This window comes from Zonotrichia leucophrys, chromosome 8, assembly GCF_028769735.1.
Source record: "Zonotrichia leucophrys gambelii isolate GWCS_2022_RI chromosome 8, RI_Zleu_2.0, whole genome shotgun sequence".
In the NCBI taxonomy this organism is placed as follows: Eukaryota; Metazoa; Chordata; class Aves; order Passeriformes; family Passerellidae; genus Zonotrichia; species Zonotrichia leucophrys.
Genome location: NC_088178.1, coordinates 16456342 through 16600179, shown reverse-complemented (window position 1 = coordinate 16600179; position 143838 = coordinate 16456342). Strand labels below are relative to the sequence as shown.

At 43.1% G+C, this 143838-nt stretch overlaps 6 protein-coding genes and 1 long non-coding RNA gene across 10 annotated transcripts in view; 1 reads left to right on the top strand and 6 right to left on the bottom strand.

The window, feature by feature from the left end:
• Positions 1 to 1120, bottom strand: part of MCOLN3 (mucolipin TRP cation channel 3) — a 14684-nt gene extending 13564 nt beyond the window's left edge. Inside the window, exon 1 of one of the 3 annotated variants that reach the window (XM_064719904.1) lies at positions 868 to 1120. The gene's annotated coding sequence lies outside the window, so the exon portion shown is untranslated. Of the gene's footprint in view, positions 1 to 51; positions 314 to 867 lie in introns of those variants that run through there. The other 2 variants (XM_064719907.1, XM_064719902.1) reach the window with 2 other exon arrangements.
• A 253-nt stretch (positions 1121 to 1373) lies between these two features.
• Positions 1374 to 28286, top strand: DNAI3 (dynein axonemal intermediate chain 3). 2 transcript variants are annotated; one of them, XM_064719682.1, is made up of 23 exons: positions 1374 to 1408; positions 6922 to 7006; positions 7249 to 7287; positions 9884 to 10065; positions 10590 to 10694; positions 11525 to 11662; positions 13024 to 13223; positions 13470 to 13586; positions 14248 to 14432; positions 15329 to 15450; positions 15552 to 15641; positions 16086 to 16199; positions 17592 to 17723; positions 19598 to 19671; positions 21068 to 21218; positions 21967 to 22054; positions 22698 to 22828; positions 24182 to 24245; positions 24611 to 24741; positions 25397 to 25601; positions 26005 to 26093; positions 27334 to 27467; positions 28057 to 28286. In XM_064719682.1, exons 2-23 carry the CDS (start codon positions 6937 to 6939, stop codon positions 28061 to 28063), a joined length of 2568 nt encoding a protein of 855 aa, XP_064575752.1. In that variant the 5' UTR covers positions 1374 to 1408; positions 6922 to 6936; the 3' UTR covers positions 28064 to 28286. The 2 variants fall into 2 exon arrangements, with proteins under 2 accessions (XP_064575752.1, XP_064575750.1); XM_064719680.1 differs by having other exon boundaries at positions 26002 to 26093.
• Positions 28287 to 29978: 1692 nt separating this feature from the next.
• LOC135450836 (uncharacterized) lies at positions 29979 to 31094 on the bottom strand. Its single transcript, XR_010441164.1, has 3 exons — positions 30962 to 31094; positions 30381 to 30439; positions 29979 to 30069 (listed from the first exon to the last, which is right to left on the bottom strand). It is a non-coding gene; the product is annotated as an uncharacterized LOC135450836 (long non-coding RNA).
• A 914-nt stretch (positions 31095 to 32008) lies between these two features.
• On the bottom strand, positions 32009 to 59136 carry SYDE2 (synapse defective Rho GTPase homolog 2). Its single transcript, XM_064720248.1, has 7 exons — positions 58945 to 59136; positions 54869 to 55561; positions 45279 to 46378; positions 42349 to 42475; positions 37620 to 37801; positions 36526 to 36757; positions 32009 to 34409 (listed from the first exon to the last, which is right to left on the bottom strand). Exons 1-7 carry the CDS (start codon positions 59051 to 59053, stop codon positions 33907 to 33909), a joined length of 2946 nt encoding a protein of 981 aa, XP_064576318.1. The 5' UTR covers positions 59054 to 59136; the 3' UTR covers positions 32009 to 33906.
• Positions 59137 to 74928: 15792 nt separating this feature from the next.
• Positions 74929 to 77385, bottom strand: C8H1orf52 (chromosome 8 C1orf52 homolog). The gene is made up of 3 exons (XM_064719760.1): positions 77117 to 77385; positions 76819 to 77026; positions 74929 to 75636 (listed from the first exon to the last, which is right to left on the bottom strand). The coding sequence occupies exons 1-3, from the start codon at positions 77372 to 77374 to the stop codon at positions 75548 to 75550; spliced, it is 555 nt and encodes a 184-aa protein (XP_064575830.1). The 5' UTR covers positions 77375 to 77385; the 3' UTR covers positions 74929 to 75547.
• A 1305-nt stretch (positions 77386 to 78690) lies between these two features.
• On the bottom strand, positions 78691 to 84497 carry BCL10 (BCL10 immune signaling adaptor). The gene is made up of 3 exons (XM_064720385.1): positions 84373 to 84497; positions 82034 to 82322; positions 78691 to 81005 (listed from the first exon to the last, which is right to left on the bottom strand). The coding sequence occupies exons 1-3, from the start codon at positions 84454 to 84456 to the stop codon at positions 80638 to 80640; spliced, it is 741 nt and encodes a 246-aa protein (XP_064576455.1). The 5' UTR covers positions 84457 to 84497; the 3' UTR covers positions 78691 to 80637.
• Positions 84498 to 87177: 2680 nt separating this feature from the next.
• Positions 87178 to 143433, bottom strand: DDAH1 (dimethylarginine dimethylaminohydrolase 1). Its single transcript, XM_064719501.1, has 6 exons — positions 143008 to 143433; positions 103919 to 104018; positions 102769 to 102842; positions 102066 to 102185; positions 92235 to 92378; positions 87178 to 91707 (listed from the first exon to the last, which is right to left on the bottom strand). Exons 1-6 carry the CDS (start codon positions 143311 to 143313, stop codon positions 91594 to 91596), a joined length of 858 nt encoding a protein of 285 aa, XP_064575571.1. The 5' UTR covers positions 143314 to 143433; the 3' UTR covers positions 87178 to 91593.
• Between the last annotated feature and the right edge of the window lie 405 nt (positions 143434 to 143838).

The window sequence follows — 143838 nt, the reverse complement described above, 5'->3', positions numbered from 1 at the left end:
GGGCCAGGGCGCACCCCCGCCCCTCTCCCCGCTGCTAAAGCCCCCGCGTACCTGCAGCGGCACCGCTCCTGCCGCTCCCCGGCCTCCGGGGCCGCCGCCACCGCGGGGGCGGCCGGGGGAGCGCCGTGCCCGCGGCCGCCCCCGCTGCCGCTGCCTCCCGGCTCCGCTCGGCTGAGCGGGAGAGCCGCGGCCTCCGCCAGCCCGCCCCGGCCCCCGGGTTGTGCTGTGCCGTGCCGGGCTAGGCTCGGCTGTGCCGTGCCGTGCACACCGGCACCCGCGGCCTCTGACACCTTGTGCCGCACATCTCCCTCCTGCCGCACGTGACGGGCGGCTCTCCACGCTGTAGTACACTCCCTATAGGACGGGAGGGAATGCCGGCTCCAGATTTACTGACCTAGGCTTCTCCACCAAGGGGAAGTAATGTTGTTATAAATAGCCGTGTCGCACGCGTCATAAAAAAACCCAAAATAAATAAAAAAAGCCCCAAAATCGCTTTCAGGTCACAGAACTGTAGTTATGAAGGCCAGCTAGTCGTACAGTGGATATGCTGAAGTCATTCTACTCATTACACAATTAAGCTATTAAAGTTATTAACTGAACTTCAAAGAGAATGGACTCCAGCCTCGGGTCTGTGCCAGTCCCACTGCACGGAGGAAATGATCCCTTTGGTATTGCTGCCTGACAAGAGGATAAACCTCGGGTTATAACTGTGCATAGTCTTCAGCTGCCTAATTTGTGCCACTGGTATAAAAGGAGAAGCTAAAATAAGGCCAAGACCAAAACAAGGCGAGTAGCAGGCATTTTGAGAAAAGAAACTTCCGGGCTGTTCAGGTTTGCAAGGAAGACAGAAGGGACCCTCCTGCTTACCATAAGGGGTGGATGGACCTCGGAGTGGCACCAAGCACTAGCACCAGCTGCTCCCCACAGGGAGGAAGATACTCCTGAGCTCCTTGCGTTTTACATTGCAGCAAGGAAAACTAAATTATTTTTATGCATCCAAAATACAAAATATAGAGATTACAAATCGTCATATTAACAAACCGCATCGAATCGCCACAATCCCAGCGGCAGACGGCCTCAGCACTGCCCGGCAAGCACTGAGGCGCTGCCTGGGCTGGGGTGCGCGGCTGGCCGGGCTGCAAGGGGACTGCCGCCGCCTGCTGCCTACAGACCCCATCATGCCCCGCGCCACAGAGCCCCGCCGGTGGTGGGCCTCCCACGCACGGCATGCTGGGACAAGTAGTTCTTGCCTAGCGCGTCTCTTCAAGCAGCCGCAGCGTGGGCGGGTTTGCAGAGCAGGGCGCTGATTGCCTGTCCGAGCCGTCAATCACGGCTGGCCCGTCCCCATGACAACCGCGCGCTGCCGGGGACGCGCCGGGCCGGGGCCGAGTTCAGGGTTCCCGCGCAGGTAGGGGACAAAGGGCACGGAGGGGACCCGGCCTGTGGCAGGGGCAGCGCTGAAAGGTGCCCGACCCCCGAGCACCGGGCAGCAGCCGGCAGGGCACATCCGCTGGTGCGGCCCAGCCGCCCCTTCCCGCGGCTCGGCCAGCGGGCCCTAGGTGGCGCCTTCCCCGCTGCCCTGAGGGGAGCTGGGGCTGCGAGCGCTGCCAGGCCCGCATAGACCCCGGCTGCTGCAAACTCCGCAAACCCGCACCCTACACGGGATCTTGCACAGCGACCCAGCTCACAGTTCATAGATGAGATGGTCATTTTTCTTACCTCTGTTTAAAGAAGTCTTATCTAATGTAAATTTTTACAATATAGCATTTCTGTTTCAAAAGTCCCGACAGTGCAGCACATGTTACTGTTTGGATCCTGGCAGCACCATGTTATGACATTTTCTATGTCATACTTAGTAACTTTTTAAGTACCAACCAAATTGTTACAATATTTTAATGACCTTAACCAGCTGTACTGGCTCAAACCAGAAGTTCTGTCTGAGTAAGATAATAGCAAAACCATATTTCCACTTTTTCCACCCTTTTTGTTTTTGTTTTTTTTTTTATTTGTGGTTCAATTTCTACAGCCAGATGTATTGTCATTATTTTTAGTAGCGCTCAATTTTTCATCTGTCAGTGTGGCCTGTTACATTGTGAAATTGTGTTCTTCTGGCAGCTGTCCTGTCCACAGGCAGTATATTTTCAAATTCACACGCTTATTGTGCAATGAAACACTTCTGCAGTCCTGTTGTTTGTTCCCAGTTGTTTGTTCCACATCCACAAGCTCATGTGATGCCAGCTCGATCTTGTGTTAGGACCATGAATCAGCATCTCCTGGTCACTTTCTCTGTCTCTCTCGTGATTTCGCTGACTTCTATCACACCATTTTCAGGCTAAAAACAATCCTAGTTTATTCCCAGTACAAAATATGTTCTATGTCTTCAGTCATCCTTGTTATACCTTTTTCAATTTTAATCTAATTCGCTTCAAGTAAAAGAAGGGAGACAATCAGAACACAGTATTAGCCAACATTCTAATGAAGTTTTCCATTTTGTTCTCTTATGGCTTTCTTATTAATTCTTAACCTAATTTTACACATTTTGTACTTACCATCCCAGGTACTGTAACTACACTTACTGGTGTCTATCAAATAACAAAATCAACATTGGGTTCAAGTAAGCCTGATTTAATGAAAAGTTGTAAGTGCAAAACCAGGTACATTCAAATTGAATTATTTATATGCTGAAATGATTTGGCAGTTGCCAAAACTTCAGCTTTACTCCCTACAACTTATACAGTGAAGCTGTGTAAGTTCAAATATGCACAAGACTATTAATGATTTTTAATAATTTTGTATTATTTCCTCTTTGTGTAGAGCAAAATAGAACAAATTTAATTAAAGGCAGCATTGCATGTGAATTTCTGGAGAGACAAAGTTATTTTCAAAATTATATTTTTAACAGGTTCCTAAATGTTTGCCAACAGAAATGTGGTTTTTAGCTTGTTAGTGATGCAACAAAAAAAGCAATTAGCACAGGGTTTTGATCCTTTTGTAAAATGGACTAGTGCTTTTGTAAAATGGACATGCATCCAATTCTTCTGTCATTCCAAATTATAGTAAATTATAGTTCTGAAATAGTAATGCACACAAACTTGACCTTAAATCATTCAATTAGGCAACTAATGAATCATTCTGTGTCCTAAAATCAGGCAGCATCTTTTGCAGAACTGATAGCTAATTAGTTTTTGCCTTTTGCAGAACCTAGCAACTTCACGGATTTGTTTTTAGCTGTAAATGTTTCAGTACATTAAATGATTAGGAGAACACTCTGATCTTATTTTTTCCTCTTAAGCCTAATGTTCAAAATATTAGAGCCATCTGTAAACAATCTAGACTATTAAATGTCAAACAAAGTTGTCAAATATTTACCCAGACTTTAGCAATTATATAATGTAAGTGCTCCACTGAAAAACTGCTGAAAAACTAGACTGAACATAATTAATGAAACATAATATTACTTACTTTCTAAAAATAAAATACATGGCAATATTTATGACAATTGATTTTCAAAAGCTATATTTTTATATAGATTTTGCACTCTTAAAATTTTCAAATTATATTAATTTAAATGTTGTTTCCAACCTCTTCTAATTCATGGAATCATGAACTTTTATAAGCATAATGGAAAGGCATAATACATTTGTGTGTGCCTTGACCAGTCCTTTTTAAATAAGCAGTATAGAAATACCCCTAAGAGAATAGGAACTAACCATAGATTAAAAAATTAATTGTTTTGGTCACATTTTTAGACAGTCCACTAATATAAAATGATTTTTTTCATGGCTTTCTTGATAGCATTTAGTATTTTGTATAAAAACTTAGGGGAAAAAAACAAATCCCCAAACTAAGAGGTAACTACTGAAAATAGTAGCTTTTAACTTACATATTGGGACTTTTGTTCTATTATCCTTTTTTGGAAGAGGAGAGATAAAAGGCTTCTCCCCAATACATATTTGGAAGTTTGGTGTGTGTGTTTCCTGAAGGGAGCACCTGGAGGTTACCATATTCCTGTGTAAAAACCAACTTTGCATCAAGGCTGTGGGCCTGGTAATGCTTCCAGAGAAAGTTCTGGAAGCTCTGCCTTTGCTTTCCCTGCAGGCCTTCCCTGTTTCCTGAGCACTGCCACTCACATGGCCACAGGAGGAGGCAGGGGCAGGGTGATAGGGCTCTGGGGATGCTGCACAGGAGGATAAGCAGTCTGCAATTTCCTATCTGCTCTCTGGCTGGGAGGCCCTGAGCATGCCAGAGGGAAGCACCAGCAGTGCCACTGGCTGCTCTGCTCATCTGCAGCCCTTAAACAGGGCACTTCTGTATTAACAAATGCAAATGCATGCACCAGGCACTGACACCAGCTTCACCACCACGGCCCTGCTCTCTGTGCTGCTGCAACTACCTCTGTACCTCCTCCTTCCAGTGATGGAGGAGGAACTGAGTACTGGGACACCATTTTCAAGAGTTTTAACTGTTTTTATAGGAAAAACATGCTTGACATCCTTTGAAAGGAAAGGGATGTTTTCATTTGCGAGTTATTTTTCTAAACATAGGGTGTGACTTATGTCAGCCTTCTCAGTGTTTCCTCCATTCATGTGACTGAGAGATTAGGATACTCAGAGGAGCTCACTCAGAATTTCCAAACCATGCTTGTTGCAGTGCATAATTATGAAATGGTGAATTAAGGCATTGTGACTGGAATATATATGAGATGGTTTATATTGTTCTTCAACTAATTTCTACAACAGCTGCCCTCACCTCCTGGCGGGGATCCTGGAGGGCTGTCTCTTTTACACAGAAGCATAAATGTTCATTTCAAACTAGAATAGTCACAGAACTATTTAAAAAATTGGTCACAATTTTTATATGTAAAGTATGCAAGAAGCTAGATAAGAAACAGCTTTGCACAGCTTTCCTTTTTAAATAAGGAAAAATTAGTCTCTTTTGACCATCTGAGTTGATGTGCGCTCTCAGTGAGGTGGGCCTGAGCGTTTCAGAGCTATAAGCTAAGCACATTGTATAGACTCCTTTGAAAGATTATACATATCTATGAAAATATATTAAAAATATGTGTATATATATATATATATATATGAAAATATATTGCCTTACACAGAACTATGTTAACAGTGTTTCCTTGTACTCCTGTACTTGACAAAAATACTGTGAGAAGGAGGGAGAACAAAGTCCCAACTTTCTCCTTAGATTAATTATATTTAATTTTTGTGGGGGCAGAGGTGGGGGTTAAAAACATCATCCCACGCATAGCAAAAGTTTCAGAATTCTGAAACATTAATTTTCTTTGCATTGGTATCATCATTGCTTTTTGGAAGAAGCAGAAGATTAAATTGCTACTGTTCTTCAGACAGATTAATGAAGGGGACCTCATTTTCCATAATCAAGAAAGATTAAACAAAATACACTAACATTCCATGGATGCAGCCTGCCTCCTGTGATCTGCACGATCCAGTATGACACAGGAAAAAGTTTGAGGATTTATAGAGTATATTTTTCTACTGTGATTGCAGTGAAAAAGAAAAAGGCATAACTGTTATAAGAGTGTCAAACTGCTCACATTAAAGCAAACACTGAAACTTACCTTGAGTTCATGGGAGGCCAACATTTATCCCAAACCTCAGCTATTCCATCAGGCTATAATCCATGACCTGTATGTTGTCATCAGTGGCCATCTCCGTGCTAAAATTGAGATCAGAAGCTAAGATTATATGCTTGCTTCTGAAGTATTTGAGAACTGTGTTACAAAACAGTAAAGCACTGTTTCTCAGTCTGGGTATGCCACTGAAATTGCAAATGCACAGGCCACAGCATGTTTGTTTTAGGCTGTTCATAAGGAAACCGTCAAGATAGAACATTTATTTTATAAACTCACCTTTTCACCTTAAGCATCTTGACAGTAAATGTGCTGTTCATGTGCACAGGCAGACAGGCTGTAGCTCCTGTAAGAGATCACCAGAAATAGTTATGTCATGCCAGCGTTCCTGGAGGTGCCATCTCTTTCTGTCCTGTCTGCATCTACTTTCCTCTCATTAGTGGTAAAATTGTAATAGCAACCAAATACTGTAGGTGCTCTCTAGATATTTAAAAAATGGTTCCTCTCCCAGTCAGTTTACAGTCTTAAAAGTGTGAACATGGAGAGGGAGGATACAAGCAAATTGAGAGCCCCATTATCCTCATCCCATCTGAGCACCTCTGGCTCTTCAATAGTAACACCAAACAATTTTAACACTGCTAAGAGGATTTGGGCCAGCCTGATTTAGTTGTTCCATCGGCTGCTATGTGAGCACCTCCCACATGATGGTGCTGTCCAGCCCGAGCAGCGGGAGGCTGAACCGCGTTTCTTCTTGCCATGGAACTGAGTCTTTCCTGCCCTTCTGTTCTAATCCTCTCTCCAGATATTGGGATGAAGGAAGCAAATGAAACACAAGTAGCCTTCTATACAATATCATCTCCTGTTGTGTGGTTGCTACATTTAATCAGGCATACATCTTCTTCCCGAGTTTGTCCTCTGCAGAGCTGCACTGAAAAATAAACTGCAAATAGAAATGCTTTGTGCAGCTGGGTAATGGTTGACACTTACAAACATTGGGACAAACATTTATAACTGCTCTTCCCACTTTATCTCAGATCCTTAGCTTTCAGTAAGGGAAACCTCTATCCTCATTTAACCTGCTAGTATTTTGGACAATCTGTGTTCATTTTTGAACACCCTGGGCAAAAGAAGTTTTTCCATCTATTACACATGATATGAAAATACAGCTTATGATTTAAAACTATGAAACATACCTTTAACTGCATATGAAAATATTATTATAATGATAAGCTACATGAAGTCATGGACAAAATTTTCACTCATACATGGTGCATTCTGTTGTCTACTTAAAATTATTAATGATATTTATCTTTCTCTAGAGAAATCTGAAAAAAATGTCAAAAAGTGCCAAATCCAGCCAGACCACCTTGAAAGATTCAAAATCAGCAGCAAAGAAACAAAAAGGTAAAACAAAGCTAAGGAATCATGAAAAGGAAAAAGAAACACATCTTGGTAAGGTACAGCAAAAATGAAACAAGCAGCAATCTGGGCTCACATGAGATCTACCTTAATTATTTTGGCCCCATGCATTAAAAAAACATGAGATCAATTAGAATATGCTATTTTATATAAATAACTGAGAGAAGTAAAATTACTCATCATAGTTCTGTAACCAACACTGATAACATCATGTCCTTATATTTCAGGTAAACAAGATGAAGTTGATCTTTCTATGGCCAGTATAGGTAAGTGCTATGATGACTGAGCTTTCAAGCAGTAGTTCTGGAATACTCAAAGCAGTTTGAAGTTTCAGTGTTACTAATGCAGAGAATAAAGTGGTACTTAAAAAATGTACCACTTTAAAAATGTGCTTTCAGTGTTCCAGGAGATAGTTAGTAAGAGAGAATTGTACCTCCACCTACTGGCAAATAAGGTTAGAGCTCTAACAGCTAAACTGGTGCTGAAAGCAGGAAAACAACACAGGTGTAAGCAAACTCTGCCTGTGCAAGATTTAAACACCGTGCACACACTCCTTAGGCCTGCAAGTGTTCTTTCCTTCTTCCTTAGACTTTCTTGGTCTTTTATGGAGATCTCCTAGCACTAAGAGCTGCTGACTGTTACAAATCATACAGGTACAATTTACAAATAGAAAAACAATGTGAAGCCTATGATCAGATGTTACTCACTTTTTACTGGAAAAGAGCATTCAATAAAAATATTTCTAATGTAAGAACTCCAGTATCAGCTCCTTATATTATAGATTCTGTTAAAAATTATATTCTGCAATATAGAATTTTAATTCTTTAGACTGAAAGATATAATTTTAATTCTGATCATTTCTTTGTTTTTAGTTTGGGTTTATAGCAATAGGGTGTTGAAAAAAATGTACTTAGAGTATCTGTATTACTCTGTTTCCTCTTGTAGTGATGCCCATTGTATTCTTGCTTAACTTTAATGCATGCTTGTATTGTTTCATTTGGCAATGAAACCTACAGCTCTTTAAAAGGATTTTTTCAGCATTAGCATTTGTGCACAAGGCTTACACATGATTCAGCATTTAAAGAACAGCACCATAAAAGCTTATTTTAACAAACAATAATGTCTAAACCAAACATTACTCCTGGCTGGGATTTTTGAGGTCTGGTGTTACCAACAGTGCGTTTGGACCAGATGACTTGGAAGTCTTTGCAATCAACATCCCTATGATTCTGTATTTTTTGGAGGCATCCACACAGAAATCCTGGAAATCTCCAAGATATCAAAAAGGAAAATCATGCAATATTGATTACAGTTTGTGATGAGAGTGAACTAATGGCCTGTGCATGCTACAGATTGTATGTGCTATGAAATAAGTAGTGGACACTAAGTAATCCATACTTGGAACAGTGTAGCATGCACCAGAAACATCAGGCATGCCATTAATTTTAGTGATGACTGCGGCAGAGCAGATGCAGTGGAGTAGCAGCACTGAAAGATTTTAAAGGATAAATGTCAGATTCATCAAACATAATGTATTATGTGATAGGATTATGCAGAGATTAAGGAGGATTTACCATTTTGTGAGTCCTTGTTGGCTTAGATTAGAGATGACTTCTCAAAACATGCTGACACAGCTGGTCACAATCATCATTTGAGGTATGTCAACTTCTCTTCAAGGCATGCACAAAGAGGAAAAGCCCCACAGGTGCCGGGAATTAAGATAAAATACTAAGTGATTTAAACTAAGAGACTGAAACAAAGAGAGGAAGTATCACCTATTATCACAGCCAGCACATTTCAGTTCAGTAAAACAGTATACACATCCCTAGGTCTTTTAGTTTCCAGTTCACCAAAAATATGAACATCTCCTAACCTGCCCAGGCAAAAATGTAGTGGCCTTCATGAGGAATGCTCTTACTGGGCAGCTGAGACAGAGCATGAGTCTGCTAGCAGGGCAGTGCAGCAAAGGAGGAGTCTCAGGGGCAGGAATCTACTGGCTGGGCCTAGAGTGATCTTAGCCCCTTAGAGCTGCCATGCAGCTGAGACAGAAGATGTAAGGTGAGAAAGGCCAGCATTACACACATTGCCCTACTCACACACAGCTGGCACACACAGTGAGAAGCACTGCATGCTATCCCCAGACTGAGTGTTGGCAGAGCACAGCTGACAGGTCACCTAACTGCATCCAGCCTCCCCCAAACCTATGCAGATATCCATGCTAGCACAAAGATAAGAAATATCTTATTCTGAGTTAATATGAATGAACCTAACAGACATCGTGTGTGTAGAAAACAACATAACAACATTCTCCAGTAGAACTGAAAATAAATATCTGACTTTAATCTCAGTGAGCTTGCTTTAGTATCATTTGATTAGTGAGAAATAGTCTCTCCTGCACTCTGAACTCAGTGGGAGCAAGATCAAAGTCCAAAATCAGAAAAGCATCCTCACCTAGATTTGGCTTATATGGTGCTGCCCTATAAGGAAGGACCACAGGGTATTTATTCAAAGGCTTTCTTAAGTCAGGACCATGCAGTTTTGCCCTTAATATATTAAAACCAACCCCTTAAAGATTTTTCACTGAAGTTGTTAATTACCTGTTCATCAAAAGAAAAAAGCTCCCCATACCAGGGAAATCATATTCATTATGTGCAAAATGTTGGGTAGAGTATTTTCAAAGATTAATAAAGTAAATATAATTTGTATTTCACGCCTTCCAAAATACCAAAAACAAAGCCGAGAGATTCAAAGGCATAGGTGAGAGATTCAAAGGCATTACGCTAGAAACAGTAAAGACATAGACTTATCAAAGTATACATGCATGTTTAAACAACACTCATGTAATTTTGCTTTTTTTCAAAGGCCACCCAGAAATCTTTCCTTTGCTTTTGACTGAAAAGACCCAAGAAATTTTTAATTGCCGACCTGATGAAGATGTCACAGAAGAAAATAATTTCAAGTGTATTAAAAAAGAGGACATAATTCAAGACCTGAAAACAAGAGCTAAATCTTCTGATTTCCTCCCTTTCAAAAAAGTTATCCTAGTATGTAGCATATTTCATTCTCTCTTTAAGACTTATGCTCTCAGAGTGTCCATTCTTTTGGAGAGTGGGTCTCTTCTTGTTTGGCTCTGTGTAAACACACTGATGCTGTAATATCTGAGTGCTAGAGGTCATGGACAATTGTTGACTAAGTTTCTCATGGCTTGCCATGCATTTTTTTTTACTAGCTTCAGATTGAAAATGTGCTAAAAGTAACATCTATTAGTTTTGATTCTGTGAACTGACAGAGCTCCACACATTTGGCTTCCTCTAATTCATTGCCTATGTATTGAGAATCATTAAAACAGTTTATTTTCTGTTTAATTGTCTGTATAAAAGATTCGTTTTGTCCCAGACTTATTTTTATTACAAAATAAACCCCCATCTATTCATTTCAATTGACACATTAAATTCTCCACTAAGAATACAAAATTACCCTAACACACTAAATTTTCCAGTCACAACTTTATGTTTATTTTGAGTATTATTTGTTTTCAATTTTCCACTAATTTTTTTCATTAAAATAGGAATATCCAGGGGAAGAACTCTTGGTAGTTTTTGATCCAAGCTCACAGTATGGACAGAACTTTTATATTGTTGCTTCTGAAGAAGCCAAGGAAAACTTTCTAAAGGTAAAATCCAAGTATAACAGAGCATTGTTCTATCTATAAATATTTTAGAATCTAGTCTCAAACAAAGATGTCAAGAATAGTATTCTTAAGCACCCAGTATTTCTCTAATGGTTAAGCTGATAATGGAAAAATATGTGTATCACTGTAAAAATATATTTTATTCTGAGAAGGATTAAATTTAGTTTTTGCATTTTACTTCCGAGGGCCAGTAGAACCCCCACTGCTACATTTTTATCATAAGCATTCATTTTCTCTGCCAATAATCAGTTTTCTCAGACATAAAAGTAACAGAAAATAAACATATAGAGTGTTTTCAAAGAAGTATTATACTTATTTTTCATAATATCTATTAATATATTCTTCAAATCATGAAAATGTTCTTGAGTTCTAAATAGCTCCAGATGAATAGAACTTGTACATGCATCATAGGAGAATGTTTATAGAAAGATTATATAATTTTTGAATATGAGTTTGCCATCCAGCATCAGGGAATCAGGAGAAGAAAAAATTAAGAAAAGTAAAATGCAGTTCCAGGCTAGAGGGCCTAATGGAAAAAATCACTATAAATTCTTTTTATAAAAAATAATTTGCTTTCAAGACAACAGTCTCTCTTTAGTAGTTAAATATTAAATATTATAGGAAAACTCTAATGCACAAATGAACAGGACCTAAGCCAGCCCTGCCCAGGGGCACAGTATACCCAGACTCACTGCTCTGAGACAAAATAAAGAATGTGTGATTAAGACTGAATCCTGGGTTTCTAGTTAATACTTACATCTCTGTAAGTAATTTTTTGAAAAAGTACCATTTCTTACCATTTGATATCACAGTCTTTAGAAGCTGCAGAAGAAAAAGAAGAAACAGAAGAAGAAAACATAGAGGAAGCTCCAGAACCCCGCAAACCTTGGGTTTCCCTTGGCAGTGAAAAGGAAGTTGAAGAAGAATCTCTTATAGAAAGGGAGACAAAGGTCAGAATCAACAGATGTTAGTCAATGAAATAAATATAAAACCCCTATGTTTATTTTAAAAAAGCAACAAGTCAGGGAGTTGGAAGCTGCAATCCTAGTTTTTCTTGAGGTTTTTCAAGAAAACTAACAGAGAGCAATAGAGAAATATCTAAACTTTTAACAAAAGCTGAAAGTGCTGCAGAAACTTTTATTTTGAACTCTATTCTCTAAGTCTTGCAAATTAGGCATGTATCACCACCTTGGACATAACCACTTTTGAAGGTTTAAGGTCAGAAGTCCTGATCATCTTTGATCACTGGCAGCTCTGCCACTTTTTGCTCAATTTACCAAGTGGCCAGATGCCAATGGGAGTCATTGCTCTGTTTCCATGAAGCTCAGGGAACAGTTCTAGTATATGAATGGCATTTAAGTAACATGCAACAGTCTTTAAGTATCCATAGGTATTACAAGCTGACTTTACATATTTGATTAATTACATCTACAGATTATACATATATGTATATATATATATAGAGAGAGAGAGAGAGAGATTATATGTCCAAAAACTAGATCCACTCACAGCTGTCAGCTAATTGGTGATGTGTGGGGCATCTCCAAGTATCTAACTGTTTATGAGTGATTTTTACTCGGTACCTAAGTCCCTCTTCAGGGAAGACTGGCTAAGTTTTGATAGTTCTCAGCAACTGAACATCTTGCATACACCTAAAATAATGTCTGATTGCTCTAAAGCTATTTCACAGTCATTTAATTTAATACATGCACAGTCCAAGAATTCCATATTCTGCATTCTGCATTACTGGCAAGGTCCACTCACAAGTATTTTAGCTTACTTTCTTTTCCAATTCTGTGGGAGTTGCTGGGGAAAAGTACCTGGATATGAAACCAAGACAAAGCAATACCCCTCTACTGCCTGAAATCAAGTGCCTACTTCTCTTTGTGGGCAGAAGTCAAGACACATCCTTCTCAACATAAGGAAACACCTCTGAACTTCCACCAAAAGGGAAGAGCTGAAAATTAGCTCTTGGAAGCCTAATTCAGTATTATATAAGGCTTTCTGGAAATCAATTAATTAAATGTGCAGTTTTGATACCGGATGAATTAGAAAATGTAATTCTCTTGTCCTCCTAGCAGTAATCCAAAAATGCTACAACTTCTAGTTTTACAAATACAAACCTGTCTTCTATTACATATGTAGTTTATTTATAAGAGCACTTCAGAATTTCAAAATGCAGAAATATGAATAAACTCAGTGCAGAAATTGTTAAGGGAACTAATTCTACCATTATATGAATGCAGCCATTTTAAAGAATGAGCTTTCCAAAAGCTTTCTCTTGTCAGCTATGGAAATGTATCTTTTGCAGATTAAGTACAAGATCTCTCGAGTTCGCAGGCAGTTTGGTGCACCCATTACATTTACTGACAAGAATGCTGCAGATGACAAAGAGAGCTATGCTGAATGCACAGCCTATGAAGACAATACTTTCAGTATTAAACTGCTTGAAAGGGATGTGGGGGTGCAAATGGTTCCAAAACTAAGAGAAGCTACTACTCAGACAAAATGGTAAGCATGAGTAAACATTTATCAGCTGATTTATTAAGCTATGCACTGTTTCTTATCTCAACTAAAATTCTGGAGTTAGTTATAAACTGATTAATAGAAAAAAATTGGATGTTCTGTTTGCATCTTTTTTCTTAAATATTTTTTAAGTGTCTAGAAAAACTATATATTTTAATTTTACACATTACATAGGTTTGTGTCTTTGAAATGTTTTCTATACTTACATTCAAATTTACTCCAACTGGGTAGGACCTATCCAAAAAATGCATCCACGCAGTATTATCCAAGGCAGTTGTCAAATGAAGCAAAAGCAGAGAGTCTGTCATCTGGGAGGCTGAAAAAATTTCTTACAGCAGTACGTTTAAGGTAAAATTATTGCAGCAGTACATTTGAAGACTACCTGAAATAATACAGAACACAAGCAAGTACTCTTGTCTGAATGGATCATTAGTCTAGTCAAATACCAATTTTATTTTATGTTTCTATATACTTTTTTCCTTTTTTATTATTATAATATTAACAAACAATAACTTAATACTTCTTTATGTGAAAATAACCATGATGTCTATGCTATACAGATATGAATGTTGCTTTACATAGATATCAGAACTGCTAAAGTTAATAGTGATACATGTTTTCAAACAAACTGCAAAACTTCCCACTCATCAGATGGTTGTGCAGTGAGCAAAGGTGCTGTCCTACCCCTGTTATGCCCTTAGCCATGTCCCATTAAGTGGGACAAGCCCTACTTAATGACATGTTTTGCACAAAGAATTGGACAGTTGGTCTGTTCTTGGCCCACAAAGAATTAAGCTAAATTCTTGATACAGTAGCTATTTCTGTTTAAACAGAAGATTGTTTCCTTGCAGTGATACAGCACTGAGGAATTCACGCTTGATTTTTAAACTAATGTGACCATAATTTTGTGAAAAACAGAAGCTACCTCTTTACAGAAATATTTGTAATTCTACTACTGAGTAGTCACATCTGGATTATTGAAGTCTTAACTGTTCTTTTCACAAAACAGAGTGGAAATTGCACTGCAGCAAAATGAAATTATGAATGTTTTTTTTGATGACTGGAAGGCCCTCGCAGAAGACCAAGAAGAAGGCAAGCCAGATGTCTATTTTACAGAATACCAAACATTTACAGATGTGCAGTATCTCAAGAACAGAACCATTAGCTGTGTTTGCTGGCATCCAACCATTTATGGTAATGCAGTTATAGTACTGATCTATATGACAGCTATAAAATAGGCATCTTTCATAAAATCATCAACTTTTAAATTTAAAAAGAAATCAAAACTGATTTAGTATCCCTGTTTGTATTGCCAATTTGAGGCAAAATGAAAAATGAGACAAATTCTTTGTAGAATTCATATAGGCCATGCCACGTCCTTTACCCTAATGTACAAGTGGAGATTATAGGTAAGTGAAATTTCCCCCCGTGAGGCTCATTTGAGCAGGGTTGTGGTGCCAGACTCTTCAGATGGCCCTGCACAGCACTGTGCTTGTGCCCATGCCTGGCTCTCACAGCAGCTCATGCTGGTGAGCAATGTCACAGCCACAGTGGGACACGGCTCTGCCAGTGCCAGGGAGCATCACAAGACACACAAAATATCAACTCCTGCTCCCTGCTGTGCATTACTGCTCTGCACAGCCAGACCCAAAGGCACAGTTAAGTTCCATAAAAATGCCCCAGATCCCAGCATACTACTAGCCAACACTGCAGCCTGGATAAGAAAATGAATTGGGTTACAAAGATTTGTTTTCATGGTGGGTGGCCAGGTCTACATGTCTGTCACATCATTTCAGGTGCACTATTACATCATTGAGGAGCATGAGCAAAATAAGAGGAGTTTTATCCTGATGCATAGATTCTATGACTCATTTTAAAATAACCTAACGTTAAGTAACGAAAATAGTCTCCTCAAAGCTGATCTAAAAAAAAGAAATATACATGGTTGGTTTGTTTGGGGTTTCTTTCCTGCTTGGTGGGTTTTTTTCCCTGTATTCAGAAGGTATAAATATAAGTCATTTAGGATAATTATCAATGTGTTGAAACTTGAGTTGTCTCTTTTGAGAAAATTCATTTTCTCTTTTGATTAGGGATTATAGCACTGTCAGCAAGAGAGCAGCCTTCGTATGAAGAACAAGTTAACCCTTCTAATAAATCATTGCCACAGTCAGTTATACTTCTCTGGAGTATATTTGAACCTTCCTGCCTCCAGGTATTTAATCATGACTTTTAAATATGCCAAGTATTTAAATAACATGAGAACAAACAAATGGCGTGACTATTTCTCAACTATCTTGTTTTTCTTCTCTCTAGTTGGTGTTGAAGGCTCCTGAAGACATTTACTGCTTTCAGTTCAGTCCAAGCAATCCAAATTTCATTGCTGGTGGCTGTGTTGATGGACAGGTTTTTCAATCTTTAAAAATAAAATTGCATATTTCTGTATTTTCTTCCAGTATAAAAATAAGGGTGAAGAGATGTACTCAACATCCATAGTAACACAGTGACAGACAGAAAACAGATGGCACAGAGTCCTGAAGCTCTCCTATCCTGGACTGAAGCTATGTCTGGTTATTCCATAGCTGAGCCATTACCACACAATGCTTCTTTGTTGTACTGATAAATAGGTCAAGTCATAAAGACTTGTTTTTAGAGACATATGTAACCTTTCTTCTGATTGCATCAAGCTGAAGAGAAAATACTTTAAAGACTTCATAAATTCTAGTGCAGAAAGTGAATTTCTTCTGTTTCCCCAAACCTCCATGATTTGAAAAAAAAAGTGTATTAATGCACATTGTATTAATACACATATACAAATATAATTTGTAACATACTAATTTATCATTGTAGGTTGTATTGTGGGATATTTCTAAACACGAAGAAAGGCTGGAAAGCACAAAGCCTGTTGTTGAGGAAGTCACTGATTCTGCAGAGGGTGAGCCAAGTGCAGCAGTGGTGACTGAGGTAACTCTGGTGCTGATGGGTGGGTATGGTGCACAGGGGTTCCCCAGCAGTGAGCCCTGGCACACAGAACACCAGCTGGATCCTGGGCTGCATCCAAAGCAGTGTGGCCAGCAGGACAAGGGAAGGGATTCTGGCCCAAACTCTGCTCTGGTGAGATCCCACCCAGAGCACTGCATCCAGCTCTGGTGCCCCCAACACAAGGAGGACATGGAACTGTAGGAGCAAGTCCAGAGAAGGGCCACACAGTTGATAAGAGCACTGGAGCACCTCCTCTACAAAGACAAGCTGGGAAAGTTGGGGCTCTTCAGCCTGGAGAAGGTTGCATGAAGGGCTCACAACAACTTTCCAGGATCTGAAGGGAATCTAGAGGGAAGCCAGAGAAGGACTCTTGGCGTGCAACTGTAGTGACAGGACAATGAGTAATGGGTAAAAATTAAAAGAGAAGAAATTTAGGTTAGATATTCAGAAGAAATTGTTTGCTTTGTGAGGGTGGTGAGACACTGGGATAGGTTGCCCAGGGAGGCTGTGGATGCCCCAACCCTGACAGTGTTCAAAGCCAGGTTGGAAAAGGCCTTGAAAAACCTGGTCTAGTGGGATATGTCCCTGTTCATGGCTGGGGGCTAGGACTAGATGATCTTTAAGGTCCACTCCAACCCCTTAACATTCTGTGATTCTATGAAATCAAGATAACAGCTATTAATATGTTAAATGCTTCTGTTATAAGTATATTGCAGTGTATCTGTATGTCTGTGGAGAAAAAACAGGCAAGGGTATCCTGACTCAAAACAGGGTAGTAGATAATCTTTGCAATGAGACACTAGAAAGGAGAAGATGAGTTCATGGAATCAAACCTTTATCACAATTAACATGGTATAATTTCTACCTGATTAGTACAGCTTAAAAGGTTTACTGCATTTTGTGCAACTTATGTTTTAGTGAGTCTGTTCTTCAATGGGCACCAATATACCCTCCACTCTAACCTTAAAAAGCCTGTCAAACACAGATATTGTTTCTACTGAAAACAATACTGAAAGTATTCTAGATGTTTATGAACATAGAAAAGGTAGCTTGGAAGTTGAGAAAATGATTTCAGTAGAAAAAGACAGTAAGGAGGATAAGCAGAAGAAAGCCCCAAGAGGAGAGGAGACATTAATGATGTCTGCATATGTGTGGAGGCATGTTGGAAATCTTTTTAGAGCTTTATATCCAAAGGCCTTTTTTGAGACTTTCCTTTTTTTTTCCTCAAATGGAAGGTATTGGACCCCTAAAAAGTGCTATAAACTGATCTGAAATATATGAAAAAGCGTTAACAGAATGCAAAGTAACCTTTTATTCTTTGCTCTATTTTATTTTGAAAACGCACTAAGATATCTTTTCTTAAAACATTTCTAGCCATCACCTAAGAAGCAAGCCCAGTACAGTAGCACAGAGCCAACTCTAGTGAGAAACTGTGCAGCCTCTCCCACACCATATTGTCATACACAGCCAGTAACAGATGTACAATGGCTACCATGTAATGTTGAGGTGAGTTTAAAAATTCATTTCTCTTCTTTTTATTGCTTCTCTAATCTACTACCTCAGAATTCCTAATGTAAACTCAAGAGGAAATACTAAAGAGTTAAATATTTGTATTCATTATTTCTCACTGCATTTAGTAAATACTAATAATCTGGTGCCTCTTGTTGTGTTCATTGTGCTTTACAACTGTGCTGTGCTCTCAGTCTGATATGAATCTACTAATACTGGAAAAAATTTCCATAACTTTACAGACAAGCATAATTCAAAACTATAGTAAGCTTTCCATATTTAAAATGCATTGAATTTCTACTATGAGCAACCTAGCCTGTCACTAAGAATTCCAGGCAATAACTTCAATTACCTAAATATCTGGATACCCAAGAATGGCATTATTGTAGTCACCTTACTTTTTCCATTATAGTTTTAAAGCATCAAAGTGCTTATGGTCTATAGGAACACTGGGTACTGATTTACTATCAAAGTATTGCAAATGGTGCTAAATTCATTTGAAATGCAAATGTAGTCAAATGCAAATTAATGACAGTGGAAAGCCAAGAAGAAGAAGAAGACTGAAATCTTTAAAAGGTTTTGGAAATTATATATCAATACATTTTTGAAAAAAAATTTAAGACTTCACAGACACTACAATCCTTAGTGGCATTTCCAGAAAAGTGAGAAAAGGGGGACACACATATCATCAAATGTCAGCTGATCCCTCTGTTCGTTATTATTTTATACAGTAATAGTCATGGATACTAACTGGTACCAGATGTAAAGCATGAAGAAAGGGATTGGATAGCAGAACATTGTTGTGGTTTTTGTTGTTTGGGTGGGGTTTTTTAGTCAAACTTTAGGCTCAGAAGGCTGTTTTTGTCTTCATCTGGGATAACAGATACAGGAGACCCATGCTTAATAAATAACACTGACAAAGGAGTCACTTTGCCAGTATTTAGCAACATTACTGGGACATACTTTTGTTATATAAACATGGAATATGTGTCAGCCTTTGCACAACACAGCAGCTTTTATGGCACAGTTCCTGAAATCAGCAGTTTTATAATTACATATTAATGAAAAAGTATTCTAAGTTATATCCAGAATCTAATTCAGCTTTGCCTGCCTGCATTACTACCATTGTGATTCCAGATAGACAAACTGATTTTTAAGCCTAATTTGGTTTAAAAAAAAAGCCGAAATTTTGCTACATACTTGGTAAGTACAATTTTTCCCAAATTATGTTTGGTTTTATATACTGGAAGGTAGATTTGATTAGCCTATAATCCCTTGTTACCTCTGACACCTTTCATTTATTTTCCTGGGTAATTAAAATTCATTTGCTATAAACCAATAACTACTTGGTAAATGATAAATAGTATAAAACTTGCAGAACCCCACACACAAAAACTAAACTATTAATAATTAACATTTGAGGGCACCACTACAATCCCACAGTGAGGTCTAGCCAAGTGATAATTTAAGATAGATGACCCATGGTATAAACTTGGCAAAGACACATCACTCCCACTACACTGAACTGTTGGAGATAAATTTCTCAATTACTGGCTCTTTGGTTAAACTGCATAATAGAAGTTACAAACATGGCAAATTAAAGAGGTAAGTATTTATCCTGCTAAGTTCATTTAGAATTTTAGGTGTGAAGCAAGCAAAGCTGGTATCAGTTCACTTGAAGTATATTTGTAAAATACCTTGACTTTATAACTGCAAATTAATGAGCCCTGATTTCCAAACCTTAGCCAAGCAGAAACAGTGACTTAATTTCTAGTAGCCTGTTTTATGTGTTGAAGTACTTTCATATAAGAGTGTGATTTTTGTCTTTCATCATCTTCTTCCCCTGTAATAATTATTACCGTTATTTTCAGGAAAACCAAAAGGGTGGAACTTCTGAAAATAAAGATGAAAAAAAACTGCAGCTTGTAACCTGCTCCCCTGATTGGTATGTACAATACATACTCTACAAGAAATCTTCCAGTTTCCTTTGAAAAGCTTTATGAGGCATAATCCATAATTTAACTGGCACATTTCTTGATTCCTATCAGCAAATCCTGAGTGGCTGAAATTCTGTATGCAGAAGACAAGCACTTTGCATTCTTGCCCAGTTAAACCCTTTACAGTAAAGGCATTAAGAGTTTATTAACTGAAAACCCTTGCATATATATGCTTATATTGTGTGTACCCCCTTCAGAAGAGTGTTGATCACACACATTAGCCTGGAAAGCCACATCCCCACACTTATATTTGTTTGTATGACATGCACAACAAGCAGTTAAAAGACTCCAAGGCTTATTTCTACAGAAATACTTAAATTATATATCAATTTGGAGACTTAGCTAGCAGAATTACTCTTTGTGAATCTCCTCTTTTGTGGACAAAATAGTCATGATAGTTATATTATTATTCTGTATGAAAGACTAGCAAGGGAGGCAGAATGCAAAAAGTGGAAATAAATGTTTACCTTTCATGATGTCAGAAGGCTTAAGGCTTCAAGGCTGCATGGGTGGGCTCAATCATATATTTGTTAGTTACATCAAAGGGAGTGTCAGGGAGAGAGCAAAATTTTATAATGATGCTAAGTTATTTTTCCTAATCAAATAACAGAGAAGACTTTGAAGAATTAAATGAGAAGCAAGATTACAAATGCAGTTCTTAATAAGTTTGCAGTGTAATATAAGTAATACACATAAAAGAAATTATTTTAACTACTCACACACCAGGATTCCAAATTGAAGGTATTTGAAGTTAGGAACAGGGAAGTCACTGGAATGTCATAGTTGAAGAGCACATGTCCCTGAGCAACTCCTGTTAGAAAAGGGAAAGAGATATCAGCAATGAGGAAAGTTTCATTGGCTATATCAAAGCTGTGAGTGAATGTCCAGAGTAGAACAAAAGGAACAATCAGAGGGCTGAAGAGTCCTATGAGATGACAAATATGAGTGGGACCATTTGCCTTGAACATCAGCAAATTAATTGGTACTCAAAAACTGGTACTGAACTTCAGTTTGAGTTACTAAATTACCTGCTACAGCCTTCAGGAATTTCACCCAGGCAGTGCCAGTAAGTTCACCCAATAACTGTCCATAAGCAAACTGTATGAATACTAACTAACTGCTTTGGTATAATTAACTGATGAATGTGGGAAAGAAGAAATATATTTCATCATTTGCAAAAGAAGCAATTAATTATCTAGCCTTCGTCTGACTTTCAGTCTCTACTGTTATATAAGGCTTGAAGATAATAGGTTAAAAAAACCTCGAGCTTTAAAATGTAAGGAAAATTGCATGTAGCTGCAAACCAAAACACTCTAAAATATACATTATACAATTATTTTGCAGCTCAATATTATTTTGGGATATTCCATCCACGGAACGTCGTGAAGAATTTTTATCTGCGAAAATAAAGGAGGAGAAAAGATCTCAGATGCCCCCTGGTGCATATGATGACACTGATGAGGATTTAGATCTCTCCTGGAAACCTCTCATAAAGGTAGTGTCCACAAATACAAAACACAGGGATTGAGCCAAACTGTAGATATGGCCAGAACTCCATAGGAACATATTTTGCTTCCCAACTCTATTTTTTCCAGCAAATTGTGACTTCCTTGTGATTTTCTTTCTGATTATGAAATTAAATACTTCAACATTCCTTTGAAACTTCAATAAAATACATTTGGAAAAGCTAATTCATGAGAAACAGCATGACTGCTTCTAAAAAACTGCAGTAGGTGCAAAAGTAGTTGTGTAAATACTGTAAATTCCTGTCAACCTTTTCAGATGCTCTACTGTCTGTTTCAGTGGGTTCCAAATAGTGCAACCATGGTCATGATCAGCAGAACCATAATTACCAACAAACCAACATTCAGTCTCATAAAAACAGTCATAGCAGGTTGTGGAAGTAAAAAGTGAGGATGGAAACAATGTTAGGTAAGAAAAAGAAGTTATAATTTTAGACATGCTGATCTGTGCTGCTCAGAATACCTGCAGCTGATACAGTTTTTGAACAAGCAGAAAGTTGGGTTGTTTGGGCTTTTTTGCTAGAAAAAAGCAAAATTCTTACAGGAAGGAGGTAACACAAACACCATTTTTTCCATGTTTGTACGTGAGGCAGCAAATACTGATTGTGGAGTATTACAAACACACTGCAAAGTTCTGTTCCATTACAGCAGAAAGTAATTTAGACTTGTACCTCAAAGATGTGACAAAATGGTTTAGCAAATGCACTTCTTCCTGAGCAGATCAATCTGCGTGAAAGGGATAACGACACAGAGTATGGTCCCACGAGAATCAGTTTCAGGAAACTGCAGTATCGTTTCAAACCCCCAGGTAACATTTTTATTACACCTAACAGAGAAAAGTGTTTTTAATAAGCTTGTATTTCAGTATAGACATAATTAAAGCTGAGCAACAAAATACTGTATAGCTAAACACATTTGGAGAAGATTTCTTAAGTATAGTGGTATTCAGTGTGTCACCTACTTGTACTGACTACGAAGATATGTACATGTAAAAATCCAAAGTGAGCAATTCCATATACACAGTGACTCTATCCAGCTTCACTTAAAAGCCTATGCAAATCCCTCACCCAATCTCTTTATCCCTGAAACAATACGTCCTTTTCAGCCATTACAGAAACCTATTTTTAGAAACATAATCCATTCCCTGGAGCAGAGATGTTAGCTCCTGGCTGTGGCAGCTATGGGTGATGAGTAAGGGCAGCTCCCACAGAGACACTGGTGCTGTGTAAAACTGGCACAGAACAGGATGGTGCAACACCCTGAGCATTGCCTGGGTATAAGAAGCACTGACTTCAGAGTTGCAGCAATGGGGAGACTCCACCAGGAAACAGTAAACCTACAGAACTGCTGCTTTACTCTGCAGTCTTTCTTCATATCTCTTCTTGAAATTCCCCTTATCCACAAACTACCTTTCCAGTGTGTAACAAAAAGATGCCACTGTCATTTCCCAGGGAGGGTAAGACCTCGGAGCGCACTAAGAGGATCTGCCAAAGAGAGCACATGTGCAGAGATGAGTGTTTCTTCAAGCAGAAATCTGGAACTGCTAGAGAATATATCCACAGACTTTTTTGTTGGAAAAGAAGTAAGTGAAAATAATGTATTATCAATGAAAATATTAATCCAAGATGTCTGAAAGACTGAAGAGTTAAATAACAGAGTTTTCACAAATGTATGGACTTGCATGTTTTCTTCAGGTATAACTAAAAGGATGTCTCTGAACATGCCACCTTTTACTTCCACTTTATACATTATTAATATTATATTATTAATTAATACATTATTAATACTGTTAGCTACATGCTTAAAAATAATAAATCTCCAATATTCAGTAGATTATGAACCCTTACTTTAAGAGCAGAATTAGAAGACATTTCCAAAATATGTTGAGCTTAACCACCTATTAGGATCCAAAGAGTATTTCCTTATTCCAGAACACATAAGATTAGTAATTTTTATAGTGTCTCCCCACATGTCATGTGAAAACATTTATTCTACAGTTTGCTCCCCAACTTAATTTCCCATTTGGAAATTCCAACTATTCATAACCTGCTACCTACCCTATGCTACTAAAATTCATGGGGTTTTCCCAGTTCTGAGTTCACATGGAAATGAAAATTAGACTCCTTTTTGCTTCCAGTCAGCTTTTCCCCAAATACTGGAGCAAAGTATGAACTACCAAAAGCAAACACCTGATTCTGCAGAAAGGACCGCCTACATTCATCACGGCAAGTAAAGCTGTTTTGGCAATACATAACTGAAAAATGGTGATGCAAAACTATATTGTGTTTTCAGTCACTGGCTGAAATTCAGGTTCTCATTTACTCAGATCATATTTAATGATGGTGATGCCTTTCCCTGGTATTAAAAGTGGAGAGCCAGACAAGGTTAAGGGATAAGGGGTTTTTACCTCAGTATGTAATAAGGTTCATTACTGGTGCACCACTTTGCCAAGGTGGGATATGACCCAATGCACACACACAACAGATCTTGTATACAATTTATAGACCTTCCAAATTAGCTTATCCCCAATGGGAGGCCTGGATGAATGGCATGAGATTCCCCCACCTCATGGGAATTCTCCCTGGATGGGCCAAATCTCCAGTTTACAGGATATGTTCTAGACAGGACCTTGGTTTCCCAGGATAGTGTAGGGTTTTCCAGCCTCCTACTACAAGGCCTTTAGGATGTTTGCTCTCCTGGCCTAACAGAACACTAGGACTGTGCTAAATTATTAGACTTAAGGAATTACAAGTCTGCATGCTAAGAATACTGAAGATACATAAAAGTTATATAAAAAGTATATAAAAGAAAAAGCAAAAAATCATCTTGGCATCAATGTTTATAATTAAGAAAAGTCTCAGCTTAAAAACAAGTCACTTTGAAATAAGCCACCAAGCTCTAACATTAGCATTTGCTTGATTTTTTGACATTACAGGATGGAGAAGTTGTTTATTCTGAATGGAAAAAGAAAATTGATGCTAATACAGCAAAACCAGTTAGTAAGTTCAAGCTTCTCAATATTTGTTTAAGCCTTAATATATTACTAACTTGAAAATATTTGTGTCTATACTTCATCTTTTTAAGGTTCTTGCTCATAGCTCTAATAGTCTCTCTCACTGATAACACCTGGATTTAACAGTACACCCTCAAAAGTGCAAGCACTTTAGCTGGCATGAGAAAATAGTACCAAGATATTGGCACAAATCATGGAAGTAACTAGATTTGTGGCAAATGCAATTCCTGTACCTTGTGAGTTAAAAAAAAAAAAGAGGCTGATATCTGCCAGGGCTGTGGTAGGTCCTGCACTCTTGTTTCTTGATCCCTAAGGCACTAGTAACAAGCAACTGCCTTTTTCCTCCAATAGGTCAGAAGCACTCCCAGAAATACTCCCTCCACACCGAAACTATCAACACTCTCCAGAAATCTCCATTTTTTAAAGACATCTTTCTAAGCATTGGAGGCCAGAGGTTTGCCATTTGGAAAGAAGGAGTTACAGTAAGTTACTTTAACACAGCTGTAACTTTTGTGATAGGTGTACAAGAGTATAGTCCTGCTATAACAGGCTCAGAGACTGTATTTTCAGAAACATGTAAGTCATGAAGCTTCATATCTTCAAACAGATATAAAAGAAGCTTTCCATCTTCACATCAGAAAACTATTTTAGATAGAGCTCAGTAGACTTGCCTTTTACAGAAAAAGTGAAGTGACTTTCTTAAATTCCAACCTTGTAAAAGGCATAGCTTACCAACTATTAATTTCTTCTGCTAGGGAAATGCCTGCTGAACAAATCTGAAGAAGTTGTATTTTAGGACAAGGTTATTTCAGCACATGAAAACAAAGAAACATGGGGGTTTTTAAAGGGTCTCATGCAGGAGCCCAGGTTACCTGCACCTGAAAAAATCTCTGGACCACAGGTTTTAACAGCAGACAGACAGATTACCTGAAGAGACTGGAAGTGAGATACCAGGGTTTTTATTTCCTCACAATCCTTTATATCTGCAGCAGGTAGCAGGAATTTTGCCATTGATATAATTTTTGTAATGGGACCATTTAAATGGTGAGCATTTTCCAAGACAGAAGATCTGAAATAGTGACTTGATAGTACTGTTTAATTGTCTGGTCTATCTTTTGTCTTACAAAAAAAATTAAGAATGGACCAATCCTTCAGTCAAGCTGCTCTGCAGGAAGATACACTGCAGGACAATGGTCCTTAACAAGACCAGGAGTTTTCTTCCTTGGCAGAGACAATGGAAGTATAGATATTTGGGACTTACTGAAGAAAACTCATGAGCCATCTCATTTCCAGAACATCTCCAAATCAATCATCACTTGCATCAGCCCCTCCATTGCCTCAGGTATGTGGGTGGTGATTGTGCTTTATTGTGCTGCACTGTTTGCAAAATGGCTCATGACTCTGAATTACACAAATCTTACTACAAATGATCTTATATAAGTGCATACTTCCACAAATTAAATACTGTACCTACAAAAATGGATACTTCAGTTCTAAGTGTACTATCATGGCATAAAGGCAACTAAAAATATTTCATTTTTTAAAAAATTATTTTAAAAGAAAAACTTGAAAGGTATTAATGAAATAACAGAGCAAGAAGGTTGGTTTTTTTGCTGCAATGAACAACAAACTAAAAAGACCAGAAAAAAAACAAGAACTGTCCATAGCTTGTCTTTGGGTGGAGGTTCACGTTGCTGTTGGAATTTGGATTGTTTATACTTTTTTTGTCAAATATCTTTCAGCAGAGCAGCATTTTCTGGCTGTTTCTGACAATCTTGGAGTTCTGCACATTTTGGAAATCTGTCAAACATTATGTCAACCTCCAAGTAATGAGGTTAGTAAGAATTTTTATTAAATCTCTTTGACACATTATCCTGAAAACTCCAAAACAGAAATAAGCCTGCATCTTCAGATAATGGCAATTAATTTGAGATCAGTACATCCATATTCTCCAAAGATCACCTGTAGACAAGCTGGCTTTGTACAGAGCTTAGATAAGAGTCAGCTAAAGGAAATCTCAGTGATAGGTGGCAGAATTCCACTGTTCCAACCTGGCTACATGAAAACACAATTAAGAGGCCAGCATTTTTGTCACATCCATAAAATGACACCTTTCATGCAGTAAAACAATGCTTTAGAGTGCATAGCAATGTATATATACTGAATTCCTTTTTTCTTTACACCTTCTTGTCCACATTTGTGTTAACTTTTTTTTCCTTATAATTTGGACATTCAATTTACATATCTTTATATCTGGTTCTGGTTCAGTGAAAGCACATTTTGAAAGCTGTTACTAACATTCCCACTCATTCACGCTCTTGAAATAAGGACCATCTGTACCAAAAGGCCATGGGAACAATGCAAGCAGTTTTAATTTCCCTTTTTTTTCTACATAGTTTTCAGTTTTTCTTTTCCTCCACCTCCCAGACAAAGATCCAGCTAGTGTGTCAGTCTAGCAGTCTTGCCTCCTGCCTAGCCTGTTACTCTTACACCACAAAACCATCTTCCCATTCTCCTGCAGTGTAATGTTTATGCAGGCTCTTAAATAGTTTATAAACATCCCATAAAGGTTTGCCATGCACAGAGATGCAGTAGGCAGCAATAAAACATCTCATCAGCAGCTTCATTTTAGTAAAAACAACTTCTCCAAAGCAAGGCAGGAGCTGAGTGATCTGAGGAAACACATTGCTTCTGCACAGATTACCTGTGCTTTGGAACCAAACTCTTTAGGGTGCAGCATTATCAACCAAAGAACAGCCACTAATATTTAGATTTTGTTCATTGTAACTGAAGTATTCACTGAAAAACACTAGGCTGTTGAAGAGACTAATAAAGAGTAAACCACAGAATCCCAGATAAAATAAATGCAAAACGTACTACCAAAGTATGGTAGTTGATGGTTTCTTTGTGCGTGAAGTTCGTCACATCTTTGTATTGTTTTTCTGCAAACTACTGGCATAAATAGATATATCTCTATTTCCAATTTGGATAAAATATGAATACCATTCAGATCATCAGCAAGACATCTGTGTCTTTCAGCACGTAGTGACCTTTGTTTGTCACTGTGTTTACAGCAGGCCAAAGTACTCGATTACTTCAAAAGAGAAGTCAAATATCTGAAGCACTGTGAAGAGGAGTTTGAAGAGTATCAAAAGTTTCAAGCCAAAACAGAAATGAAATTGAACTGGAGACAGAGAGACAGAAAACAGTATGTTACATTTGGAATTAAAATGTTCTATATTTCTTTTTATCTTTAAAATGCACCTGTATTGCTAGACAGGATTTTCCACAAAAAATCAGGATGGGCATAATCAGAATTGTTTAGCAGCTCTTTATTTCATATCTATGGTTCTTAAGAATGGAAAAGATGGTCCCATTTCATGTGGTGCATTTCTTGCTCAAATGAACGCCCCTGCAAGAGCATTAGAGCCTATGGACATTTAACAACTATACATTTGCTTTTCATTTTACACCAGTTGCTTGGTCAAAGAATTACATTTTGTCAACTTCCCTATAAACTTCCCTACTGCTCCTTCAAGCAAGGATGGATTCCAGCCTTCCCTTCTTTACATACAAATTTTGCTTATCCATTTTTTGGTAAATGGTTTAATACTAAATAACTAAACTGTCATAATAACTAAACTGCCATTTCTCTGGTTGATTGATGTAGCCCATGGTGATGCCTATTTTCATTAATTTGTGACAGCACTGGCACAATCCACTGGAAAGCAATGGGGTCACATACAGTTTCAAAGCTTAACAGTGCATTATTGCCTGGTTTGTTTCTTTGCTTTCAGATTATGACTACAGAAAAGAGAAGAAGAGATGGAGAATCAAGAAAATGCACATTATACTGTGTTTCTAGAGCTGGAGAAGCAGATAGTAATGGATTTAGAAACAAGAAATACTTTCCTCACTGGATGCTTAGAGCCCATTATCCCCCTTAAAACCAGCAAGCTTCTTATTGAAAGACCTCTATTTCAGCAGAATGTGTTTAGCTTTGGAAATAAAGAATCTTGCAGCAAGAGATTATTGTTTCATTAACCTTATCTATTTGTTTGCTCACAGTGTGGTTAAAGAACAATTGATTTGGACCCAGTTTCCCCACTATTTTTCCTTAATACAGTTATAATGAATATTCTCTTTAAATAATAGTTTTCAAAGCTCTGTCAGGACTCTGAACTACTTTTACTTGCTATCATCAGTTTACAAACATATTGTTACTTAATCCTGGCAAGTCCTTACAAATAGAAAACCAAGTCCATTAAAATATATTGTTCTCTCAAATAAATCAGTATTATTTAGAACAAACAGCTTTTAGTAAGCTCACTGTAGCTGTGCATTTCTGTCAAAAGACAATTATCCCTCAGAGAGATCAAATGGTGTTATACAGAAGTTTTAATATTTACCAGTGTAAATAAGTAACAGCTCATGCATATTAATGCCCACTCTCCATCCAGAGAGGACTCTCTGGTAAGTGCTTCTGCTGCTACTTCAATAGCCAGGTCAGACACCATGTAACTGAGCAGAGCCTGTCAGGCAGAAATTAAATCTATCAGAGGAGGACAGATTAAACCCTATACGGGTGAGTTCACTCTTTCCATGACTCACCAAACTGTTTGAGGGTCACAGACTCCTGTCAAACAAATGTCCATGTGGTCACAGTAGACACTAAAGCACAAAAGACAACTGACACACAGGGGATTTGCAGAAAGGATCTTCAGCTGACAAGCAATAGCCAGCGCCAGTGCTCTGCTTCGTCAGAGTAAAGCACAGCCAAAGAGAAAACAGGATCAGTGTGAGGCTCCTGCATCCCAAAATAAACACTGCAAATTGGGGTTAGGCAGTGTTAAAGACATGGCCCTTCAATTTTCTACAGCCAGGATCTCTCTGTCATGTACTTCTAGCACTTTGATTGAACTTTGGTCAGATTAAGAGAGATTTGGAGCCAATAGATAGGACTTGGTTTGAAAAATGGTCTCTTGTTTGTTACTTTGGAGTTTAAATATTGTAGCAATATTCCTTGTCCTCACGTTGAACTAGTTCTAAATTAAAACCAAGGAAAATTCAACAAGCACATCCCTAGCACCTGCAGCACAGTGTTTGCAGTCAGAGTGCAAACAGGAAGAGAACACTGCTCCTCTGCTAAATCAATATTTAACTAACAAACAGCCTGCTCTACACTGATATGTAAACATCATACAACCGACTAATTAAAAAAGCTCACCTATTATCAGGCTTGGACTTCATTAGCACACCACCTCAGAGCATCTTCCACAGATTTCTTTTGATTAACAGGGCTGCAAACTACAGATAGATCAGTCAATCAGATGGCCATGGCTTATCTGGAAAGCCCAGCCAACCCCCCCACTGCAGCTCTGTCACTACTCCCCAGAAGAGGCAGCAGCCTCAATGGGAGCCTTGTTCCCCACCACAGAGGCACTCTTAAGAGTTTTGATTTTAAAAATATACCAAAAGACAGAGGGATGGGCTTTCCTAACAGCAAGGCCAAAGAGGCGGCAGATCAGGATTCTGCTTATCAGAATCCCTCCCCTCCCTACAGCAGATTGGGGAGCTGCAGGAATGACCAATGGAAAGGGAGTCATCTTCCTGAGAGACATTTTCCTCCTCATCTCTGTTCCCAAGTAACACAGGAGACATGAGCTTAGACATCCCACCAGGATCCTTTCATCTAACACAATTCTAGATGTTCAAATACCTGCAGGGCCAGCTTTGCATCATCTCCCGTCAGGCCGTTGCAGTTCTGCCCTGAAGATGTTGAGGCACATCACAGGTTTTCCTGCTTGGTTCTAAGGGACAAGCACAATGAAAACAGTCAATTCATTATGTAGGATAACATTTTTTAAAAATGTATCATAGTTACATGACAGTGTAACACCAGTCCCCCCTACACCCCAAATAACCATCCTTCAGCTGGTGTTAGCTGCAGAATGTGAGACAACAGCTTCCTATATCAAAATACACTTCCTGTCGAGAATGCCAATATCCCCATCCTTGGGATGGGGATGAAGAGGAAAGGGTTAAGATCTGACAGGGGAAATACCACACGTGTCTCTGCTTTATCAGATTTATAGATTTATTCTGTAAAAATCCTACATACCTGTTGGGGATGTTTCCTTCCATTTTTAGAATGTGTCTAAGCTGCAGATCCATTTTTGTCTGGTGCATTAACAAACATACATATAGGTTACACATTTGGAAAAGACAGATGTAAATACCTGAAGTTTCTGAGCATGTAGGTCCCCAGTGGCTTAAGCTACCCCACTATCCCACACTCCACACCATCCCCAGCCCCCTCTTGCATGCTTCTGTAATGAGCAGTTTGGGAAGCTAATAGGGGGAAAAGCAAAAAGGTGGATCAGGCACACAGCACCAACAGTGTTTGGAATGTGGAAAATCCTATTTAAACAAACAGGAAAGGATTAAAACTCTACAAATGGCCCTAGTTCACTCCTAAATCCACTGAAGTGTATCATATCCCTAACCCTTGGCAGCAAAGAAAGCACAGACCTACGCTTGCATTTCTGCTTTTCCCTGGAGACTACAAACTACAATTCTTGGTTGTGACCCAGCCCTGCACTGGCCATCAGTGGCTTGTGCTTGGGTAAAACCATTTGTTTGTGATTTTGGTGCAAGCCCTGGAACTGCCTCTGTAAAAGCACCCACATCCATTTTCTTTACCTGGAAGCAGAGGTCACACCTGAAGGAAGTGCACGGACTCCAAGGACAATTTGCTCTCTGAACTCCACTGCAGGCTCTCCCTCTGCTGTTAACTCTTCCAGTCCTGGTGAACAGGAGCTGCTCCTGGTGCCAAAGGAGGCTCACCCAGCAGCCAACAGCACGGGTCAGCACAGCAAAGGAGGCTGCTGGCTGTGGCCACAGGGCTGGAGGAGCTCTGCCCTGCATCCACACACAGCCAGAGGCTCCCCTTTTGTGTAAAAAACTTAATTACTGCTTTGGCAGAAGCAGGTTGTTTTAATCTCCCAGTTTAGTGTTCCTAGATTAAGGTAATTCCCACAGTAATGCTGTTCCTTAAGAATCTGTAACAATCACAAAAAGAATGCAGCTTGACCAGATTCTAGAACTCACTATATGAAATATAACAGTCTCTATAAGAATATATATATATAAGGAATAACATAACAAAATACCACTTGGGAAATATCTCATTAAAGGAGGATTTCTAAGATACAAGATGTGTTTTACAAATTGTTATAAGTAAATTACCAAGACATGTTTCAGTAATACAATATATTAATGCTTTTTAATTACCTTATGATATTAACATGAATACAATTTATGGAGTCACTAATTTCCACTGTTGTAATATTAAAATACTCAAATTGACAGAGTTACAGAGTCCTCCGGGAGGAAAAGCTTATGTGCATTCAAGAGGTGACCACTTGACTCATCTGGATTATTAGGTAATGAAAGATTAATAAATAAATTTAAATGCAAACATCTTTCAAAGAGTGCTAATGGAGTAGTGGTTTGTTTTTAATTACCTAACTCAAACATTGGGTCAATCTGGACATGACAACAGAACAAAACATCTGAAAAGCTAAATGTCTTTATATAATTAACTCACACGTGCAGCCAGTGCAAATGGATTACATCAGTTTGGACAGGTTTAAATAATCACGAGCTAGGTAGAGACAGATTTTGTTCTTAATTAAAATTTTATTTAGAATTTAAATTTATAGTTTAAAAAGTATGCACATTCTGTAGGTATAAAAGTTTAAAAAAATACATCAATTTATTGATAAATGCTTCAGGTTAAATTTACATTTTCATTCATATCATTATATTGCAATAATTGTTTTGCATCTTTTAACACTTATAAAAATAAATTAGTGAGATTGAATAACCCATTGGAACCATGCTAAAATAATTCCTTAGAAAAGAGGGGTGAAGTTTGCCATAGTAATTCTTAATTCCTTGCTACTGTAAATAAATAACTCTTCAATTAAGGAGTATAATGAAGTACAGGTTAGCAGAAAAGCACTTACCCACAGGGTGAATGGAAAGCCATGGTGGGATGTCAAAAATCGTACCAAAAAGATGTAGAATTAATTTCTACCCTGCCAGCTGGCAGCAACTGACCTCTGAAAACACCAAAGCCTTCTCAGCCCCACCTGCCCAAATCCCCCCTTCCTTGGGGGTGTGTATGTGACCTGTAGAGGACAAGGAATGACTCTCTATGTCCTTTTGGTTAGAAGGACTATCAAAACACCTGTATACAATTTGGTGACTATTTTTACCTGAATCAAGAATGTGTTTCCTTAACAGGAAATGTTTAATGGCTCACCATAAATGACTAGAGATAAAAGAGGCTCTGACCAGATGGTGATAGCTGAATCTAATAAGGTCACAGTGAACTGCAATCCCACCCAAACTCCCCAGGAGTAATATCATTCCACCCCTTCAACCTCATGTGACAATTCTGGCTTCTGTTTTTGGGAGAGTAATTTAAAAAGGAAAAAAAATAAAAGTAACTGGCTTGGTGCTGAACTTGTATCTTGTATCTCCAGAGCCACAACCCTTTAGAGAGGACTCAAATGCATCTAACTATCAGCAGCAGCCAAGAGTACCACAAGAAGAATACATGAAACTCTGGAAAGAGAAAAACGTACCAAAACATCAAAAAACAAAGCAAGATGTTATAAAGGAAAAACAAAAAATATTTTTTGAAAAGTAAATACCTTCCAGACCTTCTTTATATGTGAAAAAAAACATGGAGGAAGAAACAAACAATGAAGAAAAAAAAACCAAACTAAACAAACAGAGAAAGGGTGATGTGTGTGTGTGAAAGTTAATAGTCAACACCTGCAAACGGCTGTTCCTGCAATACACAAGGTCATTTCCATTAATCATTCACCCTACCTTCTCTCTGGCCATGTTTCTGTGCATAAATCAAATGCTGTGTTACCAAAACGGTAACCTTGTCCTGGCATCACTGAACATTCTTCCTGGAAATGGGAACATTTCATAATTCTGAGACCTTTCCTTTACAAAGATGGCTACAGACACATGCACATTTATACATAGATATATACAAACAAGGTTAGAAAAATATTTATTTTTGCTTGTTTAAATAATTACTGAAAAGTGTTAATACAGTAATACGTTAATATTTGTACAATTAAAACTTTATATATAAATATTATATAAAGCATTTTTCATAGCAGCCATTGCATATATAGTAAAACAAGTCTATCTGAAGTCCCTGCTGCAAAACTCAGGCCAAGCAGCGTTCATCCTCTTCTGAGAGGAACATCTGTACCAGAGCCAGGAGTTCAGGAATGAGGAATTCTGCTGCCACTGCCAGCAGAGATGTTGCTTTATCTTCTACCAGGTACTGCCCAGGCCACCTAAGTGCATAGTGTTTTTGGGGAGAAATGTCACTATGTGGAATCACATCACAGCCTAAGCTTGTCTCCAACACAAATCAGGACAACACCTTCCAAGAGAAAGGCAGAAACATTACGGAATGGCTTCAAATGTGCTAACACAAGGTGGGCCATGGCCTTACCACGGGGTGCTCAGGGGCACCATCACTCCTCACTCAGCCAGGGAAGCCCAACAAGGGGCATGGAGGCACAAGGAGATGTCGTGCAGGACAGGATTTAATAACTCATATTTAGTTTGTTTTTATTGAGTTCCCTTTCCAGGTTTCCTATGAGAGTATCAATACTTTCCTGCAAGTCCTTGAGGTGTGCACTGTGATCCACTGCAGAGTCCATGGCTGGCACCGCCAGGCAGCTCCCACAGGGGAGCTCTGTGGGGCCGGGCTGCGGGCGTCCCGCGGGGCCGTCCGGCTCCTCGGCCCTGCCGCTGTCCTCCCCGCTCTCCGTGCCCTCGGAAGGGACATCATCATAGTCTGCCTCCCCCAGGCAGTCCCTGGGGCTTAACAGGTAGTTCTCCCCACAGCTGCTCCAGTCCCCAGCATAGCGGTTGCTGGACGGGCTGTCGAGGCCAGCTGGCCTCGGTCTGAGCACCCCCGACATGTCGGCACTGCTCAGATTCAGCACCTGCGGTCTCTGCCTCTTGGGCCTCAGGTAATTCAGGCAGGAGGAGTGCTCAGGAAACACACTCAGATGTGCTGGCTCTTTGGCAGGTGAGTGATGAACTAGAAGAGAGAAGTTAAACCAGTCACAACTGAACCCATGCTGCAAGACAAAAGTCCATGGCAGCTGCCCAATGTCATCCCTCGATGTCCCACTAAGCACGCATGAATACACGCAATCTTACAGCCAACACATTGCACACTTTTTGCCATTGTTTGATATAAAATAATTAAGAAAAACTACTTTTTCCTAATTTGAAGATTCATGCCAGATTCAAATTACAATAGAGAAGCCTTTCTAAAAGTAGAAACTCCCAGAACACCAATTAAATTCATTGTATGACTTAATCACCATTCAGCTCTGGTCAAAGAAAAGCAAACTGCTCAGTTCACACACTTCATCCAGGCTAAGGAGTAACAGAAAGGAGGCACAGCAAAAGAGATTAAAACACAACAAAACACCACCACTGAGAAACCCCTAGAGAAGCTGACAACACATTGAGCTGAGCTCTCGTGCTTCTCTTGTGCCCTGATGCTCTGTGCCATTGAAGGAGCTGCCCTGCAGTAATTCCTCTGTGCAGCACAAGCAGAGGTACACTCACACGTTTGCTGGCAGGGTTACCTGAGCTCACAAGTGCACATCACAGTCCCTGACTGGCTCCTCTGCTGTGACCTGCTGCCCAAGGCAAACAGCACTGCTCTGCTCACTGCCCTGGGCCTAGTAAGTATCTGAGCTGCAAAACTTCTGGTTTATACACACCACTGCTTCTTGTAATGAGCAGCACAGACTTCCTATTCCCATCCACCCCTGAAAAGGCAGTGCACACAAACCCATGCAGCTCACCATGTGAGCCCCTCCTTGTTAGACTCCCCACACACAAGCACAAAGCTTCAGTCCTGAAATGTGCCCAGTCCTTCTCCTTCTGGATCCACAGTAAGGCCTCTCCAGGGGATTTTGCTTTATGTCTTGCACAGTAACAAGCAATAACTCTCACTGCTTTCCCCCCCCTTACTATAACAAACCCCTTCTGTTTAGACTGTGCTCCATTAAGCGAAGGGCCATGGGTTAACAATAACTTGCCAGTGTTACACGGGCTGGCCAAACAAGGCCTATTTGTTTTCGCCTGGAAATATACGGAAATCGAAGGATTGCACAACACGTTGGTTATCAAGCTGTCTCAAGCTGCAGGAGATTAAATATAGGGGACCAGACTGTGATCCTTCCATTCAATCCAAGTGTGCTGTTCACACTGTGTGGTATTCACCTACTCAGGTCTCTGCATTTGTGTTTTACTTCTCTTTTAACACAATATCCTGCACAGTTCTTGCAAGCCAAGGGATAGGACTCAGCTTTTTCTTCTAAGTGAAGGAAAACTCTACTACTTACCCTACTCCTACCCTCTTAGAGCAATACACACTCCCATGGGCAGAGCTGCATCCACTTGGTTTTGCAGCCCACAGCAGCCATGCCATAACCCATCCCCAGGGTTTCAGGATTAGTTTCTGCACAGTGCTTGCTGCCCAAACAGCTCTTGGTCTCCCTCTTCCTCCACCTACATGCCCCACCTCTCCTGCATAGACTCACTCATCTGACTGAAAGCTTCTATTCATTTTTGGTGATCAGCAGCTTTGGAGCTGCCCACCTGCACCTGACAAGTGAGCAGCAGCACCTTCAGTGACCTCAAACCCATCACGGAGTAGCAACATTTTTTCCTTATTCAAAGCTCTGCAAAAACAAGTAGAAGTTACAGACCCTTTACTCTAAGGATATCTTCAACTCTGCCAAACTACAAGAGTGGAAATAAATTAACCCTATCAGGTCAAAGCTGAAGAGCAGGGGAAAAAAATCCTACACTTCTCTAATATAGATGTGGAAACTTTAATGTCACTGAGTTAGTGTTTTATAGTGTCTTTACTCACATAAATTCTTCACTATTTCTTTCATTATACTCAAACACTGCCATATGGTAAGAAAGTAATTAAAGCAACAAACTTCCCATTTAGCAAAGTGCCCAAATAGACACTGTCATCATTTCTTTAGATTAACAGTGATGCCACAGCATCTCACATTTTAAGAATTCTGATACTGCTCAATCATCCTGTGAATTAATGTACAGTGTCACACCGCGCAAACACACAGCAATGGTTTGATTTTTTTTCCTTGAGTAGATGAAAGTACCTGGCCACAGCTGCAGTAAATAGTGAAGAACCTCTATGTGCTTTTTGAAGTCCAGGGCACTAGCAAGCTCCTCTGAGTCTGTGAAGACTCTGTTGTTATGGTTGGTGGTCTCCTGCCTCTGGCTCAGCAACACAGGGCCAAAGCACACAGCTAAATTCTGGCACGTCATCTTATTCACTTCGTGGTAAGAAGCCACCAGTTTCAGGTGATCCAACAGCATCTTCAGGGTAGCCTGAAGAAACAAAATACTGCTCAGGAAACCAAATACTAGACAACAGTAGTGCAGGTCACAGCTCTAGAGGGAAAATATCAAGGCTGATAGCTCTGGTTTTACCACCAACACTCATCAACAGAACATCCAAGTGCTGAATTAGAAAAGCTGTATTTGACTATGACAGAGCAGACCAATTAAGAGACTTTCTGGTAAGACTCAGTTTCTTTCTTATCTGAACTCATTTTCACAAGGATGAGTTTTCTCACAGTACATCAGGAAGGGAGGAGAGGCTGCAGAAGCAGCACAGATGATCCAGGTACATTAGAAAATAAAGAAACCCTCGAGATGATGTCAGCATCCGAACAAGCTTCCAGATAATTTCAGATACTGTGCAGGCCCCTTGCTCCCTCCCCTCTCCCCCCAGAAGGGGCTGTTTGTGGTGCTACACAGAAATTTGGCAGGTAACAGTGCACAGCTCTCTGACACTGCACAGCAAGGGAAGCAAAGGCTTTATTGCACAAACTTAAGAAAGAGGAATGGATTTGCCCAGGTAATTCTAACATACAGATCAGAGAGCTCTGCAGAAGTGGAGCAGGACACCACACAGGAATTATCATTTATCTGATATTGTAAAAGTAGAGATCACAGCCTTTCATTTGGTTTTAAAGAAACAACATAAAATGAAAACTAGAGCAAGTCCAGCAATGCAGATCCTCCAATTCATTGCAGCATGGAGTTATTTTCACATATGTGGAGCGTCACAAATACAAGTAAGCCACTTGATCTGATAAAGTGTTGTGAGACATTTCATATCCAGTGTGAAAATGTTCCTTTAGTTTCTGAAGCTTGTGATTTACTTGAACGTGCTACCACGACTCACCTTCTCAACATCAGGCAGGCAATCCAGAAGGGCTGCTGTGTGCTCAGAGTCACTTGGGTCATTCTCACAACCACTGGCTGTCATTTTCAAGGGATTTTTCACCATTGCATCCAACACTGCTTCATAGAGCTGCTTGGTTATCAGGGGAGAGGGCAGCTCTCGCAGATAATCCTTTAGGACACCTAATGGGACACAACAGCTGCCTTTAACAAGCTGCAGATTCCCTTTGCAGCAATTTTTGGGAGCATTAAAGCACATCAACTGCACCCATTACACAAAAAAAATCTTCTGTGTCAGTGCCAAACCTGGCACTCAGGAGTGAGGGATGGGAGGGCACAGCAAAGAGGGGCAGGAGCACAGGGCTGCTGCATGTGCAGCAGTGAGGACACTGGGCAGCAGGTGAGCATCTCCCCAAGCTTCCCTCCTTCAGGGTGAGGGGAGGCAAGGAAAGGACTCAGCATCTGAAGTCCACCAGCAGAGCATTCAAGGAAAGGTGCTCCTACAAACATCAAAGTCCAGCTTTTATACAAGCCTATCAGTTAGTTTTTCTTTTCTGTTTATTTTCAGCTATTAAATGATGAGCAAACATCCCAGTGCCAGGGGCACATAGAGCAAAGCACATGGTGCCTTCTCACCCAGCCAAGCACAAACCAAACATGTCCTCATGAGAGAGAGCCACCAGCCCTGCTGCGCCACCACACCACTGCCTCCAGCTGTGACAGATGTGATCCACACCCCCAGGAGGCACTGCCTCAAGTGCCCAGCACCGAGCCCTCCCTGGGGCACAGAAATACTGCAGCATTTCTGCAGCTGGGTGTGCTGGGACAGAGGCTGTTTCAGGGACTGCAACAACCAGGCAAGCACCTCATTAACACCTGTTCTTTCCAAAGAGGAATTGAGGTTTGCATTCTTGTAAGCTGGCTTTGGAACCTGGCTGACACTTCATTTTGAGAGGGGTTTCAGTGATAAAATAACCCAAAATATTAGGGCTTCTAACAGCAGTCTCTGGAAAGGACATAGCGGCATGCTATCCAGGAGCAATATCCAATACAACCAACAAAAAATTAAAGGAAACAAGCCTGCTTCCCAGCAGTTTTCATTTTCCTTAAAAATTTGCTTTCTGTGTCATAAATATCTACTAATTTTAGCTAGATCACAACTGCATTTAAATACTTTGTTAGGAAGAAATGCTGGACTAAAAGAAGCTGTTCAAAAGTAGGTACTGCAGTTAACAAAGCAGCCTGTCCTCCAAACAGGTAAGGTTTGAAAGGCAGATTTTTTTAGCAGGCCCTCCTCACAACCTTGTAAAATCTCACATCACAGCAATTACCATCACACTGTGCCATTCAACAAAGCAACAGTTTTCATCAACTTGAGCCTGTGTAACAGAGCTGTAAAATGAACTGTACAGGGTGGGCTTTGTTACAAGGCAGTTTCTAACAAAGTACAGGTAACAGAAGTTAACATTTCATCCTTCACACGCAGAATGCATGCAAGAGTTGTCTTCTACCTATATAAATATTTTTATTTAGAAAAGAATCCTGCCCTTGCAGCAGTGCCCTGAACCTGAGCTGCCCATCACCTCCTGCTGCAGCACAGCCATGGGGCAGCCAGGCAAAACCAGCTCTGCAGACACCACTCGGCCTCCAGGAGCTCACTCTGTGCTCAAAATGGGAACATCCCCTCAGGAACACAAAATATGACAACAACCACTTTTTCCTGAAAAAATATTTCCCCTGGTGTTTTGGTGGGATTTTTTGTTTGCTTTAAAAAGAATATGCACTATTGGTACTTGGCCACTAAAGTGGCTAGTTTTTGTTTAGTAACTTACTCATATTCCTCCCTTCCCACCAAATATTTTTTCTTCCCTGAATTTAGAGGCTCAGGTTCCCTATGTGGATTAGCTGGTTAAAATATTTATGAAACAAATGTGGCAGATGCTGATGCTGTACAACATGATCTGGGATATTTTCCTTTTTTCATAAGTAAAATATTAGCAAGAGATGCTGACTTCTATCAAGATCTCTTTCAGTTGTGCTTTTTTTGGAGGCAGAGACTGAAATCAAAACCAGCTTACAGTAGGAAATTATATGTTCTAATCAAATTAGCTTATACTAAACACAACTGTCTATTAATAATTATTTAGCAGGAATTCCTGCAATAGCATCCACAATCATAGGACTGCCACCTGCCAAAGGACTTTCTCCTGTCCAGCTCCAGATAACAGGATGGTTTGAGAGCCATGAATGCCCCTTGACCTTTCTAAATCCTTCTGCCATTCACTCAGCTAAATTAGCCCTCTAAGAGGCTGCTGTTATTTTTTTTCCATCAATCTACGCTTCCTGCCGCTGCCAGCCCACTAGCACATTCCTCTTGACACAACCACACACAACAAATTTAGACAGAGAGCAGAAATTGCCATCCACTTCATTAATTCCTCATTTTTCTGACCCACTGAACTGTTAAGAGCATTGCAAGCTTTATGCAGAGATATGAATTCACGTGGATGCCAAGAGACACGATGCAACAACATGGCTACAGGTCAGTTCCATGAACTGCCTGCACGCCTCAGTTTGGTCCATGAGCCCACTTCATTGTGTGTCAGCTTGTGCCAATCCCAAGAGTATTTCTCACTCAAGATTTAATAATTGATGTTCATTCTTTAGTCTTTGGAGAGCTGTCAAAAAAAATATTATTCATCTTTTTGGAAAGGAGCGCTACTCAAATTTCAAAAAGGACATAAGGCAGCACTTCTCTTCAAATCAGCCAAGATTTATGCTGAGGATTCATATTCTGTGGAACACATGTTTTGGCTGACAGAAGTATGAATCATGTGCATCAGCCTCAGCATTAAGTAATCAGGGGAAACATTCCCTCTCAACCCAACTCCCTAAGCACATGCAGTGAGTTTTGTGGGCTCTCTTATTCCTGGCACTAGGCACAGTGGCTAACTCAGCTGTCCACAAAACTGCAGTTTCCCCTGTCAATCCACAGCAGGCAGCTTCCCATAACTGGAGTGGCTGCACTTGGTCAGTGGAAGGTACAGATGCCAAGAGCCCTTCCCTCCCTGCTCCCCAGCCCACAGAGCCCCCACAGTCAGTCCCTGCAGCACAACGCTGACACAGGCACTGCAGGCACCTGCCCAGCACAGCTGCAGGGCTACCAGGGCAAAGAAGCTGCTTTTCAGTGTAATTCCTTACAACTCTTTTCCCTTGTAAGGAAAGCAGCATGTAAGCTAGCTCTTGCAAGAGAAGGCAAACTAAAGGACACCCAATAGACTTTCTGTAAGGCAGAAAACAAAGCTGTGGTCTTTTCACTCTTGCAATGCAAACTCTGGATGCAAAATGATTTCATGGAACAATCTGATATTAGAAGTTCTCACCATTTTTTCTCATTATTTTATTTGTAAAGAGAAGAAAATGATCCAGTTTAAAAGATCATTTATACTTTTTATCTTTACTGGACACCCTGTTTATAAAAACTGTATAACATCAGAGAGAAACACTGGTGGGTTAAAGGTTGGACTTGATGATCTTAAAGGTTTTTTCAACTTAACAATTCTATGATTCTAGAAATACAAGTTTCTGATGCTGACAATGCTGGTACTTATGAACAACACTGAACCCACAGCAAAATCAGCCAAGGCAAGTAAGGCAAACTGACTGGCTGCACACCCTGGACCAAGAGGTTTATGTAACTCAGTAAATGTCATCGGGTAGCATCTTCTGATATGTTGTATCCTTATAAAATGTAATGAATAAAATTAACTCCCAGTACATTGAAATGAAATAAACCTCCAAACAGGGTATAACTCTTCTATACAGCTGGATGTTGGCTATTACAGAAAGGGTTTTGGCACAGAAAATTTACACCCCAACTACTGTTACAATTTCCATCCCTTGATATACAGGCAGTGAATGCTTCTGACTCATTTCTCAGAGCAACTGGCTTACTCAGTGATGCCTGAAATTAGATCAACTTTAGCTTACATCAAATATCAATAGTTATAAAACTGTTCCAGTTTTTAGCAAACCAGAAAAACCTCAACAACTGACTTCAGTTCTGCAGTGCAACTCCTGTGAAGAGAGCCATGTAAGGAGCTGATGCAGACAGGCTGCCCAGGAGCAGCCTTACCTCTTCCTGGAGCTTGCTGAGTGACACCAAGCGAAGGGCCACTCCAGGGAGCAGGAGAAAGCCCAGCAGTTTTTTAAAAAAGCAGTGATCAAATGAAGGCACTTTGCTGCAGCTCTAACTAGCCTGCACAATACAATGGGAAATCTGCTTCCATATCTCCTGCAGTCTCCCCAAAAGGGGAGAACAGCTGGTCCAAGGCAGCCCTGGGTCACATGGTGAGGATCCACCAGCACAGCAGAGGGGCCTGATCACAACCACGCTTTTCCAGACCTTCTCCAATACAAACCAATGGCAGAGGTTTAACCAGCTCCAAGACCCCAGCTCCTTTCAGACTCCCACTTCCCTCTGTACCTGGTGGAGCAGCTACTGAAAACAGGTCCTTCCATGTCTTCCTCTCCCTAAAAATCACTGCTGCTTAATCCATACTTACACATCCCCAAAGTAACTGCACTCATTCCCACCCAGCTCTCAGCAGAAGTTAAAAGCTTGTTAAAATGTCAACAGAAAAAGAGTTCAAAGCACAATTTCCCCCTTTTAAAGGTACATGAGGAACATGGCACAACTCTGTTGGAAGAAAAGCAAGTCAATGTGTTACCTGTTATGACATTAATATCTGGGTACTGGCTCTCACAGAGAGTAACAGCCTTGCTGTCCCTCTCAAACGCCTCTCGAAGCTCCTTCTTCACTGCTGCCGAGCCACAGAGCCGGTACAGCCCCACCACCTGCAAGCACAAAGCACAGCCATGTCAGCCCTGCCTGCCTGGGGACCAGTCACTGCACCCTGTGCTGGGCCACCAGAGAGCCCAGCAGCAGCAGCACTGTGTGCTGTGCCATGAGAGAGCCTGAGAGCAGCAGCTGGTGACTGCACTGTGTGCTGTGCCACCAGAGAGCCCAGCAGCAGCAGTGGTGACTGCACTGTGTGCTGTGCCACCAGAGAGCCCAGCAGCAGCAGCAGGTGACTGCCATTGTGTGCTGTGCCAGCAGCTGTTTGGGAATGCAGCTGGGCTTGCACAGTTAGGCTGTGCCATCACCCCACACAGGACCAGACACCTCCCAGGACACAGGGGCTGGGAGCACTCAGAGAAGGATGCTCCTGTGTTCTCAACAGTCAACGTGCTGAGCAGTGTTTTATTGATGTAACACAAGTCCTAAATTGGAATGGCTTAATGTTTTGCTTTCATGCAGAATCAGGAAAGAAATACAGATTAAGCATATATTTGCTTCTCACCCTACTTATGCAGATCATTATTTTTCCTGGCATAATTGTTTGATTATACAAAATAGAATTCAAACATCAGCAGAAAGAAGTGAGAAGTGTTTAGAGCTTTATGTAAGCAAAATTGCAGTACAAATACAGTCATTAATCATCAGCAGAAGAAAAAGTCACACAACTGACTCCATACTAAAAATGGGCAAAGTTACAAATCAATTAATATACCAACACAAACCCAAAATAAGTGAAAGCATTTTCCTACAGTATTATATAGGAAAAAATAAAAAAATTATTTTTATACCCTTAACCAGTTTCAAGAAAATTATGACTACTCCATTGTTACACCTATAAGATGTTGTTTTAAAAGTTGATAAGATGCTATGAAGTCATGCTAAGACTTCCATGTGTTTCAAATTATATTAAAAATTTTCTGCAAAACAGCTATTATTTAGCATGCTTAAGGTGACAGGAGTGAAACCTGCACCATTCTTGAACTAAATTGCCATTTAAATCATGCACTTTCGTGTATTGAAATTTTCCATTTTATCATTATTTTCATCAGCACCATTTATGTAAAGTACTACTATGATCTTACAAAACTAATTCTTAGAAATATCAATTTTATTTTCATTAGTATTATCGGCAGGTGTGTTGAGCAGTAAAAGATTAATTCAAAACTACCATGGACCCAATACAAAAAATTATCCAAAACCAAGCCAAACAAAAGAACCCCACCTGTACTGTTTTAAAACCATGAGAATGAAGTTATGAAAGCAAAAGCATTTTTCTGGTCATCTATTAATTGGAAAGTTACCCAATGGAATTTGTATCCCCTGTTCTCAACCTAGTATATGCCTAAGAAAATTTCTTTTAAAACTTTAAAGTTTCCTAATGCCACATCTGAAATTCAGGTGGAGATTATGCACCATGACAGTATTTCTAGTCTACAGGAAAGTCAAAAATGTCAGACAAGCATGTGGTTAAAAGAAGAAGTTAACAGTATATTGTGCAGTTTTGGTTCTCTCTGTGCAAATACAAAAACAGATTTCATGCTTGTTGCAGTGTGAAAAGCATCAAGTACATTCAGATAACTCAAATCCCAATTGCTTCATTACCAGTGTTGCCTTGATTACCCAATATCATTTGCATGACTAGGTGCTAATAAACCCATAAAAAAGTGCTGAAACCATAGTACACATATACTAGAAAGAATAAAACTTCTCTTTTCCAATAATTGCATGTGAGGAGAAGTATCCACAAGAAAAATCACACAGCTAATACCAATGATGACTTTCAGCAAGAGCCACATGGAAGTTCCATTTCCCTCTATAGTTCATGACCTGGGTTATAAACAGCAGAGCTAATCTCATCACACCTGCAAGCATATCCAACCTGTCAGCAATTTAAAATAGTAACACTGGTAGGTGTGACTACTTCTCAGTTTCACCTGAATGAGAACAGGTGCAAAAGACAAGGAGGGCTCACCTATGCTGTGGAACAGCAGGCAAGAGTCCTCCCCCCAGTTTCAAATTAATTGCCAAGGGGAACATCTGAGCTTAAGACTGCATAGTCTTTCTTAACAGACCTCTTGTCTAGCACCCACAACCAGTGATGTTTTTCCCATTTCTCATACATATTTTTGTTCATTAGATTACCTCAACCAATAAAAGGATGAAAAAAAACCACTGGGCACTTTTGCTTTGCAGCACTCCCAATTTTGAGGACAACCTGTAGAAAGACAAGGAGCAGTGGTGTAAGGAAAGAACTAATTCAGCCCCTCAGGGACTCACCCTAATGCTGTGTACAAAGTGGTGACAGAGATGGGTCTCAGGCACTGGCTTCAGACTGCACCAAAAGATGGGCTCACTGTGTCCCTGCACAGAGTGTCAGCTTTGGGTCTGAACCATACCATTCTGGCATTTAGATGTGTGTCCCTACAGACTGACCCACGTCTCAGGGGTCAGACATTCTCAAGTTCTCAATTGATCTCTGCTTTTCGAGGGTGACTCTACACACTGGGGGCTGCAGGTTTGTGTCACAAACCCCACTCCTAAAGCTCTGCTGGGAGCAGATCCTGGGAGCAAGTGTACTTCTCCTCTACAAAGGCCAAGCTGGAAGTGCTGACTGCACACAGTCCTGTTATTCTTTACATTACAATAGCCAGTGTTCAATACACACAAGCAGCAAAGGAAAAAAAAATTGACTTGTAAAGATGTTTTCAACTTCCCCCATTTCCACTCGCTATTTACACTGCAACAACAGCTATCTCAACACAGCAATATTGACAAAAGAGATTAAAATATGCACAGTACCTGACAGCCTCTCTTTTCAATCTCCAGAATGCATTTCTGCAACAAAAGTGGCACCATCAAGCCTGCATTTTCCTTCTCTACAACTTTCCGAGCATCCACCCCAAACATCACAGGCTCACGGTCTGTGTCAAGGCCATCAAGAGAGTTTTCCCACTGCTCCATGAGTGACAGCTTGACATAAATAAGCCCCCTGGGCTCCAGCTTGACAGCCAGCTGATGTGTTTTGGTGACCCGAAAGAGAGTGGGAAGAGCCACAGTTCCATGACAACACACTCTGTTTTTCCGGGGGGTGGGTTCCCAGCTGAACACCACCAGCTTTAAGTGCTGAGCATTTTCGATTTCTATGTTGAATGTGTGGTCCATGTCAAGAAATGTTGTCCTACATGTGAGCAGGGCAGTCCTTGCTTTGTTTACTGAGTCAACCTGTATTGCACAAAAGACATCTTTTGAGTCTATTCGTGGTGGCTTTAAGTCTTCAGCACCATAAAAGTGAATGCTCATGAGTCCAGAGATGTACTGAGAGCACTTGGGTTGATCAGAAAAGTTGTAGTGTCTGAAGGCATCAATATCTATTTCGGGTTTACCACTGTTACTTGGAAGGCTCTCCTTTCCTTTCCCACACTTGGTGTCATGTCTGTGTTTACCTGATTTTGTTAAAAGTTCAGGAGAGTCACCATCACTGAGGTAACCACCTTTGTTGAAGGATTTGGAGCTCCTCAAGCTCTTCTTCTTGTAGGTGTGTTGTGAGGACACACTGCTGTCAAGATGGTAACGGCTTATGACATTCCTGCTGGCAGCTGTGGTGGAGTTTCCAGAAGAAGGCAAAGACACTGTATGGCTTGGATCCCGGCAGCTACTTTTCAGCAGGGAGGGAGGATTATCTGAACTACTATGGCTTGAACTTCCCTTCACACTCAGCTTCCTGCTCAGCTCTGGCAGCTTTTTCATTTTCATGGAAAGCTTCCTCACAGTCCTAGGAGATTTAATTCTATCAGGGAAAGGCCAGTTGATTGATCCGCTTTTTTTCAGGGGACTGGGACTTGGAGGAGAAACCTCTGTGGAGGGTATATCAGGTTTGCGTGCAAGAGCAGCTCCAAACCCTTTAGGAGGAAAGAAAAGGAATAATCATTTTCAAACTGCAATTCTCAGCAATGAAAACATAAAACTTCAACTTGGGGAGAACATGTATGATTTGTCATAAACCTGGTAAGTACAATTCATTCAGACACCCTTCACTCATTCACTCAGATGTTCACAAGTGTTCAGAAAGCTGAGCTCTGCTGACTCGTTCAGCCAAACTTGGCAATTCACTGTCAAAAGCCAGATTTGTTCTGCTTTATGGAGATGAAAGGGCCAGAAACTACATATAAACAAATGAGCAATTGCACCCGCTGCATTCAGCTCGAGCCACTTGTGCTGCATCCCCCAGACAAGCACACACAGCCACATTCCTGGGGCACAAGTGCAAGGAAACCAGACTGAAAAAATCCTGGAAAAATGGCAAAGGCACCCTTGTCTGCAGAGCAGTTAGCTACACAGCCAACACATCAGCACTGCCACTCTAATGTCTAGAGGAAAGACACTTGTCTCTAGCAAAGAATGTGGCTCTTTGTGTCCCTCTATTACCTCAAAGAGCCCTAAATCTCTCCTGTGTAGATGCAGGCAGTCTCACACCTTTTCTTTCATTCTTCTCAGCCTCTCCTTTCTACAGCATGATGTAAGATTTATTCCTTCCAAAAGCTGCATCCTGCACTGCCTCATTTCACTGCCTGCCAGCAACCTTCCATGTTTCCTGGCACTACCACCCCACAAGAGTTTTTAAAGTTAGACAGCTCCCAAGTGACACCCTCACAGGAAATCACCCCCCTTTCAAGGTACCAAAATGAAAAAAAATATATAACAGCAAGCACTGATGCTAAAAAGAGCAAAAGAAAAAAAAACAAACCAACAACACTTCCTCAATTTAGCAGCAAAGAACAGTTAATTAAGGAACACAATTAGACATAAGCCAGTATTGCACACAGACAGGAACCTGTGGCTCACCTCATGCTCTCTAATACCCAAGGAAATGCAAATACCAAGTTTTGCTCAAGTCATTCTCACTTTTACCAGCATGAGGCAGTAATAACTGTACGAAAATTGATCAATTTACCTTAGTTAAGAAACAATGCAGGAGGGAAGCTGAGGGCAGAATGATAGATAGATATTAATAAAATTACATTATTACTTTCACTTAGAGTCACTTTTCCTCCCCTTAAGAAACAAAGAGTGCCTCTTGCTAGCAACAGCCATCCCCATCACCATTTTCAAATGTTAGCAGCTCCCAAGAGGACTGGGCAGCCTTGCCTGTGCAGGCTGGGGTTCTACAGAGCCCCTAAACACACCAACCCTGTGTGAAGCAATTAGCCCACGCAGCTCACAGAGACTCAAACACCTTTATCCATCCATCACTCCCCTCTGCTAGCCACAGAAAAGGAGATTGCTTACAGCATATAAAAAGACAGAAAGAAGTGTTGTTTTCACAAGATGCTTAGTAAACCATACTTTAAAGGAGTTTCTCCTTCAGATTTGCCAAGGACTTACTACTTTAATTCTAAACTAACCACTTCAAGTCCACAGCAAGTGATTCTTACAAGTGCTTTGTGCATTCAAATTAATTTTCACCACTGGACTGTAATGTACTTTTTATACTTCACCAAGCCTTAACAGCTAAATCAGGCAATCTGGTCTTTGACCAAAGTCATCTGCTGTGGTTTTGGTTCCCTCGCCCCCTTCCAAGAAAAATCCTACAAAGGCTAGTTCTAGTCTCAATAGAAGTTTGGATTAAGTAACTTTTGCAGACAGTGGCTTAAAAGAGTACCTTTAGAAAAGGAAGTTTCAGTTACGAAGAATAATGCATAGAATCTGTTTTCCAGAGGAACAGAAGAAAATTCATTTAATCCTGCATCTCATGGAAGTAGTTCCCTTGCAGGGGCAGGGCTATTTCTAGCACGCCTGCTGTGCTTTTCTGGCAAGCAGCTAGTTGGAAATGTGGTGTTTGATAAAGGCAGACAAAGCCTTCCCTTGTACTGCAAATCACCGCACGGTCCCACTGGTGGGCTGGCGTGGAGCGCTCTATAGCAATCACTGCCACACTGCAGCCTCTAACATTAATCTCCCCTTTCTGTCAAAACTCTCTGGCACAGGCTTGCAAAAGCAAGCCAGCAAATTAAACTTCCCCCACCCCAACTCATTAAAACCAAAGAGTCACTCTAACACTATGACTTTTCTGTGTCCAACTTGTGCTGCGCTCAGCAGCAAACAGTTAAAGTGAAATATGTGGCTGGAGGAAACTCAACAGTGGAGCATTATGCAGGATGGTATTCCCATCAGCACTGAGCCACATGTTGTTCCACTAAAGCCAGCAATGTGCTGAGGTATGCACGCAATTTTAAAAGAGTGTACATGACAGCTCTGAACAAGCTGCAGGAGGAGTTGTAGCGCAGTCCAGTAACACTTCACTGCCCAGCCTACCCAGCTTTCTCACAAGGGCGACAGCAAAACTGAATTGCACCTCTTTTCTCATCCAAGTTACAAGATTGTGCTGCAAACAGCAGTCAGACATTAAAAATATCCTTAGAGAAGGGTGATAGGAGAAGGTAAAAGGCAAGAGGCACCTGTTGCACCAGGACAGCACAGGGATGGTCAGTTTTATATACACAGCTGACCATGTGTATGTAATGTTTATATTTTACAGTGAGAACACTCAACTCCTGGAAACAAGCAGGGACCTGGTAGAGTCTTCACTCCTGTAGGATTTCAAGCTGCAGCTGCACAGGGTGGGGTAGGTGGTCTCACTTAGGCTCCTTGTTCCCCTGAAGGGTGAGCCAGATGATCATCTGATCCCTCTCCAGCCTGGGCTGTTCTATTATACTGACTTTAATATATTTGCCTTGTGCCTTCTGACACTTCAGCAGTATGAATACAGAAAAAAAAATCTTTCGCAGGACAATGCAAACTAAGTCAAAACGAACGAACCCTAAGTAACAGTGTGTAACATCAGCTGTGGGTTCAGCTTGAGCAGAAAGCCACCCTTTACTTTGCTCAGCACTGTGGCTCTGTGAAAGCAAAGAGCCTTTCCATGGCCACAGAAACACGAAGAGCCCACAGTGCCTCACAAACCAGGCCCCTCTGCCAGCCCATCCATCCAGTGTCCACAGGACAGTCACCAGCGTCCCCTCAGCCGAGCACACCCCTACACAACACTGCTCCAAGGAAAGAGAGGGCTCAGACTCAAGCACCTCCAACACAGGCCCTGCCAGACATGTGCAGTGATTTAGCACAGTAAACATGCTTGTCTGCCCCTGTTTAATGCTGTTTATGTGTTTGGGCACATTTATCACTGTCACATCCATTGCCAGCAACACATGCTGTTTTACAGGCACATTTGACTACCCTGTCATATATGCCACATTCCCCATTGCTTAAGATAGGGTTTCTGAATTATTTTAAAGTTACTCAGAAAACCTGCAATTTATTTTTGGGGAACAAGTTGAGGTAAGTTGGTCAGAAAGCTATCAGGTGCTTACTACACCAAGCTACTGAAGTATGAAACAGCCACTCTCACACCTAATGGAAATGCTGAGTTAATGTATTAAAAGTGAAAAAGCAGCAAATCAAAACAGAAGAGCCCAAATATCTCAAAACCATTCTTGTAGCAAACAATAGGTGAAAGAGGGCTACTGATTTTCTGTGGCAGAATCCACAAGAGATACTGATGTGGATCCTCAGCTGACACACTGCACATCTGCTCAACTGATGTCAAAGGCTGTTAAGTTTCTCAGGTGCAGGCACAGTTCTAGACCTGTTCTGCTATAAAACTTCAGAGCAGAACTGTAAATGGCATTGAGAGAACAACTCGTGATATATCAAATTGAAGTAATTAAGATGTAAGGTAAGCCTCACCTCTATCTACATCAGCAACTGTGCAAAAGAAAATTAAAAAACTAAAAAGCACTTTAAAAAACTGTGTTAGAAAGCAATTATTTGTATGTAAAATCTTAATTACTTATCTAACTGAATAGAAGAATCTCTGCATTTAACAGGTAAATAAAAGTCTTTTTTACCTCTATATAAATTACTACTTTGACCAGTGCAGTCCCTATCTCACATACTGCTTCAGAGTAAAGGAATGGAGAAATTATTAAAATGGTTTAAAAAAATCTCAGAATTTTGTAAAGATAGTTTGTTTTCTTTGGTTACTATACACACTGATACTAATAAAGTTGTGATGAACTCATCAACTCAGGGATCACTTTTATAGCAGCAAAAGACAGAAAATACATTGCTTAAAATTGAAATGGGAGGTGGTTACAGCATAGCCCCTCCAAGGCTCAGGCACGAGAGGTGAAGGGGGTGACCAGTGCCTGCTCTGATCCTCAGAGCATCCACCATGGGGTGTCTCACTGCAGACAGGAGCAAGCACGTGCAACAGCACTTTACTGACCAGATTTAAAGAGTTCAGTATCTCCAAAGCAGCATGAGTTTGCTGCAGATACTCTAAACATCAGTGACCCCGCACAGGAACCACAGGCAGCTCTGCTCAGACGCTGGAGCTGCACCAAGGCACTCCAAGGCTGGAGCACGACAGCAATGCCAGGCACTGCCTGCTCAGGCTGCTCTCATGAACATTTCCTCTCCTCACTGGGTCTCTCATGGCATGAAAAGCAGCTCTGCCCCTATCTTCCCCACCGGAAGATATAAACACTTACTCAGGACAAATGAGAAACTGCAAAAGGCAATAACTGTTTGACAGAACTGCTCCCACTCCACAGTGTTACATCCTGCTGTTTCTCTCACCAGCAGGTCTTTATGGCATTGTCACCCCATGAAGCCAAGACAAATGCATAAATAAGCCCCTGACCTCCAAACGCATGTGCACAAACTCCCCAAAAATCCATCTAAAAACTGGCTTCACCTCTGCAGGAGAAAGAGGGAGCAGAGGGATCTTTCTGCCAAATCCCTAACCATTCTGGTATCTCACACACTGTGCAAGTATTTCACATCAATGCACTTCTGTCTTGTGAAACCAAAGCTCCTTGCACTTGAAAAACAGGTAAACCACGAAGCATCTTCCATCTAGGAAATAAGCATTACATTTCAAAAATAGTATTTGTAACATGTGGAAGGAAAGATGTAGATTGCATTTGCTGCCCAGTACACTCTATGTATATTGCTGGAAGCTTGCCTGCAACATGTAAGCATGCAAAATATTCGCATACACTGGCCCCAAAAGATGTATTTGGAAACCAGGATAATGGTCACAGCCTAAGTGGAGAAAGAGCCCTGTAGTTTTAATAGGAATTAAGCCAAGTTCCATTCGGCACATATCAGGGTTAAGTGGGAATATGGGATCCATCTTCACTTGCCATAACATTGGAAAGAAATTGTTTACAGTGACTCTTACCAGGATTTTCCACCCAGACAACTAACTCAAGTACATTTTTAGTAGCAAAAGCACAATCCAGATCCTGGCAACCTTCAATGCACCAGTCCTACCAGGATGTCTCTCAGATACAGACACACGAGATGATTCCACTCCTTAGGTAGGCTCTAATACCAACAGTTATCCTCCACAAAAGCAAAAATATTGTAAATATTGTAAAAAACAGAAGGCACTATTCAGAGCTCTGTGGTATAAATCTGTCTCAGAAGCCAACATTACAAAGGGATGCTTTTCTTTAATAATTTGCAGGTGATACACACAGCAATAAAAACACACAGTTAAGAGCTCCGTCCTAAAGAGTTATTAAAAAAATTTACTTCAACATTTTACTGTGAAAAAAATTCTCATCTTGCATTTGTAACAAAAAAAAAAATTCTATTTTTCAATCATAACCATTTAGTCTGTGCAAAGAGACACACAATTAAAAACAGCCTCCAGGGTTCTTTCCACTTAAATTCTTCTCCCACAAACCTAGGAGCCTAAGCTGGGCTATTTCTACATTATTAACTTGGAACCAAGTTACCTTCTTACTCCTATCTTTTGAATGCATGTTATAAAGAAAATACATTATTTTTTTTCCAAGCTCTGCTATAAGGGCCCCTTATTTCTAGTCAGTTTCTTTTTTAAAGCCAACAAGGCTAGAATTATTCACTAAGGAATTACCTGACAAATCCTATTAACATAAATGGCATTTACTGTAGAAAGTAACCAGATTAATACCAGGAGCTAGCAGCGTAAATGAAGACTATGGGACAAATTAGCACCTCTACAACTATGATCCATTGTACTGGAAACAGTATTTCCAGTTACAGGAAATACCTGTTTGGTGCTCTGTCTGGAAAGACCCACAATAACAGAATTCTATCATTTATTCTTTTCATAAAGAAATCTTCTGTCTAATAAAGACTCAAAAAAGCAAGCAAAACGAAAAAAAAGGCATGACTATTTTCACTCTACAATTTGGAAATCCAAGTAAGGCAAAAATTTTAAAGTTAAAATTGTTTCCATTGTCCAAAGAGCAAAATACCAAATGACAAAATAAACAAATATATTTATTTTCTTGGATTTTATACTGCCCCACTTTTTTCTGTCTGTGCTTCCAGAAATCTAACATTTAGGCTCCAATGCTAACCAGTACTGACATATTACATATGACATCAATAAGAAAGGTAGGCAGACTTTTCCCCAAAGGTTTAATTTCTTATTTGACAGGAGTTACTGCTTAATGTACCAGCTCTCTACAAACAGAGACATCCATTTCATACCAGCTCTATAATTCAAACAAGGTCCTATCACAAATAAAGTGAAATTGGCCATGGTGCCTTTCATGTAGTAATTTTATATGGATGAGCTGTCATTTTAAATTTGACTGAAAATAACTGTAGATACTTTAACTGGATTAAAAAGAACTAAGCCACTTCTCCATAATAAAGCCAATTACCAAGCAGCAGGGATCCACTTCATCATCAATTAATCTATTCAATGTGATCACCACCCAACACATGGAGAAGGAGAGCTGCATTTGAAGCACCTTAATTAACTAAATGCATAACAAACTATCAGGTGAAATTCGTAACTTCCTCCCAGGTTCAGGACACTTTTAAATCAACAACTTTGCTTTCAGAAATAAATGCAGTATGAAAACAAGTTTGACATTTTTCTTCTTACAACAGGGACTAACTTCTTTAAAAAAAGAAATAGTCACCCACGTATGGAGAGATTAACCAACTAAGTGGAGGTCAAGCAGTTTGCAGGACACACACAGCTTTCCTAAATAACCACACTTAGTGACCTCTGCAAAGCATCTAGAGCCCCAACAACAACAAAAATCTACCAAAGAACATATTATCTCATCTGTCTTGCAAGCAAATAAAACTGGTCTAGGTATTTAAAACAGCTATAAAGTGAGTATTTGTCGTAAATGCCCAAAAACTTTAACACACTTTGCAACTAAAAATATGCCTGTATCTGCAGCATTTCCATGAAAAGAACAAAATGTGAGCCCCCAGAAGACCAAGAGTTTTTTCTTCTGCTGTTAACAGCAGTTGCTGTGGTGCTTTGAAAACAAACCCTGTTCCCAGAAGGAATATCTCTACACCAGGAATCCAGGCACAGCAGCTCCCAGTACAGAGGGACATGGGGCCAGAGACTGCCAGGATGGGGACAACCCAAAAAGTTGTTCCTCCAGAAGGCAATGCACACCTGGGCTCCCACACCAATGTTTCAGGTCCTTTCTGAGGAACCAGGCAGAATGACAGGCTCTTAAATGTCAGTGTAAAGTGTAGCCTTTCTCCAAAGAAAGAAACCTGGCATTCCCTGTCTCCTGAACTTTATGCTGTTTCTAACTTTGAATAGGACACTAGAGTTAAGGTTGAGATAATATGAGGCACGTAAATAATTAAAAGTAATACCTTTTTGGAAAGGGTTGGGAGAGTTTTTTCTACTTACTTTTGTTTGGTGTGGTTTTATATTTGTTTGGGGTTCTTTAACAGACTGGGAAAAATCCTTAATATGATGCTGAATTCACACACTAATGGAATTATGGAAACGAGACTATCAAACACTCAGCCAAAGATAACAAGGAACAAAGAGGCTGCCTTCTGAAAGTGAAAACCACTCTTCTGCAGTCTATTAGATTAGCCTGAGACAGTCAACAAGACAGTAATTACAGAAAGGGACGTGATGAATAGCATTTACATGGTCTACCAAAAGGTCTTTATTAAAAAAGTCCCAGACAGCAAGTTAAAGAAACTTCTGCAGACATTAAGTAGCTTTGAGGCAGGAATCCAAGGCCAGGGCTAGACACCAGCTGACAAAGGAAACACAGTGTGTCCTCACATTACCAGGCTCATTTTGTAAAACCTTTGTTTTCAGTGAGGTGGGGGCCAGAGAGAACCCAGGGCAAGCGCACCTGGAGATGCCATGAACAAACTGACTGTGAAACAACTGTGCACATCTGCACTTAGCAGGCATCAGCCTCACAACCTCAGTCACTTTCAATGCACTCGACATGCACTTCCACCAAAAGTTTACTTGATAACGTAAGAGGCGGAGAAAGAGAAAAGAGACATAACCAAGGAACACCTATGTTCCTGGGCAGTCTTACCTGTGGAAGGACACTTGAAGGCAGGATTGTCCTCTGCTGCTGGCACAGCGGGAGCCTTGCAGGCAAACCTCGGCAGGGGCTGCTGTGTGTGCTCCCCGGGCTGGGCGCCATCCGCCGGGCTGCCCTCAGCGGGCTGTGCCGCTCGGCCGCCCCCCGCGCCCTCCGCGGGGCGTGCGGTTCCCTCATGGGGACTCACAGCGGTCCCAGAGTCACCCCCGGCGTGGGCTTTGTACCGAACCGACGGGGAGCCCGCAGCAACAAGGCTATTCACAGCAGAAGGGTGCACCCCGGGCAAGTCGGGCTCATCGTCTTCAGGGATGGGGTTGTACCATATTTCTCCTTCATCATCCGCGTCGCCGTCCTCGCCGCAGTCGGGGGCGGCGCTGCCCAGCGCGGCCGGGCCCGGCGGGGCGCAGCTCCGCGCCGGCCTGCACGGAGCCCAGGGCACGGCGGGCTCCGGCAGCGGCACGGGAGACCTGGGCACCGGGACAACGGCCCCGGGCACTTCCTGACAGGCATCTTCTTCTTCCAGGGGAGGAGGGGGCCGCCGGTGAGTGCTCTGCTGCAGCCAGCTGCGTTTCTTGGAAACGGTGATGCTGTTCACCTGCGGCCTGTGCTCGGGCACCTCGCCGGCCTGGGGGCACTCGGGCTCCTTCCTGCTTCTCGAAGCTATGTAAACATTTTCTATGAAATCTGAAGGCAAAAAGAGAGGGAAAGACAAATGTTTAGAATATCGTTTGGCTTTTGACAGATGAACACATTTGCTGTCGTATAACACTTGCATCAGACCTCATCCAAAAGGACAAAAGATAAGGTGATATGAGCACAAAATTAGATTTCAGCCCATCAAAGCAGAATGTGCACATACCTAATAAAAAGCCAGGCATGTTTGGCTGTATTTTTAACACCACGTAATTTAGATAAATGGCAGTGAGATAGCTCTGCTGAAAGGTCATGCATACTTCCACAGAAATAACTGCTTTTTTCTGCCAAGTTCAGGTGCAATCGGTCTGAAAAGTTACTACACAGTACTTCTCCAGTTTACTTATGCCAATGAAGAAACAGTCCCAATGTACTGCTTAAATGGCTACAAAATCCCCACATATATTAATTTCTAGATTTCTGTATAAAGGTGATGATATGTCCTACACCAGAACCTCCAGCCTCCTGTCCTTACCAGCTTTATGCAACAATTAAGACAGAAGCATCCCCTGATTTGGGGGGAATAAAACAAACCACACCATCATGAAAATAAGGAAGGAGAAAGAAGAAATATAGAGAAGTTTATAAAAAACAAAAATTTCAAGCAAGAAGTAAACAAATTCCACTGACTGTTCCCAAAACTTGAGAGTTTCATTGAAGCAACAAACATTTAATCGTCCATGAAAAGTGCTGCTCACACTTGAGCCCCCTGCCAGAGCACAGCCGAGCTCCACTCAGCAGCAGTGCCACACTCCCCTGGCTGCAGCACATCAGGGAGCTGCGACCCCTGCACTAGGACTGGAAGAAAAGCTGCAAACACATCTAAATCAAAATCAGGGAGCAGGTCAGGTAACCCTCATGCTGCTCTGCACACCAGCACAACCCACACTTTTTACAGATTGAGCCATTGAGGCTGAATGGGGATACCTGGGTTCACATAAACAGACAACCTCTTTTCACATGAAGCATTCTGCAACTGGATATTAGAGATGGAAGCAGCTATTCATTACTGCTTGAACATTATTCTTAGCAAAGAATTATTTTCACACCAATAATGGATGTTAAAATATGGGCACCTTTCTGGAGGACTCATGGAGCAGCTCCGTAAATCCAGCCAAGTTTGCTGTAGAAAGGGAGACATGAAAAAGACTCATTTGAGCACCTTCCCTTTGACCCTCTTTTTAGGTTTGTACTTTAATGATAGAAGAGATCCTTGATAAGATCTGAAACACCACCATTTTATTTGATGAAAGATTCATCATTTGGTGATTTTTCAAAAGCATACAGTTTGCTTGTTCAGCTAAACTGCAGTATTATCACTGTTTGTGATGAGAAGAATTAACTTGTTTCAAAGAATTAACAAAATTAATCATGCTCCTTCTGAAGCCTCTGCACTCCTCCACTGAAGTGCTTTGCTACACTTGGGGCCTAAGTCAGGCAGCTAACAGAATTTGAGGGAAATGTGCATGCAGATGTCTTGTCAAAGTTTCAGTGATTTGGCAGCAATCATGCTCCTGCCCCCACCCACAGCCTGGAAATGGAAGCATGCTGTTGTAATGGTTCCTCCTTACACACTGTCACACTACAATTTCACGTAAGAACTAACCAAAAGGATAGGAAACTAATCTGCAATGGGCACAGGGCTATGCCTATGTTTCCAAGAAGTCTCTTTGGGTCAGGGACTTATCAGGCAGGCATTTTCCTGCCAGCGACAAATATCCCAAAGTCCTTGTTTCATTCCAAGGCTGGTCCCTGCTCTGGTGACATAAATAGATGGAGCATCCGAGAGCTGTATTTCCACAAACAAAAATATCTGCTACTTCCTGCTCTGCTGCACAAACACGGGTCCTTCCGCACTGCTTAGGGCAGGCTGCAGTTCCCAAAACAACAGCTCCTGAGCAGCACAGTGTGCCTAAACACACACCCAGGGACACATCTGGTGCGAGCCTCAGGCTGCCCTTCAGCCCGAGCAGCAGAAAACTTTGTTTTCAACATCCACCCAGGTATCTCCATAACGAGCCATCTGCAAAAGCTTAGTGCAGAGCCATCAATGCAGAGCCTCCAGCCTCCTCCGCCAAGGCTGCCCACAGGGACACTCCACCTTCCACAGGACTCAGGACGATCCCAACTCATCAGCCACATGCTGCCAGAGGTCACTGATTGGAAATGCCCACTGAAACTTACCCACATTATACACTTACATCTCCCAGCTGCAGTTTCTGCAATTGCTAGCAGTATTTGCAAGCACTGCTTTGCCTTTATTCGAACTTGGCCCTGATCCTGAAAGCCCTTATGCCTGTGTTTATTTTAGTAACAAACTGGTTCACATGCAAGTATCTGCACAACCAGTGGTTCAATATCACAGAGCTAGTTTTCAATGTTGTTAGCTGTTACAGGAGTGAGTCAATTTTAAATAAATACAAAGCTCTGAGAGACATACAGGTCAGGAACATACTTTTTGTTCTAGAGCAATGCTTCATTCAGAAGAATGCTGTCTACTATTAGCATTTTCACATACTTATTTAATATTACATTTAATATAGTAAAGATCGTGTCTCCACACAAATACCAAACATGACAACAGTTCCTTTTCAAAAGGCTTCAATATGGTGTTCAAGAAAAAAAAAAAAAAAGTCAGGTATTTCCTTCACCTTTCACTCCATTGACAGAAAAATTAAATAAATCAGTACTTCAAGTTAAGCTATAATAGTACCAACACGTGTATGCTCAGAAATCACAGCTACAATGTTTCAACTTTACTGCAGTCAAAGCTGACTTTATGCCAACTCCGTGGGCACAGAAAATACTTCACCACGATCCCATGCCTTGCTTTGCAGATTGCATGGAAGCAGGGAACAGCTTTATCCAGCCTCTCCATATATGGATCAAACAACTCTCAGTTCTTCTGGCAGATATTTAAACACGTTCTCTTTCACTAAATTTCCTAACAAAAGTATAAGATACAACTACTATATATTCAAATGGAACACCGACAAAACGGAAAATTGATCTGTAAGATTCCGAGTGCATCTTTAAAAAGCGAACAAACCAACCAAGCCCAGCGGGCAAACAGCAGCCGAGGAGTGACAAGCAGATGTGGGAGCCAAGACAAGGCGCACGGACGCGCACCCAGCGCTGGTCGGAGCGCCAGGAGCGCTCGCTTTCACGGAATTCCCGCTCCCAGAAGCAGCGCAGGTAGCGATGGCACGCTGCCGCGGCCGAGGAGCCATCCGCGACCCAAGCTCCCGCCGGCGCCGGGCAGCGGGCACGGAGCATCCCGGTGCCGCGGGAGCCCCCGCCCGGCGCCGGCCGGCAGGTGGAGGAGCAGGAGCTGCCGCGGGCGGGCAGCCGGAGCCTCGCGGCCGAGCACTTACCCTGCGGGGCGCAGACCCCGCCGTGGCGGTGCCCGGCGCCCGCCGCCGCGCCTCGCTGGGACCTTCTGCCCCGCAGCTTGGAGAGCGTCCTGCGGAGCGGTTCGGCCATGCCTGGCGCTGCCTCCGCGCCGCGCTCAGCGGGCGCTGCCCCCCGGCCCGCGGGAGCGCGCAGCCCCCGAGCGCCGTGGCCGCCCCGCCGGCAGCCCCGGCCCCGACCGCCCCATGGCGCCGCCGCGCGCGCCCGGCCTCGGCTCCGCCGCGCACATACTTGGCATAGCTCAGCGGGGTGAGAGGGCGCCCGCGCCGCGCATGCGCCCCCGCCCCGCCGCGCTCCGCCTGCGCGCGGGGTCGCCCCAGGGGAAGGGGGCTGGCTGAGGGGCGGGCTGTGTACGCCGGGGGGAATGCCGAGCCCCCGGAGCCGAGACGGGCCCGGGAGTGCCGTACCCCTGGCCCCGGGCACTGTGCAGGCACAGACTCCCCATCGGTACCCGCTCCCCACGGCGGCCCCAAGTGTCATCATCTCCTTCGGCCACCATGTGCGTGGCGTTTCTTGACCAAGACCAAAAGAATCGCAGCATATTTTAAATAGGTGTTTTCACTTATTGTTGGCTCCCCCTGCCCCCAAAGGAACAAGTCCCTGGGCTGAAAACCCATTTCTGTCCCTGGGCTCAGGCTGTGCGTGTGGCAGGTCTCAGTTCCCGGCAGGTTCATCGCAGGGCCTGGCGTGTGGGGATGGAGCTGGCCTCGCTCTCAGCAGCTGTTACTGGCCCAGCCCAAATGCCACACCGGTGGAAGACAAACAGCATTAGGACAGGGCAAATAGTGTGCTCAGGCTGCTCGAGTGGGCAAAAATCCAGTTTTAGTATACGTGCTGCTCAGCTACATCCTGCATCGGTTCCATTAGCAAATGCACAGCCCTTCAAAACCAATCTTAGGAGATAATACGGCATTGATTTTTTACCAAGATAAAGTACTGAGATGGATTTGTTGGTTAATATGTACCTGAGTCTACACCTCCTACATTTAATTTCATAATTAACAGCTTCAGGACCATATTTTGCAGCTTTTTATGTGCATAGTTTACAAACAATCTGCAGTACACCTGTCTTGTGGTGGGTGAGAGCACAGGACCCACTGCCATCTACTACCCGTTGGCTGTCACCTCGCTGTGGAAGGCAGCCAGGAGCAGCCAGACATTCCATACATTCTGCATGCCCAGCACAGCGCTCAAGTCCTGGACCAAAGGAAGTGCTTGTTTGGTTCTAGAGAAAGCACCATGACACATAAGAGCATTGCACATATTCATAGATTTCCTCTCTTACTAAATTTTGAGGAAAGTCTAACAATTTGCTCATCTGAAACTAAATCTCCCTGAAGAACCAAATTAGATTAAATTTTTGAATCTTTAAATGTGAGACACCAACAGTAGTAACCCAGTAATACCTGTATTTCTACAAAGTAAAAACAACTCATTACAGAGTAGTTGTGTTTTCTCTTCATCTAAAATAAATCTCACAGTAGTTACCATATATCACAGCACAACAACTTGAAATGCTATTTTGCCATCCAGTCTTTTGAAACCATTTGCATTCCTTTAAATACACATATTGTGAAATAACTGTGTACATATTTCAGAGCAAGATGTGAAATCATTCCAGAATGCCTTTGGTTGGGAAAAATCCCAGAAGCAATGGTGGTGGTTGGAATGATCCCAGTACTCACTGCTGTGCAGATGGGAAACTGTGAGTCCCAATGGATCTGCCCCCGTGGCCTCAGACCCTGCTCCTTCTGGCAGCTGCATTGCAGCACCCATGGACTGGGCTTGGAACTGCATCTCAGGCAAATCAGAGTGCAAGAAATGCACAAAGCCAAAACTGGCAAAGCTTTTCTGACTTGCTGTGTACAGTCCATGTCTGTCTCCAGCATGCATCTGTCTCCAGGAAATTCATCCACAATTATATTTTCTTCATTATACAAGGGCCCAGGTAAAGGAAAAGCCCAGCACCCCATCACCTGAATTGATCTTACCTGTTTAGGTGGTTTTCTTTCCCAACAAAAATTTCTAGCTGGAATCAGTATGTAAAGCTAAGCCTTTTACTGTACCTCCCAGAACTGATCTGTAAGGATACAGGAAAAAGAAAGTATAAACAAATTTTATATTGTTGTTGTGCATGTCATAATTAGAAGCCAGAACAGGTTGCCCAGAAAAGCTGTGGGAATTCTATCCTGGAGACATTGAAAACTTGTCTGGCCCTGGCCAAAGTCACCTGCATGGCTCCTGCTCTGTGTTGGGGCTGGCCAGACAACCCCAGAGGTTCCATCTGACCTAAGTTACTCCCCTAACCATAAAGCTTCCCTCTGCTGGAGCTGCCATGTTCTGTAGCTGAGACATGGCTGGGATAAAGGAATTAAGCCCAGCCAAGCAGAACATCAGCAACAAAAACCCCATTAAAATTCTGCATGGGCACCACAGCCTGAGTGCCCTGACCTTACAGGTGCTGTCAGGAGGTGAGATGTGCCATCAGCACATGCATGCCTGAAGCAAAGGGCGTGAGTTTGAAATCTGGGAGAGGAGACCTGGCCCACTGAAAAACACCAAAAAGATTCCAAACAGCTACCAGCTGAATTCTGGGCTTTTTCTGCAAGAAACTTTTGCTACAACCATTTCAAACTGAGCAAACCAGTTTATGTCTACCTTGACTCTTATCTTCAGACCTTCAGATTTTCCACCTGTTCTAATGGAAAATCAGATTCCTTCTGCTCATGTGTACATTTGATTGTCTGAATTATTTTACTAAGGAGTAATAAATTGCTGCACTTAAAGCAACTATATAACATTTAGCAAATTTGTCTAATTTAGGAAGCATTTTTGAAAATGCTTGTTATTTGGATATTTCAGCAATTAAAACTACAAAAATATTAGTAGAAAGTAAGTACTGGCCAGAATAAGGACCAAATCCTGTAAAGAACTGGAGTACTGGCATTTGGTGTGCAGTACTTACTGCCTTCTCCCATGAGTTTTAGCTATGGAAACAAAAGAAAATTCAACACCATTGTGCTTTCCATGCTGCTTCACACAGCATTTCCTTCATGTTCTGTATGGTTTTTAAGTTAGTTTAAGCACTTAGATTATTTCTCTATGCAATAGGCACACAGGAAATAGCTTGGTGAAAAGCTGCCAATAGTTGAGTCTATAAACACAGTTTGATCTGTATCTTAGAAAATTGTTTCCATTCCAAACTATGGTTACAAAGCACTTTTTCTTGTTGGCAGCTGGATTTTTTTAACATCCCTATGCATCCTGTATTTGTCCAACATGTTGGCATTGATCACACATAAAAACCCCAAACCTGCAGATAAAGTAACATTAAGGATCTGGCTGGAGCTAACCTGAGCCAGTGGAGTAAGAGTCAAAGCTGAGCTTTTGTTTTCAGCTCAGCCTGTTTTGTTCAGGAGCTGCAAAGCACACAGTGCTGAATGTGAGTCCTTTTATTTGGCCTTCTACAAAAAGTAAAAGCTACTTTAAGAGAATGGGACTAGAGCTTGCATAGACTTGAAGAGGCTTCTTGTCAGAAGACAGGCAAATATTTAGGACCAGTTAAACAGTGTAACTTTTAGCAAAGAGAAAACAGTATTCTTCTGATGGTACAAAGAGAAATGTTTTTAAAAGTTTTTTTTCATTAACAGATTGAGATTTCGCCAATTACTTCTTTTTTTCCAAGCTGATAATGTAAGAACTGTAAATAACTGTACAGGCAAAAAGTCCAACTTAAGTTGGGAAAAAAAATGCATTTATCAGAAGGATATCCCTGGTGAAGATGCTGGTGCATAGGTAGCAATGTTTGGGCACTGATATAGTTGAATAATGAAATTATGCAGCTAAATATTTCCTCATGAAAGACTGAAAAATAACCTTTTCCAGCCTTGCTGACAGCACCAGAGATAAGCTCTGCCTCAGCAGAAGTTGTGCTTTCCTAAGTACACAGGCTTTCATTTCTGTACACACTTGGGGACTGGATTTGAACTGCTCTGGTCTGACTTCAGAATTCCATCCCTCACAGCGTACAAGATCTCCTCAGATGGATCTGAAATAATAGTTTCTTAATAATTTTGGATGTACCTGTGGAAAGATGTACTTTATTTTCCGTCAGTGGGATTCATTTGTGTGAGTAAAGCTAAAAGTGTCTGCAAACATGAATGAGTCTCCTTTTCATTAAAGCTTAACAAATCAGTATCTTTCTTCTCTCAAGACCTGTTGCAGACAGAGGGATAAAGTGACAACTATATGACTAAAGTGGAGCTGATGACAGCTGGGAACTGGAAGCATTTGAATGCCCCAATAAAATCTATGAGCACTCTTTTTGTTGAAAGCGTCTGCCTTCCTGACATCAAAATGGACTGAAATCAGAGTCCCATGAAACTCTATCAGGCAGCTAATAGCTGTGTGTCTTATCTCCAGCCTGCCAAATGACTGATCTCTCTCAGACTTAGACACCACTACAGTCATCCAGACCTTTGTTACCCCCATACCCTATTTTGAACTGGCCAGCCAAGGCACCCCAGAGGCCCAGAATACAGCTACTTATCTTAGGAAGACAAACCAATGGGAGAATAAAACATTTCTATTCTAAACCTGAGGAGGTTGATAGACAACAGGCTGGACAAAGCTGAAGGTGTTCATTGCCAAAATGGGTCCACCATCTGCTTCCTGGTCACTGGAAGTATTTGCAGTTGGAGTACCCTTTTGAAAAGCAGATTTCAGAGACTCCAAGAGCAGTGAAATGTTTGGCTCAAACCACTGCCTCCTTGTAGAGAGCATCCTTGCCAGACACCTTCCTGAACCAGAACAGCTTTGAGGCACTGGTGCCAAGATCTTACACCTGGTGTGCTGCACATGTATTGCTGTTGCTTGACCATGTCCAACAAAACGTGGGTGCCTTGTCACCAGGAGGTGACACATCTCTGAGGAGCCACTGCCACCCTCAGTCCTTCTCTGACCCCAGTGGCATGGGCCACCTGGGCTCTGGCAATGGGATCTGCAGCATCAGGATGGCTACCTTGCCTTTACATGAAGTGCTGAGCCCATTGCTTCCAGGGGCATGGTCTACGTGTCCTGGTAAACTGTAATTACAGTGAAACAGGAAAGAATTTGAAGAGCCATATAAGGTAAACCTAGAGTCAAATGAGCAATGTGATGGAAATTCTTCTGTTCATAGTTATCAGCTAACTTAAGCAGTCGGAATGTTCACAGCTCTGCCTTCTGTGCTTTGTTTAAGCAGAAATAGGACAGTAATTCATGCTCTTTTTAGCATCTTACATGTATTTTTTTAAGTTAGCATTTGACTTTTTAGAAAATGCAAGTTAACATCTCTATGACTTTTTCAAAACACGTCATTGAACTTCAGGGCTGTCATTACCACCTCTGCCTGCAGTCTTACAACATGCCAGTGCTATGGTAGGGTGTCAGTCTCACTGAAGATATGCTAAAAATACCAAAGTATTTTGGGTATAAAGAAGCCAAAGCATGACCCACACAGTAAAAATAGTCCGTATCTTGAGCATCACCACAATTACCTTCTCCTAACATGGAGACAAAAACAGCAGATTGGTGGCACTCAACCTTGCTTGAAGTGAAAGTAAAGATCAGAAAATAGTGTAATATATTTGGTCAAAAGAAAAACAGCTTCAAACTTTTGCTCAAAACATCAGGAGGTTCTCTGTGATGGAAATGAAATCAGTAAATAAGCATTTGTCTGTCACGTCATATTCATGGTCCTGCCATTTCTGCCCCATGAGGGCAGAGAAGAAGCAGAGCTCTCACCCATGTCCATCTGTGGTCCATCATTCTACTGGCCTTGTGCCTTCACAAAGTCTCCACCACCATTCAGGCTCTCACAGAATTTGGTTGTTAATCCAATTTAGATTAAATGTAACATTTGTGACTGTCATCCCCCACCTAGCTGGAGCTACAAGGTTTTCAAGCTGTGTCCCTGTTAATATTGAACAGCAGCTTGTAACACCTGCAGACCCCTTAGCACAGCTGGCTCTGCCAGGCCACCCAACACAGCCCAGGGGATGTTGCAAGGTACATCTGTCATAAATCACATTATGCATGGGGCCTTAAAGCATGCAGCATATGCAAAATTTATTTATTAAAAAGTCTGCAAAACTTACAACCCTGTACGAAATGAATGATTTCCAATTACCTACTATCAGCCAACAAAATGCCAGACTGGGGGAACACAGTTAATGAGCATCTTCTTAGGAACTTTCAGAAAGTAGATTCCCCTTTCTTCCACTTCTACCTTTAGAAATAGCCATTTTTCAAATAATCAACTTTCAAACTCTCAGTTTCACATAGAAAAAGAGACAAAGTTTCACAAAGTATAAGAGACTTCTGAATGTGGTATCAGGAAAAGCAATATATAGGAAAAAAAGTGGAAACATCCTTCAGTTGAAAGACTGATCCTTTTAAAGAACAGTATATACTGTGTGGTGCTCAAAATACTTGACTTAAGATAATCACAAGGATGCCTTAAAGATGTGTTTTCATAATCTTAAATTTTAAGTAACATGTTTCTGTAGGCAAAATCTGGCAATGACTTTTAAAAGCTGAAAGGACCTAGTCTATTTTTCTCTTTTGTATAAGGTAAATAATTTTATTACTCAAAAAACTTTACAAGTGTGCATAAAGATAATTTCATTATAGTTATCCTCTATGTTATAAAGCCAAAACAAATGGGGGGGGAGGGGGGAAACCAGAGAAACACAGCATATCACCTTAGGCTGCTGAGAGATCTGTGGAATTTCATACCTGAAATATTCTCTTCATTCTCTATCGTGTGTGTGTGTCAAATGGAGCAATCAGAGACATTAATGGTGAGGAACCATGGAGGGGTTTTTTGCATGTCCTGGAGTGCACCTATCAAGTAAAACTGTGTTTCATCAGAGAAAAGGTTTTCCTGCTTTGGACAGCCAGTATAGGATACATGTTTTGACCTGATGAGCTTTTTTGACTTGTAAAGAGCAGTGCAGCAAGGAGATTAATACTAGCCAGCTGGCTGCAGCAGGGAAAGTCCCTTATTTGCAAACTTGCCAGAGTTGCTGCCTACTGTCTGCTGACAGCTTGCTCCCAGCACTCACTCACTGCTGCGATAACAAGGAATGGTAAAAGCCAGCAGCTCATGGGAAGGTGCTATGGTCAAGCTTTGCATTATTGATGTCCATCATAACATTCAATCACTCCTGGAAGACAAAACAGAATCCATGAAAACGGAGGTGAAAAATAGATTTAGAATCCCATTTGTGCTCCCTTAATCACACATGTCCTCCATTTGCTCATATTCAAATCAATCTGGGTTAAAATATCTTGAGTTATGTGGTCCTATTATTATCCCAACGACCTCACCTCATCCTGTGGTCATGTAGTTAGGAAGAATTTCCAAGTATTTAACCCAATGTCAGTCAGCTGTTCTGTCTCATCGTGTCTCATGATGAACTGGTGCAATTTCCTGCTGGTCTTTGGTGGCTGCTCAGGCCATGGCACATGGTCCTGGGGGGCACCTTTCCCTGCCCAGCCTAGCAAACCACTCTGCTGGGGGCAGAGGTGACACCAGGCACTGGCACAGGCACCACCAGCCAGTCCTGCATGGGTTCCTCTGAGCTTCCAGGGATATCACCTGGACAATATCTATATTCAAATGCAATTTACTCTTTTAAATAATTGAAAATCAATTATTTAAAAGAGTAAATTGAAATATTGTCTCCATGGGAGAGGAAAGTCACTGTGTCTCAGCTGATCAAGTATTCAGAAAAGGGTACAAGGGCTTCTCTAGTGGGCACTCACAGTAAGGGCACTCTTCAGGTGAGACCTGTTAGAGAAGTGGGAGCTATTGAAAATATTCAAAATATTTACATTCTTTAGTGGATAGAAGCACTACTTTATCCTAATCTCTTCTCTAATTACTTGAGTTTCCAGCTATGCCCCAGGATAATCTGTGTAACATTGACAACAAAGACCCACAGCATTTTAATACAACAAATTTCACAGTATCACAGTATCACAATATTGGGGATTCTGAAAGAATGTGTATCTAATAGATTACATCAACTTTTCAATGTGTATTTCTCCTTATTTAACCCCTCAGCTTTGCTTCTTAGTGCTAAAATTTGTTTCCTAAATGCCATATTCTCCAGAATAACAAGACCCACTGTATGTAAAAAACAATAATTTAAAGTTAAGCTTCTGGGTTTTTTACATTGAGCTCTGAGATCTAAAATGACTGATTTTAAAAATCTATTTTTGGGTGGGTTTAACTTTATATGTTTCCAAACACCAGTTTCTGCTCTGAAACATCATGTGCAAGGTCATTTTCAGTGTACTTCCACTTTTGTCTGGCAAATTCCCCTGTTGTCTATTTATGAAAGAAACACATTTAAACCGGATATACTGAGTGTAAAACCAGAATTTGCATGGGAGGGACAAGGGCAGAGGAAAGTCTGAAACTAAAATTACTCCAAGTAGCTTATTCAAACTGTGTTTCCAAGGTGACAAAACCCCCTTTATTGCAAGGTTGCTCATTTATGTTGCACAGTTGCCAAGATTTTGATCTAATTTTTAGTGCTGAGGAACTAAAATTATCCCACTTCTTCCCAAAATAAAACCCAACCAAACACAACAAAACAGATTTTAACTGTGTAGTCGCTTCTGTCTTGTGACCAGCAACAAAAGAAAATCAGGTCCAATTGTAAAGCTGCAAATTTTGGAAGATGTATGCCCAAATAGCACATTCTAGTGTGCATGCAGTTCATCAGGTGTCACAGGCTAAGTTATACACTGAGAGCCCATCACCAGTTGACCTTTCTGAGCTGACACCTTGCACATGTGTGTGACAGGCAGGACCCCACCTGGGCAGCTACTGGTGCAGCAAAGCAGGCTGAGAAAGGAAAACCCTGAGGAAACACACCCTGAATGTGCTTCTTCAGATCTTCATACATTTATTTTGGGAAAAAAAGAACCCTAAGCAAACACCAGAGACTGCCTCCTGCACTGCCCTATGAACAATCCCAAAACTGACAGATCAGTTCAGCTGAGGCAGTAAAATGGATGTTCTGTTAACTACTGTTATCAAGTTTCAGAGCTTTAACACCTCAGTATCATCAACACCTTGTCTCAGGATTCAAAGCTCTCTTTTACACATAACATTGTCCTCCTTTACAGACAAAAACTGGAACGTTCCTTTTGCTTCCCCAGTCCTGCCCCTTCCTTCTATCAACATCTTTCTTCAATAGAAAACACTCCAAAATTTGAGTTCAGTCATCTTCCCCATCTACTTTGCCTGCTCCTGAGACACAAGAAATCAATTAATGCCCTAAGCTAGCATATTTTTCCTTTCTAAAGAATATAGGGGCTCAGTGAAGACCCGTAGATGTTTACCTGAAAAATCCCAGAGAATCATGCCCCCCTTAGTTTTACTTCCTGCCTTTCTCTCTCTTACTGTCATAGCTGATGTTTGGGACACTGGGACAAGTGCCACGACACATCTCCATAGAAGATTCATTTCCTGAAGTGGACCTTCACCATCTCTAGACCTCACATCCATGGCAGTCCTCACACTCCTGTTCCTTAGGCCTTCAGAGAGGCTTTGCCTGTAATGCTCCCAGGGCTCTGAGCTTTGCCCCTCACAGGGGCAGAGGCCTCTGTAGGCAGGAAAATGGGTTTATCAGTCTTTTGTCTGTCAGTTACTTAAAACAGTCCTAGTAGTCAGCAACCTCAGACAGGTTTACTGAGCTTCCAATGGAACCTATTCCTTCAGGATTCAATGGAGGCAACACACAGGGCTGGTTCTGCTGACTGCCCCCACCTCCTCTGCCCACCCAGTGAAAACCAGCTTGTGACTCATGAAGGCATCCTGGTCTCCAGTGGCATTTCTGGTTCCACACACCAGTTGTTATGAAGGACTGCTTCCCAAGGAGGCATTTCCTTTGCTGCTGACAGGCAGGAACTCCGTTATGTCTCATGCTCAGGCTGCTGTTGCCTTAGAGACCAGAACAAACTGAAGAAGAATCTGCACTTCCCAGGGTTTCCTACAGAACTGATTGATGTTTATCTTTCACCACTAAGAAGTCCTCAGGTTGTAGCCATTGGAGATCACTGCAAGGGCAGACAGCCAGTGCCAGGGTGAGCCTCCATGGTGCAGGAACTGCAGGGGTGATGCTGCAGTGCTGCTTGGGAAGCCACACAGGGAGCAGGACACCAGGGTTCAGCTGCTCCATGGGCCTGCCTGTCCTCCCAGGTGACATGTAGGACATGTAGGACACCAGCTCCCCCTGCTTTGCTAATTTGGGGTACTTCCCAGAAGCCTGAAGTCAAACTACTGTTTCACTGGGCCAAGTCTTGCCAAAATTTAGTGTGCCATGTTTAGGATCCCAGTATGAAATGTTCCTAAAACATCAAAGAAACAGCGAATTTTCTATTTTAATATATCTGATTCAGCAAACACCTGGGAGCCAAGTGTCTTCCTCAAAGCACACTGCACGTAGTGTTTCTGTCTGAAAAGCACATGTATCTCTCCTGCCTGTCCACAGGAGATTACAGGGAGGGAAGTTCCCAAGGCTTTTAGCCCAGTCAGCAGGGGCAAGCCCTACCTTATTAATGCAGCTATGACACTGCAAATCTGTGCATCTCAGCCCCTGGTGCACTGGCTTGTGCTCTCCCTGGCAGGTTTGTATACAAAATGTGTATTTTTAAAGTACATTCACAAGCGTTAACCTGAAGCAGAATTTTTCTTGCCTGTCAGTGAAGTACATCTGGAAATGATCAATCTCTCTTTCCACCTTGCCCAAATGTCTTCAGGGAGAAATTAATCTTTTAAGACATCTATATTAAAATGAAAAAATGCATTTGTAAGCTTGCAAAATTCAGTGAAGTTTTCCTGAGAAGAAAGCATAGAAAGGTAAAGGAATCCATTCTTTCTAGGAGTAAAAAAGCACAAATCCCTTTCCTTACTCTGCTGCAAGGTGGACAGCAAGGCATCAGCCCCATCAAGAAAGAGAGGCTCACTGCTATTGTCCCAGCACTGTAAATTCACATGTGCAATTAGCTTGTTAACTGCAGAATTTCCATTGCCTGTGGTGGGATTAATACATAGCTGAATTGCATCCACATGTGTAGATTCTTGCAGGAATGAATGCAGCACCTCTAAGGAAAACGTTACCATTCAGGGAACCCACAAGCAATGATCAGTGCTGCAATTTACTCTCCTCCACCACCCTTTGTAATATAAGAACCAGTGAATCAATTGCTATGAAAGAGACAAGCTAAGGTGAGGAAAGAGCTGACTTTAGAGGGCGGCATTGGCGTGCTACCAAGAGCAGAAGCATTGAAGAGAGCTGTTTTCCCAGCAGGGTGTACTCTGGGGGCAGAGGCGTGTGCTGGAGGGGCTGGGTGCTGAGCGAGCGGGGCCCTCGCACGGGCAGGGTGTGCCTGCCCAGGTATTTCGCTTTGGAGCAGGAGCAGCTTTTGAAGTGACTCTCCCTATCAGCCTGGCAGACTCCACTTCGGTTTCCAGAGTGCACCAGCTGGATTCCTTTCAGATGAAACTCCCATCAGAGGATGCACTCTAGGAGGGCACTGAATGCACTTGGATGGCTGCTGGGTGTTGCTCCTGTGGGAGCAAAGCTGAGCAAGCCCCCAGCACGGACGAGGTCACGTTACAGACACTCCCCTGTTGTACTGAGCGACTTGCTAAGGGAAATAGAGCCCCAGATTAAAGAGCATCCTTTAGATATCAGAAATAGAACCAGTCACATAGAGCTTCCCCAAACCCTATAGCACTAACCAGGAGAGTCAGTAAACCTTATTCTTATAAAACAGAAGAGCTACTAATTTAGCAAACAAAAGCTGTAAGCAATATAATTGAAAAAACAAACAAATGTTCAAGATGGAACTGATCACCTGAAATGGATTACTTCTCAAGTGCCAGGGGAGCAAATTTCCCAGCTGCTAGTATTTCTGGTTCTTAATGCTCAAGTGTGTATGCACAATCTGGGATATAAACACAGTTCTGATAGAAAATCTGCAAGAGTTTCATGGGAATTAGTGCTGTTATTAAATGTGATAGTTTTTCAGGTTAACTTCAGCAGAATGCTATTAAAATCTAAGGGATTTTTGCAGCATGAGAAGGAAAAGAAAAAATCAGGGTCTACAATATATTCCCAATATAAACCAGCTGATTAATCTAAGCCCCTTCACATTATTGATTGAACTCAGAATTTCAGAGCAGTCCATGCAAACAGCTGCATCACCCCCAGCATTACTGCCCTACTGCAGCCAAAGCAGCCATCAGGTGAAGTTTCCTACCATATGGCATATCCAGCCCTGGAAGCATTTGCCCTATAAGCAAATCACATCAGGTATTTTCAGTGAACAAGACCATTATCTTTCAGCTCCATATGTTGTGAAAAACTAAATTGGGTCCTGTAATTAAAACCCCAAACACATATAGTGGGTTTATTCCATCTCTAGAATCCCCACTGCTTCTCTCAAATACAATGGTATTTTCATTCCTTTTGAATAAGCTTGAGAAGAAAAAGTCGGTTTTAAAGGCAAATTTAACTTCTGAGTGAACTGCAGAGCCTTAGTGTTAAATGCTGTCCAGAGATACCCCAATACAGCAGCAACACAATCCTCAGCAAAAATGTGTTCCAAGGAAACTTGGAGTTGCTAGAGAGAGTTCAACTGCATGTTTTTGCTGGTTTCTACTGATTCACTAAAGCAGCAAGCTGCCAGCACAGGCAGAAGGGCTGCTGGGGCCCTTCTGAGCAGTCACTGTCACTGCATCACTGCCTCCCCTTCCAGCACTGCTTCAAAGCCAGGAGGTCTGACAGGAATGGAGTGGGCCTGGCTGGCCTGGGGCAGCCCAGGGGCTGGGTCACCTTGGGAAGGCACATTCCAGCCTTATTTTTGTAACCTTCCATGAAAGAAGGTTAGAAGTCCATGCTATTATAAGAAAAATGCAATTTTTCAAAGCCAATTCTTTCTCACTTTCTTATTTTACAGAAAGAAGAGTTTTTCTTGAGTAGTCTTAAATTTAAACCAACGATACCTTTTTCAAGCACAAGATCAAAAACCCCTTTATAGGCTTTCCTCTTCTAAGTCAGACACTTTGAAACTCTGTAGTTTGTCTGAAATAGACACTTAGCATGACATTTAACCATTCATTATTTTCATATTGATTTTCACTGCTTGGTTGAGACAAACACATCTGACTAAAATTGTGTGCCAAATAACTTTTTTCATCATGATCCATCAATATAAAAATTATTTTTTTTTAAGAGCAAAGATTATGGTAATCTCCCCACACAGCCTTCAAAAATCATGTGAAATTTACAGTGCAAAAGCTGCTTAAAATGCCTTTGTCTAGGGCAAGATATCAAGAAAGTAAACAAAATAGGTGTGTACTGTTTTAAGAGACACTTAAGCAAGCATTAGAAAGAAAATTGAAGGGAATTGGGTTCTGTGGAGTGGAGCTGAGCTGCAGATGATTCAACAGGGTCCGAGCCAGCAGTAACAAAAGCGCTCTCTGCTGGAGCAGCACAGCTGGAAAACCTGCTAACAGCCTTTACAGAGACACTTTAAAAAGAATAGGTTTTCAAGGGGGAAGCAGTTTTTCATTGCTACTGCCAAAGATCATGGTGACACAGCTGCCAGAGATACAGGTTCTTTACAAGGACCCAAGAGCCGTGCATAAATGTTCCTGAGAGAACAAGCCACTAATGTAAGCAAACCTTAGATCTTGTACAAACCCCACTATCCCTAACTATTATGTTTTGAACTAGTCCTTGCCATTACCAACCTTGTAATTGCATTAAATAATGCAACTCTGAATCATTTCAGACAATGTATAAGCTCTTAGTCTCACAGAATACAATTTTATCAATCCTAAGGAAGGGATTACCACAGAAAGTGATACATTTCTAGATCAGAAGCCTAACAGAGAAACTTTCTTGTGTGTGTAAAAACCCCATTCTTTAGGTCTTCATTAAGTAGTAGTGATCCTTTCTGCAACAGAAGTGAAATTAGTCTCTCACATTACCTGGCCTGGTTCCTCAGAACATCCCTCACCAGTGTCAGAGAAGCTACTTTTTAAACAAAACTGGACCATGTTCTGCTTCCAACAGAAAGACTCCCCAGGCACTTTTGCTGTTGCTGGCAAGGTTGTTTGTTTGGTGGTTTGGTTTGAGGAGAGTGTGTTAATCCTCCCCTGAGAAGTGCTGTGGTTTAGGTTTAAGTCCCCATTACAATTTCCTGGGGTTATCCTGTATTAATCCTGTATTTGTTTATGTATCAGTACATCTGCAGCAAGAAACACAGGGTGGGAGAAGTTATGGGAAGGGATGGAAAATCAGGGTTTGCTCCTTAGAACAAGTTGACTTTGTTAGAAGACAAGAAAATACAGAGTTCTTGTGCTGCTGCTCACAGCTACAGCAAAGCAAATACATCTTTGTCTTCTGAAGCTACCAAGACTAAAGCATTCTAAAGATGAAGACCACTTCATCTCCTAAATGAAGAGCCCTGATAAAATTATTTGATAAGGACTAAAAATGCTTATCTCCATTCATTGAATTCATTGCATTCTTACATCAATTGAGCTCCACAGGCACAGGCTTCCCTGAAAATTCCTGCTTTTTTCAGAAGTGCCCTGAAGAAAACAGTTCAAAGGACCCAGCAGCACAAACTCATTCCAATCTCTGCTGTGACTCTGCCTTCCAGCCCCAAACAATCTTTGCACATTTCTAACAGTGACACAAATTCTGTGGACTCCTCTGGAGATGATGTTCCTTTGGTCTGATACTCTCAGCATAAAGAACTTCAAGAAAACTGGATACTACATATATCATATGGTCTGAAAACAAAAGGAGCAATTGGCAGGATAACTTCCTGAGCTGCCCTGTGGAATAGCAAAAAATAAATGGACAAAAGCCTCCTTGGTCACAGCAGTCATGGGAATGCATCTTATCTCCAGAGCTGGTGACATTAACCTTCAGCTGTAACACTCTTCAAGGAGCACTGCACAAGCAAACACAACTACTGTAAAACCCAAAAATGCAGCTGGAGTACTTTGAGAAGCCCTACAGAGAGCTGGCACTCCACAAGCTTTGCCATGACAGTATCCCTCACCCTGCAGCTTGCTAGGACAGTGGCTGGTGTCTGGGTTTGCAATAGGAAAGGTGGAGCCCTCAGCTGTGTCAAATATCGCAATTTGGCCCCACAGCCTGTGAAAGTGGCAAGGAGCAGTTGCAGTCTGCAGGTAGACAAGGATCCAGAGAAAGCATTATCACACTGCCAAGGCTAGAATTGCATAACTCGTAACTTCTTAACAACTTCATATATTCACTGAAAATGAATACACCACAATTTCTATATATTGAGGTTAAAAAAAAATCTCTTAAAATCACTTAAAAATATTAACATCATATTAGCACATATGTACACAGAATCTGCTCTGCTAAAGTAAAGCTAGTCCAAGACAGAAGAAAAATAGAAAACAAAAATTTTTACATTAACAAATTTAATTACATTAATCTCTACTAGCAGGCACTAATCTCACTGCAGATTTTCTAAGGCACAGAATCTTTATCTGAAAATATACAGCAACCTTTTCTCCAATCCAGTACAAGCTGGTACCTTGTCATATACAGACCCAAAACCCATTCAGCAGCATACCACAAATGCAACATACACTGGTTAGCACTTTGAGAAGAATACCAACTGTTTGTACTGAAATAAATACAATTTGGCAGCAAAGACTCTATCACAGCTTTGTCATAATTTTTGTCCACATAAATATCCTGATTCTATTTTCTGTTTCAGGAAGAACACATTACATGCTTCAATTCTCCCTCCATCAGTTAGTCTCATGTTTCACTGATGAACATACCACAACATTAAAATAACTATAAAATATTAAACTCAGTTTTAGATCCATTTTTTTCAGTTTGTAGTTGTGTATTTATTTGAACAAAAAAGCCCTGAGGAATCTGTTAAGTCACATATCAGTGAATGGCATATAATACACAATTCATTGCTCCTATTCACCAAGCATGCAATGCAATATTTATACCACAGATGTTTTCAAATGTAGTTTTATTCCAGTGACTATTTGCAGTCTATACATATATTTAAAAACAACATTATGTGAACATATCACAGACCAGTACCTAAAAAATCTTTAGTATATACTCCTTTATAAAAGGTTTTGACACAATGGAAAAGTCAGTCCAGAAGAATGCACGTTACCAGGTTTCTTGATAAACAAAATACTGTGAAGCCCTGTAACCTGCACGAGCACAAGTATCCATGGCAATGAATCTTTCATCTAAATCCTTGTTTCAAATAAACAGGTTTAAATTTTGTTCAGTAAACAAGTTCTACCACAACACTGTCCATTTAATTTTGTGCTTTCCAAAAGGCAAGCACACTACAGAAATAAAATTCCCTACCCGAGAGACAAATGCAGTAAACACGTATTTGTTTCCCATTCCAGCAGAGGAATCCAAGTTCCTTGAAATTCTCATTATGTCTAAATCCAAAACACCCTGCTTATACCTTCTTCTTCTTCTTCTTCGCCTGTTCTCCAGACTCTACTTTACGTTTCTTAGCAGAAGCTGGTTCCTCGTCTTTTTCACCATCTTTAAATAAAAGAAAGAGTTAATCAAGATCAGCAAAGCCAGTTTTTTGTCTTAAACACCACCCTGTCTTAGAACAACTGACTTAACCACATCTGAGACGGCTGGAAAAAAGACACTGTAACATTAACTGACAACATCCTCATTTTTCGAATGCAGATCATATGTGTACAAAACAGGAATGGTTACTTCTTATCACTGCCACAAACCACTGCAGGTAACTGAAAAGAGGCTTTATGCTACTGTACAGTACCTGTTCTAAAAAAATTATTATTTGATTAGCTAACAGAAAAAGCTAAAAAATGACATTTTTGAAGCAGGAAATAATGTCAAGATCAATTAACATTTTACCTTCTTCCTTTGGATGAAGGCTGACTAAGAGAAATGCATAGACAGGGAAAACATAGAACACACGGAGAAAGACATAAAAACTGCTATTGAGAAAGAACACCCAGAACCAAAAAACAGGTAAGACAGCAAAAAAACCCCTTCTTTTGGAAAAGCTTTGTTCACAACTTTACCAATGAATGAAAGTATTGTTTTCTGAAAGCTCAGAATTTCTTCTTCTGGTTCTGTTCTCTTGGTTATTGCTATTCTCTTTCTCCAGCAATTAAAAACAAAAAAATCCACCCACTCATCAAACATCTCTTTACTACCTAAATTACCAATACAGCTTGTACCATCATAGAAAATGAAGAGGATAATAAATATTTTCTTCAGTAATCTGTCCCATGGACATCCTATTTGATTCCTCTTTTGGACCCCAAGTTTTGCAAACATTATAAAAATAATCTGACCTACATCTACAACTAAGGTCAACACCTTAGTGTAAAGCACCTGAAGCTTTTACACCACCTTCTGCTTTAGCAGCGCCACGAGTGAACCTGTTGGTTTCACAGAACTACAGTGCCACAGACTCTCACGCTTCCCTGCTACTGACAGAGGGGGAGAGGAGCAGAGGGGCAGCTCGAGGGTCTGTGCTGGATGCAGCAAAGCCAAAGCACCGGCCCTGCAGTGCCCCCAGCCCTGCGGCCAGGCTCTCTGCCGTGGGCAGCGGTGGAGCAGAAGCCGGCAGAGCTCCCTCGGGGCCCGGGGCCCAGGGCAGCCTCCCGCCCGCCCGCTGGGCTCCGGCAACGCCCGAGCCTCCCTCCGAGTGAGGCACAGCCGGCCCCAGCCAGGGCTCACCAGACTCCAGGGGCTCCTGCTCCTCGTCCGGCAGGAACTTGGCTTTGCCGGCCTGGCGGGGCGCGTCGTCGCCATTGTCCTCGTAGATGTTGGACCACTTGATGGCCATGTCGAGGGTGGGGGCCGGCGGCGGCGGCTTCTCGGGCGGGCTGTAGGTCTCCGGCGGGGGCACGGCGTTGCTCCTCCACACCTTGAACTCCCTGGGGGGCTGCGGGAGAGAGCAGAGCGCCCGTCACGGCGGCCCGGGGGGCCCGTGGCGGCCGCGGCGCCGCCTGGGTTCACCCCGCGCCCCCCGCACCTCCTCGGGCGCCCGCAGCACGCGGCTCTCCCAGTCGATCTCCTTGTTGAGCGGGTTGTAGAGGAAGGCGGGCGGCTGCGACACCCGACGGAAGAGCTCGTCGGGCGGCGGCAGCCGCGGCCGCCCCGGGGTGCCCCCCGAGGCCGCGGCGGCTCCCGCCGGGCGCTCGTCGGGCTGCGGCTCTTCGGGCTCCGAGTCAGAGCTGGAGCTGCCGTAGGCCGCGAAATAGCCCAGCGGGTCCTCCCCCTCCGCCGCCATGGCGGGGCCGCGCCTCGCACCGCCCGCGGAAACCGCGCCCGCGCCGAGGGTTCCGGCCCGCGGCTGCCAGGGCCCGGCCCGGGGCTGCGCGGGGCCGGCGGAGCGGAGCGGGAAACGGGGCCTGAGGGCTCCGCCACACCGGGGGCTTCCCTTCCAGTGACCAGAGAGCGAAAATCTGACACGAAACCGAGCCAGCCTTCATTTCTCCCTTTCCACACCTGCAGGCTAAGCGGAGGGAAAAAACCTTAATATCCGATCAGCGGCTAACCCAGGGCAGGCACAGCGCTGATCATCACTGGTCCCGGAGGTAGCTTTACCAAAACAGATTTTTCAAACTTGTTGGACCAAGTTTGTACTAGACCTCCCTTGTGATTGACTCATGCACACATTACTGCATCAGCTAAAACACTGGCGCTGCTCTAAGGGGACGGAGGGCAGGGCAGGTTCAGGGCGGGTATCAGAAAAGCTTTTTCACCCAGAGCGTGTTTGGGACGGGCTCCCCAGGGCAGCGGTCACAGCGCAGCCTGACGGAGCTCAGGAAGGACTTGGACAACACCCTCAGGCACAGGGTGCCACTCACCCTTGGGGATATCCTGTGCAGGGCTGGGAACTGGACTCCGGGATCTTCATGAGTCCCTTCCAACTCAGCATATTTCATGATTCTATGTTCAGATTACTTCTACTACCAGAAGCAGGATAAGATATGAGGAAGGGGTTTTGGTTGTACTATGATCACTTCCTTTACTGTAAAGATGCTAAACCATATCCAGCTGATCTCTCATAATCAATACCATGTCATTATTTTGAAGTAAGCCCTATACACTAAGTACAATGAAAACAGTTCCTGAAGTGAGACACCACAGTGCCTGCAGCATTTGCAAATCCTTTTTCAAGTCATGCTTCTCAGCACTCAAAGTTTTTGTTTCTCCCCTGCTATTAATAAAACTCTTAATTTAAGAATGAAATCGGTATGCGTGGTTGGAAGCAACTCTTCTCACATCCGTAGGAAGTTGAGCAATAGAGTCATTTGAAAAAAAGCAAGAATCAGGTTAGCAATAGTAGTCATGAACTGCAGAAACTACTTAAGCAGCAGAGCTGTTGATTTCACATGCATGTTTTCCTTACAGACTGCTCTTGAGTGCAGTCCTACAAGCACAGGCCTTTCACATTAAGTCACTCTTTCCACCAGACTTCTCTAAAAAGACAAGGAGAACAAAAGCCTCCTGCGCACACAAAACCAAAACCACACATCAAGGTAATGGCATCAACTGCTCTTGCAACCTGTACATCTTTAAAATGAGAGAGGCAGACAGAAAAACAGGCAATTGTACAAAAGAATTTATTCCAAAAGTTGTGATAAAAATACGTTTTAAAAATGCACATTATAGACATTTGGAAAGACAATACATTCACTCAAGGTCTCAGGTCTGCAGGCTCTGCTGGGAGTGGTCCCTGCCCACTGCACGGGACAGGACGGGGAGCAGCAAGGCAGCCTCCACCCTGAGCTGGTGCATTTTCTCTGTTAAGGCCAACCCTGCTCACTCTCTTCTCTTTACAAGAACCCAGGAAGGGACTCAAGCCTAAGCAGAGCTCTTTAAGTGGTTACACATTTAGACAAATCAGTTTCTAGACATCCCAAGTACAGGCAACTACAATTCAAGTTAATGGGAGAGGGAGTTCACCCTTATCCTTAATTTCTTAATAAAGAACAAAGTTTGGCTTGCATATTTAGGCACTTAATTTCCAGAGTGCCATCCCATCTAAGCAGTTCCACTGAAAAGCATTTTCACTGCCTGGACACTATATGATTGTAGATGTAGACAAGAAAAACAAGGATTTTTATAAACTTATCTTTCTCACGTGTAAGATGTTCATACACTCGGGATGGAGGGTAGTTGAACATTGCATTTTATTTTAATCTACTTCCAAAACAGAATAATTGTGAAGAACAATTTATAGAGACTATACTGAGGTCCTGCAGGTGGTCTGTCTCCACACAAGGAGAACAGTTTAGTAATATTGCCCTGGTGTGCACTGCAATGGCATTCCATGGCTGTACACACTATGAGAGCCAGAATAACTGAGGACCTTAAATACAAACCTACCCTTTGATATACTGAAAACATCCCACCCCTTTAAAGTGTATTACTGCAGAACACAGCTGTACACATGTCAAATTAAGAATCCACCAGATCATTTTGAAATTATTACAGGCACCTGCACAAAAGGTAGGCTACAATTCCAGTATGAGAGGAATACAGTGTGTTACATGGTGGCAAGAAATGAGAACCTTCCCATGTTGAAAAAGAATGCATTTGACTCTAAACAATTTGAAATATAAACCTGTCTGTCTGCTTTGAAGAGGAGGTATTTGAAGTGCCACATTTCCAAGAGTCCTTCAGGTACAGATACTTCTGTGTCACACAGCTTCTCCTCCACTTCCCTAGTGGGACAAAGCATACAAGCTTTGCTCCTTAATAGCATCCTACAATAATGCGTTCTTACAGCCCTCACAATGCCATTAGAGCAGTTTACATTCCTTTTCCAGTACTAAAGACAATTTATATTTAAAGTGCATCTCAAATCTGGAATCTTTAACTAATACACAAGAAGAATAGGCTGAGGGCTGCGGAAGTGTATTTGTGATACTGATGCCTCTTGATGTACCAGTAGGACAAAGTTCACACAAGGAAGAAACTCCTTGCTAATAAGCATGATTTGGCCAGATTTGTGAGGATTTCTGCAAGTGGAGCAGCACACATATACATGGAGAGCAGAATTTATCCTAGTGAGAAACATTTAACTTGGTAAATGAGTTTAAGCTTTTTGGTAAGTAAGCTTAAGCTTTTCGTTCAGATTTTTTTCCATATTCAGTACTTTTCCTAACCATGTTTCCCAGAAACATTAAGAAAAGTTGATTTGTTAGTTTCTGCAAAAAGAAAAAACCCATTTGTTCTGTAATTCCAACTAAAGTATCTGCTGGTGTGAAATCTTACACACTAAATGTGAAATCTTATACACACTGGTTTAAAAAACAAACGTTTGTTGCTGTAACACCACAGTATTTTGTACAAAGCTCCCTAAAAACAAAACAAACAAAAAAGTCAAGCAGCACCAGCATCACACAATTACAAAATTAAAACAGAAATTGCATAGATTATTTCCTCCAATTTTCCTAATAGTTTGAAAACATTTTTTAGCCTTTATGAGCCATCCCACAAAGTTTCAGTACCATTCAGAGGAACAGAGGAAAGTCTCTGCGTTCACTGTGGCTGAACAGAACGTGACCTTAAAGGCAAAAAGCAATTGTCACTTGAACTGGTGCATGGCTCCTGCTGCTCTGCCTGCAGCTCTGGGGGCAGAGGGGGCGCTCCAGGGTCCCCAGGCCCCGGGAGGGTGGCTGAGAAAACACTGCACTGTGAACTCCCCATCTCTGCAATTGGCAAATTCATTGAATGAAGAGACACAGCAGACACAAATGCGGCGGTGCTATAATCTTCTTCTGGGTGATGTATCTGGGTAAATTCTTTGTCTTTTGTTTTATCCAGGAAATTTGATTCATCAGAAAATGATCTAGAAAGATTATTTGTTCCTCCATACAGTGAGGTCATACAGGTGCTGCAGCTTAAACCTAAGACAAAAAACCAGATAGTGGATTTAATTACAGTATGAGGACATCTTAAACTGTGCTGTGATTTAATATCAGTAAGACTGTCAAAAATCAACTGTCCATATTTTCAACAGATTAACCCTTCATCTCACCTGTGACATCCAGAATTCCTGACAAATTAGAAAACAAACATGCAGGTTATGTAGGCTGATATGAATGGTTTCTCTGTACTCAGTACCAGATAGTGCTTGCAAAAACACACTGTAACTTAAAGCTCATTTTAGAAAGTCACTCTAGCCCTTTGGCCCAACTTTTTTTAGATTTTTCTCACTGTGTTCTTCAAACTTTTAAGAGCTTCACCTGCTGGTTCTGCTCCAACATGGACAGCATTCAAGGCTATTTTACCTGAGGCCAGAGCAAACCTCAGGCCCTTCATCTCTGTGGTTAGACCATACTTCTTCCTTCTTTATTCGCCTTTTGATGGGTGTGGAAGGGGAAGTAACACTTTTGGTGTAGAAAGCCTATACTTTCTTTCTCTGCCCTAAACTATGAGTGCACACAGTCACTTCAAGGTTTGGGTGTCAACAAAACCTGTAAGCCTGTATGGAAAAACACACACATGTATTTACAGTGTCTCCTTTAAGCTGTGGCAGTGAAGGCATGCAGGGGAACTCCCCTCAAGCTGCATTTGCTTGCACATCTGCTGAGACACAGTTTAACTAAACCAGAGCATCCTGCCCCTGCAGCAAACAGCTTGAAGAGAAATGCAAGATGGAACATAACCACCCATTTTTGAAAAGCAAAACTGAAATGTGGAGACAGATTCATCCATCATAACAATACAATAGGGGATTTTTTTGCTACTTGTTATTATGGTGGATGTTTCAGATAAAGCTAGGGTACATGCACCAGGATCTTAAACACAAACTGGTAACATTTCCAAACATGTTGTTCCAAATACCTGAGGAAGATTTTAGTTTTGGATTTTAATTTTGCAGACCCTCCAAATAAAACCTATGTCTTACACAACATTATTAAAAATTTGTTACCTTTAAGAGCTTCAAGCTTTTCATTTTTGACCTTCAGCACTACATCAGTTATCTTTTGTAACAGGAAGTTTTGTGTTCTTTCTCGCCTGATAGATTCAATCAGAGTATCTAGTCCCTTTGGATTTTCTGCTAAGTAGTCCAACAACTTCCCAGCTTTTTTCCTACTGGAAGATCGAGCAGAAATTTCTTCTGTGTCCTCCCTGGTGAGTATTTTCTTGGAGCGCAGGTAATCAAAGTGTCTCTCGGCTATGATCTTATCACACAGGTAAGGACGCATCCTTTCCAAAGCCTGAAAAGCAAAACAAACTGCTATGAGCCAACATTTCAAATCATTTAGGAGCCTGTAGTTGGAACCTATATGATTTTGATGCAGGTTAGCAAGAGATTTTTTAAGGCTGCTGCTGTGTTACTTAGTTGAGATTTTTCTCAGTGTAAAATTTTTTTTTTTAAACTGTTCCCTAATTATCACTTTCATTAACTCTTGGACTGAACTAAGGAGTTCCAATGCTTGTTAAGAAATACAGTGACAACTTATAGAAAATGTGACTACATAAGGTCTGAGGTTAGCACATTTCAAAATAGTCAAGTAAAAATGAAATTATAGCAAACAGCACTCACTTTGTCTACAGATACACCCATTTTCTCTGATCATCTGATTGCCACATTGAGGCACAATTCCAAAATACTGCAGTTACTGATGTTTTCTGTGCATTGAGCAAAAGTGGTCTCAAAGCAATAGCATAAATGTACTCACAGTTCAAAATGTTTGTAAATAAACATATTTATTTACAAAATTTAAGCCTATTTATTTATGCTATTGACAGGTTCAACAAATTACTGACATCCAAAACACATGCACTTTCATCCATAAATGTATGTACTCTCAACAACATTAGTGGCTGCTTTGTGTCCTTTGTAACCCTATTCCATTGTATGAGTGATTTTATATGGCTCACCCTTATCCTTCTCAGCTCTTAACTGCAAGACTCCAAACTTTATAACTCCTCCTCAAGTCAAGCTTGCCCAGACCAAGATGTCCTTGCCAGCTGTAGCTTCCTGAGGTGTGCTGTCCCCTGTCACACACAGTGCTAATGTGACACAGCACCCTGGCTTGCAGAGATCCCATCAAAGTTACCTGAACAGCTCTGAGAGAGCCGAGACTGTCATGAAGCCACAACATTTAAAATGTGACTGCAGAAGCTCTAAAGTCAGATTTATGGGACTGCATTTTGATGATAAAATGTTATTTGTTTCTACCTAAGGTTTCCATCCTTTCCCCTCCAAGTACTGTGGCAGGACCTGTAAGGTTAAGGGCTGAAGTGACTATCGTGCATTTCTGTGAGCTGCAGCCCTGGGTTCAGTCACTGACCCACACTAACACACCTGCCGTGTTACACCTACAGCATCTGACTCAAGTGGCTTTTATCCTTTTTTGGTGTAACTACCCAATATTGCAGTATTACCCTGTGGAAACGAGTACTAGCTTGAAAACATGTCTCACAGAACTATGACAAAGCATTTAAAGGAAATCACTTAAGCATAAAACTAGAAAGAAACAAAAACCAAACTGCAAGCAGTATTCACTGTATTTTAAAGAAATATTAAAAAATCCCACTGAATCAAACATAAGAGACTGTAAATTACAAACAGAACAATGGATAGGCAATCAATAAGTGACAAACTGTGATTTTACTTTTTTTTTAATTAAGCAATCACTTTTTCAGGTTGGTGAGTACATTGCTCCCCAGTCTCACGTGAAGATAAATTAATCCAGAACGAATCAGGATGAAGTCTTCCATCAGATTCCAGACATCAATGAATAAGTATAGGGGAAAACTCAAAAACTCAAGAAAATAAAGAACAATAAGTCTCAATAAAAAATCCCTAAATATACATAACGTAGAAATCCGCTTTTCTAACTAAGAGTTTTACAGGCACCAGGAGCAGCACACACCCTTTCAGCCAAGCTTTGGGTTCCACGTTACTCCCCCCGTTTGCTGCCTCCGGCGCAGGCACCGGGCGGCCCGAGCCCCGCAGCCCAAGCCCGCAGCGCGGCCCCGGCAGGGCGAGCGGGCGGCAGCGGCACACAGCACGGCCGGGCACGGCCCGGGGTACGCGGGTCATGATCAGCCTGGCTCCGGGAGAGCCCGGGGGGCAGAGCCGCGCTCGAGATTCGCCGCCGCCTTCCCGGACGCGCCACGGGCCGGGCCGGTCCCTCCCGCCGCCCCCGCGCCGCGTCCCTCGCCCGCTCCCACAGCGCTTCCGCTCCCCCGCCCGGGCCCCGCTCGCCGCTCCGCGCCCGGCCCGTGCGCCCAGTCCCGGGCCCGCCCGCCACTTACATCCTTCTTCACCTCCGCCATCTCGTCCTCCGTCAGCGGCCGCCCCGCGCCGCCCGAGCTCGACCACGACCCCGGGCCCTCCATGGCGGAACCCTCGGCGGCGCCGCTGGGGAAACCCGCGCGGGGCGGTGCTTCCTCCCGGGCCCCGCCCCCGCCAATGGGCGCTCAGAGCCGGCGCTCCGCCCCGCCCCCAGCGGTACAGCCCGCGGCCCCGCCCCAGCTCGGCCCCGCCCCGCCCCTGCCCGGCCAATGGGCGCTCAGGAGCCGCGCTCCGCCCCGGCCCCGCCCAGTGGCGCGTGCGCGGGGCAGTGCCGGGGCTTGAGGGCGGGCGCGGCTCGCTGGGCGCGGGGGCTGCGCCGCCGGGACTGGGGCTGGAGCCGGAGCCGCCCCTGACCCCGCCGGGCCTCCCGGGACCTGTGGCAGCCCCTCCGCTAAAGCGGCTGGAGCGTGCGGAGCGGTGCCGGGGCCGCGGCTCGTGTGGTGCTGGCGGTGTTCCAAAGCCCCTCCGTGCACTGGGTCGTGCTCCAAGGCAGCAGCAGAGGGAGCCGCGGCCCCGCCGGCACACGGCGCTGCCGCCCCAGGGAAAGGGAGCGCTGAACTGCGGCAATCGGGGCTCTGGCAGCTGGCACGGGTGGAACTCGGGCTGTTTATGCACTCCTAAAATTGTCCTTTCAACAGATAAACATGAACATAAGTAGAAGCGATCAACACTGAGGTTTGCTGTCAGTAAGGAAAACCTGCCAGTTTTATGGTAATTTTACAATTTTGCAAAGTCTTTGATTGACATGCTTTGTTAATGCAATAGTACTTAAAGTATTAATTATTAATTATGACAGTATCTGTTTTACAGTGCTAGCAGTCCCAGCTTTAAAATAAACACGAAGATCTTGCCCAGAACACGTGAAAAGTAAAGGATTAGGCACCTGGTGAGAGGGCTGGTCTCTGCAGAGCTGGGTGTAAAATCAGGGCCAATCCCCAAACTGCTGCCAGCCAGCTCCGCTCCCCGCCACTGCTGTGAGGGCCTCTCTGGCCAGTGCCAACTCTCAGGCTCACCTTCCCCTCACAGCCCTGGCTGCTGCTCATCTGGGGGCACACCTGCTCACAGCCCACGGCCTCCTGGTATTCCCACCCCAAGAAGCCTTTCTTTGCTGTAGTGCATTTAAGTTTCTCAAAGCTGTGTATCTCTGCAAAGTAACCTATTCATCTCCCATTTTCCTGCTCAGAGAGCTGCAGGGCTGACCATTTTTTCCCAAGTTCAAGTGCCTACATTGATCCTCCCCAATCTGTGCTATGCACCCAAAATACATGGAAAGCTTTCAGCTTCTCTGATGCTTCCAAGAGAACTGATTGTGGCACTTCTGAAACAGAGCCAGGCATGTTCCCAGCCCCTGACTCCCACTCCTGTTTATTATATCACATGCCTTTCAGCTCTTCCTCTTCAAGGTGAGTTACATTGTGGACTTTGCTGGCTCCATACAGCACTGCTGATAAAAACATCTCTCATGCATTCTGGATTTAGAGTATTTGTTAATAACCTTGCTCAGCAAGAGGTGCAGTTCAAAGCCATGTGATGTCTGGAGGGTTAGGCTGCTGATTCCTGAGCCGTGTAGGAGACAAACTGGAATGATTTCACTTCAGCAGTCAGGAAGAGAGCATGTGGTTAGCAAATACAAGAGCAGAATATATTTTGGCTGACTTAATGCCAAAACACCCTACTAGGATTTAATGGTGCAGGCAGCAGGAAGAAGGCTTCTCTTTGCACAAAACTCATTTAATCATTGCCATTAAGAAACAAATTCAGGTAAATTGGTACCAACTCTCTCCTGTTGACATGTAAATGAAGTAGTTTAAAATACTAATTGCATCACACTAAATGTATTCACATTAGACACAGCACTGATTTAAACACATTAGTTAAAAATCATATTTTTAACCAATGTTGTAAAATCAGTATGAAGGCTGTGTTTAAGATCCTTTGTCCCTGCTTCTCTGGAAGGAGAATAATAGATGATGGTTTATTTCAAGTCCTATAATACTAGCAAAATACAGTTTGAAAGTAATGTAATTATTTTGCTACAGTTTATTAAGGAATTCCTACTCTGTTAAATTATCTTGGTTTTCTTAAAAAGCTGGAAGAACAGCACTGAGGCCTTGAACCAGCGACTCCCGGGCTGCCAGGAGATGGCACTGATGGCCCACGAGCCCTTGCACACACGGAGCCCAGAGTCACTGCAGGGTCACCCTGCTCTGGATCCCAGCATTTACCCTGCTGGCATTGCAGCCCCAGGAGCAGCCTGCAGCACACCACAGGAGGTATTCAGATATAACACATGCAGTTCTCTGCCAGGTTACCTCAAAGCATTGTCTGCAGTGCAGTTGCCTCTCCTGAGATTGTGGGGGAGAAAAGACACAAGAGCTGTGTGAGTAATTTAACCATAATGGAATGCCACTAAACCTTTGCAGTTTCACCTTTTGTAAGTTACAGTAAATGCAGGCACTGCAGAGAATCATACTGTACTATCATAACATCTGTTTTGTTACCTTGGACAGCAATAAAATTAACCATGACCACTCACAGGCTGTATCTCCTCTCTACACATTATAATTTTAGACTACATTTAAGAGTAATTTGTTTTTAAAGAGTCAAGATTTCCTCTAACAGAATTAAGGGTTTTAGAGCTAATGTCTATAATTGGCTTTACTTCTAGGTATGAAATAAACTTGGAAATAAAGACAGCATGAAACACTATCAAATTAAATACATAAACTTTCAGTTCCAAAAGAAGAAGCATGAACTACACAGGGTAGGGTACAACTGACACTTTATTCCTTCATGATGGAGATATATAGTATTGAAACTGCAAGAATCACAAAAAAAAAATTAAATCAAAGTGCAAACCTCTATTAGAACTGATTATGGAATGTATTGATGTTTTTGGCACAAAAAGTGGGGAATTATATACTGCAACAAGATTAAGTTTAATGAATGTAATGCTTCTGTGCTCAGTAGTCACATTTGTGCACTGCAGAACAATACAAAGTAAAACAGTGACTAACACGATTCACATACAACTCCATACAATTTACATCACAGTCCAGTTAAAACTTCTCTGAAATACATGAGGTCCACTGATACTTTGTTCACAATCACTTAACAATTACCATTGTTTAAGCAGGCTTATCTTTTCAGCTTCCTTATTGATAAAAGCAAAAATAGACAATTTTAAATAGTAAATTATCTTCCTCAAATGGTTCCATGTGGATGTTGATGTTTTCTATTAATTTGGCTCTGACTTCATTGATAAAACATATATGAAGCTGAACAAAATCAAAAGCTTTTTTTCCCCATATTTTCCAATTTGCTGTGAACAAACAGCATTCTGTATACTGGCTTTTTGTTTCCAAAACTGGACATAGTGGTGCCTATGAGCTCTATTCCTATCACATGGAAATCACCAAAAAAAAAATCAGAGCATAGCTTCACACAGTGGCATCTATTTAAAACTGAATATTAGCATGGTAAACACAAGAATACATAAATGGAAGAATTCAAGTTTATCTCATAAGGTACAGTATGCATTCACATTTTCATTACAGAGAGAGACACTGTATTCACATTCTGTTGAAGAAAGAAACCCACATATCACAGACTCTCAGCAAAGATAACATCCATGAAATACCTATAATGCACATTCTGGCTCTTTCAATTCAACTGAGCTAAACTGATTGCTGAAAGGAAAAATCCTTTGATGAGTAATTCAAGACCCATTGCTGAGCTGTTACCACAAGAACTTCAGTATGGGTCTGCTCTGTCATACAGCCTGACAGTTGTTATCAAAGAGTTTTATGTGGGCAGCTATCAGTGTTCAGTGTCTCAGCTCCTTTTTTGGTTTGGGATTTTATTTTATTATTTATATTAATCAAGGATGATGGTTTACATCAGGCATCTGAGAAATGTTCTGGTGACAAAATGTACAGGACATTCATTAGATGCACATGTGTCACTGCAGAAATGTCCTCACAACTGAATTCTTTGTTTGGGCAAAAGAAAAATAAACAGCAAACAGCAAGAACAAGAAGCATTTGGCATGATTTTAGTTCTTAGTACCATACTGCAAATACATAAACTGAAGTGTTCGTAATATTTTTTTTTCTAATGCCAGAATAAAGATTAACAGGAGAAGCTGTGAGGTGAGGGTGATCCCCCTAACCAGCTTAGGTAACTTTTGGCATCAGACTAAGATGTAATTTAGAGCATCTATGTTAAGAGGCTGTGATTCCTACTGAGGCCAAGAGAGAGAAAGCAGGTGTGGTTTTAGAGCACCTCAGTTTTGTGCCTGAAGTCAGACAGTTTGAATACAACAACTGAAGGAATTCAGATCCCTCAGCTGCTCCCTTGCTTTCTGTATACCAAAATGCAGCCCTGAAGCCAAAGTAATCTAAATGGCAAAAGGTGAAAAACCAAACTCTCTGTCTATACAGCTGTTTCTCAGCTCTGAAATCCCAACTCCTCCTCTCCCTCCCCTAGGGAATCAGAGGAATTCATTGTCACACATTCTATGGCTTTCAAGGACACAGGGTGACAGCACTGTCACCAGAAATGGTTCTTTTTTTCTGGAGAAATCTTAAAAAGAGGAGTCACCCTTCTTACCCTCTGAATCTACAGCTCCTGCTGACTGTCATCCTTCTGGCTCAAAAGAAGTTGCTCAGACCCAAAGCAGATCCCTCAGTTTTTCCTCTCTCCTGGCACCTACTCAAGGAGGGAGTGAGTTTAGGATAGTCCATCATGGCTTGGGATACTGTGGAGTGAACAGTGAAGAAGAAGTGAAGAGAAAGACTCAAGTAAGAACTGAGGCAGGAAGGTAAAATCACTTGGGATTAAATGAGAAAAGTGCTCATCATGCCTTGATGAGCAAACTAGAAATGGGAGTCTGAGGAAGGAGACAGGTGAGAGGTGAGAGAGGGTGGAGGAAGAAAAAACCAAAACCAACACTATAGAAATATTTCACAATAAATAAAATAGAAATCCTACAGCCTAACTCTCCCAGTGTAGCTGGATGCTCTGGCTCCCTAGCAAGAGGAGGGAAGAGGGACTGAAGGACATGGATGGGGGCCAGGGACAAATGGACAAGTCAGGATGGGGGGGCTGTTTCAGCTTTGACAGCTCCCACAGCTGCACAGGTTTTTAACAGAGCACAGCTTGCCTTTAGGAGCTCACAGCTCAACACTGCAGGGCCACTTTTTGGCACAAAATCTGTCTAATGTCAGGTTATTTTGAAATGTGTGATACTTTATCAAATATTTAAAAAGCACCAAGGGAAGGCAGAAAAAGATTCCCCACTGCAACATTTACATCCTGAGAGCCTGATCACCTGGCTCAGGTTTAAATGATGGTGCATGGGAATGGAAGAGACAAAGAGGGAACATTAGGCTCACCCTTTGGGACAGGAAAGCCATAAATAGGAAACCCCCCCACTTGCTGTTTGGCTGGCTGAAGAACTTCCTTAGGGCCATGTTCTTTACACATACACTATATTCACTCATCACTGCTCTCTTCCCCATGATACTTTGTGTCATCACAGCAAACAGAGCACGCAGGAAGCATCAGGTGTACTCCGGCAGCTGCCAGGAGGTTTTCCTCTCATTACCACTGAGATGCAGTGAGATGTGCCAGAGAGAACCTACAAGTATGAGTACTTGTGTTTCCTCCCTTATGGCTGCACAAAACAGGTTTCCAAAGGGTAGCCCAGTGGGCATCTGGTTAATTCTGTTTGCTTTCCTGCAGACCACATTGCCCAAGCCCCTTCACTCACTTCCTACTGTACCTCAGCAACACACCACAAGTGGTTCAGGAAAGGTGGAGGAGATGTCTAGGAAGCTGATAACATGTTCAGACTATTTGTCAGTCTCTGGAGAGTTCCCACTGCTGCCTCTGTTTGGGAATTTCTCCCATCCTTAGTTTACAAATGATTTAACAAGAAGCATGTGAATACAATGGCGTGTGCTTCACTTTGCAGTGGCAAAAAAAAAAAAAAGCCATGACTCAGTGGGTAAACATGTTGAGGAATTTGCTACAAAAATTATATTTGTCTTAACTGAATACCACTGTGAATATTCATGCCACTAAAAAAATATAAGATGTTATTGTTCCAAGGAAAACTGTCCCAAGGGCAGATAAAGAAAAAAATTACAATCTTCCAGGAAAAAATAGTTTCCCTTATTCATGGGCATAATCCAGGAATAGCTGTCCTTCAACTCCTTCTATCACCCTTTTCTTTTGAATTTTGCTAGTAAGTGGCCTCCAAATGAAGAGAAAACAGAAAGGAGAAACAAATTTTAAGATGTAAACAAAGAGATTTAACTCCCCCATACTTTAGATTTCTTTTGCATCTCTGCATTTAATTTTTGTGGTCCAGAGGCTTCCTAGGATCTGGCCTTTTAAAAAAACAACTCTCCCATTCTCACCACATTGAAAGTCATGGTCTTATCAGGAAACTGGAACCTGAATTGCAGGAGACAACTTGTGTGGCTGCACTACTCTCTCCTTCTGTCATTCAGGTTTCCCAGGCAGGCATTGCCCTTGGACGCTCCCATCAGAGGAAGCTTTTCCAAAGCTGGTCCCTGGTGTCTGAAATGCATTCCAGCCACAACTCTGCCCAGCAGCAGCAGCAGCACTGTGATGTGGCCAGGACAGTGAGCACAATCCACTGCCCAGTGTCCCAGCTAAGCTTCCCTACCACACAAGGTTCATGAGCCCACTGAGTTTTCTTCAGTCCCCCTAATACTTTGCACCACTGAAAGTAGGAGACTGTGGAAGGAAAAACACATGTAGAGCAGGGAAGCAAGAGAAAAGAAGACAGAAGAGAACAGTGTAAAGACAATAGAGGTGCTTGAAATATTGAGAATTAGCCAGGTTTCATGAAATTTTCACACAGATATGTTAAATCACTAAAGCTAAGGGTTAGCCATTATAATTGTCTTCTGCTAGCCCATGGGACTAACTTACTTCAGAGTTATGTGCTCCCAACAAACCCTACATCCACCTTAAATACCATCTGCAAGGACATAATAAAAATCACAATGCAAAAAATCTGTAAACAAGGGTTAGTAGCACAGTGGTACAGTAGATTGTCAATAAAAACAATAAAAGTGTGGATACAGATTCGTCTACCTTGTGTGTAACATTATTGCCAGTTACAAGGGAGGGACTCTGTAAACTCATCATTCTGAAGCTTTGTTAATAAGCACAGAGCAACAGGTGAGTGACCCATCTACTTTGGCCAGTTCTGTGGCAGCTATTGGGATCAGCATGTGGTCCTTCAGCTTTTCAAATACCTGTTCAGGAAAAAAAAAAAAAGTAAGGGAAAAATCATTACATTTACACCTCTGTTTTCCCCTTTCTCTAAGTATTTACAGAACATGGATTTGCCAGCAGGTGCCAAGCCATCCCAACACTGTTAATCAACAGGAATGTCCACGGTGCGCGTGTGTCGCTACAGGACACAAAACAATACAAGTGCACACACTGCTGCTCTCAAGGTGAAGAAAAGGGAAGTTTATTTTTTGACTCCGACATTTATAGTTTTCCAAAAGTGACAGTGGATTGGAGAGTGAAAGTGCCACCTCTCCAATGACACTGCACAAACCAACAGTCCATCAAATTCCTCCTCCTCCATAAAAGAATGCAAAACAATAAGTTATTTACAGAAAGCGTGTGAGAAAGTTTGCTACAAGAATGTAAACATCAGAAGGCCTAGAAAATCTTTAAAAATCAGGGTGGCACACGTGGCCCTCTGGCTGTGGCACTCACGGCACCCCATCCCTGCAGCAGGGAGCTGCTGGGCCTGGCTGGGGGCGCTCACCTTGGCACTGTCCGGGAACTCCTCGGGGGCGCGGTGCAGCAGCACGTGGCCCTTGCTGGGCACGTTCAGGTAGATGCAGTTTGCGGCCGCGTCATCAGGCACTGTCAGCTTGTCGTAGCGGTGGTCGCTCATCTGCTGCATGGTCTGCCAGGAGACAAAGGGCAGCTATTGACATCAAACACGTGAGCAGCCCCAAAGTAATGGGAGAACAGAATCTTCAGAAATAGCTAATTGTGATTGCCAAGGCAGTCAAGGGCCATTTTGCTATGCAGCAAGTACAGATATTTCCTTTTATCTCTGCCTTTATGGAAGAATCTACTAAACCTAACTGAAAAGAGCCATAGAAAACCTTTGTGCAATGGTTCCTGCAAGCAGCAGGATTAAGCAGGGCACTTGGTAAGAATCCTCTGTGGGGTCTTTTCCTCAAGGATTGCACACTGAGTATGCAAAACTGCTCCTGACACTGATTGAGACTCTAGGTGCTCAGCACCTATTAAAAAAAAGCAACCATTGTTCAGTATTTATGTAATGAGTATGAATTAAACCAAACAGGACAGGAATGGTTCCCAGCTTGGATATCAGCCCAATCTTAATTCTTTTCAAGGACCTCTGTTCTGCCTTGCAGGCAGTTACTCTTTCACTAAGCACCTGTGCTGGGGGGTGAGCAGGCACGTCTGCCTAATCCTCGTTCCCAGGGGGACAGCAGGACAGCACAATGCCTGCCTTGCACAGGAGAGCTGCTGGCCTGCAGAGGTTTGGGTATAAATACACAAATGTAGACCCTGGCTAGCTGGAATTTCAGAGACAGAGACTCAGGACACAACAAGCATGCAATACCATGTTTTGGATCAGATCCATTTTAGTAAGGATGGGAAAAGCCTGAAGACAAGATGCCTGATTCCCAGTTGTAGCATTTCAGCTTTACATCAGCTTCAGCCTCACAGAGACCAAGAATAACACAGAACTGAACAAGACTCAAAGTCCAAAACTTTGGTCCTACTGAAAGCCTAAGCAAACTGCAGGTGTTTCCATTTCTCCTCCAGCCCACCTGTGTTCCCACATACATGCAAAGATGCAAACAGAAAGAAAAAGCTTTTTTCAGCTTAAAATATTCACATTAATAGTATCTTTAGAAAAACCCGGTCTTTTGTTAACAACATTTTTCAACTAAATTCCCTTCTCAGGGAGAACCCAGAGATTTATATCACACAGCAGAAAGCAGACTTCAATTTTAGGCACAGTTAAGTTTGCCATTAAGTTGCTTCTAAGGTCATTCATCTGTACTACTTCTCATTCATTAAAGAAATACTGCTAAGGAAATGTAGCTGATTCATAACAAGGTCTACACAACATACTGGGAAGCAACAAAGAACTCATGTTTGCCCACACCTATGGTAAGTAATTCCTTTGTAGGTCCACATTTTTCATGTTCTAGCCTGAGTCATCCACATCCCGTGGAGAACATGAAACTCTCAACAAAGAATGCCATGCATTCTTGAGGAAGTGTTATCAGATTGTCATTTCTTGTTCCTTCTCATGTTATGAAACTCTCCCAAGTTCCCAAGGACACATCTACCTCCTTAAAAGGTTAATGTGTTTCTCTGGGCAAAAATCCTTGCACCTTTACTTCACCAGATGTAATTTTGTATTTTCGTATGCTTAGCACAGTTGATTTTCTTTTTTATAATTTTGTTTCTGTTATGTTGCCAGGATGAGTTTTATTCTGTTTCTTTGATGTTGCAGATGTCCTGCACCTAGTGTGGCTCTTCTACCTGGAAACCAGAGCCTCCACCTGCAGCTTCCCTTTTCCTTCCTATACAATGTTTTTAAGTCCTGACTAAGGAAACATTCATTCAATCTGCACTAAAATACATGTATCAGGAGAAGAAAAGCCACTATGCCTGGATTTTACTAAGCTCCTAAGCAGCTGCTCTTTCTCCACTCCTTGTTGAAAACAGAATTCTGGTACTGTAGGTTTTTGTAGGAACATCAGAAATACATTGTGAATCTCTGTGAAATGTTTCCATATGAAATTATGAAAGAATTCTTAAGCAGAAGGGTAAAGACAAGTCTCCCATTCATTTGCTTCTGCAAAATGCTGAAGTGGGAAGTACACCAGCAAGCAGATAAAGGACAAGTGGCAGGGCCCTAGTGCCCCAAGGACCAGCTTTGGGATCCTGGGAAATGATGCCAAGGGCACATTAAAAGGATTGGTCTCAGTATTAAAAAGCACACAAACGGTGGTGGAATCAGTTCAGAAACAAATCAGAAAACCTGAGCGAGAAAGCGAGACAAAGCAGCACAGGAGTTTGAGGACACAGCTGTGATAGTGGGACTGGGATCTCAGCTAGCTGGAACAGCACCACAAGAAAGCTTTTATTACTAACTGGAGGTTTGACAACACAAGATTACTCTCTTCCTCAGCTCTTAAGATAAAAAGGAAATCATATTTGCAAGCTTTCATCGCTGTTATAACTATGCCTGACTGTTGCAGTAAAATTTCAAAAACCACTTACTTGAGAGAGTGCCCAGGCAATAACACCCCAACCTGCCCCACAGGGAGGCTGTGGATGCAGCAGAAATGCACCAACACGACACAATCAGGGCACTTTGCAGACCCATGTGGTTTTCTGTATTTCTATTATGTGAAGTCATTAAGCACATGTGCCTGGCCAGATTGACTCCAGGGCAGAGAAAAGGAGATAAAAGCAAGGTCCTTTGATTGTATTTTCTATCAGATACATCCCAAAATATGATGCATTTATATACAGAGGGCTGGCTTTCTGTGCACAAACGTTGTACAACCAGCTATGTTAAGAGCCAGGCATTTCCCGCGTGCCTCGTTTTTCTGGGAATTTTCCTCAGCCTAAAGAGGGTAATTTTCACTGCACATTCTCTCAGCCCTTAGTCATGCTTTCCTTATGTTGAAGTCATCCACATAGCCTAAAATGCCTTCTCTATAGTTTTTACAGTGTGTCCTCAGACAACTGAGGTAATGGATAAGCTAAATAACCCTAACTATGAAGCAGCATTATACATGAAGGAAAAAGTGTATGTGTGACATTATCTCTGACAGAACTTAAGATGACTGCATGCACTTTTAAAAGAGGCCAAGCCTAGCTACAAATGTTCCCCCCTCCATGAGGAAGGCCCCAGTCTGAGCCCTGCTGCCTGCTCACTCTGGGACCTACTCACATCCAGATTGCTGCAGGACAGAGAGCGACCAAACCCACCGGCAATGCACATTTTTATCCCCAACTCCCCACAAGCAGAACCAAACACACACTGAGTGTTCCTCTTGCTAACAGGGCATTGAGCACCACACTTAAATTGCCTGTGTGATGCTGACAGAGAAGCCCAGATTTCCAGGGTTTGATGTTTGTATTGATCAGCCACTGTTTTCCTGACTGTCAACACTTAAAAGAAAAATCAAACCTAAGCCCAAATGGAGCTGCACCCTTGGGATCATTCCCCCACCAGCTTTCAGCTATCTTTTCTTAAATCCTTCAAGTCAAAGTATTCTTAAAAGAAAACTAGTCATGTCAAACTATTTAAGATAATTCTTCCATCCCACCTCTTTTCTTTCTTTCCAAGCACATTAAACTTCAGCCCATTTGACACTGATGCTTAAACAACTTTTGGCCTGGGATCCAAGAGAATGAAAGGTGTGAGAAAAGATTACACTATGTCAAGGTTTCACCTACAATGACAAAAATGAAGTATTTTTATGGTGCAGGGCAACTAAAACTGCTGAGAAGAATAACAGAAATAGGCTGGATGGGTGTTTGGAAGGTCAACATGTTTCTTTTCTCACTTGTCTGGGAACAGTGTCAGGCTATGTCATCATGCAGCAAAGGCAAAAGATGAGGACAGGCACCTGACCAGTCCACTGCCATATGGAGGGACAGCTGAGAAAGGTAAATTAGTGCTTGCAAATGGAAAATACTGCTGATTGCCAAATCTACTTTTAAAAATTCTCACAACATCCAGAAGAGCTTTTTTTTAGTGCTGCATGGTAGGGTGTCTCCAGTCTCAGGTGAGAGGTACCCACTTTTGCATCCCAACATAGGGAGTGGAGGTGACCAAGATCTGGCGCATGGTTTCCAGGACCTCAACTCATCAGCTGTCATACAGAGTGATACCAGCTGCACATCACTTTACACTGAAACCAAAATTCATTCACTGATTTATTGCCCTGACTGCCCTTTGAGTTTCTTCCTCATTTCTTCATATTTAGAGAAACAACTGGCATGGAGACAGAAAGCAGCAGCCTTTGGGTTCAACACCACAAAGTGCAGGACAGAGTGGAGCTGATGAGCTGTGCCACAGTGCCATGTGCCTCGTACAGGACTCAGCAACTTCTCACAGTTTTCTTAAACAAAGCAGTGACCATGAAACCCTTGGCTAGGCTGGCCAGAGGGGACAGAAGAGCAGAGCTGGAAAAGCCAGCAACCTTGCTGTAATGTCAAGATCTATCAGGAGTGTCCCCCCTGACACGCAGACAGGCAGAAGAGACAACAGCGTAGCAGACTCAGTAGGAAGGGGCCATCACAGCCACTGTGAGCAGCATAAATCAAAGGAGAATGATCTAAGCCTTCTTGTCAGGCACTGAGAAGTCTGATAGGGATCCAGGACAGGACAGCCCAGACCTACAGACACAAACCACATGAGGATCTCTGTGAAGCCAGCAGTGCCCTGGGCTGCCATGGTCAGCACGCCAGATTTCTCAGTCCATCCACGGCCAGAGTGTTGCTTTCATTTCCGCCCAACACCCACGGTCCCAGCAGCTGGGCTTTGGGCTTTGCCTCCCTGCTGCACCCTCCCAGTCATGTTTTCCAGAAGGAAGAGTTCTTACAAGCAGCCTCTCCCACTCTGCTCCTCGGCTTTTCCTGGCACAGGACACCTTTTGCATCACCACAGATGCGATGGGCACCGCGTGTCATTGGCGTGCACACCTGCACTGCTGTGTCCCCCTGAGCCACCATCCCTCATGGCCACACTGTCCCCTGCCTGCCAGCTCTGCCAAGGACCATGCAAAGGGAAACTATGGCTGAGAAGGAGCAAAGGAAGCAGATTACGTGGGCTGTTGTTCTCAGTGGAGGAGGCAGGAGCCTTCCGACGAACATCCTGTCGTTTGGAACAGGAACCCAGGGAGAGAATGGTCAAAGGGAAAAAAAAGAAGCAAAGAACAGAAACATGAGTCCCCATGTACGCACAGCACATGACATCTCCCCAGTCAGCCTCTGACCCAGCTCCTGTGCCTGACAGCCTTACTGGCGAGGAAAAACATGCACTGAAAGGGACACTTTCCTCACCCTTTAAAAACCAACAAACAAACAAAACTGATTCATAAATAACCTCTAGTATATAAATATATACTTTTGAATCTTTATATTCCAAAGACACTCCTGCACATATGCAAACTGAACAGCACTAACACTCAGATAAGTGCAGTGGCTATTACATCATCTAAAATTAATTCAAAGTAAAACACAATGGGTTGACTTTTTAAGGTAGGAGGTCATCTGGCACTCAGTGACGACCTACATCCTCTGAGATGGTAGGTACCCCTAATTCATAAAGTAATGAAGAATCCGAAGGAGATAAAGGAAAGTACATAGAATTTTATAAGTTGATTCATGTATTGATTGATTATAAATTGATTAATTTTCCTGTCTACAAGGCTGAGAGAACCAAAGTCTCATTTTTTAATGTTTAGCTTAAAGGGGAAAGTTCCCAACACTTCTTTGTATTTCACTAAACTTTCTTTGTTCCCACATTACAAAAAAGTCAGCATTCATCTGCACTTTCTGCTAATTCCCTACCTGATGTCATCTTCTTTGGGTTATTAATATTAGTAATGATTTCCACAGCAACCCATTGTGATAGCATAAATAGAGGATTATGACTTCATGTGGGGAATAAGCAGAGGCACAAATGATGAATTCTTAAGGAAGAAGAGATAATGTTTTCATGCGAACTTGTGCATTACTAGAAAAGACAGTTGCTAGACAGACAATAGGAAAAGCAGAGCCTTTTCCTGCTGCATGGCAGTACAGACTGTTTTCTAAGAACACCAGAGAGATGAAGTTGTTCCTTAGGTGTCTGGAGGCATTTCTGTGGCAGAGCTGGGAACCCCTCTGCTTTATCCAGGCACTATAACCCTGCTGTCATGCAGAGAAACACTACTCAGCTCTTCAAAAGCTGGCACATTGCAGACACTTCAGTTACACAAGATGGAGTAAGAACAAAAGGCATTTAATCAAAGGAATGGGGGCAACTGCCAATACGAGAACAACTCCTTGTGCTCGAGTCTTTAAAAGCTCTGCTCTGATCACAGCTTGGACAGAGACCAAGGGCATAGCTACCCAAAAGACACTCCTTTCTATATCATCCTTAAGATGTGGTTTTGATAAGCCTCCCCTGATCACTGTCAAAACAGCTGCATTATCAATAGCATCCCCCAAGGAATAATTTAGGGGAAGAATGAGCAGCTCCACTCCCAACAGAAGATACTGGATGAGAGAGTCAAGAACAAGGCAGGACCATCATGTCCTGAAAGCAGGAGGAAAAAAGAGAGGTATATTGCTAAAGTCATGGCATTGCACTACTGCAGATATTCCAACAGAGTCCTGACCATAAAGAAATCCCATTGAATAATGAGGCTGGACTCAAGATACCAAGGACCAGCATCAAAGTGCAGATGTGACCACTGCTCTGGGTCCTGCTGGGACAAGTCTGTCAGGGGACACGAGGGGTTACTCTATCAGCTGCATCACCTGCTCTGTCTTGCACCCTGACTGGCAGTGCTGCTAAGTCCTGAATGTGCCACAGCCACACTGCCTCTGAATTAGCACCCACTCTCTCAAGTGACCAACTGAAATCCCAGATGTTTCACATGCCACTCCCTTATTCCAGATCTCAGATGAAACAGGCCAGACTCAGCTGACTGCAGGGCTGAGCCCAGGCCATATGGAGGGATGAGTGCCCTCCCTGCCAAGATCCATCAGCATTCCTCCCTCACCCTGCATCACCCCAGAGCAGTGCATGCACACCAAGCTCTCCCTGCCAGTCCTGTGGCGACACCCCAGGGCTGCTCCTTTGGTCAATGCCTGCTACCAGAGCCTACCCAAAGGACAGACTCATTTCTCAATGGTGAGATGACAATCTTTTTAGTAGGAACTTGCTACAGATACAATCCACACTGCTGGCAAGGGAATAGTTGAGCTTGTCAAAGCCAGGAACAACATGTGTGACCCTCAAATGCTTTGGGATTACTACTGGATAATCCAAAGAGTGACAGAGATGGTCTGATCAAGGACTGTGTCCACAATCATCTGCTGCTGTCCAATCTTCACTCATCACAAAGTGGAGGGAAATTGTGCTCTGTATCAACCAATACAAACGGCCACAAATGTGCCTCTTCTGGATTTGGTATAGAGCAAGAGAATGCAGAAAGGAGTGTGCAACAGATGCTGTGTCACAGCTCCCATTGTCACCTTGCCTAGCTTTTGCCTTTGCTGCTGGAACCTGAACTGGATTATGTCCTGGGCCAGTTGCTGCTATTCTGCTGTCCCAACAAGACCCCAGGGCTGTGTCCCTTGTTGGAGAAAAAGTGGTGCAGGGTGCTCACCTGCAGCACTGCCTCATCAACTCCCTACACCGGGACTGGCACTGTCACAGCCCAAATCTGTCCTCATTCACGTCCACAGGAAAGGTCAGCAACTCTGGCAGTGCCTGATCAGGGCCCAAAGGTGACATGTTTACAGGAAACCCTGCCTTCTCCAAGGGACCTGAGAAATAATCCCAGGCTTCATCCTCTCAACAGCCATGGCTGATGTTCAAATGTGGAATTACATGTATGGAATTATAAACAGGTTTAACTACAAGAAGGAATTAAATGCATGCTGGAAACAGCAGAGGGAAGTTAAAGTTTCAGATGTGATAGTCACCAGAGGCCCCAGTATTTCTGCACTTCATCTGTCTCTTTCTTTCACCAAGTTTCCTCAAGTGCCACTTTTCAGCTGCAGTCCAAATAAATACACTACACTTGCCAAAACCTGAAGAGGATTTAATGGTTAAAATGTCATTTCTGATTTATTATCTGCTTCTAGCATGTGGTCCATTATCCTAAACTCTGTGGATTCATTTCCCAGCTCACTTGCAGAGCTTTACATTACACATACTGCACTGAACTCAAGATCAATTGCACTTGGCCATATGTGAGCACCAGATGCAATTTCTTTTTCTATTTTTGAAGTCTGTAAGTTGCAGCAGTAAGAACAATCAAGAAAAATCTCTATTTCAAACCAGAATGTAAGCAGATAAACCCCAATTTAAATGTAAAATGTTAGAGTAGCACGATATGGCAGTTCTCTAGAAGCAGTTGCCTAACATGACATGAGAAAACAACTCAGTTACCAGAGATGGTTAAAGACAGCTCAGTCATCTTGCTTGTATGAGTGCATTTCCAGTCACAAAAAATGAAGGAGGAGTTTAAAATAACAAATTATTACAATAAAGGAGTGGCATGCTGGGCTGTGCCAGGCAACACTCAGCAGGAGCTCAGGGGACTGTGCTGCCACAGACTCTGCTGGGTAACAGGAGAACAGTGACAGCACTGCTGCAGCTCAGCTCATTTGCGGAAATCCAGGGAACAGCTTTTAATTCCAAGTGTCAGTTCCTCCAAGATCCTATTGCACTTGTATTTTCACAAGACTGCAAGAAGCTGATTGCAATTTTTTTCGCTTTGGTGGCAAGTAAACAAACACAAATACATTGTCAGAAAGCAAGAATTCAAATGTTAGGGGAAGCTGGTGATCAGCAGCACGGCAAATGCCATCATTTCCAAGACAGAAAATTTACCCATTTGTTTGCCAATAGTTTCTCATAGGAGATTTAGACTCCTGGACAAATAGCCAGATCCAACTCACTGGAACACGTCCTGGGTAACTCCATATGTTGCTGTGACATGGCTGCCTGATGTAACCTGTCAGCTCTCTAGGAGCATGAGAAGAGCACATGCCATGGGACAAAACCCTGCTCCAGCCCAGAATCCCTAACCTCAGCTGGCAGTTGATTTATTTTTAAAAATATATCCACCAACAATCAGAGACTGCTAGATTATCTTGGTAATTATCATGTCCTTTTTAAAATGTATTTGCTTATTACTTTACCTTGATTAATGCTGGTGTTTACTTGATGGTTAGTTACCAGCAATATTTGATCAAGTTAGACAAAAAATGCTTTTGGTTACAATGGTTAAATTGATGCTAACATGATTAGCCGAGCAGTGCAGAAGGGTTTAATCAAACTGATGAGTTCTCAGATTAGTCCTGGCTCAAATTCAAATTGCAGCACTGAGCAACCAGTATTGTAGTTGAATTTTGCTCATGTTTATAAACACACTATACAAGTGTAGGGCCTCCTCCTCCTTCTTTCATGACAGAACCTTTACTTCCCCTCTGTGAATTCTAAAAGATAAGTTTCCTCATGGCAACATCCAAAGTAAATATCTCCACTGGTCTGACTGTATCTCCTTCCTCCCTTTTAACATCAAATTATCAGATTTTTACTCTAAAAAGCTGTAAATAATAACCTGCATATTCTGTTTATTTCCATTAAGATAAATGAAGTTAAATCAATACCACCATTCTCTTGCCTGACAGAGACATTCTTTTTGGTTTGCACACACAGGAGACCCTAACACAAAGTTGTTGTTTCCTCTTTCACTGATCTATGTGTATTTTAAAATTCCAGCATCCTTAAGCAGATATTTTAAAAAGAGCAGAAAGAGATGTGCTGTTTAGAATATTTCCTTAGGTGTTTTACCTTGAGGGCTTTCTGTGCAGCTTCACTTGATCCAATAGCAATCAAGTTTGGTCCAGCCATACTGCAAAAGCTCTTCAGATGCAAAGAATCATGAACAGGGACTGTGGAGACAGCATAATCCTGTATGGGAGTAAAGAAGGGTGCTATAAATATTTTTAAGTGTCCTAGTTCCATAATTATATGGAGACATTCCATAATTAATTTTACTCTCTGCAAATTATGTACCCCGGGGCATAGTGTCAACTGTTTAAGTATGACACTCTCCTCTGGACCAGCTTGTATTGTCTGGAGACTGACATAAAATCCAGAACATGTTTCAAATACTTCTATTGTTGCAACCATAAAGAAATACATTAAAATGCTTAATTAAACAGTAGGTACATAAAACCTCTCCAGGAACCAGCAATAAGAACACAGGGCTGATACATGAGAACATGAAGAACGTGAGTGTTTATGTGCTCTCAAAAAATAACAGCCTCCCACTATCCAACTGATTGTTATGCAGCAATCTCACATTTCAGATCCAACTTCAGCATCTATCACTTTACAGGATGCTCAAACCTTTCAGCAACTTGTACCTTTGGGGTTCTTTAAATTAGGTCTTAAATAAAGTACATGAGTATGACAAACAGCCAGTACAATTGTTCAATTAGTTCAGTGAATGACAGTTTCTATTTCCTGTGGCATGAAGGAATCTACAAACCTTAAATGTGTCAGCCAGAATTTCTGCACCACGTTGATTTGTCCGCCTGGAGAGACCTACGAAAAATTCTCTGCCTGGAATGAAAAATCAGACTAGCTTTAGAGACATTCTGAAGCAATCTTTCAAGGATTTTCATGTTATATGTTTCTCTTCTCAAGCTGAGTATTTAAACTGAAAATTCAGCATAAAAGAATGCAACCTGCAATTGTGAGCTGATAATCTAAAGCAATTAATCCTTTGCCAGAAGAGATATTTAACCAGAAGCATAAATAGCTTCCTCTTCTAAATCTCTCCAGTGGTCATTGGGTCAGGAAAGACAACAGCTGGGCTGGATTAGCACACCACTGATTAACCATTTCCCTCTCCCTTTGAGATTTCGTCTGGTCTCAAGGCAGATCTGCAGTCATCAGCATCCTCCAGCAGCAGAGAAAATCAGCGCTGGATCTGCACTGCCTGAGGAAGGCCTCCCTTGCTGGCCTGCTTCTGTAGGAGACTCTTCTTTCCCTGTGGTGCTCCAAGGCAGGCAGGCAGCCTCCTGTGATGCTGATCAAAACAAACAGGCTCATTCAGCACGGGCAGGGAGCAGCCCCGTGTGCAGCCAATGGGAGAAAATGCCTAATGGGTTTAATGACATAAAAAACACAGGCAGTATCTTCATCTTTGAAGTCAACCATGCATGTAAGGCTCATGACATCTGACAGGCAACTCCACCACATCCTTGATAAAGTAATTTTTTTTTTTTCATTTAATTCATTGAACTAGTGACAATTGTCTGCATCAAGCTTTTACAAGTCCTGAAAATGAGTCTGGTGAACGTTAGCTGCTTGTAATAAGAAATATGAAACAACCCCAGACAGCTGACTACTGAAAGCATTTTTCTTACTGGCACTTTACAAGCTAAAATAAAATCTGTATGCACAGTGCTGTTCTTTGTAGTGTGTGTACTGCTACTCCATTTATTCAGGTATTAGGCAGGACATTGCAGGCTGCACTGAGAACTCATCTCTCAGCAACCTTCGTGACATTTAGCAAACAACAGATTCAGCAAACCACAGGAATGACATTTTATTATGCTGCTATCAGACAACATGCAGTCTTTAAGACAGCCAGAACATGTAAACAGCAAATTCACTCCCTGTGATTATTATACCTGTAAATAAGACATCTCCACCATCCAAGGTTGCATTTTCATCCACCATTTCAACTATATTAAGGTTGAGACTTTCCAGTGCCCTCTTCATGGCTTCAACCTGTTTAAAAGAAAGTTATTAAGGACATATTGTACTGTTGAAAAATTTTTTAAACCTGCCAAAAATGCATATAATTAATAAGAATTAAAGCCTTTTAATGCACCTTCAGCAAGATGGATGGCCATCACAGTTCCCCACCTGTGGTCAGAGGCCTCTGTGGTCAGGGGGATGGGTTGGCAAAGGGCAGAGATCGGGCTCTTGTCTTTGCAGTGCAGCATTCAGGAGGCACAGACAAGGGCCCCAAAGCACATGTTAAGTCCAGTCCCTCTGCACAGCAATATCCTCTTGCAAACCTTGTCCCTCAGACTTGGGCCAGAAGAAGCAGCAGCAGAGGAGTGAGGTTCATTCCTTCCACTCTGCTCAGACACAAAAGGTGGCTCTGCCAGCCATGGAGGCGGCAGCTCTACCCCAAGACCCTCTTCAGCCCAAAGGAAAAAAAATCCCCTAGTCAGTAAATGTTCAAATTCCTTATGGCTTTGCAATTTTACTAGGCACTAGTTCTTGCATGTTTGAGCTACCCTGCTTCAGAATCACAAGACATTTCATGCCTATACATTGTGGGGCTTCCTGCTTGCTGTGGAGAGCCACACACATGGCTGAAGCCAGAGCCTGTTTCCTGCTGAAAGAAGCTTGTATCAGGAGCAGGGAATGCAGCTTCAGTAGGTTCCTTCTTTCCCACTAAGGGCTGCTGAGGATGCCTAAAGCAGCAACTGTTTCTATAGAGGCTCATATCACTTGCCATCCAGAACAGGGCTGTGTTCAAACAGCATCACTGTGGTGCCTTGTAAGCCAAAAAAAGAGCCTAAACACAACCAACCACTCATCAAAAGCAAAAACCCATAACTTGCAGAATGTCCATAAAAATAAGAGCTCATCCATATAAATGTGAACTTGATATCACACAGGGGCATCTGCATGTTCAGTGAAACTTCCCCACCATGGTTAACTAGAGGTGCCCAGAAAGCATTAATAAACATGGCAAACACAGAGGACTCCTTTTATATTCTGCATGTCCCACAGATCACTCATCTATTTAAGGGGCTAATTAGGCATTTCTAGAAAAAACACATGAAGCTAAAACAAGTGACACCATACTAGTCTTCCAGCACTGTACAACAACAGAGGCAGTCCTAGCAGTCCTGCTCCTGGGCTCTGCCAAACTACCCCTGCCACAGCAGGAAGGACACCTGATGGTGACAGGTCCTTCACTCTCACTGTGGCAGCCTCAGCACAAGAGCAGCACAGTTTGGCTGACACCTTTCTAAGAGCAGTGCTGGCTTCATGGAATAAGGAAAGGGCCAGACATGATCCACCTAAGCTTCCTTTTCCTGCTCATTTTCCATGACCTGGCAATGTGGCATTTGTGAGTGATCTCATTAACCCCCAGCCCTAAAGGCAAGGGCAGGTGCCCATGGGCTGCCAGGACAGGTGATGTGGGTCTGTGTGGGATACACTGGGGCCAGCACTTTATCCAAGCCTCATCTGCTCTCTGGATGTTTCTCTTCTCCTCTAGCATCTTCTCACTCTCCAGTCACTGGAGAGAAAAAACCCAGACAAGTACAGTGTTAAAGTAGGTGCCTCAGTTAAAACTTGTGAAGGACAGAGACAGATGTTTGTGCCACCTGCAGAACTCTGATGGGTTATAGTGCAACTCAGAACTGTATGCAGGGGGTTTCTGACAGCAAGAGATGCATAGAGAACTATCTAAGGCCTTGGCATGCAGCCTGGAATGAGCCTACAGCATGCCATTTACAATTAACACTTCTCTTTTGCTCCTCTGTCTTTCATCTGATGTTAAAATGACTTCAGGCAGAAACCTGGCACTCAAGAGTCTCCAGGCTTAGCAGAAAGGCTTCATCTTCCTTAGTGTTGTTGCTTAACCTCCAGCATTCTTTAAAATTAGGTTTATAATGTGGATTGGACACACATGGTGTTTTACAAATAAATGGGGAACAGCTGAGGTAATATTGGAAAACTGCTGTTGTACAAACACGGCAACATTTCATAACATCCCTGTGCTGAGAGCAGAAAGATTTCTTTTGTCTGTGAAGCCCAGTGGGTTTTACTGTGCAGGTGCTACACGCATAAGAGTCAATAGAACCCAAAGAAGAAAACAATTGTTTAATATGGAGTAATGGAGTTGCAGCATGATAAAAGCAGGGCTCCATTCCAAGAACACAGATTCACTCTTTTGTGCTGACATGAGGCAGACAGGCAAACTCCCCATTGGGACACCAGTCACAGGCAGATAGAATAAATAAATAAATAAATAAATAATAAAGAAAGAAAGAAAGAAATAAAACCATCAGATGGGAGTATTTAAGGCAGAAAGCCAAATGACAATGAAAAACAGCTTCACCCAGCCTGTTGCATGGTCACCCATCTCCAATTAATCTACAACCTGCAGCAGCTTCCAAAGCCAAAACATGAGGAAGAGAAAGCCCTTTCAGGAGATGAGCTGCTGGGCAGGTGCTCCCAGCAGAAGCTGTCTGGGCTTGCAGAGGAAACCCAGCCAGGGGCTGCCCTGCCATGCCCCCACTCCCCACAGCACTCCTGCCCTCCTCCCTGACCATGTCTCCAGAAGCATCAGCAGAGCTGTGGATGTTCCTGTGGCACATGTTAGGAATATCATTCAACATCCCTTGTTTGTGTAAAGCAGAAGTCTCAAATTACTCTTTTTTTTTTTTCCCTATAGGCCAACAACAGAAACTTCAATCAGTTGAAGCAGAGATGAAAAAAGCACAAGAGATGAAGACTGAACAGAGAATTTGACATTATTAAAAAGACAACTGAAAAGAAAACTCCATAAAGAAGCACACTTGTAAATAAAGGATTCCAGAAAAACAACGAGGACTGAATGGCACATCTGCTGAATTTCCTCTGGAGGGGACAGCACAGACTCACATGATGCCCACCACAGATCTCTAAAGCCATCCTGCAGAATTCCTGAGCTGGGTCTCCAACACAGCAAGTCCATGGAATGTCTTTGACACAGTCCCACCTTGGAAACAGCACATGCAGCATTCAGAGCTGGGTTAGCATGGGTAAAGTCCACACAAGCAGCTTGAGTCTTTATCTCCTCACTGCAAAAGGGACTCTAAACCTTGGCTCCATCCTTAAACCTTCCCACATCATGAAGAATTGTGCTACTTTCTAACAGAGCTTCTACAGAGTGGGAACGAGATACAATCTCAAGCTAAAGATGGACAAATGATCGATATCCTCAAGGAAGATGTTTTAAAAAGGGATGTAGGAAAGAGGGTTGGTTTTACAAAGCCCTCTATTCTGCTCACACTTTATCCTCTCCAAATAACTGATAGCCATTTTTTGAAGTGTGGTGTCTTAAAAACATATTGGTGATATTTTCATTCATTATGAATGAAAGACTAATTCACAGAGCGACCTTTGATGTATAAACAAATAACCACCTCTTGCTTTTTCTGGGAACAACTAAAAAACAGTGAATAGAAAAGCTCTCTGTGGAACCACAGTTACCCAGGAGACACCAGTAAAATACACAAAATATTTGGACACTACCTGATTACAAGCATTGTCACCATGAAGAAGACTTACATTGCTTGGTCTTTTAGAAGCAGCCAAGAGGAAAAGTCACCTTCCCTCACTTTATTTCCTTTATTTGAAAACTCAAATCCCAGGTAGTCAGAAATGTTGCACACAAAGAGAGCACTCATCTGCAACCTTTCAGATTTCTGTATCTTATTATCTCAGGTCAGCTTAAGGTTTGTAACGTGATATTGGGTTTCATTGTACGTGTATCCATTAGTACATGGGCTGAGTGTTAAAGCTTGTATGCTTTGTGCAGTGATATTTTTCTAATAAGCACATTCCTGGTGTGAGATGGGATGTGTCTAATCCATATCAAAGCTGATTGAGAGACAATGGGCTCCAGCCAGCTCAGCTCTGTTTCAAGGAAGGAGGACAATAACTGCGTTTGACATTTATAAAAATCTAATTTCCTCGTGCTTTAAAAATGGAGCTCATTACCCTCCAGACTGGTGCCTTCCACCAATTACTGTAACTGATGTGTGGGGATTTTTTCCTTCTCTATATTAGTACTTGATGCACTCTAAACATAGGCTGCTTCCTAAATTATTTACTGGTCTCTTGTGCACTAACCATATTATGGGATTTATGTTATTGACAGAAGAAGGAAATTATCTTTTCAAAAGACAGTGGAAACAGGGGAATGATTTTGCAAGCCACCATCTCACACCTGCCAAGAGCAGGGCAGCTTTTCCCCTGGGTGGTGGGGCCATGGGTGAGGCGCCACTCAGGCTCCCAAAATGTCCCGTGGGCAGGGGCACAGCTGGGGCTTGGCAGAGGCTGTAGATGGTATCAAATCAGGCATCTCCTAATGACTGCAGTGACTGATCTGCCTTTGTCTCCAAGCTCTTGGTGAAAGAGGGAAGGTGCCTCCAGCCCTGGCTTAAAGAAAAGGATGCACAGAGATTTGAAAGGCAGAAGACCATCCCATGATCCAGAGGTGAAATGAGGTTTCTAAGCTAGCAGAGCTCAGCTCCCTGTGCTCACAGCTCAGCTCTCCAGAGACCAACCACAGCTCCAACAAAAAGGGCTCTCAGTCCAAGACACACTACTGCACTGTCTCCTGAAAGTTTACATCCACCACCCCTTTCTCCAGCTTGTTAAATCACAAATACTGCATTTCAGACTTTACTTCATTGTGTTTTAAGTAGGCATTCATAGCTGTGCAAAGCAAATGTCAGACCTAACATATGCAAAAGTTAGACTATAATAGTCTCAAAGGTGATTATTTCTGGAGCCATTAGCTCTGAGTTCACAAAGTGCCACTGTCCATATATAATACATTTTTCAGCAAGGTTCTGAGTAAAGGCTATAAACAGAGATGGACAGATCTGGGGCCAGGAAAGGGTAGACTTCAGTTTTGCAAAACCAGATACCAATGTTGGTCATAATCCATGTTCTTGCCTGCCTGAATCTGCTCCATTTGGACATGAGGGAAGTCTGTCTCCTGATGATAAGCACTGCCCTTCTGGACCTGCACAGGTTTCAAAGAAAATAAAGCAGTGCTGCAGTAGTTTTGAGGGGTTTTGAGAAGAAAAACCCACTCCTGGTTGTTTTCTTGCTTTAAGTGGGTCAGATGCACACCCTCGTGCATATTGATCTCAGAAATTTGTGGGATGTTGGTTGTGGCAGAGTTTCCAACTCATTTTCCCAGTGTTGATCCCAGAAAGGGCCCTGGCTCTTGAAAGGTCATCAGGAAAAGAGCGTAAGAACAAGATGCTCCAGAACTGCTATTCAATGAAGGTCATGCAGTAAGAGTGTGTTAAGAGCAAGACAAAAAAGGGTAGTTCTGTCCTACAAACAGCCACCAGCACACCCTGGGTAAGGACATGCTGTACCTGCCATTCCCACTTCCACCAGCTGACAGGTTTGCTTTGGCAATCAACCTCCCTTTTCATCCACACTGGGCCTTTGTGTCAATCCCACTGCCTCTTTTGAGAAGGGGAGAAAAGGAAAAGGCCAGAAGTGGCCTGGTCCCAAAGTGGATCAGCACTGCTCAGCAGCAGCTCCCAGATGCCATGGATGGGTATGCTGCTCCCAGACACCCACACAAATCACATCTGCTCTGCTCAGCTCTGAGCAATCTGAGCATGACCTCACTAAACTGGGCTGAGCATCACATCCCCAGAAAAAGGTTTTCTTGGCCTTTCAGTTGATGATAGCCTGCCACTCTGCCAACATGGAGGTCCAAGGCCAGGCCCTTACCAGGTGGTGGGGTGGTTACACAGCAGCATCAATCAGCCTCTCCTGGCGCAGGGGCTGTGCCAAAATACCAACCAGCACAGCCTGTCCTCAACCTCAACCATATTTCATCAAACAAGGGCAGAGAAGGGACAAGGAAGAACATCAAGGGACTCCTGAACTGTACTCTCAAGGAGATGACAACTTGTTAGTTTCTCCTCATACACAGATCCCACACAAATGCCTCTAGATTGCAGCTCTAAGATGGTCTCATGCTTAATAAAAGCTTGCACCAAAAGCAGGTGCAGTTTCTGGCACAGTTTTGGGCATTTATGAACCATGGAGTTCAGAAAGAGCCAGAGATAATGATCCCATTTGTTACTGCCCATGCACTGCTAATTATGGATCCAAACCCACTTAGTGCTCTACTCCTGCACCAGTCTCAAGGGATGTGCTGATGTTCCTGGTGCAGAGTGGCCATTGCCCCAGGAGAGTGCCCTGAGACTGGGGTGAGCACAGTCCCATACCAGGGACTAACAGGGAAAGGGACACATGGAAAAAGCTGGATCAGGGCACCACAGAGAGGGACTGGCACATGCAGGAAAACCAGAATAATGGGTTCCTTGTCCTAGAAAAGCTTCTTGATCAAGCAAGAAGGGAGCTTCAATCTGACTGATCTCAGGAATTCAAGCAGCAACCCCCTCTTCCACGTATATACAGTTAAAACATAATTAATCTGGTAGTCCTTTGAACATCTTGGGTTTTAATATCTAAGCAGAACTGAGGTGTTTACAGGAGTAAAACATGCCTGGATTTCTCCTTCCCCTCTTTCACCATTTACCCTTTAAAATCAAGAACACTATTTCCCATAAAGCAGGAGCCAGCAACCAGCTCACTACAAAAAGTTGGGCTGAAATTTCAACCCACAGCAAGTGGAAATCATTTCAGTCAGGTTTTAAAAATTCACTGGGAAACAAAAAAGGATGTTAAAAAGATGGAGATTTAAAGTCACTAGAAGAATAGACTCTCTGAGACCCACTAAGCATAAAATCAGGTTAGTGGAAAAGTTTAAGGGGCATGAATGCATTGCTATAGAAAAACAGAGAAGATTTTGCCGGATAAAGACGATGACATGAAATTTAAGTCGTACACAGGCATGCTGAGAAAATAATGTTCTAAATACTTTCTACTTACAATTACAAAATGATCAATTGTTAAATGTTGGACAGAGAAATATATTCCATTCTGTCTGGACATGCACAGCAGGCCAAGAATGCACCTGGATAAGCCAAGCATTCATTATCTCCCAGACACTCAATATCCCATAATACCCTCAGCGGCTGCCAGCTCCTTGTCCATCGTTGACCAAACGCCATGTGCCCCATTTTACAGCTGAAAAGTATTTAAAATTCATGAAGCCTGTTGAAAGCTCAACTGTCACATTCTGCTCATTCCACAGGGTATGGGAAAACCGTGCAGAAGGGACATTTCAACCAGGGCTATTATGGCTCTTGAATAACCAATATTCCATTAAATTGCTAATAAACCCACTTGAAGATAAGTTGATCACAATCGAACCATACAGTAGCATTCCTTTCCTTTAACACCAAGTTGTCAGGTTTCACTCTGTACTGTACTACTGTTTCTGTGCCATTTGTTCCTGCCTTGACACAGAGCATTCAAGACACTCACTTTGTCCCCAGTAATCTAAATGCCCTATTCTAAAGAAGCTGAAAGATCTTTGGCAAGGATACTCTGCTTATTTTAAGGTAGGGAAGTCTTTTCAAAGGAAAAATGAAAAATAATTAAATACTCTCAACAGGGAAATGTGGGGCTTTGCAGCTTCTTGAACAAGGTGCCCACAATTTGAACACAGTGGTAAATGGTATGAGCACCTCCCAGCCTCACTAATGCTCAGCCAAGCTCGGTCTGCAATGAATTTTCATTTGAGTTTGCAGTTCAGCAACTCATTTCATCCTTCCTTCACTAAATCTTAGTTTTATCAATCAAATATACAAAACTTCTTTAAAAAACTTCAAGAGTATTTGCATTTTTGCATTAAAATGGATTTTTTTAGATTCCTCACAGTTAGTTGTCAAGCTGCTACAGGTCTGCCATTGTCTGCTGATCTGCTGTGTGCACATGTCCTTGTACCAACAAGGCTCCAAGTTTTGTAGTTTTTAACACTGAAAAGCATATCAGTGTCATTCTCAGAGGGTATTTAAAAGTTTTAATCTTATATTGACTAACCCAGCTCTGCTGAAAAGCTGCTCCCACCAAGCTCCATCCCAGAAGGGAAGAATCATCACACCCCAGCTCTGATACCTCCCATCATCTCTCTGAGGTATGTGGGACCCAACCTGCAGATTTCAGCAGCACAAATGGCCAAGAATCATCATCACAAACATCTGATTCTATTCAGTCTCTCTGGTGGGAAGCACCAGACATGACCCAGTGGTTGCCACCCCATCTGCCACACACCAGGGATGGGCAGGGAGGAGAAGCAATTGCTCCAGAGGACACCTGCCAGTCCTGGCTCCCTCTGGAACCATTCAGCTCAAGGAGCAATGGCCATTCTCAGAGGCAACAAAGAATATTTTTCTTCCCACTGAACTCAGTCACTAAGCAGCCTTTCACGAGGAGCATCCGGCTGCTCCCATGTTATTTTATAACAAGGGCCCCACGGGCAGAGGTTATACTAACCAGCATTTTCCCCTCTAATAATAGGTTTCATTCATGCTTTCAGAGAAGCTGACCTGTCTGTCATATTTTAGCTATGCTAACACATGCTGCAAGAGTGCCCTGAGGTGTCTAGACATATATAACAACAATAATGGCAGAAAATTTAAATCCTGACCATTTTCCTTCTCCCAGCTAGTTCTAGTAAGGTTTCCACTGGCAGGCAAAAAAAGTGTAATGCCGGCAGGCCTATGGAAGTTTTCTGGTAGCCTGAAATGGAATTAAAGCCTTGAAGACACACCAGTGGTTTTAAACAATCAATAATACATCTCAATATAAAAAAAGCAAACAGAGAATCATCATCTAATGATCAAATTTGCTATCACAGGAGTAGGTGGGACATTTCAACCTGAAAATAACCTTTACCAGTCTAATACTATACTGACAATTTTAATGAATTCTTAAAGAAAACCATGCAGTAAGTAACATGGCTATTGTTCCTTGAACTCACAGTGACTATGGAAAAGAGACAGCCAGTTTTCCAAGTCCTGCTTTGGCATCAACTTCCCATCTGAGGCTTACAGTCATAAGAAGGGAACAAGGATAAAACAGCAAGCAGAAAAACATGAAGAGCACATGCAAGGCACAGCAGTTGGTGCAGTCTCTTTTAAGAGATGGGAACTTTAATCAATGCATTGCCCTGCATTTCCCTGCAGGCTCACCATGAGTTCAGGCCAGCCTACAGCACAGGGCTGGGAAAAGCCTCTGTCCACCAGAAGCTTCCCATGCACCCTGCAAATGCAGGGAGGGACAATGGCACCTCTTGGGCTGTTTTGCCAGGACACCCCTCACCCTCCTGTCCCTCTGGAGACAGATCTGCAGTTCATCCTCCTCCTCACCTTTTGCATTTTTAAGCTGTAAAACTAGAGACAATAATTAATTTAAAAACATCAACAACTGCACACAGACCACTTTCGCTGCAATGGACATTTAATTATATTAACACAGCTCACTAACAAAAGTGAGCTCCTGCTTTCAGCCAGCCTGCTCAGACCCTGCCTCCCCTCCTTCCCCCACCAACGTCTCAGGGGAACTGCAACACTGTTGCTCAAAAGATTACAAGACCAGAGAGTTCATGGTGATTAAACCTCCTACGTGACAAGGTTCAATCCTCCTGCCCAAGAGAGGACAGCAGCCTTCGAGATGCTGAAGCATGGCCTCAGCCCTGAGGAGGGAGCACGGGAGCCTTCCCAAAGCCTCTTCAAAACCTTTCCCCTGAAAGGGCTGTGAAAGACACGTGTCTGCCCTGAAAACCACTTTGGATGTAAGTGATACACCAGCAGCAGTCCTGCAGAACTGTGCATTTCTGATTTATGACAAACATCCAAATCCTTGGAAAGGGACACAGCCACCTGCTCTTGACACAGTGATGTTTCACTCAGCCAAAAAGGGACACACGCACAAACTCTGACCTACACAGCCTGAGCTGTGCCACAAATACTGATGAGGTACAAGCCAAAGTAATTCCTTCAAGGCTGCCATGCATTTAAATATCTTTAAGTCTACATGAGTTTCAATGTACTGACATTTAAACAATTTGCCCAAACAGTTTCTGCAATATAGGCATATGGGTAGGGAACTTGAAATATTCTTTTTAAGATGCAGCACAATCCTTTTAATACATAGCAACGGACAGGTACTGATCAAGTTTCAACCCAAAACCTAGATTAGGATACTACACTTTTTTGCTTTTTCAAAAAGAAATTGCTTAGGTGCTCATTCTAAGTTCAAGTCAATGTCATTCCAACTCTCAGAGGACACTTTGATTGCCTGTATTAATGATGCTTGCAATTCCACACAGATTTGTCAGGAGAACATTTGGTTGCAGGTGGGAACTAGGAGGGCCCAAACCTGAACACAGGACCTGAGCTCTAGGCAGGCAGAAGAGGACGAATTCCCCCCACTCAAGATGCCCCTTTACATTTAACACAATAAATGCAGAATGCAAATGTCTGCATGCCTGTAAGGAAAGCACTCGCAGAGCACTAACAGGTGCAATGTGGTTCATTGTTTTGCTCCTTTTCCTGCCAAACAAGCTGCTGCACACTTCTACAGATCCTGAGACCACATTCTTTCAATAGAGCTAAATATTGCTGTCAGTTTAGGTTGTACAGAGAAATCGGGGGTGGAAACATTTTAACAACATTTTAACAAGCTACATTTCCTTGCCATGTTTGGAACTCAGTCCGCACTTTGCTGCTGTAGGAACATCTTCCAGTATTCATGCATAAAATACAAGTGGATTTAAACAAAGGAAAGCTTGCAATGCAGAGAGATGTAGGGGAAAATAACCTGGAGAAAATTAATTATAGCTCTTGTAGTAGAAAGACACTTTAGACGTGAGACTCCTAACTCAATCATGCTCCTTTAAAAAGGTGTGCATTTGCCAACTGAGCCCTCTCTCCTTCACTCACTCACCAATCCCACTCCTGGGGCACTGTGGACACAGCTTCAGTACCTGCCTACTTCATTTTGCAAAGTTATTTTGGGAGGGAAGTGTCTCTCTGCAGGCTTTAAAGTGCATCTTAGAAGCGATGGTTTCACTTGGAGCATTCTTTATTAAGCACTACCCTGAGGAAGTAAATACAGTAAGAACTCTTCCCAGCTACACTGCACTGGGCTAATTGCTTTTGATGACCTACATTTCCTAATTATGCCTCCTCTCTCTGAGGCAGAACATGCCCAGGTTTCACTGCACCCAAGTGGGCACCCTTTGCTGAGCAGCAGCGACGATCCCAAGGGATTACACAGGGCAGCCCCGAGCTCTGCCCTCCTGCTGCCAGCCCTGCTCTGGGGACACGGTGATGCCATGATCCTCTTCATGGGTGCCCTGTGTGGACTGACCCCTGCCATCCAGGAGCTCAGCAGGAACCCCATGGCACAGAGCAAGCAGCAGTGCCATGACTGACAGACACAGCACAACACCAGGCCAGTGAGTTTCCAGACTCCCGTGGGAACAGGGAGCACATCTGCTGCAACAGCAGCCAAGAGCTGACCATACATCAGACTCCAGTTTTACTTTATAGTCACTCTAATGGCTTTTCCTTTCTCCACACAGTCCTACACAACTTCACCACCACACAGAAATAAAGAGAAACACTGGAATTTATATATTTGTTACCAAATGGAAACTATTACCTAAGCAGATGCTATCAACACCATCAGAGGCCTGGAGAAAACCTGACAGCTTGTAACTGGAGCATTCTCAGGCAAGGAGGATGCCAGAGCCTGCAAGCTACCTGCTGCAAACAGAAGGTGAGCTTGGGGCTGGAGTGACAGCCACTCGTGAAAAAGTTAAATGAAAACCACTGAATGCACTCCTGCCCCGAGGAGCACCTGGCAGCTGTTCCAGGTTTTGACTACTCCCTGCCCCACTGGGGAAGCTGTCACTGCTGTGTAAGGTGGCTGAGCCTCCCTGAGGACCACAGTCCCAGCCAGGCAAGCCCCAGCCCTCCAGCAAAGGGACTCAGTTGTGTACCTGCCCTGCCACCCAACCTAGGAGGGAAACAATGCCTGCACCGTGTTGCAAGCATGGGGAACATTAACATGAGCACCTGACCCATGGGCAACTGCCTTTGACTGTGGCATTGAGGGCTCAGTGCATCTCCTGCAAGCACCCTGGAGAAGAAAAAAAATCTTTTAAAAATAGCTTTAAAACTTGCTATTTATGCAGCCCCAAGTAAGGAAGACAGCTCAGGAGTTTCTCATTCACTCCTCACACTCACTGAGTTACACTTCAGAGACCAGAGACAAGCATATGCTGTACAGCAAGGTTTTTAGCATCTTCAGTAAGAAGAATCTTCTGCTGACCAGAGTGACTCCACATTGTGCACTCTTACAGATCTGGGGGCTCAAGCAATGAGGTGGAAACCCGGGAAAATAATGACTGCTGTATTCTTTGTAGATGTCAGTACTACCTACTGTCTCTGCCTACTGCTGAATGCTTTTCATGTCCTGCAAGTCCTAAGAACCCAAGGCAAATACAGAAATCTTGTTTTTCTACCTGTTTTGGCTGGCAAAATAAAGTTATAACTGCAGTTATGCAACACTGAAGAGAAGCTGAAGAAAAAAATATAGTCTGTGAGGTCAGAGAAAAATGAACATGGTATTTTGTCTGGTCTGCTTCACATTCAGCTTTCACTTCAGCAGGTAACAAGCTGATAAAAAGGGCAAAGGTAGGGAGCAAGCCTCCAATACACTGGAACACATCAAGACTTCTCAATACTCCCTTGACTTTGATGGAAGACATTCAGCTGCTCCCTCAGAAACCTCTTGTTACAATGACCAGAAAGATTTTGCTCCTGAAAAACCTAACCCATGTTTGGAGGGCAATACATTACAAAGGCCTGATAAACTGTTCAGAACACAGATGATACTCTGCACCCTTTCTCTTTCAGACCAAATGATGAAGTGAAAAACACATCCAATATGTAACAGATTCCATAGCCAAAATGGATATTCTTAGTAAGTAAAAGCAGTTACATAACACAGACTCAATAGCACACAGACTTAATAATTTTCAAAAGCCTTATTTTCACAAAGCTGAAATACTTGAGCTAAACCACTGAGCAGCTAATCTCCACACTAAAAATATGTGATGCCTAGGAGCAGTTTTAAGAAAATGTCATTAAATGACCAGAAAACCCACTCTCACATGTGAAAAATAATACTGTATTACATGAAGGATCAGAGATAAAGTCTAAGTTAATTGGTATAGAGATGAAATTAAATCAGACAAAAACCCTAAAACAATTATGGTAAGTTTTAGTGCAATATATCAGAAATTATGAGAATTTATACAAGCAAAAGGACCTAGCAAAAACCTCTGGATATCAGAAGCAATATGCATGAGAACCTTCTCTTCCCCTCCTTCATTTCCCTACCTTAGGAACAACAGGAAGACCAACAGTAATTGATTGATTACTGATTTATTACTACCTGAAATTACTCTTCCCCTGGAAAAGGCAAAACTTTCAAAATTCACACCAAAAAGGAAAATATTTCTGCCCTGCATGGGTAAAAAGCCAGTTAAATATTCAGAGAGTAGTACAAAGAGTAATTATCATCCCATACCTTCCATAACACAGGAAGGCATTATACAGCAGCTATTAAGAAGCAGTTTTAAAACAGCAGCTCAGAATGATTACTACCTATGTAAGAGTTTTGCAGTGTTCATCATCCTTATGGGGATGCTGGAAAAATCTGCAAAATGACTGGCAGGGGAGTACTAAGGAATAGAAGGAAAAATTATTACTACCAGTCATCATGTGTTTCTAACAAGTCAGTCTCATCTCATTTAAAACAGCTTTGGATGAAATGCTGACCATCACTAGCTCTGATGTAGCAGGTTAAGCTGGATACAAGTAACTCTGCTGCTGGGATACAAGCAGAATGTTTTCTCACATCTCAAGACCTGATGAGGATGAAAATCACTGCTGAGTAGGTGTGTTTCAAACAGAAGCCCCTCAGTGCAAGGTCACCCAAGTCCCACAGAAGTAGCCTGAGGGCACGCAGTGATCACTGGCCAGCCACCAAGGCAGTGTTAAACCTGAGCAAAGCAGGTCACAGGCAGGGGCAGCCCAGGGGGCACAAGTGACCAAGCCGCAGTGACATATGGCCAGTGCACAGGCTGCTGGCTGGCCCAGGGCCTGGGGCCACAGCCAGGGATGGCCCATCTGCTCAGTCTGTCAGCCAAGCCACCACAGAGGATCCCTGTCTGCACGTGGGCTCCAAGCACTGCCCCACACCTGAAGGGACCATGGGACAGACAGGCAGGGCACTGCTGTAGGGGCAGATCCACCATCCCAGCGTGGATCCCCAGTGCCACAGCTGCTCTCAGTGCCACATCCAGTGAGGGAGAACATCCCACAGTCACAGGCAGCTTGGAGAGCAGCCACCAGAAAGAATGCATCATTCCCAAAATCCCCATCAAACAGCATTCACAGAGCTCAATCTGTTTCAGGGCATCACAGAGAGGATTATAAAGGCCTTCAGTCATGTCTATGAAGACCTACACAAGGCAGCAAAATTCAGTAACAAGCTCTGACAAAATACAGCACCTAGAAGCACTGTACAGGCAAACCATTAGCCATGGCTGATGCAGGAATAGTACTTTCATTTCTAAAGGGAAGATCATTTATCATTTAGATAACTAAGCAAGGATTGTGTTTAACTCTCTCCCTTCTTTGGAGCCCAAGCAGAGGGCCACCCATGGGCAGCAAGCAGCCCAACCCCAGTATGACAGCACAGATCTGGGAGGTGATGCATGCAGTGCTGAACCTGGGAGCTCATCACCAGTCTGGGTACCAGAGAAGACTGGCAGACACCACAACTCCGTGACTTTTTCTTCTTGTTCAGTGATGGGGTAGAAGATACAGAGCCTGGTGAGAAACTAAGACATTTCTTGCACATGGCTAATGTCAGTGTAAATTATGTAGAGTTTTAGCAACAGAGGACTCAAAATCTTGACTAAAGAACTTTTTTCATTTACTTTTGTTTTTTTTTTATAATTGCTATACATCCTCGCACAGGCAGGAGTAGGTTCACAGAACCAGACAATGTGCTCTGCTCACTGCCTACAAATGGATCCCCTTTCTTCTTGCAGGTACTAAAAGGTCTCCTGGAAAAGCTTTATTTAGGACAGACAAGGTGGTTAAAGATACCGTACAGTACCATTTACTCAGCACTTCTGCAGGTGTACTTAGCAAAGAGGAATATTAAAGTACACTCCTGAGTGAAAGGACAGGGCATCTGCAGTACACATTGCAACACATCCCAGTGATGGGATAGCTGGGGAGGAGCAGTGTGAGTGGCAGAGTTCACTTGGGAGGGGCGGGGGGCAAGGCAGCTCGGGAAACACTGACGTATTGTCTTTCCATTACTAAAAATTACACTTTGTGAAAAAGCATTAGATCATTTTAAGAGGTTTATATAAGGACACTGAAAAACAAGTTCTTTTGCAAATTCTATTTTTTTAATGTCTCCCTCCCCTTTCTATTTCCACTATGCATCAGGTTGTGCAAATCCAACATGCAATAAGTCTAGTATTCCCAGACAGAGAGATCAACCTCAACACAAGTTAAATCTTCCAGCTGTTCCCAGCTCCTTCTCTCCATCAGACAGGCACATAGCAGTGTCTTAATTACTTGTTTAGGAAGGATGTGACATGCTCCAATTTAATACATTTAGCCCTTCTTAGAGCAAATGTAGAATTAAGCCTCAGTATGCACTTGACAGATCTCTTAGCAACTAGAGTGCAATCAGCCAACAATGGATGATTCACAGTTTTAGCAAGAGTGTGCAGAACTGCCTGCCAAAAGTCTGAATAAACTCACATTGCTAGACACTATGGTAAAATGTACCCTGATCTCTTTTAAACTATTATATCATAGAGGAAAGTTGAACTGCATGCATTCCAGCAGCTTGCCCGAGTCTGGAAATACAATTGAACTGCAACATCTCGATTTTAAGAGAATTGAGATTTTTGGTGGTTATTTTCACTTAATTATGAAAATTGTACCTTTCAAGAAGAACTGTTCAAATCTATCAGTTTGGATAAATGAGGGATGACTTGTGTTTCCATTGCTCTGAAATAGGAAGAGTCTGAGGATGCCAGTGGGAGTAGTCTGTCCAGAGTCACAGTGATTAAAAAATGGGCTTAATCTCACGCCTACTGCTGCAGGGGCCACTGGCATGTGAAATATTCAGATTTCTGTGCAATCCCTGAGTCAGAGGGGAATAGCAGGAAGGACCTCGACAAGAGTGCAAATATCTATCCTGACTCATTGCTATCCTCCCTTTATCACCCTCCAAAGCCCAGTTGAGGATCAGGCTGCCACAGCAGAGACAAGATTGTTTGTACTTCTTCAGCCAAATTTCTGCCTTCTTTGACCAGTTTTCACTCCAAGGTTCAGATTTTCCTCTGGAAGAATTTCCTCTCTGGTCTCCATGTGACTATCTTCCTACACAAAACCAGACTCAAGCAAATCCTTTACGAAATACTATTGAAAAAATAAACAAAACTGGAAAAGCTCCCCTGGGATTAGGCCCACACAGAGAGGGCACAGAGTGACACAGGGTAAGTCACTGACTCTTGCCTTTCAGCTACAAGCATGAATCATGAGCAGAGCTTTTCCTGTGGCAGACCAGACACCAGGGTGAAACCCCTTGTGAGTAACAGTGCCTTGTGAGTCCCCAGGAGATGGGGACAGCCCTTCCCTAACATCCTAGTCTCATCTTAATGCCATTACAGCAAAGGGTCCTTTGGATCTGTGGCACAAACTTCAGCTCTGGAGATCTGAAAAGCTTTTCAGTCTATTTTATAGTGATTGAGCCATTGCATCTGCTCATATCTTAGACTCTATTTTTCATCATCCCTTCCCTGAGACATCAATACTGACAGCAGAAGAGAGCTGACACTGTTATCTTCCTACTTTAACCACCTCAGGCTGCCACTCTCCTGACACCCACCAAACAAAACCCCATTTCAAAATACAGACTTCTAGCCATTTTTCCCTGCCAGTTTTTTCAGCAGGCCTTGCTCTGTGATTCTCTCTTGAGGCAGGGGACAGCCTGGTGCCATTCAGTGGGAGCCCCAGCCACATCCCCATCCCAGGCACCACACGAGTGCTGTGACCCCACCTCGCTCCCAGGAAGGAGAGCCACGGCCCTCACAGGCCAGGCACAGACCCAAGACAGTGAAACACTGCTGGGTGCTGAATCTGCTCACCACCTGGGCAATGTGCCCTGGCAGCCCAGTGCTGCCCCAGCCCCCCCAGACCAGGGATCTGTCCTGGAGAAGGCAGGAGCCTTGTTCCGGCAGCCTCAAGAAGCCTTTTCCAGGTACAGCAGATATGCTTGGCTAAGTCAGCAGCTTTCTTTGGCACAGTAGAGTGTGTCACCCAAGTTGGTTGGCAGAATTCACCTCTGAAAAGAAGACTGTGGTTAGGGAAAAGAATTTGAACACACTGAGCTCCATGCTGTCTTTAATACTAGGATATTCACAGGTTTCTGCTCATATGGGCTGACAATCCTTTAAAAGCAAAATGAAGGCAGCAGGGGAGGTACTGTAAGCTTTGGGAAGACACATCAAGTGCAAAAATACCATAGCTGAGAGTTTCTGTAGATGCACAAAGACAAAAATTAGGCAGGTAAGGAGAGAAGCAAAGTAGAAGGCGCTTACCCATTTATTGCTTTTGTAAAGAGAAGTTTCCTACTGACAAGCCTCACTAGACAAAACAGCTTAGGAGATTTTTCCATCTATTTCCATAAGGATTAGATCAAAGGGCTGAAAAGAATGTGAGCAACAGGGCCAGGGGGAGCTGGGGCACTGGGTCAGGGAGTCACTGGTGGCATTTTGACTTCAGTAGAGCAGCAATGTGTAGTCTGTGCCATGGACTACCAGCACCATCACGTGCTGTCAGCCAGAAAATTGCTGTTATAGCCGGAAACAAAACACACCAGGGACTGATTTTGCCTCTGCTACGAGCAGACCATCATCCTTTGCCTGGATGGGGGCGGAAGGGATAGAATTCCTTCAATCCCTGAGTTGTTCTGCTGTAGCTCCTTTGGGAGCTCTGCTACCACCGTGGCCCCAGCGTGTATGTGAGGCTATTTGTGCTTTGGGGAACCTGATGTTACTCAGTGGCTGACGTAAATCCTGCGCTGCAGAGGCAGCACAGCAGAATTCCCTCGCTCCCAGTTTTACCCTATAAGGGCATTCCATGATGGCGCTGTAAAGCTGCGCCTTCGCACAGATTTGCTGCAGCTGCTGCAGCTCAGCAAAGCCAAGCCCAAGTTTGGATTCTTGTGTGTTGTGATAATCAGCTGGGGTTCGGAAAATCCTTCAAGAAAAAAAAACCCTAATGTTCTGGCAACTTAACAAGGCTTCTGAAAAAACAGCATTTTAACATCTGGAACAAAAATACTCCAAGGAAGTCCAAGACCAACACAGCACAGAACATTTTCCCCCCATAACTATTACTATACAGCACTTTCTTGTCCCCAGCTCAGTGAAACTGGAATGTTTGCATCAAGATGCTGAAACATTTTATTGGAAGTAATGCTGGAAGGTAGAAAGATAAAGAGCTATTCATACACTTGAACATTTTTTCAATTTTCTGAGTTTTGCTTATTTTTATTCCTGAGCCATGAATTTCCTCAGTCTTTTAATGCATCTTAATCTTCATCAATATTTAACTCTGCAGCAGAAATACTGCATACTTTGTTTTCCCATTTAACTTGAGAGTAGAGGGGTAAAAAAACATCTATGGAAAGAAGGAAAACAGCCAGTTCTAACGGAAACGACTTTTCCTTTTTCCACAAGACGTCCTGGAATAGAGTCAAGGAGAAGGATGAAAGAGAAAGGTGGGCAGAAAGAACACCATGCTATTTCTGAGAATTAGCTACAGTCATCATTGAGCACACTCCTCTCCCCACCTTTGAGTCCCAGGTTTAAGACCTGCCTAAGATCAAGAGCAAAAATATTTCTCAAAGACAGGCTTAATTCTCAGCAGACATTGGCACATATGAGCAGCTCCTGCAGTGTCATGAAATGAAAAGAGCCCCACATATACATAATTACATACACTATGCACACATGTGAACATCTATACACACATTTGTACCTAGCAGATGCTTTCAGATGGGGGTGGGAATGATAAGTGAACTTTCACAAGCTATGAGATGTCACATAATTTTCAATATTACCTGGAACAGCAAGTTCCCATTGCATACAACAGACTGTCTGTAAGAAACTGCCCAAGACAGAGCACAACTGATGTAACCAACCCCGTGCTAGCAGAGATGCACCACATGTCATTGTCACAATACTATGCCAGAGCTTTCAACAGAAAATCACTATTTTTGTGTTTCTTATACGTCTAGCTGAAATGTCTATGTTCAGATCATGCTCTGAAAAGTTTCAGATACATAATTTTCCAGCTGCCCACTCTTCCATGGAGTGGCACCTGGAACAGCACTTGTGTCTGGGACACTGGTAGTTTCCATTCATCTGGTAAAAATAAAATTAAGAAAATCTCCTTAAAAATGTATGATTGGTTAAGCTTTCCAACACAGGTCTTTCAGCGTTGGTTATGAAATGCTACATGATCTTTCCTTGTAAAAAACAGTGCTGCTGATCTTTGGACAAGCTCATGCTCTGCCCTTTAATCCAAATGACTGGGGGCTTGTGCTACACCAAATCAGACCCCAAATACTGACTGTAACAGCATTAAAAGTAACATGGAGCTCCCTGCACACTGTCACCTACCAAAATCCAAGAGATGCTAAGGCCCCCAAAGAAACTGTGAACACCCTCAGCTCACCCAGAGACACTGGCTGTGGAAGGCTCAGACTACAGAACCAAAATATAATTGCATCTCTCCATTCCCAAATACAGCTGAACTCCAGTGTCACATCAACAAACACTTGGCACATAAAACAACAGCTTTCAAGTGCCCTTACTGAAATTAATGATTCCTCCCCAGCCCTGCAGCTCAGGAGCTTCATTATTTTGGGAGGATAGACAGGAAATGGTGCATCCCTGCCCTGCTGACTCAGTCAAGGGAAGCTACAGGTGCTCAGCTCTGCTCAAGGAGAGCTGGCAGGGGGAAGCCTGGCCACCAGCTGGTGGCTTCTGCAGGCAGAGAACCAAAGCACCCTCAAAGGTGCTAAGGAACCAAGTGAGAGCCATAAAGCTCATGCTAGAGAAGAACCTGTGCCACTGTTTTGCTGCTCTGACTATGGAAGGCTATTCAATTCAACAAAAGCATCAATAGACAGAAAGAACTGGGATCAGAAGAAGTTAAGTGCTGGTTTTTAGTGGGTTCCTCACAGAATGGCAGCTCTCACCAGCAATGGTAGGCTTTCTCATGGTTTGTTTGGTAATATAAGATTTTCCCTCTTGATCAGAGCAAACAAGATGAGCAGGCACTTCAGAAAGAGTACAAACAAGCTTTTTAATTGCAGCCTTGAATTTTTTACAGGCTCATGAGATTTACAGCAAAATGCTCTTCTCCAAGTTAGTTGTTCCTCTTTTCAGATGTAAATAAGACCCATACAATCTTCTTTTTCAAGAAAAAAAAAAAGAAAAGCAAAAAAAAGCCCCTAACCTATGCCTCTCTGCTGCCAAACAAGTCATAATTGTGCATTGCTGTCTTGGGACAGCAGATGGATCTACAACTTAGCATGGAGGGATGCTCCAGTGGTACCACTGCTCCATCCAGGGGAACTGTATGAAGCATTTCCCCAGTGCAGAGCCCACCACCACCAAGGATCACATCATAAAATATTTTCAGTGTTTTTGGAAGGGTTTGTTGCTGAACAACAAGTAGACAAACCATTCTTTTCCCCATTCACAAACACAGGGGACAAAAACTAAGCCAAGGAGTTGGTGTACAACCAGTGCTCCTGTTGCAAACTCAGAACATCATTTTATGGATTTCCATTGTCCATCTTCTGGGTTGCAAACCATACAGGCCTTGCAAAAGGCTGCTAGAGTCCATCCTCTTCCTTCTGTCTACAATAAACCTTAGAAAGCAGCAGACAGCACAAGGTCTGCCCTTTATGCACAGCAGGGAAAGCACATCCCACAGATCACACAGAACCCTCTCTCCAGGGCCCCAGACACACACAGTGGCACTTCACTGTCCCTCCCATTCTGCCCCAGCCTCAAACCTGCACATTGCTGCATTTTAATCCCACAACTTCTTACCCTATCTTAGCTACAGTTAATCCCTCCTTTTTGGCAGCTGGCTGCCCAGAGGACAATTCTGTGTTTCACTGTTACACTACACAGAGTGTAATGAATCTTTAATTAAATGGGCTTGATGAGGAAAGTCATTCAAATTAGGCTTCATCAGCAAGACAAAACCCCAGCTGTCTTTCTTGAAGGATATAATGAAGCACAGTTTCAGCTACCTGGAATCCAATTTTAGCACTGCAGAACAAGAGTTCATAAATCCAGCATTTGTTAAGTAAGCAGGGAATGGCTGAGATCTTGGACACTTTTCTATCAGGCACACTTTAAGCCATGCAGCTTTTATGGCAATTCCTTCATAAACCAGGAGGTTCTAACAATCTAACAGGCTTAATGCAAACACAGGAAAGAGTGGAACTGCTTTCACAGGGGCTGTCATTTGATCATGCAGTAAATTACAGAAAAATGGTGCAAGCACCCTGGAAAAGGCACCTCTGGGAAGCTCATTGTAGCTCCACGGAAACAGAGTAAATAAAGCATGCATCATCAGCACATCCTCAATGTGCTTCTCATCCTTTAGCATGAAAGCAACACTGGGAGCTTCTCTTGTTTAATTTGCACAAAAGGATTCATGTGCTCGGTGCTGAATGACTCTTCACATTGACTTCAGTGGAAATAAACTACCCTGGATTTCAGAAGAAAAAAAGCACTAACAGAAAGTTAATGAGGTACAAACCAGGTTATGAATGGACCAAAGAAAAATTCTCCTAAAGCTATTTCCTGCCCTGCTGTGATCGAATACACGCCTTTTAAGGGCTCACCTTACCCACCCTCCTGCCTTTCCTTAAGCAATGCTTTATTCTATCCCAAGACTTTCTTCACTTTTCTAATCAGCTTCCATTATGTCTTTTTTCTTTAAAGTCTCCCACTGTTAGAGCTCCACCAGGAGCAGCAATGCTGGAATCGGCAGCACAGACTGGCTACAGTCTTTTAAATAGTCTTGAAATGGAGCCAAGGTGGAATAATTCTGCTGGTCAGGGGGTTTAAACTCTGGGACTCCCACTGCAGTGCCTGCATCCCTGCTCCTGCCAAGGCAGCTCTGCACACAACAACATGGAAAGTTTTAGAGCAGAGGCTAGCCCAGGGTAAGAAAAAATTCCTGCCCTACAAGTTTTAAGAAGGAAGTTATGAACCAGAGGGCTGGATTTGGTCCCCTTCAAGCCAGAGGGAGACCCAAAGGCAGAGCACACAGGCAGAGCAGTTCTGGCAGAGAAGCACTCAACCCATGCAAGAGTTTTCTCTATTTCCTCCTCCACTGGAAGAAGGAGGGTGATGCAAGTTTGCTTCATGTATTCACTTCTTGTTTTTATGTTGAAAACCACCACCATGCTACACACACATACTGTACTATCAGTACCAATGAACCATTTAACCTACCTTCAAATATTTCCCTCAACCACATTCCCACCTCACCAACTCACACTCACAAGCAGCAAGGCTCAGAGCTGGCTGGCAATCTGATGAGACAGGCTCTCACAAGAATTTCCTGCTTCTGGTTCAGCCAGACATACTGCAACAACAGACACTCTCGCAGTATTCTGGCACCTCCACTCCTTGTTCAGGCCAAGACCCAGGAATGCAAGTGAAAAAAACACTTTTTAATTTTTAGAATTTTAAAATAGCTCTTCCCCATGCTGCCGTGGGCGTCTGGTTGGCTTCCATGCTCCAAGACTGCTTCCACTGAGATTAACTGAATTTGGAAACTACAGTGCTGAAGGTATGACCAAAAAATGTGCTTCCCAGAAAACAGCTTGGGACAGCAGCACAGGAGGGCGGGGGAGCACTTTGCTCCAGAGAAGCAAACACTATGGAAAGAACAAATGCCTGACCCTCCAAGTACACTGAATTAGGTTTTCCACGAGCCCTGGGATACTTCCAGTAAGCATTTCAATAAAGATGACCTAGCTGGGGAAAACTGCATAGGAGCCTCAGGGAAGATCTACAGATCTGTCATGCATGTTCCTCAAAGTGCTACTCATGATGAACTAAGGCAGCCAGAGTTTCCATATTTTCTGGTCTCTTCTATTGAATTACCATGCAGGCCTGCACTACAGCTGGACAAGGCCATTCCTCAGTGTGACTAATGTCTCACACTAAATATTTCAGACACTTGTAGGCTGCTACAGCTCACACCTGTACTTTAGAGAACATTTTTCAAGGTGTCACTGCTGGACCAATGTAATTCCCACAGACAGATCAGCTTGGGAAAAAAGCCTTGCTGAAAATTCAGAATTTGGGTCACATACAGATACATTCAAACAAATACCTTCTTCTCATCCCAGGTCTCACCTTGCCATAGATAGAGTCTGGAAGCATGCCCATGCCACTGGCATGAAGTAAAGACCACAATGGAAAGCATGGAAGATCCTGGCACCTTTCAAGAGGGGTGACCCTCAGACACTCTTCTAGTTTTTCACTGAAAATGCAGTCTCCTACAGACTGTGTTGATACAAGCAGCAGTCAAGATACTTCCAAACACCTTTCCAACCTCCAGCATGTGATTGCATACTCCTCTGCCTCATGCTTAGCTTTCTTACAGTAGCAAAAAGAGGAGAAGTGGGCGCAAGAGCACTTTTCTGAAACATGAAAATGACACCCCTAGCATATAGGAAGCTCATATTTTTAGAATGAGTTTAGAAACAGAGCCCAAAACTTCCCAATATGAGATTTTATTGCTGGTTTGGGCTCCTTAATCCTGCACAGGGCTCAGGAGTGAAGGGCCTAACTTTCAGAAGTGCTGAGCCTGTACTTGCCACTCAGGGCTCTGGCCACAGGTCAAAGGACACACACCACCACGGTGTAAGCTGTTTTTCAGGCATGTTAAAACACTTTAAAACCATTGTGTTGATGATCTCATCGACAGGAATTATCACTTGTGCCTCTGTCTGTTACTGCCTTGCACCAGACAGAGTATGCAAGACGAGGAAAGTTGATTTTGACAGCAATCACCTCCTCATCTCCTCTGGGAGTGCCTTTCCAAAAAGTTAAATGAGTGCATCTGTTTTCCACCAGGTATAAAGGGGCAAACCTACAGAAAATCTCATTACTAGAGCAGCCAACACATACAGGAGACATGTCAGATGCTTGATGTATCAACAATGACGTGACAGCTTTCCCAGCCCTGGAGAGAATGCAAAAAGCAAGGGGCAAAGATTATCCATTCTTTAAAGACCTACACTCCAAGTGGATTTAGCTTGTTCTTACAACTAATTGCAGGATATATTTCACATTGCTACATGCTCTATTTAGCATTACTATGGATGTGAGTTCTATTGTGCTATTACCCACATGCTTTCACAGGCACCACACTGCAGCCCAAAATTGCCTAGCCAATACTTAAGGCTAAGAAACACTTTAAAGGTACAGCCACATCTCAAACATCACACTACCTCAGACTTTCCAGCAGTGAAAAACATGACCATGTTTAGAGAGATAGTAAGTAAGCAGACACAAGGGAGGAAGGAGTTTAAGTGCTTTAAACTAGTAAGACTGATTACAAGCTCTACACTAAGCACTGGCACCCTACAGGATTAAGCCCCATCTACTTACACATGTGCGTCACAAGCACAAGCCTTACAGTCAAAAGAAAAAGTCCCTTCCCTTGGAACCTAACATCACACATAGAATACACACCAATTGCCTGTTTTTATTCTTTCACTCTTTCTGGTCTGAAAGGATTTGCTAAATCTATATCCAGCTGCCCCACACTCCTTCCTACTCCAGACCAGGCAATCAATGCTTGCACTTCTCTGATGGACTCCTCTCTAGGAAGATTCCCATATCCTATGCCTCCTACTAGAACCACAGCTGCAGCTCATTCCAAGTGTTATCATATTTAACATGACTGTCCATCTGTATTTTGTAGGACTAATAAAATCAAAATGGGTTTTCAGTACTTTTCATACAACTCCTGAGAAGTCCAGTTTGTGACCAGCACAGCAGTTCATGGCATATGCAGGTTTGTGGTGATTCTGCTTTCAAGAATGCAAAACAATACACTATTCTTAGACACAGTTTCAGGGTTTACATAAATCTGAATAAGACCTTACATACTGTATTAGTAGCAGCCCTTGGTTTACATTCCATCCAGAAAAACACAAACCCATCTCTTAAGAAATTTTAGGACTCCTGCTGCATGTTAGAGGACTGGCAGACCTTTAGAAGCTCCCATTAGGCTTCTGGTTTGTGTGCAGCAATCTTGTATAGAGGGTAAGGAAACTAAGCAAAGTGGAAACTAGGTTAAATTCAGAGAAGACTGGTGCAGAATTATAAGCAGTGCCTTTAGTCCTTAGGATGAAGCGTGGACAGAGCACATCTTTACTGCACAAAAGCTTTTGGCGGTTTCTGGTGGCTGCTGACATCTGTGCCAAAGTTCCCCTAAGGATGGAGAAATGAGAAGGATAAAGTCATGCTCAGGAAATATCAAGGTCAGGCCATGAAAGAGTAAGCCCCAGGAGAGACAGGACATGCTTGCAGCCAGCAGAGGACATGGCCATGGGAGTATTTTCCCATCAGTGCCACAAACACCGCTGCCTTAGTTCAGTGCCTGGATTTCTTTGTTTCACCTTCCCCTGCATTTACTTTTGCTACTCCCCACTCAGCCTGAATGGCCAGGACAGAACCACAGCAATGTGGGCTGCAGGGGAGCCAGGGCTCCAGCTGCTGGGTCAGGCGAAACAATTGGGAGAGTTACTGCAGCCAAGTGACAGGCACCAAAGCAGAGGGGCAGCACAAGAGCCCATCTTCCCTGCCCTGTTACACCTATGAGACCAAGGCTCTCATGACCCCAGTTTGATCAGTGATGTCACTGGTCCACACCAGGCCTTCAGCACAACGGGCTGGTGTCTGTGAAGACTTTGGAAGTACAGAAAAATGCTCACCATCCAACCCTGGCCATGCCAGCTCTACTCCTGCTCCTGCAAAATCTCTCCAGCCAGCCCTGCACCATGCACAGCTGCTCTGATGCTCTCCTGTCAGGAATGGCTTTCAGGCTGCTCACGGCATCATCTCAGATACAATGAGATGCCACCCTTGGCACTCTGCTATTCATCAAACCCAACCAGAAACAGCACCACTACTGCCATTCGCAGGCATAAAAAGACCAGCAGGTCTAGTCTGCAATTGTTTGGGATTGGGTTATCCTTGAAGCCAGAGCATAAGGTCAGAAAAGAGTGACACCGTTTCCAAGTGGCTCCTTGCACACAGAAAATGAATACCTACTTCCTATTACCAATGCTGGTGTTTTCAGGCTCATTTAATCTATAAAATGCTATTCAGGAGAAACCCATCGATCATTTCCACAGCACAAATCAGCAGATCATCAGCTGCCCCACGACAAAATAGATCCCAGGAGTCCACATGAGACTCTTCTCCCCTGGCAGCTTTCTGGAAAGGCTCTTCTAGGACACTCTCTTCCATAACATTAAGCCTTTAAGCCTGACTCTCAATATATTAAACCTCTATTTGCCAAGCATTCACTCCTAGGCCTTTCTAAGAATCATTTTGCAAAGCTTGGATGGCAGTATGTTTTCACAGCTGATGTGGAAAAGCTAGAAACAACATTTCCCAATGAGAAATCTCTGCTTTACAAAGTGTGCACTGTTTCTTTGGCTTAATCTGACTTGCTAAGGGCAAGGGGGGGCTGCAGAATTCTTTTATGCTGTTGACATAAAATATCTCTGCCTGTCTTCATGGTGGAATCGTTCCATTTCCTGCTATCAGTTCTAGGATGGATATCCTGAGGCAGGGAAGAAAAAATAAATCAACATCTGACCACAAACCACCCATTGCTGGTGCTAGTGATGGCCCATCTTATGCCACTGGACACCCTGATTAAGGGCGAACACAAGTTTTCCCTTGCCAGGCGGCAGGAAAACACCAGCAGGATCCGTGCAAGGTTAAGGCAGGGCATCTGCCTCCCAAACAGGCTTGGAACAGCTCTGACCTTCAGGATCACAGCAAGGCACTCACTGGGAGTGTGCTGAGCAGCTATCAGTATTACAGCTTATTCATAATACATGAACAGCTTAGGGCTCACAGAACTGCACATCCCAGCAGCCTGACTCTAGCAGCAGCCAGGACTGACAGCTGAAGGGAACAAGCACAGACAACAAGCACAGAGTGCTGCTGGCCCCAGTATATTGTCCCCAGCTTATTGTAAGAGGCAATGCACATATCTCCAAAGCCAGCCATTGCATCTGGATCAAAGAGTTAAAACAGCTATTGATGGGTATCTCTTCCATAGTGACAGCCACCTGTACTTTTGTCCCCCCCACCCCCCAACCTTGCAACATCCTGGCAATGAGTCTGACAGTTCAGTTGTGCACTGCATGACAAAGAACTTCCTTCTGCTGGAATCTGCTGCCCAGGTGTTGCTCTGGATGTCATTTCCATACTGTCAGTCCCAGTTCATTTACTCTGTACCATCTGAGATATTGTAGAACTCTCCCATTTCTCCCCTCCCCAAAATAACTTTGAGGTGAAAGCATTTATCTAATTAGTGTTGCTTCATCCAGGAAGAGTTCTACACTGCAGCAAGGTCTTCTCATCCATCCACACACCTTTTCTGCTTATTCTACATTTCCAAAATGGGTAACCAGAACCTCACACAGCATTTCAGGTCCAGATGAATAATCATTTGAGCCAAGTCAAGAAAATAGCCTTTCAGCAATACTGGAGGTATACAGTGCTGATCTAGAAGGAACTGTCCTAAGCCAGAGCTCTCTGGTCAAGGCAGGCTGGTTGCTTTATTATGTGTTTATTATATGTTGGCTTATTATTTATTATTATATGCTTATTATGGTTTATTAATTTTACATTATCTTATGTGACAATAAGATCACAATCCAGAACAGAAACATTTGCTTTAAGGGTCATAAAGGTAAGAGATTTCTGTATGGCAATGCAGAAGCTCCATTTTGTATGGATTAGATTTCCCCAGCTGGAATGGCAGCATCAGTGAAGACATGGCATCCTGTATGACAGATGAAGCGCTGGCAAGGGCTCTCCCCCACACAGACAGTGAGGTCACTCCCCACCCCTTCCTTTGACAGCAAGCCTCTCCTACACTGACTTCTGCCTTGACTTTTCCTTGCACTGGTGCTGGTGGGGCAACCCTTCCGATCAAAGGGATCGAGAACTAAGGACAAATATCAGTATATCAGAGTAGTGTCTGCTTGATTTCTTTGGGAAACCTACACCAAAACCACCTTTCTCTGCACACATCTCAAGCTCCTGCAGCCAGAAGGAATGTGGAAAAGGGTTATGACAACCTTGTGCCACCTTCTTGTCCAACACCCTCCACTCCAAGGAAGCACCATAGTTTGAAGTTTCTGAATACAGGAGTACTGGCTACAGGAGTCACCCAAAACCACCTTGCAAAAAAACCTGGCAAACTTTGCAGAAGCCCTCAATGAGACTTTTCTACTGGAAAATACATGCATTCCATTCATATCATCCTCCATCACTATCTATTGTTTCTATCAGTTCATTTTTGCCTCTCAAGAGCTCACCCCAGCTCTTGCTACCACAGGCACAAGTATTTCCATTAGAGCCTTTTAGGAGGTTCAAAGAACAAGTGAATTAAACCTCAGTGAATACCTAGTGACCAGCAAGAGCCATGCCACCTCTCCTCTGTAAAATGTCAGAAGAATGTGAGATTCATCACTTTTACTATTTTAAGCACAGTGATGACAGACACACTCAGTACTTCAGTAGGTGAAATGCTTCAAAGTGCTTTTAATATTTGCAAAATTAACTCCTATAGGGCTGCTAAATGTCTCTACTTCTACACAGAGGCATGGTCTGCAGTTTACCACTAACATTTAAATTATTTTTTAAAACATAGCTTGCTATTTCTGGAGAGCAGGTCAAAAACTAGCTCCATCTCTAAACCACTTGTCTTTCTAGCCTGGGTTTGCATGGAGATGACCATCTCCATGGTTGCTGGCCTGCAGCTCAAAGGACATCAACCACACTGAAATGCGGACATTTGCACAAGCAGGATTCTTATCCTGCAACACCACCCTCTCTGAGATACAGGATTCAGCTTCCTGACAGCTCTTACATTAAAAGCCTCAGAAAAAACAAAGAGAAATGCAAAATCAATCACAGCACTGTCAACAGTGTCCAATTATGTAGCAGTTTTGTTTTGGTTTGCTTCAGTGGCCAGCTGGGACTGAGATAGATGATTTCATCTTGCCAGAGAACTTCAGTTGGCATCCGGAGACAGGCGTGGATAGCCAGATCCTTTGCTGTGAACATACATAATGAACCCTCCAGAAACAAATTATCACAATCCCTTTTTAAAGATGCTGCCAAATACTGAATCTCTATTGACATGAAAATGAGTTCCGCAAGTCGTGAATGAGCTGATTTTTATCTACTTGCATGATTTTAATATTGACTCTGAGACAGAAAAACAGCACATTAGAGTGGTTTAGGTGATCACTGGCCTTGGATGAATGCAAGACCTGACTCAGGTACAGCTCAGCCATAAGACATTTCACTCTTTTTTCTGAAGACAAACTCCTGATACTGCTATAAAAGGGGCAGCAATCAAAGATATTGTCACCTGATGCTCTGGGTACATCATTTATCGTCACTCTACAACTGTGACTGACCAGATCTGACACCAAGAGTGAAGCTCTCTTACACCATAAACTTGATTAGGGATATGCTTCTATAGTAAATACCAAAAAAAAGCAGAATGGTTTATTTTTCAAAGGGATGAATGATCAGTAATTACTGACAGTAATGTCTTTCTTGGTAGGAACACATTTTCTGTAGTTACAACCTCTGGTTGGCATGCCTGCCATAAACAATGACTTCTACACAGATGTGTGTGTGTACTGGTGGAACTTATGATAAATGAACACCGTTTTGTATACATAACTCTCATTTCAGCATTTAATGACCAGATCTACATTTTTGATCCAGCATTATTTACTAGGAAACTTTTGACAAAGACAAGAAAGCCTCTGAAAACTGACAAACACAAGCATAGACACTGCTTTCCCAGACTGAGCAGCTAAGCTCACTAAACATTCAGCATGAACAGAGTATTGCAAGTTAAAACCTGCTATTGAAGTCACTTTCCACAGCATCCTCAGCAGAGCCATGCTGAGCCTGCAGCAGAGGCAGAGCACCTGCTCCAGAATCACTTCAAAATAACCAGTAATAGCGGTAGAAATTAAAGTCTGCATGTGTTTATTTTAATGAAAAATACCCAAGCTAAGATCAGCCAGGCTCGCTGAAGAGCTGCATGCCCCAGTCACCCCACCAGGAGGGATGATGGGACACAAGAAGTTTAAGCACACAACTGACCACAACTCCAGAAGTAACTGTGATAAAACAGTTTTCGCAATGTTTTTAAGTAAGGCAGTTACAAACCCCCCCCCCAAAAAAAAAAGGCAAAAAAACCCCAAAACAAACAAAAAACCTACAAAACATCAACTATTTAGGTTCAATTTGAAAGTCCAAGCAGCAAGTTCTTGGGGGAAGGAACAGGGTAGCTCCAAGCCATATGTATAAGTCAGAGCAGCAGCACAGGATCCTTTTACTTGGTGGAAATGCTCATGGTTATTGGGAACCTTTAACCACTTAGCATTTGCACTGAACCATAAGATCACCAAGGGCTATTTATCACAGCTAAAGGAACCGTGATTAACAAAGTACAGAAATTGACATCCAGCTTGCACAATAATAATCAAGTGTCTACAAGAGATTAAAAACCAGACATTTAATTTGGGTTCTGACTTTTTTTAATCTTCTGGTTAGCAACTGGGATATTTCTGAGAATCCTGACATCACAATTCAATAACAAGGTCTAAATATGGCTTCTACTAGAAAAGCATGAAACCCAAGCTGCTCCTGGACTGTTCTTAAAGATTGTTTTACATTTCTATAAATAGAAATCAATTATAATGAATACAGTCCACTTATATTGATCTGACTAGAAGCTACTTCCTAACATTTTCATTAAATAGGGGATTACAGAAGGAAAACTGAAAATGAAAAAATGCAGTTCTTGGCATAGCCAGTTCACCCAAAGTGTTAGCCTCATTAATGCAGGGTCAGAGCTACATCAGCCATGATCTTTAAGACCAAAGAACCACATGCCCAAACCACAAGGCATCACTTAAATTGTGAAGCAGATGATTTTTTAAATAGTCTGCTTTAGAAGGCTAAAACACCCATTCTCATGTATACTGATAATTACACTGGCTCCTGATAAAGGTCTACCTGATGTTGCCTAAATGAGTGGGGTTTTTTTAAACTTCTCAGTACTGTTTAAGAAACTTTTCTCCTCAACTGCATCCTTTTCATTTAATTTATATACTAATACAGAATACACTGAAAATTAAACTATTGATATGATAAAGGAAAACACTGAAGCAGATTCTGGTATCAGTTACTTCACTGCCTTCTGTAACCCATGATGGGCATCACACACCATCCTGAAGAAAGTCTCCAAGGGACACTAAGTTTGTAGAAGATCATTACATTTGGATTTGCCAATTATAGGTCCAAAGAACAACCAAATCCCACATTAAAACTCAGGTATGCATCTTATCCAAAGTCTGGCTGGTCCTTCTTAACTTGTTTTCAGAATGACAGAAAAATGCTGACAGTATCTTGCATGCTTTCACTCTAATTGTAAGGTTAGACAGAGAATATGATGAAAAAGGCTACAGGAATATGTATATATGGCTCAGTATAGAATAGGAAAGGTATTAAAAACCCCAATCTAATAAGAAGGTGGAAATGTATCTAGTGACATCTCCAATTTTTGTCAACCTTTACATCATGTAAAGTGTCTGCCCAAGTTTACTAACCTGCTGTTTTAGGTACCAAGCAATTACACTGTGGTACCCTCTGTGCTTCCTATCACAAGTTTTCGAGGTGGAACACCAAGGTGGTCTGGGTTATCAAGGGTAAAGCACAATAAAGATGTGCAAAAGGGTTAGTGAAAACAAAGGACTGCCACAATTTGTGTGACAGTTTAAAGAACCATGAATTATTTAAAATGGTAATCAAACATTTAATCTCTTGCTTCTCTAGTGACCAGCCAGTGCTAATCCTCCATGGAAAGGAGACAGATTCCTGACAGTGCCAGCTCAACCAGGGATCAGAAAGCCACAGCCTGACTAAGCTCTGCACCCACATGACTGCCAGAGCTGCCCAGACAGCTCAGTGGGAGCACATTGTCACCCTGAGCTGGGCTGCAGGCAGTGCCCTGCTCTTCCCCCAGGCGGGCCTCAGCACTCAGCATCCCTGTGGGAGGGGTGCCCAGCACAGGAGCTCCTCTGCTTGGTTCATCCAGCTTGGAGGTGTTGCTGAGACATGAGAGAGGAGACTCCCTTCTGAAGGGAACATAGGGCCCCCCATGCAGACCAGACTCACTTGTTAGGGAAGCCTACTGCCCCCCTGGGGCCCTGCTTAAAGATGGAACAGAAAGCTTCCTCCCCTGCTACAGCCCTCAGACTATTATCCCTTGCTGATTTTTCAGGTGTGCAGCAATGAAGTCCCAACAAGAAGTCTCAGGGCAACCAACAGAGCTCAGAGCCTTGGGACCACTGGTTAAAGGATCAGGAGCACAAGCTTTGGAACTGCAGGGAGTGATGAGTGCAGAAACAAGAGAGCCAGCAGATCAATACCTGGCTCTGAGCCTGGTGCCACCAGCAGAATTTTTGGGTTTTGATAATGGGTAGGTTTACACAACAGCAGGCCTGCTGGAGACACTTGTCTCTCTCCTTGCAGAGGAGTTGGCAGGGCTCATTGAGCCCTAGAGTTTTAAACTAGATTTGAAGAGAAAAAGAGATAAAACCCAGGCTAACTAGAGATAAACCTGGGGACAGCACACCAATATTTGAGGGATGGTGTGCATAGTAGGCTGCTGAGACAGCCATTTGCTGTCTCAGTGGAAGCAGGGAATGCAGATCCATGTAGCAGCAAAGGGTTACTGATGTGTTAGGTCCCTCTGGATATGATGATTGTGAACAGAAAGGACTGGCAAGTGATCTGGTGGCTGAAGGCCACCCTAGGAACAGAAATAATGAAATATTTTTTGATTATTGGGGAAAATGGCCTGTTTAAGGGACTGGTGGATAGAATCCTTGGGAAGCATTACTGAACTGCCTGTGGCTAGGCAGGCTCTCTAGAGAAGTCTGGACCAAATGAGCCAAGGCCACTTCTATGAGGTTCACCATTACAAAGTACTGGATCCTGCATTTGGATCACAACAACTCCATGCAGCACAACATTGGGACAGCATGTCTGGAAAGCTGCCCAGTGGAGAAGGACCTGGTTGGCAGCAGCTGAACATGAACATGAGCCAGCTGTGCCCAGGTGGCCAAGAGGCCAATGGCCTCCAGGCCTGTGGCAGCAATGGTGGGGCCAGCAGGAGCAGGGCAGGGATTGTCCCCCTGTGCCAGCAATGGTGGGGCCAGCAGGGCAGGGATTGTCCCCCTGTGTCAGCAATAGTGGGGCCAGCAGGAGCAGGGCAGGGATTGTCCCCCTGTGTCAGTAGTGGTGGGGCCAGCAGGAGCAGGGCAGGGATTGTCCCCCTGTGTCAGCAATGGTGGGGCCACACCCCGAGGGCTGTGTCCGGTTCTGGGGCCCTCAGTTCAAGAAAGACATTGAGGGGCTGGAGTGAGCCCAGAGGAGGGCAGTGGAGCTGGGGAAGGGTCTGGAGCACAGGTTCTGTGAGGAGCAGCTGAGAGAGCTGGGGGGGCTCAGCCTGAAGGAAAGGAGGCTCAGAGGGGACCTCATCACTTTACAAATACCTGAAAGGGGCTGTGGTGAGGGGGGAATTAGTCTCACCTCCCAGGTCAGAAGCAACAGGACAAGGGGGAAGGCCCTCAGCTTGCACCAAGGGAGGTTTAGATTGGATGTTAGGAAAATTTCTTTTCTGAAAAGGTTGTCAAGCTTTGGGCTGCCCAGGGAAGTAGTGGAATAACCATCCCAGGAGGTATTTAGAGGATGCATGGATGGGACACTCAGGGACATGGTTTAGTGGGGGACTCAGCAGTGCTGACTTAACAGTTGGACTCCACAACCTTAAAGGTCCTCTCAAACCTAAAGGATTCTAAAGGCTCACGTGTGTATGCTGTAAAACAAAATCCCCATAACCTAATTAAGTTCAGGAGCCCAGCAGAGCCTTAAATCTCTCTCCTGAGCCTAGCTTTTCTATTACTTTGAAACAGACATCATTAACCTGCAGGACCATCCATACCTACAGAGAGAGTGGGAAAAGTGTCTTGCATTTAGCAGCAGCTATGCTGTATTACCTCAGTGTATACAATACATAAATAACTTAGTAACCTTCTGGTTTTTTTTAGAAACCTCTACCTCCTGGTGTGAGAACTATCCCTGCAATCAGTAAGCTGCAGCTGGGACCAGGGGCCAGCGCAGGCAGCTATGGTTCAAACACAGCTACACAGCCATGCAGAGGCTCCACAGGGGGGGAGGGGGTGGCACCTGAGGGTGCTCAGCACTGAGGAGCAGGTCACTTGGCCCAGCACAGCATGGGCTGTCGACAAAATCCTGCCACACAGCAAGTAGATTTGGGAGGAGATACCAAGAGATGTTGAAAAAGCAGGTAGGTGGTTTCTCCAATTCTTGTTGAGAGGATGGGATTTGACAACCACAGCTCTTCACTGCTCATTCTGTCCCTCACTGCTGAAGGATCAGCTTTTCTACACTACATGAATGCAGTCACAAGTGCTCCCAGTGTGTCTTGGGGGTGTAGGGAAAAGCAAAAGTCTTGGGTAGAAGTTTCCTCTTAACCAAGGAAGGAAATACACTGAGCTCTTCTGCAGCAGCTCCTGTAGTTTTCCCAGCACCAACTAATTCTCCATTCTCTATTTGGCAGCTGAGAAGAGTCCAGGTCACTGTGGGTGCATTTTGCTGAGCTTTTGGGTTTCCATCAGTCTGCCTAAGCACAGAAATGGTAGAAATGCTGTTTTGTGCTATCCCAAGCACATTAAGACAACTTAGGCAGCAAGAGCAATGTGCTGATGAGGGCTCTTCACAGCAACTAACCCTGCTGTATGCAGAAGGTGATGTTGAGAGTTTATACAGGAGGAATAAACAATTGAGAACATACTGCTGGAACAAAAGGTGCTGAAACTGGCAATCTGATCAATGATCACAACATTTCCACTGGACTTACTCAACTTAAGCATCAAGTGCACTGGTGACTGCACACAGCTAAGCAAAACACCAGTTTAGACATATTAGCAATCTACCTTTGGCTTACTTCAAAAGCCTTTACCTTTCTGTCAAATCAAAACTCCACAGAAACTATGAATTTTAAAGTAACTTCAGAAGCTTATAACACAGAAACATAATGCCTTGCAATAAGTCTGATTTGCAAACAAATCATTAAATGCATGACTAATTTTTCTACTTTACTAAAAAAATACTGGGCTCTTTCCCAGCACTGCCTGAACATGACCAAATTTAATTCAATTCTTTTTTTTCTCCTTACAATAACTTGGAGCAAGAACAGACATAACCCTATATTTTATTTTGTTTTGTTCCAGACAGACAATCAGTAAAGAATCCAGTGTTGCTGGGGGGATAAGCAATAATATCTATAAAGCCTGAAAGCTCAATCAATGCTATTACAAACTAGTGCAGAAATTTGTCTACTGCATAGTGTTACTGTAATTGGTGACAAGCCTTCTGAATAAGGAGTCTAGTCAGTGAAAGAAAAAGCTGGATCCTTCCTGAATGCTGCATGATAGGTTTTCATAGCATGAAACAGAGGAGATTAAGACAGTGCTGCTCAGTACATGCATCTGGCAGACAGTTTATCAGAAGGCACAACACACCTGAAACAGCACTGCTCCAGCTGGGAATGCAACCATGCTGTTGTGTTTGGGATGCACCTCAGCAATCCCCTGTGCTCATCAATTTTCATTGGTCTGACCAGGCTTCAGAGCTCAACCTACCAATGCCTCTCTGGCAGCCTTCCTGGACACAAACCCTCCCTCTATTAATTACTGGCAGAAATGGTGCTCTATGACCCTCATCCTTTCCTTCTGCCTCTGCCCCGCCTGCCCTGGACAAAAATACATCCAACAGCTAAGAGACCAGTAAGACAAGTCCAGCTGAGTCCTGCTTTATAGGGAGGGCCAGCTCAGGAGTGCATGATCAGGAGTTGGGCTTTACTGGGTTAAGCCAAGCATACGCCAACTGTACTGCTAAAATATTCATGGGTTTGCACTTATGTTACATAAAAAGAATAAGAGATTGCAGTTTGAGAAACCAGTGCTTACGTAGCCTGCCTCCACCCTCCCTCCCTGTCACCCAGTACAAGTGACAGTGCACTGCAACAGCCTTGGTTCACTTTCGTAACAGCCAACAGATGCAGGATCCTTCCTTTCCTGGGCAGCACTTGGCACCTGTCCCTGTTCAGCCATGAGGCCTCCATGGGTCAGCCCCTTCCTTCAGCCTGGTAAGGACCCTCTGCACAGCCTAGACCTCAATGGTATCACTTCTCACCTTGCCCCAGTTTGGGGCCACTCACAGCTCAATAAAGATGCCTCAGTCTCCTCTAGGTCACTGATAAAGGCAGATTTGACAGGACAGATGGTAGGACAGACCCTGCAGCAACATCACTTGCCACCAGACTCCAGAGACTATCTCAATGGGGAATTCAGAGACTGAACATAAACCTCAGAAAATTATCTTGGGAGGCTGCTAACAGACACTCACTGGGATCAGCAGGAGGGTCAGGAGCAGCTGCTGGGCTCCCTCAGCACAGGGTGCCCACATATCTCAGTGCCTGGACTTCCTGAGCACCTGTGGTTGGTATCTCCAGAACCAAAGTTGGAGGAAATAAGAGCAGAGAAGCTCTGGATACACTCTCATGCAGCTACAACATGCAGCTCTTTCTGGGGGCTCTGTGAAAGTGACATTATCATAGATGTTTGCAAAGACGTCCAAGGCACACACTGCCACAGCACACAGAGCTCTGGGTAGGCATATGTGCACTCCCGCCTTCTAAAGCCTTTGCCATTTCACTGTTTTCATATGACATCCTGGTCACCAACTACTCAACACAGACACTCCAGAAAAACAAAACTGACAGTAACCACCTGGGAAGGGGAGGACACCTTGGAGAGGAGAGAGATCAGGAATAGTCAGGTAGCATCCTGCACAAATGAGCCCCTTCTCCCCATTTCCACAAGACACTGCTGTAATGATGTTACCAGGAGGAAGAATTGTTGTAAATAAGAGTAATATGTTCAGACAAGCACTACACTGCAGTGCCATGCATTGTTATAACTTTAAAAGGATACTTGTTCAATTTTTTTTTTGTTTTACTTCATAGAAAACTCAAGGGAGGGATTGCTCCATCATTCAAGAACACTAATAATATTCAAATTACACCTGAAAGCTCTGTCTCTGTCATTTGTGACTCTGCCTGGACCAGTCACTCAAGTAAATCCCTTCTCCTGAAGGGGAAATGGTACAGATGGCAGCAGGAATCACAGAGCTACATATCAGTGTGTCATCAGTGTGGGAAGGACCAGTGAAAACTCACTTGGACTCTGGCTAAGAAACAGCTGCTTCTGAGAGCAGCATGTGGTAAACACTTCACTCTTGTGCTGTCACCTTAAAGAGCATTCAGGGTGTTACAAAGAGTAAATACACATGGTTATGCACACGAAGTGCACATGTACAAGTTGTACGCAGTATGTCAGATACTACACTGCTGGAGAGAATTTAAGAAAACCTTGCAATTGATAAGAGAAAGGCACTATGTAAAATACTCCAAGACGAAGAGGAGTGAGCTATTGCTGTACTAGAGCTAGTGGCCTGTCCCACAGGCAGAACAGCGCAGGCCTGTGGATCTCACAATGCACTATGGTACCAATGATGGGAACTGAAAGAGACATGAGAAGGGTTACATTAAAAGACGCTTACAGGAACGCAGGTGGTCACTGCTCATTTGGAAGATAACTGGGTGGCACTTCAATGCATGCACAGCCTGATGAAACTAATTTATGAATGGGCTGAAGACATTAAGAAAGTACTAAGAAGACCTAAAGTAAGGCTCCTGTGGGTGTGCATCCACCACACCTCTCTTCAATGGTCTGAGTCCCCCATACACGCAGGGAACCTGCAATGGTTGCACAAGGAAGGCAACATCAGGTTCAAGGGCATTAAGGCTGGCACCAAGTACAGCAAAACACACACCAGCTCTTGTGCACAAGCCAGTACATACAATTATCACAGGCACCAGTGATGCACTGCCTGGGGCTGAGCTCGGGTTCAACGTGTACCGAATATGGGGTTTGTGGACTGAGCAAGGCTGCACCGCGGACACAAACCCGCACAAGCCGCCAGCGACCCTTCCCGCCGGACGGATTGGGCACGCTGACACGGAGCGAAAGCCCGCACGCCCCAGAATGGATGAGTCATAGTTTACACTGCCCATCCACTTGTCTCTGGGAGCGGAGCATCGCTCCCCAGTGAGCCCAGCACAGCGGGGCTCCGCCGCACAGCGAGCCCGGCTGCCGGCCGCGGGTACCGCGCTGAGCCGCGGCGCGGGGCCGCTCCCGCCGGGCAGGGCTGCGGCTGCGGTCCCCGCTCCGCCGCTCCCGCCGGGGCTGGGGCGGGCCCGGGGACACGCCCGACGGCGCGGCTGCCCCGAGCTCACCTGCACCGGCACCCCGGCCCGCACCGCACCTCATCACACCGCAGCCCGCCTCACCTCACCGTCCCGCACCTCACCTCCTTCCGGCGGCTGGGCGCGCCCGGGCGGGTCAGCAGCGCCGTCTCCTCGCAGACCACGGCCACATCCTCCACGAAGACGCAGTCGGGGAGGCTCTCGTCGGCCGGCAGCTCCAGCACCTGCAGCCCCAGCTTGCCCCGCAGCACACCCACGTACAGCTGATACTCCCTCTCCGCACGGGCGAAGTCTACCTCGGGGCCCGCCACGCTGCGCAGCGCCTGCCGGCATAGCGACTCGGGCAGCGCCCGCACCACGGCGTGCGTGCAGCGCCCGAAGGCGGCGAGGCCGCCGCCCAGCCCGGCCATGCTGCGCGACGGAGACGGACGCGGGGGACGTACAGCGGGAACAGCAGAGAGGGACGAGGGACGCGCGGCCGCCGCCGGCGCTGGCAGCGCATAAAGCGCCGCCCGCGGCCCGGCCGCGCCCCATTGGCTCCCCACCAGGCACATTTCCATGGGGCCGCCGCCGCCGCGCCCCCATTGGTTGGCGGCGACGGCCGGGCCGCGCCATTGGCCGCCCTCCGCGCGGCGCCGCTTACCTGTACGGGCGGGCCCGGCCGGCCCCGCGTGTGGCCTGAGGGGCGGTGGGGCGGCACGGCCCCGTTCCGCTAGGTCTGTGCAGGGGCATGGCTGTGCTCACAGCGCTCTAACCCCGCATCCAGGCGCATTCTTACATTCGTTCCAGCTGGGGCGGGCAGGGGGAAGGCTGATGACTCTCGGGCTCGAGGGTGCCTTGGCTTGGCCACCTGCGAACCCTTTGCCGCTGCCTTCCCCTTCCCTGGTGGCACAGCTGAAGACCAGGCGGTTCATGTGGGTGACCAAAGGAAGAAT

Excerpts from the sequence above, each read along its gene's own strand:
- DNAI3 (XM_064719680.1), top strand. The coding sequence starts at position 6,937 with ATGTCAAAAAGTGCCAAATCCAGCCAGACCACCTTGAAAGATTCAAAA. Across the intron at positions 10,695-11,524 it reads CCAAGGAAAACTTTCTAAAG|TCTTTAGAAGCTGCAGAAGA; the intron begins GTAAAATCCAAG and ends TTGATATCACAG. Across the intron at positions 24,246-24,610 it reads TAATACAGCAAAACCAGTTA|GTCAGAAGCACTCCCAGAAA; the intron begins GTAAGTTCAAGC and ends TTCCTCCAATAG.
- SYDE2 (XM_064720248.1), bottom strand. The coding sequence starts at position 59,053 with ATGGCCGAACCGCTCCGCAGGACGCTCTCCAAGCTGCGGGGCAGAAGG. Across the intron at positions 37,802-42,348 it reads AGATATTAATGTCATAACAG|GTGTCCTAAAGGATTATCTG; the intron begins GTAACACATTGA and ends GTGTCCCATTAG. Across the intron at positions 34,410-36,525 it reads TTTACTGCAGCTGTGGCCAG|TTCATCACTCACCTGCCAAA; the intron begins GTACTTTCATCT and ends TCTCTCTTCTAG.
- C8H1orf52 (XM_064719760.1), bottom strand. The coding sequence starts at position 77,374 with ATGGCGGCGGAGGGGGAGGACCCGCTGGGCTATTTCGCGGCCTACGGC. Across the intron at positions 77,027-77,116 it reads TGCTGCGGGCGCCCGAGGAG|CCCCCCAGGGAGTTCAAGGT; the intron begins GTGCGGGGGGCG and ends TCTCTCCCGCAG. Across the intron at positions 75,637-76,818 it reads GCAGGAGCCCCTGGAGTCTG|ATGGTGAAAAAGACGAGGAA; the intron begins GTGAGCCCTGGC and ends TTTTATTTAAAG.
- BCL10 (XM_064720385.1), bottom strand. The coding sequence starts at position 84,456 with ATGGAGGGCCCGGGGTCGTGGTCGAGCTCGGGCGGCGCGGGGCGGCCG. Across the intron at positions 82,323-84,372 it reads TGGCGGAGGTGAAGAAGGAT|GCTTTGGAAAGGATGCGTCC; the intron begins GTAAGTGGCGGG and ends TTTGCTTTTCAG. Across the intron at positions 81,006-82,033 it reads AAAGCTTGAAGCTCTTAAAG|GTTTAAGCTGCAGCACCTGT; the intron begins GTAACAAATTTT and ends TTTTTGTCTTAG.
- DDAH1 (XM_064719501.1), bottom strand. The coding sequence starts at position 143,313 with ATGGCCGGGCTGGGCGGCGGCCTCGCCGCCTTCGGGCGCTGCACGCAC. Across the intron at positions 102,843-103,918 it reads TGGAGATGTCTTATTTACAG|GCAGAGAATTTTTCGTAGGT; the intron begins GTATAATAATCA and ends TTTTCATTCCAG. Across the intron at positions 92,379-102,065 it reads CTGCACAGAAAGCCCTCAAG|ACCATGCAGCAGATGAGCGA; the intron begins GTAAAACACCTA and ends GTCTCCTGGCAG.